Source organism: Ambystoma mexicanum, chromosome 1p, assembly GCF_040938575.1.
Source record: "Ambystoma mexicanum isolate Mex_15411 chromosome 1p, UKY_AmexF1_1, whole genome shotgun sequence".
Taxonomy (NCBI): domain Eukaryota; kingdom Metazoa; phylum Chordata; class Amphibia; order Caudata; family Ambystomatidae; genus Ambystoma; species Ambystoma mexicanum.
In genome coordinates, this window is record NC_090921.1 from 1,418,307,483 (window position 1) to 1,418,451,661 (window position 144,179).

Below are 144,179 nucleotides of genomic sequence, written 5' to 3' on the forward strand. Positions count from 1 at the left end.
TTTCACTTGTGAAGTACCTTGCTCTAGGTTTGGCGAGACAAACAGGAATGTAGGTTTGACATCTTTTTATGTCCATCAGAAAGGAAGAGGCTGATAGATCTCTGAATTATTCCAGCATTCAGATTGGTGTCTGTTCAGCTGAATCTGTTAGATACCAAATCCGCTTTAGCCGTGGCATTAGGATGGTTAAAAGTAGTCTTAAAGTTATTTCATGTATTCTATAGTACCGTAGAGTGTATTGATCTGGCTGGTTCTGTAGGGAAATCTACGTGAAGTAAAATATGTACAGAAAGAAAAGCACCGGTTTAAAAACATATACGTGAGCTGCAGCTTCCACACATCAACTAAAAAAAACATGTGCAAGGAAATGTGCAACATTAGCACAAGAGTTTATGTCCAGAGTAACTGATAAGACCATGAAAATAAGCCACACCATTTACCGGAAAGTACCCAGAAACCTTTAGTAAAATGAAAAAACAGTCCAATGTGAGATGAAAAGAACAGCTTGTCACAGGAAAGGCAAAAACCCAATATGGGCCTTGCATTGTGTCTGTTTCCCCATACAGGACTGACAATCAGCTTCATGTCAAGTAACCTACAGAAATATCAAAAATGTAAAGTCTGTGTTAAGAAATTGGATTACAGAGAAATGTTTGTTGTCAAGGCTGTATTGGGTTAAACAGTAGCTTCAGGGCGAGAAAGGAAATTACATTTTTCAGACCTCCCCCCAATCCCCAGCAGCAAGATGCAGGATGTGTGTTGCTTCCCAGTGAGAAGGAGATGTGAACCTTGGACTTAGAAGCTCATCATAAAAAAACCTTATGACTTCTTGGATTCTGGTTCGCAGAGACATATCTAAGTAATAAAAACAAGGTCGTCCATTTACAACTTACAGCTGCCACAGGGTCTGTGCTAAAGACCTTAATTATACAAGAAATTGCTCCTGTGCAGCGGTCCCCTCTCATGTAATCTGGCATTTCAATCTGCCAGGCCTCTCCTGGAGAAAATACTTCACAAGTGTCAAGACCGAATGCCTTAAATGGTAGGAAGTGGCTGTAGTCACACATGAAGGCAGTACTAAGGCAAACAAAACTCTGCCTGATCTGCACTTCAACGAAGTGACTGAAACCTTTTGCCCCAGTCATAAATGCCCGGCCCTGAACTACAGGTATGGGACAACACATGTTCTATTGCTGGGCAGAACAAGGATCTGCGATATAATATTTGTAAATAAGAAACAAATGCACCATTTGAAATTACATTGGATTTACTTTATCGCTTTTAATATTCAACCAAAGGTCATAGAGAGGTAATTTAATAAAAATGATCTGCAGCTTAAAAAGATTTATTAGATGGTCATTGAAGTTAGCTTCATTATGCAAATTAGGTGACTATGGATAGTCCTGTGCAGACACAGTGCACACTAGTGATTCCTATGGCCTAGCGGCCGTGCTTGAGAGAGCCTATTATTCTGAAATGGAAAAACATTTTGTGTATAAAAATATTAGTTAGAAAAAGCTAAACATCTATAACACAAACATGTCATACTGAGATGAAAATTGCTTTATTTGATTCACGTAGGTGAAAGCAATCTCATGAACCAATTAGTAACATGATCACATGTATGGGATATGCTGTTAAAGAAAGTTACACAGCTCTCATCCAGAAAGCTCGAAGATCACATCACATAAAATGGAAGGGGAACTATGTTTAGAAGTCAATCCGATTAAACTATCATCCTCATTAACATGCTCAATGACCAAGGAAGGGTTTAAGGTGATGTCACTTTTGGAACACTGTCCAATCACATACATTGCCCAATTGTATAAGAGAAATAATGCACACCTCAAAAGGCAGGGTGTTCTACTCCATACAAGTTCAAACCACTACATTCCGAGACACACTCACTTGCTCTTTCATTGATGGAGGGGTTGAAGTTGAGAAAGAAGAATTGATAACAACAGAGAGAAGAATTAAAGAGATTAACATTCTTTTTGGAGCTATTTTAGATTAATAGCAACACACTGTATGTGAATCATACCTGGAGTTAAAGTCTGAGGCCTTTTCAGTGGGGAAGACTGCAGACAGGCCCATATACAGAACAAGGGGAAACCAGGATGTGGATGTAAACTGACACCATCTTGGTGACTGTTGCCCAGCTGCTGAAGAGGGGGAGAGTTAAACCAGTCCTTAAAACGGTGCCCACTTGTCTGTGAGACAGCTAAATGAAACTCTATGTAAGTATAATGCAAAGGGGAAATATAGTTCTGTGGGGAAAAAAGTCTAAATGGAAATAAAATAAACCTGGCCCTTGTCATTTTTAAGTACTGAGTGGGTGGCTGTTTATAAATAGCCAGTATGTTTTTAGGGGCTAGGGAATATTTCAGAAGTGAATGGGCTTCGGCAATTATATATTTCATACAATAGGCCCTATGGTATGTATACAATGAGTTCCCCTCACCCCTTCTCTGTGTGAAGACATCTAGCACAGAAGATGTATTGTGGGAGTCAAAAGGATATCTCACTGTGTGCATACCTAGAAAAATAATGTAATTTAAATAATTCCCTGTGTGCACCACCAGACAGAATCCTATTATTACTGTGGAATTGCTCAAGAAAAAACAGAAAAGGGTAATTATTCGCTTTATTTTCCCACCTTTAAATTGCCCGTTGCAAATAAGAAAGGTACACTTTTACACTGTAATATAAGAGAAACACTACTGGTGGATGGAGTTTAGCAGACATAGACTTTCCTGTTGCAAATGATCTACATGCTGGAATGAACAAGCTTGTTATTTAAATTGAGTTTTCGAGAATGCCGTTTGAAAGTGACATGTCTATTGAGCAAGGGGGCGGTATCTGTTTTCAATAAGGGGAAATCGAGAGATTAGGTAGGCAGGGACATTTTTTTATTTAATTTGTTTTTTAACAAATGAAAGCTTTATCCTGGACTCTAATTCATTTTTTAATCTGTGGTGCAAGTGCCTTACGGGTTAGCAAAATATATATATATGCTGATGTGCAACAAAAGTCCAAATTCACGTAATTTTAGCATAGAAAACAGAGGCAACAGATGTATTCATCATTTTACATTGTACTACCATTTGATATTGGAATTTCACAGATGCACAATTTGGGTATATCTAAATTGATTCAATTATTTCTATTTTATTAGAAAAAAGAACTTATGTGCAAACCTGTGTGTCTCTTGTCTGGGAAGTGGAGGCATGCTGTAGTGAATTAATACTGTGAAATTGGGGTCCCAGGTTGATAAAAAGAACTTTATTAAAAAATTAATATTGTGCTTGCCTGATTGTGGTTGGGTGGAAAATTCCCCCGAGTGTGATGTTTCCCAATTAAAAAATCATACAGTTTGCAATTAAGTGTATTGCCCTGGCTGGTTTGCAATAGAGTGTATTGCCATATCCAGTTTGCAATCTTCCCTGGCCGGTTTGCAATAGAGTGCTTTGCCCTGACCGGTTTGAAATTAAATTGGTTGTGTAAAAATAAAGAATACAGTAGCTTTCTGGTTAGGTCATGGGTTTGGGTGATAAGAAAAGGATCATATTTGATTCATGAGATAATGGCCTGATCCGAAGTGCTAAGCATGTCAGACATATAGAATGAATATTGAATGAGGAAACTCTAAGCCAGACGAAGATTGGAAAATAATGTTTCAGTAGTGAGACGCGGTACAAACCTATATCTTATCTTTTCAACACATGATACAACAAAGCTTGTTTGATCTTGCAATACTGATCAACAATTCAAAAATGATCTTCAAAAAGCATGTGTGGTGCTGCTCTTGAAAGCCTCGTCCATTCCATGCTCATATGTGAAGCCCTTGTAGATCTTAAGAGAAGTTACCTCAAGCTGTTGTTTGTGCAGCATAATGTTCACACAACAAGGGAGTCCATGTCCTTTTGTAAATTAACATCAAATATGGACCTAGTATTTTATGTGTCCAAACATCCATCGGGCATGGCTCAAGAGGAACACATTATTAATGAGTATGCAATGACGCGCCTATCCATTTTGAATCCCATGCAAAGGACTTTATGACCGTGGTAAAAGCCATCGGCCACAGTCCAGGATGAGCACGTTTGAAACCAATATACAATAAAGTGCCACTATGCACTAGCACCTAATGACTTGTGTTTTAAACTTTGACTTATGTATATTCTGCACCTCTTGGGCAGATATAACAATAATTAATTGTAATTGACCCTTTATTTATCTTTTAATGACACTGTGTGTTTGATATATTTTATAAATTGCTGCCCGGTTATGATTTTTTTACATGAAGGTTTATGCCGAATAACGATTTGACAACAACAAAAAGCATGCCATGTGCGAAACACGTTTCATCATTATAATCATGTTCCTCTTCAATTGGATTAGACTCATACCTTGTGTGAGTCTGGCATGTGCTAGCACTTTTAGTAAGATGAGTTAAGTCTTTGTGTATCACTTGTGGTGATAGTCTGGCTGGGTGCAGAGCACAGCATCACCAGCACTAACTTCTAATAAACAACATGAATTTCCATGCTACCACATGATTACCACATTTGATTCATGTCGTTGTAATGCTTAGGGTTTCCAGTTATTTTTTAAGTATCGTTTTATGGAACCAGTGTGAATTAATTAATGCATTGATTCATTAAGCTTTCCCAGGCATTCTAACTGTAATTGTGCCAATTCATATGAAAAAGCATCATTTCATATTGTTAATTTGGTCATCTATGACTATATGATGTCCTGAATCATGTCAATGACTTTGGCCCTCATTACGACCCTGGCGGAAATCGCGGTGCTAAAAGCACCGCGGAGCACGGCGGAAAGCTGCCGATAGCGCCATGGAGGTTGGCGGATTTTCCGCCCCATGCCGACCTTGGCGGGGCGGTAAATCCCCAATCCCCATTTTACCCTTCCCCATTCCCATTTTTGCCCCATAGGGTATAATGGGAGTGGGGAAGGCGTTAATTGCGCCACCGCAAAATACGGTGGCGTAATTAACATCAAGGTCCCGTAGCGCCATGGATTTCTCCGCCCGGAAAAACCAGGCGGAAAACGTTCCATGGCGCTACGGGAACTCGTAGTAGGGCGGACGGGTCCGCCGCGATTAACGCTGGCGTAAACCCACTCCGCCAGGGTCGTAATGAGGGCCTTTGTCACTAAGGATTCATAGTAGCCATGTCATTGTTGATAAATATGTACATAGAAACAAGATCCAATTCATGCTTGGGTTTCTTCATCCATCATGCCACCTATTCAGTGTGTGTCGAAGCATGTTCCTCATGTGGGCTTGAACATGAACTGCAAAGGAGTTTACCCAGATAGGTATTTGCCGAAAATGTTTCCGACATATCTGGGATCCTATCCTTCCTGTTAGTTGGGAATTCACTGTGGGTAATAAATGCCAGTGAATATATGTAAAACCTTGGGTTTGAAAGCTTTCTGAACCTTCCTTGGAGGTATTTAATAAATTTTGCAGCAAATAAAGTGGATTTCAGAGCACCAATGGGGCAGAATTGTGCAGATGGTTATACAAAAAGAAAACATAAGTCAATATTAAATGGTAAGCTAAGTGACAAGGGCTGCCAGGAATATGTATGGTCCTGACAGCTATGTGTCTCTTGTAAAGAACCATGTGTAATTTGGATTTATGACATAGGGGGCTATAAGGCATACTCCCAGCAAAGTAAAACCATATGAGCCACACTAAACAGTCAGGGTTCAGAAGCCATCATGGCACAGAAAGCGCGCTTCTGGACCTGCAGACATATATGCTCTCTAGACTAGAAGATAGCAAGCCGGGGCTGCTGATGTTGTTGGACTTATTGGCAGCTTTCGACCTGCTAGATCACAAAATCCTACTCGACAGAATGCAGACTGTTGGAGGTCTCTCCGATAATGCCATAACTTGGTTGAGAGCATTCCTGGAAGGTCGTCGGTCACAGGTGCATTGGGGAGACAGTTCCTCTGGGTCACAAACCATAACATGTGGTGTGCCCCAGGGGGCATGTCTTTCCCCATTGTTGTTTAACATCTACATTTTTCCTCTGTGCTACGAATTAGATCTCTTCCAGACCTTTTTCTGTAACAATGCAGATGATTTCCAGCTGGTTCTTAACATCACTGGCGATTATGACAAAGATCAATGTGCAGTAAACGCGGTTTATCAACTGATCAAACAGTGGATGTCCACCAACTGGTTATGTCTGAACGCTATAAAAATAGAGCTCATGATCTTTGGCCCACGCCAGGTACAAATCAAGCTGGGGCAGGAATATACTGGTTTCACGATAGATGGTAGCTTCATCAACACTGTGCAGAAAGTAAAAACCTTGGGCACATACATGGACAGCAGTGTAGACTGCGAAGCACATGTTGCAGCCATTACTGTTAGCACTAATTACTACCTCAAAGTGCTTAGGCAAGTTGCGCCTCTAGTTTCGGTCGAAAACCGCATCAAGCTTGTGAGAGCTGTTATCTTGCCTCATATTGATTACTGCAATGCACTCTTAGGTGGTGCAAGTAAAGCAGAAATCCAAGAGCTACAAAAAATTCAAAATAAAGCCATTCGCATTATTTTTCAAATGAAGTGCTCAGAACCCACCACTGCAGCTAGAAAAAAATTGCATTGGCTTCCTGTGGAACGCAGAATTCATTTTAAATTGTTAACTATTTGCCATAAATGCATCTTTGGCAGTGCTCCCGCTTACCTCAAGGACGTCGTTGGCATCTACCAGCCCAAGAGAAACCTCAGGTCAGCTGAAGGCCATCTTTTGGTTCAGCACCGAGTTAAACGCTCCCGAGGCTCTGGAAGGGCCTTTTACACCCAGGGAGGTAAGGCATGGAATGCATTGCTCATATCCCTGCGCAAGACAACAGATCTTCTTGCTTTTCGAAAGCAATTGAAAACGCATCTCTTCTATTAGAGTAATCCTCTGCGCTAGTCTCTGTTCTCTGTACTCAGCTCTCTCGGCGCCTGGATGCCTACGGGCTTTGGCGCGGTATAAGCACAATAACATAACATAACATAACATAACTTGGGGCTGCATACTACTAATATGGTTATAATCGCACATCTCCCACAGCAGACATCATCCCTGCACAGCTGCTTCTGCCAGTTACGCCTAAGACTACAAGAGCATACGCCACCACCCCAGTCTTCACACCAGCTTGCAACAGCAGACTAGGCACTAGACTAGCCAGAGAAAACCCACCCTACCTACCAGTAACCACCTCACCTCCTTCCCCTTTAGAGAAGTCTTGAAAGCAGAAACTGCCAACATAATCAGAAATCTAAAACCCTCTAGATGTAAAGGGGACATATGCCCAGCTAACATCATCAAAGACAGCTTGCAAACCTTAGTCATGTTCATTGCGAGAGTCATCAATGCTTCTTTCCCCTCAAGCCTGGTCCAGCCAGCCTAAAAGAATCATGGGACCTCACGCTACTGTTAAAAACCCACACTCGACCCATCAGCACCGAACAACTGCCTCCCCATCACTACTGTCCAATTCTTGCTAAAGATTCTATCATTTCTACTATTTCTACTATTCACAGAAACTAACCACATCCTAGGCATGTGCCCAACAGGCTTTAGGCAAGGTCACAGCACTGCGTCTGCACTGCTAGATTTGAAAATCAGGTTGACTTCTTCAGAGAAGAGGGCAAGCTAGCCTTCCTTCTCCTCCTCAATCTATTAGCCACTTTCGACTAGATCATAAAACACTATGCCACCATCTTACGGCCTCTGCCAACTTCTCCCATGAAGCCTCGTCCTGGGTAGCCTCATTCCTGGAAGCGAGCTCCATGAGAGTTTTTACAGACATTGCCAGTGCCCCACTAATCCCTCTTCTGTGTGGTGACACTCAAGGTTCTTGTGTCTCCCCCTCCCTCTATACATTTTTCACCAAACCCCTGTTGAACCATCAACATTTCTTATACTAACTATGCCGATGATACCCAAATATTCTTTCACAAGACAAGCATGCATGACGATGATCCCCTTACTATCAACAAAATATACTCAACAATCCAAGAGAGGATGTCCACAAACTACCTCTGCCTTACCGATGGCATGACAGAGATCTTTCTGGTGGGCTCAACTGCTATACTGAAGAGGATTAGCCCCCTATACACCTCCTTCATGATAGATGGGATACAGATCCCTGTCTCAGCATCAGTAAAAACTCTTGCCACCCACCTGGACTCTTCCCTCTCTCTCACCAAACAAGTGAATGCAATCGCCTCTTTGACTGCCTACACAGCTAAACTTATGTATGCAGCTAGACAATTCCTAACACCAGCCAGTTCTTTGACAATCGCCTCAAAGGTTATCGGGGCAAGACTGGACTACTGCAATGCACTCTTGGCAGGGACCTCCAGACAGAACATCAACAAATTGCAGGTAATCCAAAGCAATGCCCTTCGCACAGTGCTTAACATTCCAAAAAGGGATCACATAGCAGCAGCAAAAAAGGAGGCTCATTGGGTGCCAGCCCGCAAAAGGATTATCTTCAAAGCACTGCCCATCACTGAGTGGTAGCATGGCAGCTCAAAACTAAAACACAATGCATGTCTATTTCCTGTGACATGTATGTGATTCTGCTGTTAATTTCTTTCAACCTTACCTTGACCTGATCCTCTGCTGAAACCAGCATTACTGTGCTCCAGTCCCCAGGATGGTAAACCACCTGAAACAGAACCAGAGGACTGTGTTGCTAACACCAATTTCTTCATAACTCCAACAGGTGGTCTGACAGACACATCTTTTAAATAAACAACGGGGGTCTGGGAATCTCTCTACCAGCACAAACACAGCCCAATTACCTGCTCTTGGGTGAATAACCCCTGGGAGAGACTCTACAAGTCTTTAGCTCACTGTCCCTTTCACAGAAAAGACATTTCCCTGCATATCAGTCTTTGTCCTGCCCTGGGGCAGTCCAGCACCGAAATACTCAGCAATCCTCCTCTGAACAAGAGTACCAACAGCAACCCCATACACATGTTTCAGCCTTGATGGGCATCATCAATGAGGTGAAGCTGTGCCTCTCTAAGAACAGTGGGCACCCTTGCTCACTGTTTTTACAGAGGCACAGAGAAGTGGACCACTTGCTCAATGTTCTTAGAGAAGCGCAACAAAGACAGATATGCGGGGCCATTTCTTCTCTGTGAAAGGGACAGTGAGCTAAAGACATGGTAGAATCTCTCCCAGGGGTTATTCACCCAAGAAGAGGTCATTGGGCTGTGTTCGTGCTGGTAGAGAGATTGCCAGAGCCCCCTTTGTTTTACACTTTTAAATAATGTTGATCTGAAATATTTTGTGGTTAGGTCATTTTTTTCGAGATCATAGTATTCAATTAATGGCAGGGCATGAAGTATGTGCCCAGGAAGAGGTAGTGTAAACTGGTCAATTGACAAATGTCACGTCTGTGCTAGTGTCCAAGCTTGTGGCACTAACAAAGGCTTGCAAAACTGGCAGAACAGCATTTTGTGAACATATATATGGACTCCAGACATGTCTTTGGGGTGAAGATTTCAGACAATTTTGGAGAAAACAAGGATTCTTGACTCCCTCCACTTCACCCATCAACAATCAACAATACATCAATGCGCTATATGACACAATCATGCTTCCTAAGCAGGTAGCAATGATCAAATGTACAGCACACCAGCTGATTGATAGTGAAGTTAGTTGTGGTATTGATTTGGTGGACTCAACAGCAAAATTGACAGCTGAGTCCTTCTTTCAATAAGACAGACAGCAATGCAACCCCATTTTAAGAGTATTGAAGTGCTTGCATTGATTCAAGAAATCCTCCCTCCACTGAGAAAGACTATTGGAATCGTAAAAGGGTGCTGATTGCTTGAGGACTCTCTGTGGAGTGGTGAACAAGGATGCTTGCTTGCATCACAAATATTACTCTCTCATCTAGTAAGGATATACCATGAGCAGGCTCATGTTGATAAGTCAGATTATTTTATCATTAAATATTAATAACATTTATTTATTGTGATGAGCTCCTATGAACTTTTCACAAATATCAATTACAAAAACATTATTTCATGAAACAAATAGGAAACATGTGTTAAAATCCATATAAAATGTGCATAAATAACATCCATTAAAATAGATTAAAATAACATTTAAATCCACTCTAAAATAGTACCGAAAAGTGATCTGAATATTTCATTCAATGTTGTTGATTCTCAAGTCACATTTCAAATTTCTAAAAAATTGTGACATGCAGCCAAATGTGATAAAGTGCAATGTGCAAAGAAGTGTTACCAGAATTGAGACAGTCGACCCAAAAGTTCATACTCTTAATCGTATCATAATCTCTGACAAAGTTCTCTAAATTACACTGATGTATACAGCACCCAACAATTTACATTTGGTCATAACTTGTTTGAACGATTTTAAAACATGACTCTACCTGCAAATTCGACAGCATCTTTTTCAAGTGGTATTTTCAGCTGAGCGCCACAAACTGTTAAAACCGGAAGCTGCTGTATGTGCAACATTAAAATCAGTTTACGTACAGCAGGATTAGCACCAAATAAGGTTGCATGCTCTTATATCTGTGTACTACAAAAGAAACATGATAAGACTTTAGCTAAGTTGAAATAACTTAATTCATATTCAATCCCATAGGTCAATTTTCTTATAATGCAGTGATGTATGCAGATGAACAATTTCACGACTATCACTCTGAAGTTCCCATCCAATAAGCTTGAAAAGTTGTTTGTTCAAATCTTCATAATTTCGAGACTTGCTGTTGAGCTCAGAGCTACAATTTGCTCCAATCCTGGTGAGCAAAGAACATTTGGGAGAGTACTTGGACTTAATAAATGACTCCCACAGCTTTGTTAGAGCCTGACCACAAAGAGATATAAGCCCCAAATCCATTCTTAGAAATTCTATAGGCGCAGATGCAGAAAGATTAAACAAATGCTGACTAAATTTCCCTTTGACTCTTTTCAGCCAATTAATATATCTTAATGTCAGGGTGTCCAGACCATACAAGATAGCTGGACAGAAATTCTGCTTGTAAATGACAAGGATGCCTCCAAGGCAATAGCCAGCTGTTTGCCTCACAAAATTGTAAAAAAAAAGTGCACTGAGTTGAGTCGCCCTCCTGCTTTCAGCTATAATCATTTCACTGTGATCAGACAGCTTAGGTATCTTAATTCCTGGATAGGGATAACTATCCACATATTAAATTATTCCTGCTGGTGAATGCTAGGCAAGAATTGTAACCTGTGGGAGACTACACAACCCTTGTCCTCTTAGTATTAGGTAACCCACCTATTGGTATAGGTCTGTACTAAACAAGTTGGTAGTGTGGCTGAGCTGTCAGACTTATCTCAAGAGGGGTAAATGTGAGATGGAGAGCTGTAGCATTGAAATCCACCAATACCAGTCTCCAAATAACACTTACACTAAAGGCTTTCTAGTAAAATAATTATTTATTTATTTACCGGTCAGTTTTAAATAAGCATTCTTTTAAAAAGGGCATTGTGCAACAATAAAAATACACTTCAAAATTCTTTCTCAGAATCAAGTTGAGCAAGTAGATACTCTTTAGAGATGCTTCATACACAGTTCCTACACCCTGAGGTGACTTCACTAGCTAGGACAGTATTGGCATGTATATATCACTTTTGTACTTGGTAAATTTTGAGGTTGGCAGACTGGAAAGGTTAAAAGAACAAAAAGGTTAAACAGGTTCTCAGAGCAAGTGAGCACTTTAAATTTTCCAATGACGTCTAGATAAAAACCGAGGCTGCCCGCGTGGGTGTGGCTATTTATAAAGGCCCACCCATGCGAACTAATCCACTAGCCTGCAACTCTACAGGAATACCAATGGCTCAATTGTCAGCCCTGTTGGGAGGTTTGAGTATCCCTGCAGGGGGGCCATCTTGGAGGTCCTCCTGTCTGCACCGGCTTTCTAGGATAACGCTGGGATAACACTGGGAGCGCCAGTTGTGCCATAAAGATGGCCAGTCTGTCTTTCCATCACGCCTTCTAGCTCTGCTTGTAGGGTGTACATAAGTCTTGCTGTGATAGCGTCCACATCTATTTGTGGGGGAGCTCTGGTGATCATGACATTGGTTTTTCCTTTTTCTCTTTCTCTTTCCTGGAAATAGAAAGGTGGCCTTTCCGTGGACTGGGGGTGTTGGACATTTCCTCAACCTCCGACTGAGAGTCTCTGAAGGTTGCCTCTCTGGCCAATCTTGTTTGCTCCTTCTTCCTTTTACTGGGAGGCCTGGGGGTACTAGATACAACTCCAAGAGTTTTCATTTCCCAAATTGACTCTCCCTGGCACTTCATTTTGTACACTGACAGGTATTTTAACAGTCATATTATTGCACTGGATGAGAGCTGACGGAATAGGAACCATCTGGATACGTCCTCCTGCAAGTTTAGTGGGACCTTTGGGTGCCTTAGCCACTTCCTCAGGTTTGAAAAAACTTTCATCCAACCACTGCAATGCTTGCCCCAGTGTCTCTAAAGGCATAGGTTTCCTGACTATTTACAAGTACACTGTCCTTGTAATATTCTTTTGTGTTATCTGGTATGACGTTGTACACATCCACATTATGTTGTTCCCACAGACCCAGGGACACTAAAGAAACACTGGCTTGATCTACAATGGGGTCTTCAGCCAGTAATTGAAAGTTGCCACTTGCCATTTGAACTTCTCCCTCAGTGATGAAGGCTAAGGAGGCAGTGTGGACCCCTGAAGGTTTACCCTTGCATATGGGATCCCCTTTCAAATGATCTACAGACCTACATACAAAACATTTCCCAAATTCTCTCTGGAATGGGGGTTTCTGTTGACCTACCTCTGATTTGGCACCAGAGGTTTCATTATACTTACCACATTTCCCATGGAATTTACCCTTACTATGTCTGTGGCCCTTTTTTGGATGGTTGGAATTAGAATTCCCTTTTCATCTTTCTTGTGCTGCTTCCCCTCTTCCTTCTTGTGAGTGGCCCCAGAGTCCTTGTGAGTGTCCCTGTTAGCTACCCACAAGTCAGCAGCATGTGTAAACTGTTGGGATCAATCTGTTTTGAGTCAGCCAACTGCTGTCCCAGCTCAGGAGAGCAGGCATCAAAAATAGATTCCAACAAAAAAAAAATCTAATTCTGGCAAAGGTGTTCACCATGTAACTCTTAGCCTAACCATCTAAGTTCTTTAAAAACTAACATATCAAGGTAGTCCAAGGGGTACCATCAATCTTTTGAGGGTCATAAAGCTCGTAGGCTACTGGGAAGGAGTTTTCCCAAATCTGGCTATTAATGCCAGCTTCACTGATTCATAATCCTTTCAATGGCACCCAACTCAATTACAGGTTCACAGCCATTCAGGGGGAGCCTATACATGACCAATGAATACAATCATTCCCACTGATTTCTTGAAGATCATAGGTGCATTCAAACATACCCAGCCAATCCAACACTTCAAGTTGAGATTCATACATGCTCACTGCTTCTTTGGGCAGTCAAGGCCTTTTGAGACTAGCAGACCTAGAGGACCCTGAAAGGGGAGCAGAATCAAGGGACAGTATTTTCCTATCCACTTCATGTTGTATATCCCTCTCTCTGAGTTTTACATCTTGATGTTTGGCTTCAGCTTGAGCATTAAACTTTTTGAACTCCAACTCTAATCTCAATTCTTCAAGAGAAACATATTGTGGGCTTAATTGTGGACCTTGTGGGGTCCCATGGAAATAGGCTGAGGCATAAGGGCAGGTTGTGGCAGAGAGGATCTTTCTTCCTGAGACTTTTCCACCTGCTCTGACTCCTCTTGATGTTTGGTGTTTCCTCATGATTATTTTCCACATTTCTTGGGTGAATAGGTGTTACAGGCCTACTACCCAAACTCTGCTGATTCAACAACCTTGTAATTAATTCACATGTGTTTCCTCGCAGAGTCAAACTCCTATCCTTGCACATATCTTTCAGTTAATCTACTGTCAGAACAATTATCCATATTTTGCATGTTACAATTGCTTCACTTTTTCACGGAGCTTAGCCTTGTGGCTAGTTTAGTTGGGCACAAGTACAGCAACTAGTCAATGTAACCACTTTACATCTATCCCACCGCCTGCTACCAGTGTTAGGCAAGAATTGATGAAATAACCTTGGGGGAGACTACACAACCCTTGTCCTCTTGGTATTAGGTAATCCACCTATTTGTATAGGTTTGTACTACCCAAGTTGGTAGTGTGACTGAGCAGCCAGACTTATTTCAAGAGGGCTAAATGTGAGCTGTAGCATTGCAATCCACCAATACAAGTATCCAAATAACAGTTACACTCAAGGTTGTCTAGTAAAATAATTATTTTTTTATTTACCGGTCAGTTGTAAATAAGCATTCTTTTAAAAAGGGCATTGTGCAACAATAAAAATACACTTCAAAATTCTTTCTCAGAATCAAGTTAAGCAATTAGATACTCTTTATAGATGCTTCATACACACTTCCTACACCCTGAGGTGGCTTCACTAACTAGGACAGTATTGGCATTTATATATCAATTTTGTACTTGGTAAATTCTGAGGTTGGCAGAAGGAAAAGTTTAAATAGGCTCTCAGAGCATGTGAGCACTTTACATTTTCCAAAGAAGTCTAGATAAACACCTTTCCCAGCAATATTAGTTAAAAACCAATGTATCACCTATAAGGGACAGTAAGAATTAAAGTCAATGGAATAGAAGGGTCTGCAGGGAGCCAGGACAGCCAAAGTCAATTGGAGCAATCTATGGAGCTGAGGCACTTCTTAGATAGCAACGGTCTTGCACAAAGTTAGAGAGTTTGTTGAAGAAAATCACTGTTGGGTCCCAAGCTGTTACACTTGTGAAAGTTAGAGCTACAATCAACTCTAGAAAAGCAGCTACTGCAAGTCTCAAATGAGAAGAGCAAGCTACGGATGATGAGGTAAGTACCCCAAAGTCAGAACAGTACATTTGGTTAGAAGAAGAGGATCCAGCTGGCTTCTGTCTGGTTGCAGTGACGCAGATCCTGTGTTCCTGGGCCTCAGTTGTGGGGACATGAAGGAGGATGTCTGGAGGACTCCTGCACAGCAATTCAAAAGTCGGTGGCAGCTACAGGCATTCTTCGGATCAGTGGAACTTTGCGGTTTCAGCACTCGGTAAATGGCACCACCATGGATCCTGGTCACTGGTTGGGCTTCCTTCACTCCTTGAGTCCAGCATTCTGGTGCGGTGACTCAAGCTTGGGTCATACTGCTTGGGGAGGGTCTTCAGGCGACTCTTGGAGCTTTTGGCCGGCCCACAGACATTGCACTCGACTATGGATTTCTTGACCCTGGCACTTGGTCACTGCAGCAGCAAAGAAGTACAGCCAGCTGGAGAAGGTCTTCCAGCAAAGTTTGTCTCAGGGGAAGTTGGTACCACTAACCCAAGGGAAGAGGTTGTTCCGTCCGATCAGAAAAAGGAGATTCAGCTCAGCAGCAGGGCTTCACCGGGAAGTTTACCCGTCCAGGAGGATGCCGTAAGCTTCGTTCATGGTTTCTTTGTCGGATTGTTCTTCCCAGTTGTCGACTCTCTCTTCAGTCCAAGAAGCCTCACCTGTTAAGCAGGTGTCTCCCATTCATGCACAGCCTAGTTGTCAGTCACACAGCCGGGTGGCAGACAGCCATCCAGCCAGTCAGGACTGAGTGCATTCAGCTAACCATGGAGACAAAGGAGAGGGGAGTTTCGGGCACCTCCCTCACTTCCTGCCCTTCCAGACACACTGGAGCCAGAGGCAGGTTTCAATATTGAAGCCAGCCAAAGGTAAAATGAACAAAGGGCTTAAACCTGGTTTGGCACACAGAGTAAAATCCAAGAAAAACCTCACAAGGAAGAAATGGTGAAAATAGAAGACCAGGGCCATTTTTACATAATGGTCACCCATAGGTGCAATACTGCAGCTGAGGATTCCCAAGAAAGACCTCACGAACAAGAAATGGTGAAAAAAGAAGACCGGGCCATTTTGACACAATGGTCACCCGTGGGTGCTATACTGCAGCTGAGGATTCAGCATGCGGTAGTAAAGCACAATGGTAGGAAAATTAAACCACTGCCACCAGCCATTTAAAGTAGTGAGGGTAACATAAACATTTTTACATGAGTAAGTAGGAAAGGGGGTACTAAGTAACTCCCCAGCACTCCACATAAGATGGGGTGTGCTGGACCTACAAAAAGAGAAGCTAAGTAAAGTCAATTTCACTTTACTATTCTTGGGAATGGTAGTTCACCCAAGAGAAGGTATTTCAAACTTATGACACTGCACTCGCTTTTCATCTAGCCTTAGTTGACAATCTATCCAACAATCTTATTTTGTGTAATGTGGAAGAACCGGATCGAAACCCGGCCTGAAATGTCAGGGATAGATCAATTAGAGCAGAATTTGCCAAAGGGACCAAGTATCTCAGACCAGAGCTCGGGATCACTCTTCAGAACCACATTTGCCAGTATATTAGGGCCTGGCACTTTTGAGATGTTTCATTTTTTTCTATTGAATCTCTAATACTCTCTCAGTCTATAACTCTGGGCCAGTGGTCTGCACCTTTCTTAATTGTTGGATCTCTCTGATCTTTTATGTTCATGATCTAAAGGATATATTTTTTCCAACACTGCTCACTAATGGGATTGGCAATTAGATTATCTTTCACCACCCTTGCAGTCCCCAGTAGTTGCCACATAGTCCTAGGATTTTGTCTTCTTAAGACTGAAATCATACACTGCCTTTGAGTATTTTTGGCTGATTGTTTCCACCATTTTACCAAATTGTGGTATGTATTCTTAATGCTCCTAATGTTTGCAACCATGTCCATTAGTAGAGATCTTATCTTTTTAACATCCCTAATTTCTTTCCACATAATGGGCCTCATTACGACCCAGGCGGTAAGTTACCGCCTGAGTCGTACCCTTACCACCATGGTGTAAACTATGTTTACACCATGGTGGATGGTGGATTTACCGCCCCATTCCAAGGTGAGTGGGGCGGTAAATCCCCATTTCCCATTTTACCCTTCCCCATTCCCATTTTTGCCCCATAGGGCATAATGGGAGTGGGCAAGGCGCTAATTACGCCACCGTAAATTACTGTGGCGTAATTAGCACCATGGTCCCTTAGCGCCATGGATTTTAACGCCTGCAAAAAGCAGGCGTTAAACTCACCATGGCTCAAAGGGACCTCGGAATCAGGCGTTAAGGGTCGGCGTCGTTTACGACGCCGTTAACCCCTTAACGCCTGATTCGTAATGAGGCCCAATGCGTTTTGGATCCCTGATCTCTTTATCAATCTGCTTTTCACTGGTTTTATTATTAAGAACAATGTAGTGGCCTTTGCAGACCACAGTTTTAGATATAATGCCTTTCAACACATTTTCAATTTCATTGGCTGTCAACCATTGTAACAAAGGCAGATCAGTCTTGCTGACCTGCCCCATTGTTGCATTTATATTATTTACATTTTCTCTAGTCCATGTTATTCGATTGCCCGCATGGTTTACCTCAACATCACCAAGTTTAGGGTCAGGAATTTGCAATGTTCAAATTGAAGAGTTAGAGTTAGAGTCAGTACTGTATAATGACTGTAACCATTTGCACGCATATCTAATTCCTTAAGATAATGCATTAGATCATTACTAGCAAAAAGGTAGTCCAAAGTCGCCAAATTTGAGCCATTTCTACATGTATGTTAACCCAAGCAGTCACCTCCAGTTCGACCATTTAACAATGTGAGTTCCCAGTCATTCCATGTAATATTTTCCCTGAATATTGGTAGAGTTCTGTATTAGCAATCTTTCCTACAACATTTTCATAAGACCTCCATAGGGACGTCCAATCAGACTTATTATTAGCAAATTCTTTGTACAATTGACATCCATCCATGCCAACCATGTCTCCTGTAATATAACAAATACTATTAGTTAGCAATATATCTAGTGATTGCTCCTTAGAAACAACATTTTGTAACCATGAGTGTTCCAAGATGCAAGTTTGCATATACATTGCCCTGTTGCAGGACTTGCTGGTAAAAAGCTTAAAAGCCAGTCCCAGCCGTGATCATTATTGTTTCTCTACCGGACTCTAGTTGCCATACATCTACCTCCTGCTACCAGTACGTTTAATACTCAGAGACATCTGTCACAGCAAGAAGGTACTTTCGTTTCATCTAATTTAAAGTCCAATTCATAACCTACGTTAAGTAAATTACCCTGATGGCAGCTATAAGGAAGGCATGGTATCAACACTAAGACAGACACAAGTGACCACAGTCCAAGGGTGCTTATTGAACTTACACAAGGGTGAGATAAATGCCGATCTGAACTTAGATATACAGATGGGAGCAAGCTACGACCATCAAATAATAATAATGCAGTCCTAGAGAAGTCTTGTCAATTTAAAAAGGGCTCATACTGAAAAACCTATTGCCAATCCTTACTACAAATGTACAAATAATGTGGGGTTAAGTGCATGAAAAAGAAAGAAGATTTTTCAAAATGATAAGTCTGGATGATTGGGGGCGGTTGGCCTCCCTTCCCTATGTTTTCAGCACGGCAAAAGACGGTTCACTCAAGCCAAGCACACACTCTGGCTTCTATGGCATGAAGATACAGTTCTATTTTCAAATTTCAGGACCTCCTGAGTCCATGTCTCTCTGCTTCTTGCAAGTGTCTTGACTCGGAGGGCCTAGTGTACACAAAAGAACACGTAAACATGATTTTCTCTGGATACCCCTCTTCCAGACTCCGATACACCTCAGCCGGGCTCAGATCTCTTTCTAAACAACAGTTAAAAACATTATTTCTTGTGTGACTCGAAGTTCACTCTGGATCCCCCTCAGCCAGGCTCAGATCCTTTTTAACTCAAAAGTTCCACATGTGATCCCCCACTTCCGTGCTCAGATTCCTTTTATTCACTAATGTCCGAGAGTTCTTTCATGGGTGACTAACGGTTCAACTTGGATCCCCCTCAGCCGGGCTCAGATCCCTTTCTTTGGGTGAATTAGTCTCCCTAAACTGGGCTTATACCAATTGTGATGTATTTTATTTTAATAAAAACAAAAGTTCAACGTGGGATTCCCCTCTTCCGCGCTCAGATCCCCTTGTCAAAACAAGGTTCTATTAGTCTCCCCCAGCCGGGCTCGGACCAATTTCGATTTACTTTAAACTATTGAAGACTTTCAAATGTGCACTGGGTTTAGCTTGTCCAGCTGCATGACCACTTCAATCTCAAAATTCCTTTTTCTCACATTCAGCATCAGTAGGTTACCTAACAGAGACCTTTGGATGAGCACCCTCCGTGGCACCGGACCACTCTGTGCACGGTATCTTTTCTCACAAAGTTCAATCACAAAGTTCAATTACTTCTTTGGTTCCAATTATACCTGTGTCGCTCATCACCAATGCTTCACACACCATTCTCTTTATTCAAAGTTAGTGCTTGCAACCTTGGTCCAAAACACAAGCCGATTTGGTATCAGTCTCTACGACTCACCGGCTGTGCTGTCTTTTCAGATGCCACTTTGTAGGAGCCGAAGACAGTACCACAGTGGCAATCGCTCTCCCCACCTTGCTTATCGACGCAGGAGAGGCCCGCGTACCTCTGACACACTGTGCAGATTTGATCAGCATCAAGTTCCTGGTCTTTGGTTTCTTACTTTCCAAGGCTCCTTGCAACTGCCATCTTGGAACTGCTGTTTCATTGTGCCGTTGTCTTCCATCAGAGTGTGCTTTCGTGCTCCGCCTTTTATCAGTGTGGGAAAGTATGATGGGAGTCAGGTTTGTAATAATCCACAATTGCCTGACCTTGCCTGTCCATGGTGTTGGGACATGTCAGGTATACAGCTCTGGTGTTAGTCTGTTGTCGCTCACAGAGAGTTGTCCATGAGAAAGTGTCTGTGTCATTAAAGGGAGGGTGGTTTGAGTTCCTAAATTTCCTACCTGGTAGGTGTTTCAGGGAAGAGGATACTGTGTCTGACCATCTAGTGTCCCACTTCCACTCGCCGAGGACCCCTCATCCAGGTGATCCTCCCGCACTGGTCCGCCCCCGGGAACTGGATCCAATAGTGTTGGCTGTGTCCTGGCCACCTGGATGACAGTTCCCTGGCGACTAGCGGGTGAGACACTTTCAGGTTTCTTACAGAGCCAATCAAGGATACTGTGTCAGCCATGAGACGATGAATCTGGGATGTTACCCATTAATGTCCTCAGGCAGTTCTACAAAGTGAAAGTCACAAGAATTAAGTACACTCAATGATGGAATGAGCTGCTGCAACTGTAGTAGGTCAGATTGATTAATTCTCTGCTTTTGATTGTCAGGTGAAATGCACGTTATTGCACAGACCTTTGCATCCAGAAGAGGGACTCCACGTCGCATGGGTTTGCTTTTACCATTTGTTGTAGTCCCGTGTGTGCTAAGGGTGCAAATTCTGTACTGCCAAGGGGCAGGGGGGCACACCTAACAATTACATTACTGATGGGAGGAGCATCATGGGGAAGGGGTAGGGCACTCATAGAGGTGGGGACATCATTAACAGCTGCACGGTGTAACCTATGTGCATTGTGCACAGGTGCAGCCAAAGAAGTACATGGGAAAGAGCAGAGTTGGGGGCACCAAGTGGGGCATGGGGAGAAGGGGCAAGGGTAGGGGGTAGAAGTGGGAGTGCAGTATAAAATAAAAAAATAAAAACATAACAGCCATATTAGAACATAGGCCATAGGTAAGTAAAGCATGTGCCTTTTCGCAGCCCGAGGCCCAGGGCCCAGAGCAATCATGAATTTCTCGAGCACTCACCTGCTTCAGTGTGCTGGATAAATGTTGCAAGCTGCCCATTCCCAGGAGAATGTGGCCGCAGGGGAATGGGACCAACAGATGCATTTGAGGACAGCAAGCTAGGCACTTAGTGCTTGCTGGGAAGTGTGGGGAAATTAAAAATTAAATGAAGGCAAATAAAGTCCAAACCATGGTATGGTAAACGGTTTCAAATGGCAGAGGCTCATAAAATGAGGATTGTAGGGCGAGGAGGTGAGTGACGTGGAGTCAATCCCGGGAGAGGTTTCAGTGTCTGCAGTGTGCAACATTGTTTTGTGTACTTGCTTATGTCCGCGGGGCACCTTATTGGTTGGATGCCATATGAATGTCTCCCCTTAGGCTAATTCAGGTTGTCTTGTGTGTTCTATGGCAGCTGACCAATGGCATATTAATAAAGTTCCAATGGTCAGCAAAATCACATAATGCTATTAAATGTCAGTGTTGAGTGGTGTGGCAAGGTTGGTGACATCACAAGGGGTGGATTTGGACAATGGGGGTCAGGATGGCCCACACCAATCATCAATATTCAATGTATACTTAGGCACAGGGACTGATGTAGTCCCACCAATCAGCTTTGAATGAAGTTCTAACAAATGTTTCAACTTTGTGCATGCTAATTATGTCCTTTGTGCATACATTCTTTGCCTGCAGTGGGTGGCGCTGACAGCTCTCTTCACACAGATCTGTTCCACCGTGCTCTCCCATTGGGCCTATAATAAACTGCGTTACATCTTACTTGGTGTATGCCCCTATCTCGATTATTTTGATGTTCCTGTCGTTAGAAGCCTTTGTGGACCCCTGATATATTTGGAGGCCCCAGCAGGATCCTCAGTTCCTTCAGCCAGCTGAGAGTATTCCGGCTGCGATCCCGGGGGTGCGGGTCAGGAGAGCGCAGACTAGTCTCTAGTGCATACCTGATGACGCCCTGCAGATGTTGAGTTCACAAATATATGCCTCGTCCTGAGCGCAGCCCGTGATCAGGTGGAGGGGTGTGTAATAATGAAGGCTTGGTGCCGGTAGGACTTGAGGATCACAAAGACACGTGAGTGCACCCTTACGCAAATGCGCAATACCGTGTTTGCATGCCCATCGAGGGGGAGGGAGATTTTCCAATTTCACCTACTCAGAAATCTCTGATTTTTTATTTCTTCGAATTAGTTAGGTAAATAGGTACATTTTAAAACATAGATGGGGTAGGGTAAGGGGATAGGATAAGGTAGGGGAAGTGGAGGGGATAGGGTTCTCCCCGCATAACAAAAAAAATTAAAAGAATTGGATTCAGTTAAATAACAGACATTCGGCCACAGTATTCTTAGAGTTTAGGTCCACTCCTCCAATAGGGATAAGGTGTGTGGTGGGCCCATCTGCGTTAGAACAGAAGAGTGCATAGAAGGTGGCAGACCCCATTAGATGAGTGTTGCGCATAGTACAGAACATTGTATAGCTGCATAATTATTGAAGATGGGGTGTTTATGATTTGTTGATTTGCTAAAGGAGGGCTCGCAATAGGATAGTATATGTTGGGTACGTCTGTTGTTTTGTTAAAGTAGTGGTTGGATTATTTGTTGGTCTATGTGGAGTCGGCACCGGTGGAAGGGTCGACAACAGAGATAATGGGCCTCATTACGAGAATGGAGGTAGCCATGCCGTTCTTACCGGCATGGCTACCTCCATTCCGGGTACCGGGTCCGGGTTCCTGGAACAGGGAAATACCAGGCCATTCCGACCTTGGAGGGCCCGGTATTTCCACATTCAGGGAACCCGGACCCAGTACATCCCCATTCTCATTTGAGCCCCTATAGAGCTCAATGGGTATGGGGAGGATGCAAACAACGGGCCCGTTAATAACGGGCCCGTTGTTTGCATCCTGGTCTGCTCGCGGGACCGCTAAGGACACCTGCTTTTACCAGATGTCCTTAGCGGGTCCCGCGAGCAGACCTCGTAATGAGGCGGTAGGGGATTAACTGGGCCGGCAGTTCTAAAGACCCTGTTAGCCCCCTACCGTCAGGGTCGTAATGACCCCCAATGTGTATATATTTGTGCTTGGCATATTAGTGTCAAATGCGGGACTGGAGAGGAGGTGTGGCCAGGAATTTGCATACTAACATAGAGTACATTAGGAAACAGGTGGGCATGTGGAGAGGGTCATAGTTGTACTAACATAGAGTGAGTGGGCAGGCCTGTGGCACTGGCATAACAGGGGCCCCCGCACCCCCTGCGGTGTGGGGGGCTCCGCGACCACATGTTCTGGAAGGGGCCCCCACTTGGATTAAAAAAAAATATATATATATTTTTTTGCAATTTCTTTTTTTTTTTACATTTTCTTTTTTAATTCACTCTGCATTTCTAAAGACATTATTTAGGTAACAGAAATAATTTCTTTATGAAGGCAGAATGAATACAAAAAGTCTGGTGGCTACCCCTACCCCATGACATGAAGACCATAGGCTGGAGGCCTCCATCCCATTGGGTGGGGGAACCCTATGTCTTCAAAAATAAAAAAAGTCACTCTGCCTTCATAAATACATTATTTCCGTTATGGTTCAGTCCCTAACGGAAATAATTACTTTAGGAAGTCAGAGTGACTTCAAAAAGAAACAATGGGCTTCATTACGAGCATGGCTGTAGCCGTGCCTGTATCGCAGGCACAGCTACCGCCATGCTTGCTACCAGCACCGCCTCTCGCGATTGGGCATTTCAGGGGGGCTAACATTTAAAATGTTGGAAGAGGTGCTAACGTCATGTGTGGTGGGGAGGAGCAAACTTATTTGTGTGGGGGTAACTTCTTTACGCATTTTAATGAGACTATTCTAGTGCAGCTTCAATATTACAAGCAGTTAACTTCCCTCCTTTATGTCTGAAAGCACCCACTTATGGGCAGCTGTGAGAACAACTGGTCTCCTGTTTCCGATCTACCCTTCCAATCACTCCCATGCCATGCAAGTCCTAAACCCACATCACAATTTCAGTTACTTAAAACATTTGGCATTTGAAGGCAGGTACAAACAGTGAAATGCTGTACATTAGTAATTGCTGGGCCGGGCCCTTGTTAAAGGAAAAACCCAGGTGCAGTTTAACATCTGCGTCCTTTTCTGTCCGGCAACTGCTCTGTAGGTCAGCCAGGTCAAGTCAACATAGCCCACAATTTCAGTGCGGGGGGAGTGCTGCAGCCCAGTCAGCTCAATGGCGTTGCACCACTACTTGTGTTTAATGCTTTGATTAATTATTGGTAATCTTCTTTGCACCTAGCCCTAGTCTTCCTCATCCCAGTAATTGTGTATGAGGCAGTACCTGTGTATGAGGCACTATGCCTCATACACAAGCACTGGGATAAGGTAGAGGTACATGAAGGTAATGCCTGACTTAACTACCTGTAATCTTCATTACTCCTAGTCCCACTCTTCCTCCAGTACTTACCAGTTAGGCAAGGAGCCTCATACGTAAGCATTGGGACAAGGAAGAGGGACTGAGGTAATTCTGGGCCAATTAGCTGATTTTGGAGGTTGGGGTAGGGGATGGGAGGGAGAAGGGATGTTTGGGGGGTTGGGGTTGTGCAATAAATCATAATGGTCGTCCATGTCCATGCTAAGCAGGCATGATATGTGGTATTAGTGGCTAGTGAGGCATTTTGGTGCAGCCAGTCTAGTCATTCCTCAGTTTGGTATGACTTTTTTTAACTGGGCATTTCTGATAAAGCAGTCCTGCTAAGTGTAATTACCTGGCTAGACTGGCATTTGGGTTCTGCCAGTCTAGCCGTTTCTTACTGCGGCACTGTATATTTTTCTGGCCATCTGTGATAAAATGATATGTTATGATATGATAAGTCATATATAACGCACCTGTACACAAGTGTTTTTAGGCACGACAAGAGAAGGAAAACTGAGGGAGGACAAGACAAATTATCTTACTAAGCCTTGTGTCATTCAGATTGTGCAAGTGCGAGAACGAGAAGTGCAAGGGGAAAGGGAGGGGGAAGTGCAAGGGAGAGGAGAGGGGAAAACAGGGCAGCGATGCTCTGAGTAAGTGCCGCCAGGGCAGCGCCGCTCTGGGTAGTGCAAGGAGAACAAGGGACTGTAGGGTTACAGTTACAGCCCCTAAATGCGTGATAGCCCTGGAGGCAGTGCAAGGGTGACTGATCAAGAAAGAGCCTGGACTCAGTGAGACAGAGGGTAGCCAAGGAACCAGTTGGTACAGCAGACAGGTAAGTCAGGTAGTTCAGCAGGGGAGGGAGAGAGAGAAAGCAGAGGAGTAGAGGAACTTTTTGAGCTGCTTCCGGAACTTCAGGTAGTCCGGCTCAAGTTTGGGAGGGTCAGGGAGGCCATTTCAGAGGGAGGCACCTGCACGGGAGAAGGATCAACCCCCCCCCCCACTCTCTGCCTGGAGAAGCATATAACCCTTAGGGCTCTAGAAGGAAGGTATTTTGGACGATAGCGTTTGATGTAGTGTGGATCCTAGCCCCAAAAAGCTGTGTGGACAATGAAAAGGGTCTTCAACTTGATCCTTGCAGCCACGGAGAACCAGTGGAGAGATTTCTTGGCTGGAGAGATACAGTCCCTGGGCTTGAGGCCAAGGATAAGTCTCGCAATCCTTTTCTGGTTTAGTTGCAGAGGGTGGAGAGTAGAGGAAGGCAGATTGAGAAAGTGGCTGTTGCAGTAGTCCAGCCTAGAAAGAGAACCAGAGCTCTGTAGACAGTGAGATTCTGGGGGTAAGTGAGAAATGGAAGAGTCCCTTTGAGGAGGTGCAGCTGGTAGTGGGACTTCTTGGCGACGTCCGAGATGTGAGGAGAGAAAGAGAGAGTGGAGTTTAAGATGACACCAGGAATGAGCGAGAGAGGAGAGTAGGCTGGGCGTAGCCTGAAGGAAAGCTGAGTGTCATCCGCATAACACTGTAAGTTAGAGGAGAAGGTATAGATCAGGTGGGCCAAAGGGGCCAAGTAGAGGTTGAAAAACCAGGGTGAGAGGATAGAGCCCTGGAGAACCCCACATGTAGAGAGAGGTGGTGGAGTGTAAGGGACAAAGTTGGACCTGGGAGGGGCTGTCCAAGAGGAAGGAGGTCAGCCACTCCAGGGCCTCATCCATGATGCCCAGGTTCTCACAGAGTCAATTGATCAGGATGGTGTGGTTGACTGTGTGGAAAGCAGAGAAAGTTCCAGGATGATGTGGACAGAAGGAATACTGGAATCAAGGTTAGAGTTAAAAACTTCACATGTGTTCAGGAGAGCAGTTTCCATTCCTCTGGCAGCTCTTAAGCCAGACTGATGGTCATGGAGAAAACCAACAAATTCAGTGTGGAGAGTAAGCTGACAGTTGGCCAGCTTTTCCAAGAATTTGGGAGAGGGGAAAGTTCCAGTGGCCAAAGAATTATTATAGAAATCGGCCAAGGCTGGATCAAGCGTGTCAATGTGGTCCTCAATGGTTCTGGAGGAGCAGACGAGCACCTGTTTCAACAACACTTTCATAGATGGGACTTGTCTAGAAACCTTGTCAGGTGTTAGAGAGAAAGAGGAGAAAGGAGGAGGAGAGGGAGAGATGGCCAAAAGGGGCCGAGAGAGGAAGAGGGAGAGGAAGAGGAGATAGTGGACAGGATGTCCTGAGTTTTAGCAGAGAAGCGAGAGGCCAAAGCCGTACAGAGGGCCTGTTGCGGGAACAGGAGAGATAGAAACCGTAACAGGATTGGCCATTTCCTTGCAGATTTTAAAGCGTTTGGCTGTGTTGTTAGAGGACACAGAGACTCAGGCTTGAATGTGTGCTCTCTTCTTGATGAGTCTTATTGCTTCGACTGACATTTTTGTGCAACCAGTCTAGGCATGTCTTGATGTGGCCTGGCATGCTTTACTGTAATGTTATTATGTGTCGACACTGGTCTACATTGTGCAGCCAGTTGGACATGTTTTCATAGTGCCTTGGCAATTGTAATAGCAAAGCATTAATGTACATGTGCACTGTTGGTGACTTACATGTTTTGGATTGCTGTTACCCTACACAACAATAGCAAACACTGTGGCATTTTAGTAAAATTTTCTCAGAAAGTGTGCTGCATATTGCATTAAAACACATATTTATATCTTTCTCCTAGAACGTTGTATGGCATACCCCTTAAGCAACAAGTTTTTGTGTATTGCGCATGCGTGGTAATCTAGCGTGCCCCAGAGTGTGGTGCGACTCGTGATTTGTTGCAGTGTTGGGGGGGCCTCAGCATGCTTGCAGGGGGCCCCCAGAACTTGTGTTATGCCACTGGCCTGTGGAGAAGGCCGGTTAGCATGACAGGTGTGGGCGGGCCTTTGGAGAGGGCCAATGAATGCAGATCGGATATTAGCAGAAGTAATGGGTAGAATGAATGTGTGAGCAGAAGGTGGGGGTTTGTCTAAGGAGAGAGTGTGAAGCAAGGATTTGGGAGAGGCGTGAAGGGCATAAGGGTAATTTGGACAGCAGAAAAGGTTTAAATTGAACAGAGGCGAGGGAACTCCAGATGATTGTGCAGTCGGATTATATATGGGGCGGCAATGGTCTTTACAATGGACACACCCTGGACAATTTATGTAATAAGTTGCCCCAATATGATGATCAAATATAAAAATACCACTTGCAGTGGGTTTGAGACACTGCAGGACAGTGTTTTCGGGAATGGCCAGGAGAGGGATTGTTCGATAGTGGAATAATAGAACATATGTTTTCATATTGTGCTTTGGCTTAAGGCACTAGATAAATAACAAATCATTATCATTATATTTATTAGCAAACTATAAAGGGCCTAAGCTCAAGAACACGCTGAATATTCTAAGGCTTTGGAATCTCTACATGGAGAAAAGGGAGGACCCTGTGAAAGGGTGCGGGCAGTACAATGACATGACAGGGCCACCTAGTACTCCGCCCCTCCCTACGGGTTTTATTAAATGCTGAAACCTGCCGTGGTATACACAAACCCACACCGTATGTGCCCAAGCAGAGGGTGGCAGGGGCAAAAAAGGGAAAAGGGAAGCCCCAGGTGGCAAATGCTGGGCAACAAAAAGAAAAGAGTGACCGAAAGCACATCACTGACAAAGAAAAGAGCATGCATTGACATTTGGATAGTATGTTCAATGAGGCCAAAAGAGTGATAGAAAAGGACAATCGAAGACAGGAAAAGGTGCAAGAGGCCACCGGGTGGACATCAGGGAATACAAAGTTTAAATTGAACTACAAGGCTTCTGATGGGGGCGGAGAGGTGGGCGGACATGTCTGAATAGGACTGTATCATCTCAGATGAGGAGGAGGAGGCGGAGGACACGAGTACCAGGTACGACGAGCGATGGGCTGCAGTTAGGGAGAAGGAGATGGGAAGAAAACAAAAGAAAAGGGGGAATAGGGGTGAATGAGCAAGTACTGGTATAAGAGTCTCTGCAGCATAAAGGCAAATATAGTGGGATGGGCCCCAGACCACCCAAATGCCCCTCTTGTGGAAAGGAAGGGGAGATGTGCACCACATGCCGTGGACAGAGACAACTTGATTTACATATTGCCCACCCTTTTGGCAGGGGCGAGCAAGTGGATATACACTTTCAGGAAGGCGAAAGCACGGGTTACCCTAGCGATTGGGGGTATGAGGAGTTTGTTCATGGTAGTAATAGTGGAGGGAGGAGACAAAATATGAGAACAAGCAGGATACAACAGGGTAACATTGAGTAGCAATGTGAATGATGGGCTGCCCTTTAATAACTGCTGCGCCCACGTGTGCAAAGTGCTAAGAAGTATGTATCATGATACTCCGGACTTGGGGGCTTTATTGGCCTGGAAGATTAAACCAGACAAGGACCCTGCAGAATATGTATGACAAGTGCAGGAGCTTAGGATGCTAGAGACATGAGCATCATGGGCTGAGTACATACCCATGTTTTACCACATAATAGTTTGAGGGCTTCCTCCAGATGGACAGACCTCCCTAGACAAAATAGTGGGGATAGATGCAAAGGTGTGGCCAGAGATACAATCGACTACTGTACACTATTTTGAACTGAAGCAAGAAAAGGAAAGGGAGTCAGCAGATAATGCCACACAGTTAGAAAACAAGCTCGTACAGAAGAAGCTAGGAAAGCTCTCCATGGAAGGGGCTGCACTCATCCCAGGCCCTGTAAAAGTGGTTCCCACCCAATAAGGCGGGTTTTCAGTAGGGGTTGGGCCACAACACGGAGGGTACCTACAGCCCCAGTATGCCCCGCACTGGGGGCCCCAAACAACCAGTTTTTACCCTCAATGGGGAATTTACAAATCAATGGGATACTATCAACAAGGGAGAGGGAACCCGCAGAGGCGCAGTGGGTTTCGGTAAAATGGGGCAGTGTCTAGCTTTTTATGGCCATGTTTTCTTTGTGGGCAACAGAGCCATTTTGCATGAATAGACACCTGTGAACAACAGCTCAATTACTATCCTAGGGGGCCACAAGCAGGGGGACGACAGACACAGCCACAGGCACCAACATCACAGCAGGTACAGCCCACAAACCTACAGCCCCAACAATCCCCACCACAGCAAGTACAAACACTTGCCCAACAGGAAAGATAGGGATCCCAGGGCTGCCCGCAAGTACATTGCAAGCACCCGCACAGACACACCCACAAGGAGGTAATACACTGATGGGCCCAAACATAGTACCCCACTACACAGAAGTAATGGTTTGGGGGGGAATACCTTCTCATTACCACAGATTCTGACGCCCCAATAGGAGTACCCACAGAAAACCCCAAAGAGGATCCTGGGGTAGCAGTGAAGATAGGGCAGACATATTTCTCATTCTTGATAGATACAGGGACCACCACATCTTGCATAAAGGAGGGTGGGTTTCCACTGTCAAATAAAGTTACAGACACACAGGAATTCTCTGGGACATTTGTTATGGCTCCAGTTCCCCAGGATATATCACTAACAATAGGCACACAAAACCTTGTAGTGTGCCTATTGTATTCAAAAGATACTCCCATGAAAATACTAGGGAGGGACTTGTGAAGTAAGCTAAACACAACTATTTAATTCTCAGAAAAATGTGAGGTATACTACAAACCTGGCCTGTATCTAGCAAGGGTGGCAGCTGTTATACAGGCCTTCTATGTACACAGCACATTACATGGACAATCCATGCATCCTGAGGTGTTCCAGTATGGGGTCCAAATACTATTGGAGTGGGTGCCATAGATGAAAGGGAAGACATTCTGAGAAGCCATAGAGTTTTTGTAAATCCCTCGTGGCACAAGGAAATTACCCCAGATATGCAAATAATGTTGTACTCAGAGGAGGTAATAACCAGAAAATACATGGTGATATTATGGTGGACAGATGAGGACTAAACTTAATGGCATAGAATCCTCTGTATTGAACCCACATTGACATTGATTGTTGTGACTGAAGAGCAGCTTTTTGCAGACGGAGAGGAGGAGGGGGAGGAAGAGGATGAGGGAGAAGTGGTGTTCCAACTACACATTCCATGCCCAATATAGATAGAAAGGTTAGTGCCACAGCTGATGCAGGTGGTGAAGAAGCAGGCCACCTACACTCACTTGGGGAGATTTAAAGAAATCCTGTGGACAAAAATGCCCCATGACGTGGGAGTGCTCAAAGAAGCAGGGGCGGTCCATATAAAATTAAAAGAGGAGCGTTGCTGCCCCTGGCAAAACAATACCCACCTTCCTGTGAGGTTGTTGAGGGCATATTTGAAATGCTATTAGCGTTATGGTAGCAGGGCAGAATACAGACCTCAGCCTCCCTGTTCAACACGGCCATATACCGAATCAAAAAATGGAGGGCCTGGAGGTTGATACAGGATATCTGCCTCCTGAACAAAGTGGTAGAGGCTGAGTTCCCCCTCATTCCAATATTACTGTGAATGCAAAACACTTCACAGTGATTGATTTGAAAAATGCTTTCTTCTCCATCCCATTGCATCCCGACTCCAGACATATCACTGCATTTAGGTATTGTGGCGTCCAATTTGAGCACACCAGTTTGCTTCAGCAATATTGTGAATCCCCTAGTGTGTTGAACGGGGTGATCCAAACGGATCTAAGCAATTTTCAAGTTTCCAGTACAGTGATATGGTATGTGGACACCCACCTAGTGTGCATTGTAATGGAGGAACAGTGCAAGGCAGATTCAATACTTCCTTTGACCCTGTTAGCAGAGAAATGGTACAAGGTAGACAAGTAGACAAGAAAAAGCTACGGGGCTGTCAGAAAAGGTGCTGTATCTGGGGCAGATAATATCTGCAGAGGGGAGTAAGATAATACCAGAGAAAGTAGAAGCAATACACATAACCCCGCCACCCCTCACAGTAAAAGAAATGCAGCAGTTCTTGGGATTGTGAAACTACTGGTGGCATGAGTATGTGGATATTCAACATTCACAAAGCCCCTCCTTCAGAAGCTTAAAGAAGCACAAAAGGTCAAAAGTCCCATTAAATGGACCTCAGATATTAACTAAAATGTTTCCAAACTCAAATTGGCACTGGCATATGGCCCAGTGTTGCCCACCCCAAACTACAAAGAGAAATGATATTTGTTTTCACCTTCTGATGGCAGAGAGTGATGAAGGCTGTCCTCAATCAGAAGAAGGCACATTGGGCATATTACAGTGGGCTGTTAGACGCAGTAATGCAGGGTAATTTCCAATGTGAACAAGCGCTTGCGGCTGCAGCACTTCCCATAGAAAAGGCAGCCACCATAACAGAGGGGTGCCCAGTGCTTTGATATGTGGAACATTTACTGTTTGTGATAATGGAAAAGTCCAAATTCATACTAACAACTCAGAGATCCTCAGGATAAGTGGTGATATTGGCAAACCAAACAATTGAGGTTGTTAGATGCTTTGTATTGAACCCAGCAGAATGTATAGAACAGCCAACTTCTCACAGGGAGTATGTTCACGACTACACATTAAATACGGACAGGATGGATAGGAACCCCCAGGTGAAGGATGAACCCACAGAGGGGGGAGAAATGCTCTTCTTTTATGGATGGGTCATCAGTGATAGATTCAAGGATAGAATGCAGGCACAATGGTGCCACAGTGGTGTTTCATCATGAGGGTGATTTGCACATTTGGTCAGAGGTGTGGCTGCCAGCCCATTATTTGTCAAAGGCATCAGAATTAGTGGCTCTAATAACAGCATTAGACATGTCAGAAGGGCACATGGCCAACATTTTTTCAGATTCGGCTTACGACACCCCCACGGTGCACTGAGGGTTGCCTCGATGGGAAAGGATGGGGTTCAGAAGGAGTGTTGAGTCTCTTGCTCATAGACGTGTTGGCCCTCCCAGTAGAGGCAGCAATAATAAAAGGTGCCACCCATACAGGTAGATTTTATTTCAAAAGGTAATGATATGGCTGACAGAGCAGCAAGAGAAGCGGCCTACTTGCTCAAAGGAACTGCTAAATTATTCCCAAGTAAAAAAGAAATGGTCCCCATGATGGTGCTCGGGTCCAAGAAATCCGATAGCTCTAACACTACTGAGCCCTTTAATGCACTGCCAATTGCCCAGGATATTGAACTACAAGGATAAGTATCTCCTCAGGAGGAGAAGGGCCTATGGATAAAGAGAAGGTGTTCCCTCTCCCCAAATACTTTTTTGTTGAGACAGAACAGCACAGGGAAATTAGTAATGCCCAAGAAATTACTAAATGTAGCAAAGGAGCAGTTACATTATCTGGCCCACGTGTCAAAGGAACATATGGCCGAAGCAATGAGAGTTGGTTTGTGCCCAACCTTTATGAATTAGTGGCTGAATTTACAGGCAATTGCATGACCTGCCAGATGTTCTTGGCAGGACACGTTATAAACTGTCAGTGCAACATTACCATGGTCGGAGGGGTACTTCCGGCACTTGAATATTGACTGTGTCGACATGGAAGATAGATGTGCCTCTTATTGGTACTTGTTTGTTATAGTATGTCCATTTTAATGTTGGCTTGAGGCGGGACCCCTATTTCAATATTGACTCAAAATCTGCAGACAAATATCTAGTACGAGAGGTGTTTCCAAAGTGGGGAAAATGAGATTAACTGGGGTCAGATATCAGGCAGCACTTTTCCAATTACCTCTTTAAGGAGTTTACATCCCTCCTGAGGATAAAGCACTGTCTATGCTCAGTGTACCACCCTCAAGCTAATGGTTTGGTAGAACATGTGAATGGCACGCTTAAAGAGCGCTAAGCCAAGCTGTCAGGGACACTTGGTAAAACTGTCTGTAGTCCTTACCGATCACTTTATTTGCAATACGCACTCACCTGGCATGGATGACCATTTGACTCAGCACAAAATTGTCACTGGCAGGAGAATGCATGCATCACTCTCTCCTGCAAGAACAATTTTGGATGCTAACAGCTCAGCCCAGATACTTGGTGAAGAATTCAATACATACTTGAAGGAACTTACAAAGTCTCTAATATCTTGTCAGGTGCAACTTTGCTCAAGCAAGCCTGCCACAGATACCTCACCCACAGACACACGAGGAGAAGAGACTTTTCCACCAGTCACACCACCCCTTTACCGAGGGGACATAATATTCATCAGGGACTTTACTAGAAAGTTGAAAGAGCCTTGCTTCACTGGACCACACACTGTGATCTACTCCATGCCTATTGCAGTGAAGGTGAAGACCGTAGACCATGGATCCACCATTTTGTTTTTTTTTAATTAAAAATGTTTCAGTTTAAATTTAAACTTTTCATTTTATCTTATTACAGTTGTTATGTTTTAAAACTTCATTTTAGTCAATTCATGTTTACAATTCTATCAATGATCTTCTTCCAAAAATGAAAGATTATGAAAGTCATTCGTTTCTCCGCCCCTGCCAGTATCCAGGCCCATCTTTGCTCAGCACTCAACGTCTTTTGTATTGACTCAAAATAGGATCTGCATATAGTTCTTTCCTTACTGAGGGCGGGGCATGTCATCATAAGGTGATACAGACTTTCGGTCTCGTCCTGATTTTTGCATATCCGACAAAAAATGTCTTTATTCACTAGCTATTTAGTTCTTACAAGTCTTTCTCTATTCGGTAGTAGATTAAGCCGGAATTTAAAAAAAAACATTCTTATTTCTTTGTCCGGAAATATCACCAGGTACGGTGGGAGGACGTTGATCGGTCTAATTTCAGCTTTACTTGCTATATTTTCTTTGTATCTAGTTATACATTCATTGGTTCTTATCCAATCTTGGTACATTAGTCGTTTCTTTGCATGTTGGGGTCTCATTTGTAGCATTTCTTCTGTTATCTCTTCATTTCCTAAAGCTCTTAGTATTTGTTGTTTCCATTTAGACAGGGCCCTAGCGTTTATTGCATTGTGCTTTGCTTTGAAAATTTCTAACGCCGGGATAGATTGTTCCCCAGTTATTTTCTGATACAGATCAATTTTTTTCCAAAGTGCCACCGATGCCAGTGATTGCACTGCAATTTCTGCTCGGATACGGGTTATCAGGAACGATTTGGGCAGCCTCATTATTTTCCGCCAAAACGTTGCTTCCAAAATTGGCCATATCTTGTCCGACAGATTAATCAGTGTTTCACTTCCGTATGTCAGAATAGGGATAACTTTACTCCTATAAAAAGCAATGATCGGTTGGTACGAAAATTTGCCATATTTTTCGTGGAGTATATATCCCTGTCTCGCCTGGGCCATTGCTTTTTTTTTAATCTGTATCTCCCATTCTTTTTCTTCCATTGTTTGACTAATCAATATGCCCAGTTATTTATATGATGTTACCCTGTCAATAATGGAGGAGTTAATGGATATCATTAGTTTTTTTTTCGTTTGGTTTTGCTTTTATTGTAGTCATGATTTTGGTTTTTGCTATATTTATTTTCAATTCATTTCTTTCCATATAGTCTACCAACATTCAGAGACTCTCTTGTAAACCTTTCGGTGTTTTATCCAATAAAATGATGTCATCCGCGTACATCATTATTGGTATCTTTATTGAGTTAATTTTCGGTGGAAATATTCTGTCCGAAATCATTTCACATGGGAGGTCTGATGTGAATAAGTTGAAGAGTGTGGCTGCCAATGGACACCCTTGTTTCAAACCATTCCAGGTTTCGATGTACGTGGTCATATGCCCCTCCTCAGTCAGCCTTACTCGTATTTTTGTTGAAGAATAGAGCAACTTTATTGGTTGTATTATATGGGGGGGCAATTCCACTTAACCAGTTTGTTCCATAGTAGTTGGCGATTCACGCAGTCAAACGCAAGATGCTTCATGTTTTAAGAGATTCAGCAAAAATAGGTTGATGTTCGTACCAACCTCGCCAACAAAGCCCGTTTGTCGAGTAGCAATACGTTTGTTTTCTGAATCCAAGCCGTTAGTGACCTTAGTAGAATAATAGCAAAAATTTTGCCCAATGGGTCTAATAGTGCAATGGGCCTATAATTTGTTGGGTTCTCTTTATCTCATTGCTTAAAGATAGGGATCAGAACCGCTAGTTTCCAGGTTGCAGGAATTTGGTGTAATTGGTTAATCAGTTTAATGATTTGTAATAACATGTCCGCCCATATCTCTGGATCAGCTTTGATTGTGGCGTTTGTCAGGCCATCCGGGCCGGGAGCTCTTGATTTATTCAATTTCGAGATTATCTGTAGGATTTGTTCTCTGGTAGTGGTAATTGCCCATTTATTCATTTTCTGTTGGGTTTCGGCTTCAGGGCTGTCCTTCTTCTTATATACAGTGGAAAGGTGTTCTATCCAACGTGTTTTAGTCACATTTTGTATCCTTCGGTGTTGGACATCTTGTGTGGGATTTAACAGATTCCATAAATCACGCGTATTGCGATTATTCAGGCTTGCTAGCATTTGCTCTGAATCTTGTTGCAACATTTGACTTTTGTGGGATTTTAACCAATGCTGATATTTTTGTTTAGCAATATTAATTGTTTCATATGATTCTTTCGTTCTTTGCTTTCTTAGTTCTCTACATAATTTTCGTAGTTCTCTTTTTTCGTTGCAATCATAGGGTCGTATGTATGGATATGAGGCAAGTGTTTTTTCTGCTCTTTTTGGGGTCGGTAATGTGGCTCAAATAACCATTCATAATTTATTTTCTCATCGTCTTTTTTCCCTGTTTCCCTAAATTTCTGGTTTATTCCCACAATGTCGTTGGTTTTCAATCTTAGTCTTGTAGTTTTCGCGCTAAGTTCCATCTCAGGCAGAGTGAATAGCTCTTTGTCTAAGTTTGCCTTTGCCATGTCATTGATATCATGCGATGATCACTGTTGTTATTCTTTGTTATCTCTGTTTTTATCACTGCATTCTCAATGTTCTCAGAGTCAGAGATGTAGTCTAGAGCTGCTTCCGATGTGCCTTGTGACCACGTTGGAATAAGTTGTCGATCCGCATTCTGATAGCTACCCATCAGCTTCAGACTTCTTGTTTTCATTTCTTTCATCCACACGTTTGCTCTCGAGGATAGATTGCTCTTTTCTTTGTAATTTCCAATTTTATCAAAAATATGTATATTTAAGTCTCCACATATTATTATGTCAATCGATGAAAACTTTGTGACCAATTTATCAAGCGCTGTTAAGAATGCATCAAGATAAGCCTGTTCGTCAGTCGCTATGGGATTCCAGTACATATTAAATATGACCATCCAGCATGACTGGTTGCCGGCGGGTTTGTATTGTTGTCGTATCACCACATATTGGATCCATGGATTCAGATCAGATTTGTTGCTTCAACCGGCGTCCAATAGGAGTTAATTTTTATCATCGTTATCTGCCCTGACGACGGTCTTCCCTTTTGTGTGTGATGGCTGGATTAGTAAAAATATTGTATCCTTCGCACGTGGGAGGGTGCGACAACCAAGACTCTTGGAGACAGATTATGTGCGCTTGTTGTAATTTAGGATTGGTTTGGTGGAATATATGATCATGGCCTCCGGTGTTCCATGAGGTCAGTAGGGTCTGTGCTCTCTGTTGCTCCACTCGTTTTTATGAGGACACAGATAAGCTACTTTCATTCTCTTTTGATTGAAATGTATATTCTCTTCTGATATATCTAGAAGTCGAAAGTCGTTGATTAGTTTGATTTTCATCTTCCCCGCTATCTGACATGTCTGTTGATGATGCATCATTGATTGTTGGTGAAGCCAAGTATGTCTCTGCTTTTTCATAATTTTGACTAAAAGGCCTCAGATCATTTTTATTGTACTTCGTGGCATCAGACCTTGATCTTTTGTTTGTTTCCTTCGTTTTGATAAATTTGAAGGCAATATATTGTAATTGCGTGTCGGCTTGCAGGATTTCTTGCATAGTTGTTTGAGTCATTAGCTGTATTTCAACTGTATCAAGTTGCTGGTCATCAATGAATTTGACTAGAGCTAAGTCTTTCATATTGATGTGCTTCAGTTCTGGAATGGCCTGGAGAACACGTAGAGTATTAGTGCGGTTTAGTATCACCGCAGGCTTTGCTGGTCGTATATGTGTCATTGTAATTACATATTTCACTTGTCGTTTTAAGGGATCGACAAATATGGGTGTTTTTAACAAATGGTAAGCAAAACTCTTGTCGTCATAAATCGACTGCCAGTGGGGGCCTGGTGTCGATTCATTTAATTGTTATCTTAATTGTTTCTGATCAGCAGGACGACATTTTTTTCTTATTTCCTTTGTTTTTGATTTTTCCATAGTATGGAAACTTTCAAAATCTTCCTCCGATATGTCACTACAAGTAAGTTCTAGATGGAGGTTAGCCGTCGAGTTGGAATTAGGGTATTGATCTAAGAGGATCATGTCTTTGATGTTCTGTTCTTGGCTTATTGATGAAATATCTATGGAGTTGCCATCCGGGTAAGTGGATAGATCTAGTAGCTCAACTTCATCTTTTGCCTCCTCTTGTTGTAATTCTCTTCGTGTCAATGGAGGCATCTCTGTCTTTTTTGTTTGTCTTTTTCTTTGGGTCTGACCCTGTATGGTGTGGTTATCAACATTCTTCATATGGGTTTGCGGTATCAGTAGTCCTTCCTGGGGCGTGGGTATGGTCAAATTTCTTAAGAACGCATGGGATCCTGTTTGTCGTTTCTTGTTTTTCCCTGCGTTAGAGACCTTTCCTTTTATATTTGTTCTGCCATCCAGCTTCATGAACATGTCGAAAGGTAAGGGCTCTGATCTTTGAGCAGATAGTATTTCAGTTATGGAATGATTTATCTCTCGCCGAGGTGATATCTTGGCATTTGTATTCTCTAAATGTACTTCTTGTTGTGTCTGTACATATTGTTCTATTCTTCTCTGCGGGCCGCATAGTTCTGTTAATTTAGCCATTATCTTTGTCATCTCATTCATAAGTAACATGACTGCAGAGTTCCCTTGAATTCTTTCCATTCGATCTGCACTGGCAATTTCGGCCAGTCTATTTTGCCATGCATAGCTTGTCTCAGCTTCGGTGTTCAGACGTTGTTGTATTTGGCAGATGAAATTCTCAATATGAATCTACTTAGTGCGCATCAGCGCGATCAAAGTGGCTTGGTCTTTTATTGCATCAATGTTTGACTCATGCAATTTTAGGAACAGAATCAGTGACTGTGATGTTGTTGTAATCAAGAGATTTTGTAGTTCCATCATTGTAGTTGGTAGACGGGCCATATTCAGGGTCTCTGTATGTTGTTCTGCCATTCTATCATCAGGTGGACCGAGGTCTGTAAGTGGTTGCTGTTTTACCTTTAATGGCCGGAGTCTGTCCTTTGTTACCTCATGTGACTTATCATGACATTCTAAAGGCTTGTCTTTCCATGGAAAGAACGAGTGCTCCTCTGTCTGTTTTTGCACTGGGGTTGATGTATGACATGTTCTTTTCATCGTTGCATTTTTATAATTTGGGTCTTGTTCAGCTGATAAATCATGTAATGTCATTATTGAATTTAATTCCATCATGTCCATTGACAGGCGCGCTGCTCTGAAAGGTTTTTGTGGGTCAATTTCCTGTGTGTGGGAGGGATTTCCCATATTTTTCTCCTGTACTTGAACCCATAGTGCTCTTGCATGGGGTGCCTTCGCTTTCCTTTGTGTTGAAATTTCGTTTGAGGACAGCTGTGTTAAATGTTTCTCAGTTGTGTCATGGTTTCTCATTCCATTGAAGGATTCCAAGCGGGCCTCTACACTAGATTTCGCTTTCTCATCTTGAGGAAGCAGCTGCAGATCTTGATCCTGCTTTGACAGAGCAGCAGGCGTGCGCCATTCCGCAACGGCACCACCAGGGGGCAGTGTTGGCAGAGCATCCACGCTCAGGAGATAGTTCGGCACAGGGGTCTGAGCTACACTGCTCGGGGGGGTGACGCCACGGCACCCGGACGCAGCCAGGCCCTCGCGTCCCCGCGGCTCCTCACCCCCCCTCCTCCCCGACTGGGAGCCCAGCGGCCAAGTCGGGTCGAGCAGCCAGAAGCGCAGCCACCCCCCCCCAGCCTCCACCGCTCTCCCCGCCGGACCCCTGCGAGGCCCACGACCCGTCCTCCGCCTCAGCAGCCAGGGCCACGGCAGGCCCGCCGAGTACCGCAGCCAGGTGGGGGGACCCACGGCAGCAGCCAGGTAGGGGCGCACTCGGACGGGGGGTCGCTGGCACTGCGCAGGGGAGTGGGGGCGGGGAGGGGGGGAGCGATGTCAGTTCTAGTCCGCTGTTGGCTGGGAGTTGTGTGGTATTTGTGTTTTCCGCCACATGCCTACTGTGTGGGGGTGGATTAAAAACTGCAATGGTGGCATTCAGGTTTCTTACCTTTTTTTCTCGCGCCGTCATGTCGACATTGCTCTTCGTACGTTGTATTTGTTGGCTCGAGTTTTGTCCTTTAGATATTGTGGCAAATGCTTGGGAGATAGATGGTTGATTCTTACTGAAAGGTAAGACCGGGTGCATATTCATTTCTGTTTTCCCTCTCAATCGTGTTCTGGGCCTGGGTGCGATAGGTGACATGGGTGACATCTTCAAATCGCCACCATTTTCCTTCTTACTCATGATGTTGGGCAGGGAGCACAGGTAGTGCGTCTATCCAGTAAGCTATCAGTGCTCGAGCACGCGTGAATGGGCACTTCTGACACAGTGCACGTTCAGGAAACAGTGGGCCAGCAAAGATCGCAAGGTCGCCCCAAGAGCCCAAACACCCTAAGACTCTGCGACCTGACTCCGCGGCCGCTCCGCGGTTAGTGGGAGCTTTTAGCTTCCTCTCCCTCTCCGAGGAAACAAGGTAGAAAGAGGACTGAATCTGGATCAGCAGTGGAAATCTTCTGAGTCTCTCTCCCTAAGACTCTGCGACCTGACTCCCGGATCCCTGGATCCACCATTCAGACGTCTGCAGAGACAACAGGGCCGGTTCCCCCAAAGGAGAGGAGAGGAACACAACATGATGTGGAGTATATCTCAGCTTTCATTTACTTTTTTCTCTGCTATTAGGCTATACAGGAGGCCTGTGGAGGATGAGAAGGACAATAGAGCTTCCACTAACACTAGTGATTGTACAAGAAGGATAAATAATGTATTTTGATGTAGTGTAAAGTTTGTGTACATTATTTAAATTTTTATTTTGTTTCTAGTGTTTAGTGGTTTAGAGACTACTACTAGCAGTATTAATGACACAATCAGAAACAAACAGTCTGTTCAATACAGACATGTTTCGTTATGTTATTGGAGGCAGGCAGGACACAGAATCTCAGAATGTGTGGTGCAATGATATGAGACAGTTGGGGCAAGACATGGTAAATGACATTTGTTATGTGTGCTCTCTCATTCGACAAGTGACAGGGACACTGAAGGTGTTTATTCCCTAAGAAGTTACAGTAGCGGAAGGGGGGTGTTTAATGCACCTGTCACTTTGTAAAACAAGGGTCCTGTTCCAGGGACAGTCCGTGTCCATCCACTTTAATAAAGAGGGGGAAAAGGTGTACACAGACAATTATTTTCAGTTACAGAGAATGGCAAAAAAGGAATCCACCAAATATATTATACTGGAATATATTTCTGTGGGGGCGAGAAGGGAGGAATAGCTGTTCATCACGCATAGCAGAGTAGAATGCAAGCATGCAACAGGCCATGATATTCCATGGTGCCATACAAGGACCTTAATGAGGTTTAAGGGATCTGTCTTTCATGACGGGCAATGGGAGTGGGGAATGGTGCCGTTTCGAACAGGACAGTTAGTAAGGTTTGAAGAGGATGTATTGGCAAACATGAATGACAGCTGTAGGACAACATGGAGTAAACATGTGCATGCTTTAAAATGGATACACGAGAGACATCAACCATTACACATAAAGCCTCTTGCATGATGTTCCATATGTTTCAGGATCAAGGGGTCAACACATCTGGGATCTAACGGCAGCTGCACCAAGGTTATGAGCATTACAGCAGTGAAGAGTGGGACATCGGCAGTAATGGACCACTGGTGGGCATGTGGTGCCCAGGTGTAAGCCCAGCTCCCTCCCAACTGAGGGTTTGGGGGCTTTGCTTCCTTGTCACATTGCACAGCTCTGCCCTGGTAGTGCCACATGCAGAATTCATGGAGTTCAGTGACCATCCTACGGTGCTGAAAAGTAAAGTGGCAGGGGAAGAAGAGATGCAAAGAGCTACTGCACAAACACTGAAAAGAGGCAGGTGTAGCAGCAACTACTGGTCTAGCAAATCATCAAAAAATGTGGTTGCTATCCCATCCAGTTTTCAATTGTTTTCTAAAGCATCCACCTTTTTTGCTTCTCTTTTGCTTTCAGGGAAGCAGCCACCAACATGACTCCTTACGAGCTGCTACAACTGGTGAACTCGATTGAGAAAGGATTAAATGCGGTAAGGTAGGAGATACAGGCAATTCAATCAGTGGCCATCCAGATTTTCTATTTCTTGGACATGGTTACCGCAATGGAGAGTGGCTACGGTCACATGATTTGCAGTAGCTATTGAATCTTAAGGCAAGCTAATGGTGCAGCTAATGGAACGTTGACTGAAGCCATAGAGGACATTTGTACACTCCATGAGACTATGTCCAGAGAGATGAGTGCAGTTTCATCAGACAACTGGTTTGACTGAATTTTTGCTTTGTTCCTTACGTGGTTGGAGAATATTTTCAAGGTGACTGTCCAGGTGCTTGTTCTGGTGCTCTTCACTTTCTGTGCAGGACAGCTAATATTTTGACACTGTAAATGCACAGAGGGGAGGAAGGGGTATATAGTGTCCATGACTATTGGCAAAGAAGGTAATACAGCACATAGTAAGCACGTAGATTCAACACAGTCTGGGGTAAATGAGCGTGATCAAGTGGGGGTGTTTGCAGTGCGACCTGCAAATGTGGAGGATTATAACTCCTTTTGGGTGGCCTATTCAAAGGATGGGCAAGAGTGTGTCATAAAAGAAGCATCCCTGCAATAGTATGAGGAACAAGTGGTAGCCTGAATAGTGTAATAAGGCTGTTGATCCCCAAGATGGTCAGTAATAATATGGTAGGAATGAAAGTGTCGATCGTTATATCGATTGAAAGAGTGAATGTGGAAAAGGTAAAAATTCAGCACTGCCAAGGGGGGCACACTTACCAATTACGTGACTGATGGGGATAGCACAGCGGGGAAGAAGAGGGGTGCTCCTAGAAGTGGGGACATCAATGACAGCTGCACAGCGTAACCATGCACCATGTGCACAGGTGCAATCAGACACGTCCATGGGGAAGAGGGGGTTAGGGTACCTAGAGGGGCATGGGGCAAAGGGGCAGGAATTAGGGAGCAAAACCATGGTAGAGTAAGCAGTTTCAAATCACCCCTTGGCAGAGGACCATGGGAAGAGGGCTGTGGGGTGAGGAGGCAAGTAGTGGGGAGCAATTCCCAGTAGAGTTTTTGGTGTCCCCGGGGTACAACAGTATTTTGTGTCCTTGCTGATGTCCGCAGGGCACCTCATTGGTCCACTGCTGTGTGAATGTCTCCCCTTAGGCAAACTCAGGTTGTATTGTGTGTTCTATGGGAGCTGACCAAAGGCTGATAAATAATGTTCCAGTGGTCAGCACAATCATGCAATTCTATTAAATGTCAGTGTGGGGTGGTGTGTGAAGGTTTGTGATGTCAAAAGGTGTGGTGGTGGACAATGAGGGTCAGGATGGCCCGAACCAATCACCAATATACAATGTATATTTAGATAAATGGAACTGTCGTAGTCCCACCAATTAGCTTTGTAGGATGTTATGACAAATGTTTCAACTTTGTGCATGCTAATTATGCCATTTGTGCAAAAACATTTGCCCGCAGTGGGCCGTGCTGAAAGCTGTCTTCACACAGTTCTGTTCCACTGTGCTGTTTGAACCGTGCTCTCCCAGCTGCGTCGGGGCCTACAATAAACTGCATTACGTCTTGCTTGGTGTACGCTCCTTTCTACTTTAATTTGTTGTTCCTGTCATTACCAGCCTTGGAGGACTCCTGATATGCTTGTTTCCCTAACTCTTTCAGACGATCAATGATCTTATTACAGTCATTCGGTCCAATACCTCCACTTTCAGTCTCAATGTTGGAATTTTCAGTTTGACTTACCTCCTCTATTTCTCCAGCTGTTTTATCTATTGTCAACCAGCTAGTTAAAGTCCTGGTGGTTTTTGTAAGCCTCTTTTTACGACAACTTTCTTTCTTCTTTAGTTTTGAATAAGACAGTTGAATTCAAAGCATCAACACTTGAAACGTTCTTGCGCTGATTGGTTTTTAGTTCAAGTGCTCTCTGTTGTTTCAAATGCCGACGTTGTTTGTGAGTTTGATACATTTCTGATATGTCACTATGCTCGTCTACGGCCTTGCATACACTCAGTTCACAATAGTTGAGTACTTCATCAGTAGTGGAAATAAAAGGAGCATTTTGATCAATGGACTTATTCCGACATTCAAGATTTGGAAATGTTTTGCTCTTTATTATTTTCACGAGCCATACTATAGAGCAGAGGTCTTCAAATTGTGGGGGGGGGGGGCGCGGCCGCATCCCAGGGGCGGTGCCAGAGCCCATGTGAAACACTGAGCACTCCCTCAGCTGCTTTTTCTAGCGGAGGGAGTGTTCCTGGGCTGGCTGAACTGTCAAAGGGAAACACTATTTGACTTTGACAGTTTATTTCCCCAGCTGCACATGATCACTGAGCCATGCAACGCTGGGGGTGATTTGCTTCGCCAGCCTTGCATAGCTCATTGGAAATGCTGGCTGGGGCACTGCATGTATGCATGTATGTGCGAGGGGGTGCTCCTGCGCCTCCACGCACATACAGGCAGAGCAACCTGGAGCGGGACATTTTAGCAACCACGCGCAGGCCCCTTCAGAAGGTACGTTTATGGCGATTTATTTTTTATTTAAATGTGTATGGATGTGCGTATGCTTGTGTTATGGGACTGTGGTGGGAGCAGGATGGGCGGCAGCACTGGGTTAGAGGTGGGAGTAGGGTGGGGAGAGCCCAGGGTCTGTACTGGGAGTAGGGTGCGGTGACGGCACGCAAAAGTTCATAGCAATTTCTACATACTGCCCATCTGGCAATTTTGGGGGGGCCCGGCCTGCCCAAACATTTCTCAGGGGGGGCCCAGGCCAAAAAAGTTTGAAGACCACTGGTCTAGAGTGTCTGTGTGCTCTGAGATCCTCATGGATTCTTCCACAAAGTTCAGCAAGAATTTCACTACATACACCACCATTAAATATAAGGGGGTTCACTACCGAGCCTTATAATGCTATAATCCCCACAAAGGTTCCCTTCACAATGTCATCACTTGATTGCACATCTGTACAGATCTGTAATTACTGCATATGTTGTTATTTTTGTCTTGTGCTCTCCCCATTTACTATGTCAAGCTCCTTCCCCACCGCCATCCGGTTTCATGTGACACCTGCTGTATCATGGCATTGTTAAGGCTTGTAAAGGAACAAAACTGCTATAGCCATCATTATTGTGTTCTTTGTGCAGTTTTCCTTTGCAACTCACGTTCCCTTATCAATAAAAAATACATTAAACTGGGAAAGTTGAATTTCATATTAAATGTCAGCTGTTTGAAAAACATGTAAAAGAGTTGCTTTGATAAAAAAGATAACATGATTTAAAAATAACAAAAAAGGTTAACATATTTTTTCTATCCCCAACGTGCTTTGTATGTATAGGGCTTTGGTGCAAAAATCACAGTGAAATCAATGATCTTTCATTTCTCCATCAATTCGGATCACAGTATTGGTACAAAGAGGAATACTTACTGCACAATATCACATTGGTTGCTCCTCACAACCTATGACTCTGGATATGATAATACACAGGCACAACATGTATGAAAATATAAAAACGTATGTGGTTCGGGATGTTTGTTCGGGTTCTCAGTGTTTGCTTGGTCCAACGGTTAAATGTGGAAAGTGTCAACCATTAAAACTATTTCATTCAAAAGAATTTCATAAACATTATATCCTCCACATTTAAAAAAAAAATCTACGAACACATTTCTTTTCAACCTATAATTAAAAATCTTGGCAATAGAGCAACACCAGACTATAAAAATAAGGGATTGTAGGTGGTCATTACGAGTAGGAGTGTTTGATAACATTTGTCGATATAAGGTAAATACAGCACATTTGTTGTTTGCCCGATTCAAGTTTGGAATCTGCTATTTATAGTCTGCTGGCAGATCATTGTGAAAGTCTGCTGGTGGTATGCAGCAATCACTGCCATAGACGGGGGTACTTCACAATTACTGTAAACATTAAATACCACTGTATTCAGACAACATACAAACAATCCAGCCAAAGTTACTGCGAAAAATAGCTCAACCAAAAACTAGATGGTAATGACAGGCAACACAAGCCAAAATACATGCCAGGATCACCCAACACGTGTGGCAAGCAATACATACATGATGCTGCCACAGTGCACGGATTGGAACCACTTTGCACCCAACATCTCCAACCTAATAAACATTGAAGCAACCATGGCCAATGCCATAGAACACACCCTTCTGCAATTGACTGAATCGTGGCTCAAGAGGAACAAGCCTGTACATGAGAATCACATCCTATGAGCAGCCACAGGTTCAACCCATCAACTTCACATGAGCCCTAAGGGGTCAAGATGCAGGGCCATTTAGCAGCAAGAAAAACAGTGCAAGAAGATCGATACAACAGAGAGACAATGCAAGGTGCAGACACACATCACCAGGATGACGTTCTCACTCAAAACCCCCATGAAACAGCTACTGACTACACTTTGACTCCATGAGTGGGATACCTATTGAAGATCTATTGAAGATCACAAGGAACCTACATCCATCAACAAGTGACATGGTCCTAAGCAAGACTACATTAGGAGGCCCCGTGAGAGCTATATGGCCACAGCGATGTGTGATGGATCTTCAACACAATTTACCTGCAAGGAGTACATGTGTACGTAGACCTCACAATTCAACAAAACAACAACAACAGGCAACACGTGACTCTCAACTTAATTCATACCCCAGATTTCTGGATGGCTATTGCAAAACATCACATGAAGATATAGAGGCATCAATGCAAGTCTAAAAACATGTTTATTCAACCTACAGGTACAAATCTAACATGACCCCTCGCAGCCCAACCTACGCATAACATACCCCTGATCCCAGCAGCCGATGCAAAATACCCAGTATGGTCCAGCGAGCGTAAAACCTTAACCAATTAGAGTGAGGTTTGAGATGGCACTCAGAATACCAACCAACATACAAAGGTAAGGGAAGGTGAAGTGAGGGTCTGGGGTCTCCATATCTCATGCATCCCATTCTCTGAGCCTGAAATGTGCCCCTCACATAACCATTGTCACTCTGAGTATGGTAAGGAGTGGAGTAACGTCACTGCTCTCTCCCATCATCTGTCAATTCACAGATCATTGTTTTACAGAGTGCACAGTCTATCTATGAGAGAAAGAGAGTGTTATGGTAATACATGCACGAGTCTCTTTAGAACCTCGTGCATGTATATTCCATTTGAGAGTGCCTCGCCAGTTGGTGCCTCCACTGTGACTACCCCGGGGGCCTCGAATAAAGCTCTTACTCACCTCCATTTATGTGTGCCTCTTTATTACAATGGCGATAATGGGATATGTGTGGGTGAACCTCAAGTTCCATGTCAGAGAAACATATTGCAAACTCTTTGTAGCCAAAGATGGCTCCTCCGTTGTGGGATGGGAAGAACAAGCCGCCCTTCGAGTAAGAATACACCCTGGAGAAGAAATCCCTGTGCTGAGTGAGCTCAATAATGATGTGGACATCAAATCTAATCTAGCAAAACAATTCCCCAAGGTGTTCTGCGACAAGATTGGACTCCTAAAAGGTTTCCAACACAGAATAATCCTCAAAAGAGGTGCTGTCCCAGTGGCCCACCGAGTCCGCAGTATTCCCTTTGGAACAAAAGAGGTGTTGAAGAAAGAACTTAAGCGCCTCTGCGATGAAAATATCATACAGCCCATCGAGAGTTCAGAATGGCTTGCCCCTATTGTCTTAGTAAAAAAACCGGACGATTCCATAAGAATGTGCGTCGACTTGAGAGACCTAAACAAAAACATATGGGTTGACAGACACCCACTTCCCAATATATCTGAACTCCTATCGACCATGAAACCTGCAAAATACTTTACAACTCTGGACCTCTCCTCAGCCTATCACCAGATAGCTTTGGAAGAGAGCTCAAAGAACCTAACATCTTTTGTCACACCTCTCGGTGCATTCATGTTTAACAGAATGCCATTTGGACTCGCTTCAGCCGCAGCAGTCTTTCAGAGACTCATGTCACATCTATTTGGAGGACTTGATGGCATACACTGCTTCCAACATGATATCCTCATATCAGCCAGTACAGAAGAAGAGCACAACGCAAAACTTGTGGGTGTCCTACAGGTCATACAAAAAAGTGGGCTCACACTCAAATTAGTGAAATGCAACATAAAGTGCGACCGAGTTTCATACCTGGGCCATTCCATTGACGCCAATGGCATCAGCCCCAAGAGGAAACTCATGGACACCATAATGAATATCGCTGAGCCTCAAAGTAAAGACCAATTAAGGAGTTTCCTCGGGATGACAGAATACTACTCCAAGTTTATAAACAACTATGCTGATAAGACCAAAAACATGAGGAACATCTTGAAGAAGGCAGCCAAATTCATATGGTCCACTGAATGCAAGAACGAATTCGAAGAAATCAAATTCCAAATTAACCAAGCTCCAGCCTTAGGAATGTTCGACTGTAAAGCTAAAACCATCATATCCGTAGATGCAAGTAAAACCGGACTGGGTGGTATCCTGGAACAGCAACAAGATAAGAACATCGTGACGATCGCATTCGCATCGAGAGTACTGAGGGGAGCCAAACTAAACTATTCCACCATTGAGAGAGAAGCTCTAGGTCTGAGGTGGATTCTTCAGCATTTCAGGAACCTAATTTGGGGCTTACCCGTCATACTGAAAACAGACCATAAACCTCTAGTAAATGTCCTTCAGTCCAAAACCCCTCACCTTATATCACCGAGAATAAGACGTTGGTTCCTCGACATCATGCAATACAACCTCCAACTATGCTATACTCCTGGTCCACAAAACCAAGTAGCAGATTGTCTTTCCAGATTATCGACCAACATCGACACTGAGATTGCATCTCCAGATGAAGACATCATAGCTGTCGTAAACCCTGCCATCTCGAGAGATGAATGGAAAATCAATGCCAATACTGATCCGGAACAGCGAGAAATCAGGGAAGCGATAGCTAATGACTGGGTGGAAACGGGAGAGGCTTTAACTACCTTCATTCCCTTCAAGGAAGAATTATCAATGGACGATGAGCATATCTTCAGAGGCGATCGAGTAATCCCACCCACCCAACTCAGAAAAAAAGTACTCCAACTGGCACACGAAGGTCACCTTATGAAGGAGCTTGACGAAAAATAAGTTGAGAAACAACTATTGGTGGCCAGGAATGTGGAAAGAAGCAGAAGAACTGGTCAAAAATTGCTCCACGTGTGCCATGAGTGACAAGTACAAGATCTTAAGAAAGACCCCCTTACAGCCTATTGAACCTCCCAAACAGGTGTGGTCTAAACTGGCAATCGACATCATGGGTCCATTCGAGAACAGTCAAAGTATATATCATAGTACTTGTTGATTACACCACTAAAGGGACAGAATGGGGAATAGCTGAGGACAATGTGACCTCAAAGAAAGTCACAGATTTCCTGACAGAGATCTTCAACAGGGAGGGAGACCCCAAGGAAGTGGTTTCGGACAACGGGTCTCAGTTCATGTCTATGGAATTTGGGGAATTCCTCAAGAAAAGGTCCATCAGCCACATAACAACATCTTTGTACCATCCAATTTCCAACGGACTTGTGGAACGCATGAACAGGCTCGTGAAGAGCGTAGTTCAACTGGCCACGGCCAACAACCACCCGTGGAGAGAAACCCTCAAAGAAGCTTTACATGCGTATAGAACAACCCCACACACCACCACAAACATAGAGCCCTTCACCCTCATGCGAGGTAGGGTTGCAACCAACCGATTTAGACCGGCGTGGATGTTCTTATACACGGGAGAAGCAAGGGTGAACATGGATCTACTTCAAAAGACAGTAAGAGAAAAACAAGCAAAATACAAAAGACAATACGACTCCAGACATGGAGTAAAAGAGATGATGGTTCGTGAAGGAGACTGGGTATGTGTCAAAGAACCGAAGAAAACTCTCAAGGGTGAATCCATCTTCAGACCTCCACAGAGAGTGGTGAGTTGTCATGGGAAGTCTGTCATCCTCGATGATGGAAAGAGATGGTCTGGAGATGATCTCATAAAAGTAACAAAAGACATCCAAGAGACCAGCATATCTAAGGACAACAGTCCTGACAGACCATCACAACACACCTCACATCCCCTAAGAGAATCTCTCCGTGAACATGTGGACAATGATAGACCTCACTCCATGCATCAAGGAGTCCCCACTGGAAGAATGTCCAGAAGGAACCGCAAAATCATCCAAAACTTCAACAATGACTATGTCTATTACTAATGTACCCCAGTTTACCCATCTTCCCTCTGCCTCTCCCACTTGACCCCCCTTTTTTCCCCTTTCACTTTCCTGTTTCCCCCCCCTGTTTTTCTTTTTTCTTTTTGCCTTAGGTGGGGGAGATGTTATGGTAATACATGCACGAGTCTCTTTAGAACCTCATGCATGTATATTCCATTTGAGAGTGCCTCGCCAGTTGGTGCCTCCACTGTGACTACCCCGGGGGCCTCGAATAAAGCTCTTACTCACCTCCATTTATGTGTGCCTCTTTATTACAGAGAGGGAGAGAGATAGAGAGAGAGAGAGAGAGAGAGAGAGAGGGAGAAAGAGAGAGAGAGAGAGAGAGAGAGAGATGGGGCAAGATATTGACAGTTGAAAGGTGGGAATGTGAAATGGCAGCTGTCTGCCAAGGTCAGTGGTAAGAGTGTGGGGGAGCATACCAAGCTGCTTTGACATGTTAGGCCGTTGTATGCTTTTCTAATGCATTGTCATTGCCTTATCATGCTTTGCTAGTTGGGGATTGATTCTGTGTGTGATAACCTGATCAACATTCTACATTGTGTGTAATACTCTACAGCTCCCAGGTGCCACACTGCAATTCTACCTCTGGGAATTGCTCACATGTGTCCATTACAATGTTGCTCCCATGCACCCCACTGCAAATCCCCCACCCCAATTGTATTGAGGTGTTGCTCTCTGGTGTTCAACTGTGATTTGGTACCCTTGTTCCCAAAACAGTTAGTGCCCTACCATGTTTTTCGTCTCTAATGCCCAATTTAATTTGCATGACTGGCTCCTAGGTACTGTACATTGACTTTGTAGCATGCTGATTTATTCCAATGGACCGCACTCGTACTTTGCCCTCTCTTTAATAAATACTCTGAACTTCACTCAGGAACTAATCTCACCCAATGTCTACTTGGTATCCACTGCTGCATGTCCCCTGGCTTTCATTCCTTGCCGCCTACTTAGTCACCACTGCTGCATCCTCACTATGGCTTCCACTCTCATCCGGGACAATCCATTGCCCACTGTCCACTGCCAGAGACACCAGCACACTCATGGGTGCCTCAGGACATATCCTCACAAGCATCCTACTTGAAGAGCACAACTACTGAGACATCACCCAAGGCGCACTCCTATCAAGAAATTGCCATGCTCAATCTGGATGGATGCTCTGTGATTTTCACTGGGCCATCCACTAATCTCACTGAGTAACATACACTATAGGGCCCTAGAGACAGTATCCTATGCCTCTCTACCATGAGCCACGTCTAGTAGAAATGACAGACTCCGCGCTAGACTAGCCAAATTATATGAACCTTTGAGAAGAGCCCTACCGGCCACTAACCTCAAAACTAACCATAAACTCAACCTGAGACCTAGCCACTTAAAGTTGTCTACATCACTGTCCATCTTGAACATGAATACCCCTCAGCTTAATAACCATAAGCCTAAAGTTTATAACAACCCTGGCAAACCTATCCGAGTCAACAAAGTATCTGAGGCCCCCTCCCTCAAAGGAGCGCTTCTCAATGCAAGATCACTTGTCGCACATGCTACCGATATTGCCGACTTAATCACTGAAGGGAACCTGGATTTCCTCGCAATTATGGAAAAATAATGCAGCAGGACCCACCCTTACGCTAGCTATCCCTGATGGCTACACCATAGTCAGACAAGACCGAGATAATGCCCGAGGTGGCGGCATTGCCATCATCTCTAAAATTGCTCTTGGCCTTAGACTAGCCCCCACCCATCTATCAAAATCATGTGAAGTTCTCACTGCCAAACTTCAGATAAATAACTCACAATCACTTACTATGCACCTAATATATAGACCACCCAGCCCTCTTGGTACCTTTGAGGAAGATTTGCATAATATAATTATGAATAACCTTAAACCCACCTCGCAACTACTCCTATTAGGATACTTCAACCTAGGTTTTAATGACCAAATGGATAAAAATGCAACTGATATAGCCAACACTATCAACGTACTAGGCCTCACTCAAAAAGTCAATAAACCCACCCACCTAAAAGGGAGAATGCTGGACTGGATAGTGGACCTTAATTGCTCAGCCACCATTTCATCCATCTTGCCATTATCATGGACAGACCACTTCCTGGTGTCCTTCCACCTATCCACTATAAGACCCACGCCATTGGTTCAGCCATATGTGCCACCATGCTCACTGTAGAGAAAGTTATCCCTGCCATTCTGCCCATCCTCAACGCACTACCAGAAAGTCTTGACCCTAGCAGCCTAGTTCAGGAATTTAACAACATTATGCTCAACACACTGGATAAAATTGCCCCTGTCAAACTTAGACCTAGCAGACCAATAGCCCATTTAAACAAATGGTTCACTCCACAACTTAAAGACCTTCGCACCTTAAAGAATAAAAGCGAGACCAATTGGAGATTTTGCCCCTCTAGTGAGAACGAAATTAAATTAACCTTACTTTCCTCACACTATAAGAAAAAAATTTTCTGGGAAAAACATAATTCCTATGACGAGCGTATTGCTAACTCTAACTCGAGTATGAAAGAACTCTTTTCCATACTCAAAGAACTAGAGTCCCCAATTGCTATACCTGATGTCTGCACCAAGGACAAATCCTGGTGTACAGACATCCAACATGCCTTAGCTAATAAAATGAATACACTCCAGAATAAAATACTGAATTTACAGCACTCGCCCAACACCCTCTTGCCCAACGTTTCACCATCGGCACAAAATACTACCTTCCATTTTTCTAAAATGTCCATCCTGGAGGTAGAAAAAATGATCCTATCATTGAAGCCTTCGAATTGTAAAGGCAATATTTGCCCAGCACAACTAATAAAAGATGGTGCCAGAGAACTCTCCCCATTCATAACTAAACTGATAAATGCTTCATTTGCCACAGGTGCCATACCTGCTAACCTCAAATAATCTTGGGTGCTACCCGTCCACAAGAAACAGACACTAGATCCTCTTATTCCCACCAACTACCGGCCCATTACCACGGTCCCATTTCTACTAAAAATATTGGATAAAGCCGCATACATCCAAATTCAAAAACACCTTGAACTGCACAAACTTTTAGGCAACAGACAATCTGGTTTCCGTCCACTACACGGAACAGAGACAGCCCTAATTGACCTAAAGTCCCAAATAGACGAGCAGAGAGACAAAGGAAGGACAGTACTCCTGCTCCTACTTGATCTTTCTGCCGCATTTGATCTGGTCAATCACAAGGTCTTATGCCGGCACCTTGATTCGCAGCCCACTTCAGCACGGGTACCATCAAATGGATTGAGTCCTTCCTGAGTCAGAGAACCATGAGAGTCTTCTCCCCCTCAGCAGCCGCCAACACAATACCTATCCTATGTGGTGTTCCCCAAGGGTCTTGCGTCTCGCATACCCTCTACAATATCTTCACTAAGCCACTGTTCGACGATCTGGAGCAGCTGGGTATCATCTACACTAACTATGCAGATGATACTCAGATTCTCCTCCCACGTTCTGGGGATTACAGTACGGACACGGCTTTAGTGAACAAAGTTTACCTTATCATCCAAGCATGGATGGCCACTCATGGCCTGTGCTTGAACGATGATAAGACTGAACTTATAATTCTGGGCTCGCAGGCTAATATTAAAAAACTAGGGCAAGAATTCTCCTCATTTAATATTGACGAGAATACCATCAAAGTTTCCAAGGAAGTAAAAACCCTTGGATTCTACTTGGACTCTACACTGTCCTTCGATAAACAGGTCAAATCCCTCACCTCTGCCACAGCTTACACTTGCAAGTTACTCAGAGCTGGTAAGCCGTTCCTCTCTGACAATAGCTGCCTGATCCTGGCTAGAGCTCTAATACTCTCCAGAATTGACTACTGTAATGCCCTATACAGTGGTGCCAATAAATCTACCATCCAACAGCTCCAAACACTACAGAATAATGCCCTAAGAGCAGCCCTAGGCATAAACAAGAAAACTCACATATCCTCCTTGAGACACCAACATAAATGGTTATCCACATCTAACAAAATACAACTAAAAACGCTCTCTTTGACCTACAAAGCCCTAAAAATGCAGCCCCCAATTACCTTATAGATAAACTCCAGAGAAGAACCTCTCTCAGACCCACCAGAACTGGGAATGTCAACTGTTTGACCATACCCAAATATAAGCTCACCACTATTGGGGGTAATAGTTTTACTGTAAATGCAGCTAGATTCTGGAATTCACTGCCTCAGGATCTGAGAGCAGACCAACCTTACCTACATTTCAGGAAAAATGTAATAAAACACATCATTACCACTGACCCCTAGTCTCTCATTACCCATTGGGGACCTTCCCACTTCCTAAGAGACTTGTTCATCCTGTATTAATAGTGTACTACTGCGTTAACTCTAAAGACCTTGTGTAATGTAATCTACTCGGGAGCCTAAGTGTTATACAAAGGGCCCCACTTCTGACATATATATCCTTTGTACAGTGTCCATTCTTTATTTTTGTAACTACATTGGCTATTCACTGGCTTCGCCCCTATTTTGTACATTGTGCATATCCTGTAATCATGTAAAAACTGTATGTCTTGCAACCATGTAAATACTGTATCCTGTGTATATTTGTAACCTTTGTAAGCTTTGAATTTCCATATTCTTGCACCCTTTTACTCACGAGTATGGTGCGCCTAACAAATGAATAAACAAACAAACAAACATTCTCAAACATTTGACCGAAACAAACAATACCCAAAATTAAGCAGCTCACACACAGCAACTGAATGATATTTATTTGTTTATATCACATTAATAAGGCATCCCCTGTGAATTAGAGTCACTTTGACGTGCTAGGATTACCAATAAAAATCAAAGAACAGAATGCTATAACTCTACAATAAACTTAAAGATCGCAGTCCGGTGAATGCTTCTGAGCACCGCAGACATACAAGGCTGCCCTCTGGACACATATGCTTTAGCCCTCTTGTCACATGATACTTAAAAGCATACCCACATGCAGAGCTCAGGGTACTTCCGGACTGCATGCATCAATTTAACAGTGAAGCTGGCTTGCATTTTACCTCTCTCTCTCTGAGAACCTAAACTTGTCCTTTCTCCTTCAGATCCTCCAGTGCACCTAAAGACTATGTAAACACAAACCTATCAATAATGGCCCATCCCAACCTGTCCCAAGGCCAACACCTTATTTTACATAATGTTATCCCAAGTGGCTCATGTTATATTGTTATGGTAGTAGTAATTTATAAAGCACAGCAAATACCTGAAGGTGTCAAGGTGTTGTAGAATCGGGATAAGCATCAATACTTCTCCAGGAAAAAGGGGAAACAAGAAACAATATATAGTGGAAATATCCAATAAATAAATAAGTAAATAAGGTGTTAAAGGCAAATGGTGGTTACACTTGAAAAAAAAAATATTTTGAGGTGTTTCCACAAGTGTAGAGGAGCTGTCTCTGTCTGGAAGGTTGTTCCATAATCTGGTGTCCTGGACGGCAAAAGTGCTGTCCCCCTGTCATTTTTTCTGAAACCTGGGGATGGTAAATTTCCTATCTAGATTGGATATTACGCTACGCAAAGGATTATGTAGTCTTAATTTGGATGCAAAGAGATTGGGTTCAGAGGTTTGGAGATTTTTAAACAGCAGGCACAAACTCTTAAATGTGATCAATTTATGAACAGGGAAGCCAGTGCAGACACTGCAGGGCTGGAGTAATATGGTCATAGTTTGTTCTTGTTAAAATTCTGGCCATTGTGTTTTGAACTCTCTGTAGGTGTGTAATCAGGTATTTAGGGGCTCCCAAATATATACTAATATTAAAGCCTAGTCTGGATGAGATCAGAAAGTTCATCACTAGGAATTGATGGGGAAAAGAGAGGAAAGGAGTAACGTGTTTTAGTTTCCTGATCAAGGAAAAACATGATTTGGTAACAGAAGTTACTTGACACTTTAAGGTTTATTTATCATCAAATAACATTCCTATACATGTTTCACTTCAGCCTTACGGTCGGGGCATTGTCCAAAGGTATCTGGCAAGAAGGAAGGGTACCAAGAATGTTGGTTTCCATTCACTATGAGAATTTCAGTTTTCTCTGAATTAATCTTCAAAAGGTTTTGGTCCCTCCATGTTTGATTGATAATACACAATCTTTCATTCTATTGTTCAGAGCATCATTGCCTTTGCTAAGATCTACCAGGATTTCTATTTGCATTTACATATTTATTTGCATTTATAAAGTGCACAAAAGCCCTCTGGCATCGCAGCACTGTTACAGATGGCTTACTTAGTTACAGAGTGCTTGCATAAACATACATACATGTTTCCTGACCACATGTTGCAGGGGGTGGCTTACCTAGTTACATAAGTGCTTGTAAAGAAATACAGTTTTCCTAACCCCATGTTGCAGGGCGGCATCAGCATACAGTGCACAGTCAATTTAGGTGGCACCAACATGTTGCCTAACCCCATGTGCAGGGTGGTAGCAGCATGTAAATGCATAAAGTCAGTATAGGTGGCACAAATATGTTTAACAACCCCATTTTGCAGGGCAACAGCAGCATTCAAATGCATAAAGTCAGTATAGGTGGCACAAATATGTTGACCAACCCCATGTTGCAGGGTGGCAGCAGCAGAAAAATGTATAAAGTCAGTATAGGTGGCACAAACATGTTGACCAGCCCCATGTTGTAGGGCGGCAGCAGCATACAAATGCATAAAGTCAGTATAGGTGGCACAAACATGTTGACCAACCCCATGTTGTGGGTGGTACATGCAGCACACAGGCGGCCATTGGTGGAGGGTTGGTGGGCACAGGCACCACACAGGCGACCATAGGGGTCTGGGGGGCACAGGCAACACAAAGGCAAACATAGAGTGTGGGGGGGCACACACAACACACAGGTGACCATAGGAGGGTATGGGGGGCACAGGCAACACACAGGCGACCATAGGGTGGGTGGGGGGCACACACAGCATACAGGTATTCATAGGGGGGTGGGGGCACATGCAACACACTGGTTACCATAGGGGTGTGGGGGCACAGGCAACACACAGGTGACCATAGGGCGGGTGGGGGGCACAGGCAATACACAGGCAACCTTAGGGGTGTGGGGGCACAGGCAACACACAGACGACCATAGGGGATGTGGGGGTGCACAGGCAACACACAGGCAACACACAGGCGACGATAGAGGTCTTGGGGGGGCACAGGCAACACACAGGCCATCATAGGGGGGTGGGGAGCACGGGAAACACAAAGGTGACCATAGGGGGCATGAGGGCACAAACAAATGCACAGGTGACCATAGGGGGTGTGGTGGGCACACACAACACACAGGCGACCATAGGAGGGATGGGGGCACATGCAACACACAGGTGATCATAGGAGTGTAGGTGGCACACACAAAACACAGGTGACCATAGGGGGGGTGGGGACACAGGCAACACATGGGTGACCATATATGGTGGTGGGGGGCACACACAACACACAGGTGACCATATGGGGGGTGGGGGGCACAGCAACACACAGGCAACCATAGGAGGGATGGAGGCACATGCAACACATAGGAGACAATGGGGGGGTGAGGGCACATGCAACACACAGGTGATCATAGGGGGTGGGGGGCACAGGCACCACACCCGCGACCATGGGGGGTAGGGGGCATACGCAACGCACAGGTGTCCATAGGGGGTTAGGGGGCACAGGCAATACACGAGTGACCAAGGGGGGTGGGGAACAGACGCAACACACAGGCGACCATAGAGGTGTGGGGGGCACATGCAACACACAAGCAACCATAGGGGGACTGGGAGGCACATGCAACACACAGGCAATCATAGGCGGGGTGGGGGACACAGGCAACATACAGGCAACCATAGGGGGAGATGGGGGGCACACGCAACACACAGACAACCAGAGGGGGGTGGGGGGCACAAGAAACGCCCGGGCAACCATGAGGAAGTTAGGGAACACAGGCAACACACAGGCACCCATAGGGGGTAGGGGGCATAGGCAACAAACAGGCAACCATAGGGGGGTTAGGTGGCACAGGCAACACAAGGGTGACCATAGAGGGGGACACGCGCAACACACAGGTGACCATAGTGGGTGTGGGGGGCACACGCAACACACAGGCAACCATAGTGGGCATGGGGGGGCACATGCAACACACGGGTGACCATAAGGGGCACCGGCAACACATGGGTGACCATAGGGAGGTGTGGGGGGCACAGGCAACACACAGGCGACCATAGTGTACCTGTAGCGGACAGGGAGCAGACAGTGGCCTTAGGATCGGGCCTTCAGAGGAGGGCCCAAGCCTGCCAACTTGAAATTGGTGCATAACAGTGGATCCTAGTCCAATGGGGGCACAGCACCAGGCATTCCAGCTCGCAGTGTGCAGGCCGCCATTTTGGAGTGGCGGCTTGCAGTTCAAACATATGGTTAAAATGTATTAGCCGGCGAAAATACATGCACATGTGCAGAAATTTCAAAAGCCCAGTGAGCAGATGTAACTTGCCTCGATCATCAAGGCAGAAGGGCAATTTAGAGGCATGGAAGCACCGACATGTGCTTGCCTATAAGGGCCCGGGGGGGGGGGCTTACTTTCTTCCAAGATGTGCTGATAGTGCACCTCGATGGAAAGAAGAAGGCCGCATTGTCCATCTGACATCTGCCGTCTTGCCGAGGCGCGGGAGACTGAGGAAGAGAGAAAGTTGTCCGGAGCTAGGATCAGGCCTTCGGAGGAGGGCCGGCCAAGCCTGCAAGCTTGAGATTGGTGCAGAACAGCGGAATCTAGGCCAATGGGGGCACAGCACCAGGCAGTCCAGATCGCAGTGTGCAGGCCGCCATCTTGGAGTGGCGGCTCGCAGTTCAAACATATGGTTAAAATGTATTAGCAGGTGAAAATGAACGCACATGTGCAGAAATTTCGAAAGTCCAGTGAGCAGATGTAAATTGCCATGATCATCAAGGCTGAAGGACCTGAGTGTCATCTGCATAACAGAAGAACTTTACTCAGGATTTATGCAGAATATCCATTATAGGTCAAAGGTAAAGATGAAAAGGAACGTGTGATAGGGCTTAGCATTATGGAACCCCACACAACAACAGCTTTGTGCATGAAAAGAAAGGTCCAAGGTGAATTTGTTGGGTTCTTTCCATCAGGAATTAATGAAAACAGTTAAGGGCCGCACCCTGTGTGATGCTGGAAATGCTTTTGGAGGGACAGGGCCTCCTAGGCCTTGTCCTACCACTTCTCTATGTGTGTTTTATTTATGTTTTCTACCACTGAGGTCCAGCCTAGACCTTTGGCAGTGCAGCTCTTCCTGTTTTCCTTTTGGTGAACCACGCCCATCGTATACCCTTATAGAACCCATGGGTGGGGTTACACCCTTGTCCCCCTTATGTGTGTTTTTGGGCACCTGTGATTTTCTAACAGAGCAGTGTATAGGCTGGTGGGACACCCAGACTCTGTCATAGGAATCAATTGATTCCTGAAGAAAGGCAAGCTGGCCACTGTGGCCTCTTGGTTTCTATTGCCTTTTACCTTGTTCCCCAAAGTCCTGGGAAGCCTTGACTCTGTCCCTTCTTCCTGAAAGTATGTTGGGTGGAAATACCATATAGGGCTCTGAGGCTGCCTCCTGTCAGACAGAGTGTAGCCTTCCCGGGGGCTGTGTTTTGTGGGTACACCCTTGGGTTGGGACCGGTGTGAATGGAGTCTGAGGTGAACTCACATTCTGTGTTATGGGTGTCTGGGTTCTTTGTGTGACACAGCGCATGAGACAGCCCTGACTGAAAATGATATGTATACAGTGTAGCATGCTGAAAGGCTAGGTGCTTACCCCAATCCACATTCTTTGTTATGGGTGTCTGGGTGGAGTTAATGGCCTGAATTCCTGTGAGCCTGATTGGCTGCCTGCCTGCATGAATGCCCTTCTGCGTGATTGGTTGACTGAGCCCGGCTCAGCCTGAGTAAAAGTACTGTACCCAGAATACTTTGATACTGTCACAGTCCTGACAGGTGTTCTCTACCATTCCCGGGACACTTCTGCTTAGCATACTGCTTGCACATACAATGCTCACCTGATTACAGGGTCTTCAAGACAGAGTGCTTAAAGGGTTTAGGATGCTGCATATCTTCAGGAAGCTTCTGATCTCTCGACAGTTGCCCAGCTTTAGAAAGCTCCAGCACTTCCAGGGTCAGCACAGCTTTGAGGTGCCTGAACCTTTCAAGGTGCTGTAATGCCTCAAGAGATCCCATCACTTCAGTCTTCTGCACAGCTTCAGGAAACCTCACCACATCAGGTGCTGCAGAGTTTCATGGAGAATCAACAATTCAGGATACTGCACAGCATAAGTGAGTCTCACCACTACAGGGTGGTGCACAAGTACAGTGAGATCTGTTGGCTTGGAGATCCTCAGGGTCAGAGAACTGCAAGGCTTACTGCTCTGCTAGCTTACATCCTTCCTAAAACCACAACACATCTGAGCAATAGCTCTCCTTGGGTTATAGCTATTCAGGGTCTTCTAAAGTCGGCAGGAATTCCTGTATCTGTCTTATTAGACTTCAGGCTTATGTGCTCATAATTAATCCTTTGGTATCCCCTGCCTGTGGTCCGGTTGGAAAAAAAAAAACACTTTGCCCATCTTTCTCCTTCCCATTGACGGACTGGCTGTGATCCAGCCATGTCTTCCTAGCAGGGCCTGTGTGTGGTTGTTTCCACATCACTGGTAAAAGACAATTGACATAACTGGGTGGCCATTCCAGATGTTCACCCAGATGGTTTGCTCTGGATGTCTCTAGGTATCTCAGCAGCTTGGGGAAATGTTCCAAATTCCACAGATGCTATACTCCATGGAAGGGAAAAACTACACAATAAACAATTATATATAAGCGGGTACACTACTGAGTCTTATAGTGCTACAGTCTCCACAAATGTTCCTTTCACAATGTCACCCCTTGATTATGCATCTGTACAGATCTGTAATTACTGCAGACGTAGTTAATGTCTATCTTGTGCTCTCCACATTTTCTATTTCAAGCTCCTTCCCCACCGCCATCCGATTTCATGTAATACCTACTGTATCATGAAACTGTAAAGGCTTGTAAAGGAACACAGCTACTAAAGCCATCATTGTTGTGTCCTTTGTGCGGTTCTTCTTGCTAATCACGTTCCATTATCAATAAAACATACATTAAACTGGGAAAAGGAATGCCATATTAAATGTCAGCTGTTTGAAAAACATGTAAAAGAGTTGCTTTGATAAAAAGGATAACATAATTTAAAAATACCAACAAAGGTTAACATATTTTTCTATTCCCAACGTGCTTTGTGTTTCTATGGCTTTGATACACAAATCACAGTGAAATCAATGATCTTTCATTTCTGCATCAATTCGGATCACAGTATTGGTACAAGCGGGAATACTTACTGCACAATATCACATTGGTTGCTCCTCACAACCTATGACTCTGGATATGATAATAGACAGGCACAAAAAAAGGCTTTTATGGTCACAACATGTATGAAAATATAAACACTTATGTGGTTCGGGATGTTTGTTCAGGTTCTCAGTGTTTGCTTGGTCCAACGGTTAAATGTGTAAAATGTCAACCATTAAAACTATTTCAGTCAAAACAATTGCTCAAAATATATTCCATAAACATTATATCCCCCACATTTAAAACACTATCTAGACATTTCTTTTGAATCTACAATTAAAAATATTTACAATACAGTAACAACAGCATATAGAAATTAGGAATTAGAGGTGGTCATTACGAGTAGCACGGTTTAATAACATCTGTCGATATAAGGTCAATACAGCACATTTATTGTTTGCCCGATTCAAGTTTGGAATCTGCTATTTATAATCTTCTGGCAGATAATTCTGAAAGTCTGCTGGTGGTATGCAGCAATCACTGCCATAGACGGGTGTACTTCACAATTACTGTAAACATTTAATACCACTGTAGTCAGACAACATACAAACAATCCAGCCAAAGTTACTGCGAAAAATAGCTCAACCAAAAACTAGATGGTAATGACAGGCAACACAAGCCAAAATACATGCCAGGATTACCCAAAACGTGTGGCAAGCAATACATACATGATGCTGCCACAGTGCACGGATTGGAGCTACTCTCCACCCAACATCTCACGCCCAATAAACATTGAAACAACCATGGGCAATGCCATAGAACACACCCTTCTGCAATTGACTGAATAATGGCTCAAGAGGAACAAGCCTGTACATTAGAATAACATCCCATGAGCAGCCACAGGTTCAACCCATCTACTGCACATGAGCCCTGAGGGGCCAAGATGCAGGGCCATTTAGCAGCAAGAAAAACAGTGCAAGAAGGGGATGCAGCCTAGAGACAATGCAAGGTGCAGACACACGTCACCAGGATGACACTCTCACCCAAACCCCCCATGAATCAGCTACTGACGACACTTTGACACCATGAGTGGGACATTATCACATACCTACTGGAGAATACAAGGAACCCACATCCAGCAACACCAAAGTGACACAGTCCTAACCAAGACTACCTTAGGAGGCCCCTTGAGAGCTATATGGCCCCAGCGATGTGTGATGGATCTTCAACACCATTCACCAGCATGGAGTACATGTGTATGTAGACCTCGCAATTCAACAAAACAACAACAGCAGGCAACACGTGACCCTCAACATATTTCATACCCCAGATTTCTGCATGGCTATTGCGAAACATCACATGACGATATATAGGCATCAATGCAGGTCTAAAAACATGTTTATTCAACCTACAGGTACAAATCTAACATGGCCCTTCCCACACCAACAACGACATAACATACCTCTGAGCCCAGTAGCTGATGCAAAATTCCCATCAGGGCTCAGCGAGCACAACGCCTTATCTAATTAGAGTGAGGTTTGAGATGGCACTCAGATTTCCAACCAATATACCGAGGTAAGGGAGGGTGAAGTGAGGGTCTGGGGTCTCTGTAGCTCATGCAACCCATTCTCTGAGCCTGACATAACCCTTATAATCTGAGTATGGTAATCGGTGAAGTAACATGACTGTTCCCCACTTCATCTGTTGATTCACAGATCATTGTCTTACAGCGTGCACAGTATATCTATGAGAGAGAGAGAGAGAGAGAGAGAGAGAGAGAGAGAGAGAGAGAGAGAGAGAGAGAGAGAGAGAGAGAGAGAGAGAGAGAGAGAGAGAGAGAGAGAGAGAGAGAGAGAGAGAGAGAGAGAGAGAGAGAGAGAGAGAGAGAGGGAGATGTGGGGGGAAATAGATAGAAAGAGCGAGATGGAGCAGGATATTGACAGTAGCAAAGTGAGAATGTGAAATGACAGCTGTATGCCAAGGTCAGTGGTAAGTGCGTGGGGAGAATGCAAGCTGCTTTGCCATTTTAGGCTTTTGTATGCTTTGCTAATGCGTTGTCATGCCTTATCATGCTTTGCTCGTTTGGGCTTGATTCTGTGTGTGATAACCTGATCATCTGCGTAGAAAATGTGAAAGAATAATTATTTTTGAATACAACCAACAAATAAACTAAGATATAATTGGAATAATTGAGTTATAAATTATTGAACATTTCAAAAACCACAAATGTGGATTTTGGGAGTGCAGCCGACACTGCTGGCTTCATAGCCAAGGTCCCTTGTTCTCATTTGTTTTTGTGCTTTTCATGGAGGCACCTTTCTTATTGGGTTTGCATCCCACGCAGAGACTTACATGTTCTAACTAAAGGAATTACAAACACTACTTTTGCAGTGCACACTCACTGCTTTGCAGTCTTGTTATTTCACATTTCTGTATAACTTGAGTGGACACATGCCTAAAATGGCCTACCAAGAAATTGATAATCTAACAGATAATCGAGCCATAACACTCTGCTTTTCAGCCTAGGAAGCAGATGCAATTCTAGGTCTGATCAAAGAAACAACTCAGTCCAGTAGTAACATTGATCCACAGAGTAAGATCAAACAGTTGGAATAGACAATTAGAAAAGCAATCAATAGAAAACTTCATGCAGTAACACTCAACTCATATTATAAAGCCCAAAGAACCCCAAGAGGTTTAAGAGTTCCACTACGACCAACATTATGCAAAGAGAGCAAAGACTGTGTTGCTAAGTGGGAGCAGATACTAAACCACTGTTTTTTAGATTTCATTTTGTTGACAATAAAAGAACTATCAGGCACCATCGATGAACTAGATAAAGAAATCAAAGTTCTGTCTAAAGAAATCACCAAATTGACAGATACAGAATCTTTTACAGAGATTTTGGCTGCTATCAACACAAGATTGGAGGTATATAAATCAGACTTAGAAGCACGTAAGATGAGAAAGCTCAAGCGAGACACCTACAACTATTTCAATAATGAGGTTTACACCTGGTCAGACAAGTATCAGTTTCAAGGCACAAGACCTAACAAGACATCGACAGACAACAGCAGTTCTGAATCAGAAACAACTGAATCCAGTGAAAGCCCATCAGGAAACAGCCATCCAGCTAGCACTGTGTGCACTACAACAAGAACAGCTAACTCTACGAATGTGATGACAAATGATTCTGCTTCTTTTTTCGAACAAAACCCAAGAGGAAAAGGACGATTAGTGGGGCAAGGAAAAAGCCAAGGAATGTTAACCCGGTTTCAAATGCAACAGAATTAGTGGTTAACCTAAAAGAACTTTGTCTCGTCATTAAATCAGAACTCTAGAAAAAGGCTTTAAATTTGTACCAACCTACAGTAGTAGCAGGTTTAATGCACACGTAGAAATACATAAACTAATACGCAAACTTAAGCTGAAAGTATTCTTCGCAGAACTACCAGCTTTGACAGAACCTGACGATCAAGATAATGAATACATCGAGTTCAAACCAAGAAGCACATTTTCAGCATCAATCAGTGTACCATCAATAGAAATATTCAGCAAAATGGTACTGGTGGACTTGAATAAAATCCAATTTAAAAGTCCCAAATACCACAATCTGAACAGAGATGAGCATTATTAAATAAAAATGTTATTCTCTCACACAAGCATTACAATTAGACCTGCAGATAAGGGGGGAGCAATTGTGATTATGGACACAGAAGAATATATCAAGAGTGTATGCGACAATTATCCGACCACAGCACATACGCTAAACTGGATAACGATCCAACAATGGAAATCAAACACGATCTAGAAGACATCCTAAAAATGGCTGAAGAAATGGAATGGATAACTAATAAAACCAAATCCTTCGTGTTCACAACCTATTCCAAAATGCAACATCTGTACATACTCAAAAATCCATAAATGACACAATAATCCCCCTGGCAGACTTATAGTATCAGCAACAGGGAGTATTCTGCAACCTCTGGGTACTTACCTTGATTATTTTGTATAGCCTATCATACTGAAAACCTCAACATATGTCAAAGACACAACCCATTTTTTACAGATTTTGAATTAGATAGAGTTAACTGAGAATAACATTCTCTTTACCATCAGTGTAAATAGCTTGTATACCAGCATCCTGCATGATTTAGGGAAAGAAGCTGTGGAATGGTTACTTTTACAAGAAGAATCAGTAGGAGCTAGTAAGGAATTCTTGATGATATTATTGCATTTTATAGCACTCAATTCCTGTTTCGAATACAATCATGCCTTCTACCGTCAAACATCAGGAACAGAAATGGCCACCAAGACGGCACCACCATATGCCAACATCTTCATGTACTGATTCGAAAGTTCCCATATACTTGAGCACCAACATTGGAAGAAGCAGATCATAAAATGGTAACGATATATATATGATATCTTTGGAGTATTGCATTGAATCAGAACAGAGCTGGAAGAATGTTTGACATACCTAACCAGCATATATGCTCGTAGCCAAATTACTATGGAGATTGGCTGTCCTGATGTGCATTATTTAGATGTACAAACTCAAATAAAGGGTCCAAACATTAACACAATATTGTTCTCTAATCCTACCAATAGAAACAATTTACTCCCTAGATTGAGTTTCCATCCCCCGAACATTCTCAGGAATCTTCTCTATGGACAAATGCTCAGAGACAAACGCATAGTGAGTGACCCAAATGAATGTGAGGAACATCTAGCTACATTACAAGAAAAACGTTGCCATCGGGGGTACCGGGACAAGGACTTACAAAGAGCATTATACAAAAGCAATACCAACGATCGAGATACCCTTTTGGTAAATACAACTAAACAAGATGGCCCTGAGCTTGTACTTGTTTCAAAATATTCAACACAGAGTAGATCAATCAAGGAAAGCATAGTGAACCATTAGAGCATTCTAACCAGCGACAAAAGACCTTTTCCCCCGACCACTGGTGTTTGCATACCACAAAAGCAATAACCTCAGAGATATGTTAGTTGACACAAGAGGTCAAAAACTGAGTAAATGCCCAGACAAGCATCCAGGAACATATCCATGCCTCACCTGCAGTAATTGTAACAATGTAATCAAGGGGCCCTCAGTGTCACACCTGAGAACAGGTGAGAAAATCAAACGTAAGTACCATGCCACATGTTCTACCGAGAACGTTATTTACAGTATCAAATGTCCATGTGGGATATATTGCATTGGAGAAACTGCAAGGAAGGCATGACTTCGAATGAATGAACACAAATTCTGTATTAGGAATAAAAACTAAGCCTCAGCGGTAGCCAGACATTTAACGGAAAAAGGGGACAGAGTGTTCCAACTGAGATTTCAAACACTGGAAATTGTTGACACTAAAGGACATTATGTTAATCCCCCCAAAAAAAAGAGCCCAGCGTGAGGCTTATTGGATAGAAAGAATAGATGCCCTCTCACCTGGGGGTATTAATGAAGAATGGCACTTGAATTGCTTCTTATACTGGTCTGATTTGACCAATGATGAGAAAAAGAAACACAAATGGATGGCATCCTTGGGGATATCTAACACAGAAGTACCCCAAGAAGTCCACAACAGATTCCTGAGGTTGCCCGAAAAGATGGTGCTTCTCCATTTTAGAGCAAACAATATGCATACCACATAATGACTGACTAATGAAGGCAGATGGAGATACAAATATCGAGTGGCCCCTTACCACGACCAATACATACACTGTACTACCTGACTGAGAGATGTATATTAGTCATTACAATTGCCATCTGTCACTGATCGTTATTGGAATGGGTCATGAAGAGTTATACAATATCTTTCACCTTTTTCTCATCATTATTTTTTATTATTTTTTATTTCTACTTATAATCTTTGATAACGATACATCCACCTAAGCATTTGTCTTCATATTATCGATGTTCTAGATTACATGACTGAAAGGCATATAGGGTTTAGAAATTAGTCGGTTAACGTCAGTAGATCGCCCGTTGAAAAACCTCCTCTTGCTTTGCACATGAATCACCAGGTTTTCTCCTTTTTTACTATTCTTTATTTAAATTAGGCACAATTTTTTTTAACTTCAGAATGAATTACTGGTTATCTGTGTACATGATAATTGTATCTATTCAGAAAGTACATTTGAGAATTGTTGGTCCCTTACGACTATCACAGAAAACAAACAAACATATTTTTGCTACTCATGCATTTAACACAGAATAGCCTTTACGTGTGCTTGCAAGCCGCATACTTTGCATAAATTAGTAACATCTGCAACTTTAACTTGCTAAGCGTTTAGCACAAGGGTTCCTTAAATATATCAGAGAACAATGTTTTGCTTGTGCACTTAGTTTGCATTCAGTCTACTTCTAAGCACAATACATGACAGCACCTTCCAACATGTCCGACCGCCATTCAAGCTTTCCTTGAGTTTCCATGACAACCGTTCATTGTCATTACCCGTTCAGTACAGAGTAGCGGGTTCTGCGGGACTCATTTGCAGCAGATTTGCTCAAGACTATAGGTAAGATATTAGCTGTGCTCACATAGCATATTTCGATCTAAATATTCCATATTTCTTCAGTTTTATCGGTGAATTGAGACACTAATAGCTTGGCTAGCATTTGTGTTGGTGTTATCGGTGTCACAGGGCACTACAAATTTCATTCACTACTGAAAATACTGATTTTGGGATGTTAGATATGTTGTTCATCCCTCACCCACCCTAGCCAAACACACCTAATGCAAAGTAAACGGTTTCGTGGTTCTTCACTACAAATGGCCCTTTTTGGTAGCATCAGCCCTGGCAGAATGTAGACAAGGACTCTGGGAAGTCAATGATGCATGCATGGTGTTGGTGTTTGAGGCTTAGTGTCAAAATGCACTCCATGCACTCCAATATGCAGAATAGTATCCCCAGGGCATGGAACATGCTGCACCCTAGGTCTCCTGGCCTAAGTCCCGCCCACCTGGTGCCTTTCTGCTTGCCGCTCTTTTCCACCACTTAGCAAGCCCCGCCCACCTGCTGCCTTCCTGCTTGCCGCTCTGTTTCCCTACCTAAGGAGCCCTCCAGCCTCTTTTCCTTTGCAGATGGGGAGCAGGTGCATCTGGATCTAGGTCACCTGGCCTAAGCCCCGCCCACCTGGTGCCTTCCTGTCTGCCGCTCTTTTTCACCACTTTGCAAGCCTGCCCACCTGGTGGCTTCCTGCTTCCCGCTTTTTCACCACTTAGCAAGCCACGCCCACCTGGTGCCTTCCTGCTTGCCGCTATGTTTCCCTACTTAAGGAGCCCTCCAGCTTCTTTTCCTTTACAGATGGGGAGCAGGTGCAAGTGGATATAGGTCACCTGGCCTAAGCCCCACCCACCTGGTGTCTTCCTGCCTGCTGCTCTTTTTCACCACTTAGCAAGCCCCGCCCACCTGGTGCCTTCCTTCACCATCACCGTCTTGTGGCCAATGCTGGATTTGACTTTTATGTACTTCATTCATTCACGGTGCGTCACTCTTTCTCAACTCTCATGCTGGACTTCCTTTGCATCTTGTACTCATGGTGGCCCTGAATCATGCTATTCCCGTCTTCATCTTGTATCCTTGCTTGCAACATTATGTGTTACTACTGACTTCTGCAATTGTATTCGCTCTCCACTCTTGCTTCTCCACTCTTTTTGACTGCTTACTCTCTGTTCTCTCCTCATTTCCCTTCTCCCTTTTCTTATCTCCTCCCCTTACTTTCTTCTATGCACTTACTCTATCAGAATTGTCCCTGGACCTAATATGATAGCAACCTCGTCTGTTTCCTCCACCCTCCCATTACAGTTTTTTTCCTCCCCACCACCCCTCCAGCACTATCTGAAATGTCGTCAGGCCTAGTATGATAGTCGCTTGTTTTGTTCCTCCCCTCCCTTTCTGCAACCCTCTCCCTCACCTTTTGTTTTTCTCCGGCTCTACCAGAAATATCGTCAGGCCTAGTACGGTAGTCGCCTGTCTGTTTCCATTTCCTTCCCACTCTCCCCACCCTTCCTTATCTGTGTCTTAGCTCTTGCACTATCTGAAATGTCATCAGGCCGAGTACGATAGTTAATTTCACATCCTTAGTGTTCATGGCCTGTAAGAATGTGGTTGTATTTTCCCTTGTTCCCTCCCTTGCCTTGAAGCGCTTTGAAACACATTGTGTATCGGCGCTATATAAATAAACAATCATATATCATATCATACCCTATCTCCCGGGTGCACTGGGACAGAACGGTTATGGCCATTGTATGGATGGCCTGCAGGTGGCATGATAGGTATCGTTCACACCTCTATTTGCACTTTGAAACACTTGTGTATAGGTGCATTATAAAAACCCAATAAATAAATAAATGCCGCCACTTGCCTCTATTCAGTCTGCTGTTGCTTCATTTCACACAGGCAAGCCAGGAGTTTCTTCAGCATCTGCATATGGGGATCAACTTGCCCTATGTCTTGAGCTACTGGCCCTCCAGGAGAATGTGTCACAGGCAGGATGGACTTGAAAATCATGTTGAGGGTCCTTACATACTCATGAACATCTTCATGCTCATCATCTATGTCTGTATGATGCTGACGTTGATATGGGATTGTATCATATGGCTTAGCGGTGTAATCCAAGTGAATTCGTTGTACGCTTCTTAGGAAAATTGGGGTCAGGATAATCCCTTGGCTGTAGAAGTTGAAAAGGCATCATCAAAGATGAGGAATGCCTTCTGTTCAGCATCTGATGCAGGTTTTTCGACTGAGATAGGTGGAAGGGAAATCGTCTTACTGCCATATTTCTGCCCATGACTAGATCTGTATAGGTGCTTCTTACCAGTACTAGAGGCTCCTGTGGTGGAGAGAGCAGGGGACGTAGAAGTGGTGGCAGCTGTTGTGGAAGCTGATTGAAGGTTTACTGGTGATGGTTATTGTGGAAGACTTGGTGAGAATACTCTGGCAATGGCCCTCAATACAACACCGGCGCTAAACCGTGGCGTTATTAGCACCATGGTTGGTGCCGGTGTTGTAACGAGTCCGCCATGGTGAAATGGGGAAATACCGCCCCATTCCAAGGTTGGCGGGCGGTATTTCCCCATTTCACCATGGCCCTTCCCCATTCACATTTTTGCCCCATAGGGCTCAATGGGAATGGGGAAGGCGGCAATTACGGTACCGTAAATTGCGGTACCGTAATTGCCTGCGAGGTCCCTTTGCGGTTCCCTACTTTAACGGCTGGTCCAGACCAGCCATTCAGGTCGGGTCCCGCAAAGGGATCTCATAGTAAGGCGCTAAGTGGTTAACAGCGCCGCAGCCTTATACGGCGCCGTTAACCACTTAGCGCCAGGGTTGTAATGAGGCCCAATGTCTTTAGTCGTGGCTTTCCATGTCCTCCTCCTCAGATGAATCAGTTTGTGGTTCCCCTGTTGGACAAGCACACTACAGACAATTAGCTGCTGAGCAGAGTGGATTGGCAGTTTATCGGGACATATTGTCATTCAGGGTCAATGGGCCTCATTACGACCCAGGCGGAGGACCATGGTGCTATTAGCACCATGGTCCATGCCGGTGTCCGCCATGGCGGAATGGGGGATTACCACCCCATTCAGAAGTTGGTGGGGCGGTAATTCCCCATGCCGCCATGGCCCTTCCCCATTCCCATTTTTGCCCCATAGGGCTCAATGGGAATGGGAAAGGCGCTAATAACGGTACCGAATTTGCGGTACCGTTATTAGCACCAAAGTCCCTTTGCGGGTCCCTACTTTAACGGCTGGAAAAACCAGCCGTTAAGGTCATGTCCCGCAAAGGGACCTCGTAATCAGGCGCTAAGGGATTACCGGTACGGGTACCCTTACCGGTACCGGTAATCCCTTAGCGCCAGGGTCGTAATGAGGCCCAATATGTATAACCTGTGTCTAGTATGTAATAAGCTGATTTCTCGTGTATACTCCAAGGTGATAGAGTCAGATCGTCATACAATGCCAATTGTCTTCAAAGAGGTTATTGGAGATGAGAATTGGTCTGAGGACTGACTTGATGTTGCAAATCCATGCATCCACCCCAGCCTTTTCTAATGTCAGATATGTTGCCAAATGCCCACTGCATAACAGCCCCTTCAATCAGTTGTCAGCACTCTATCTATTTTGGATGTTTAAACCTTTCCTCTGGGAGTTCTTGCTACATATGGGTTAATCTTGTCTCTGGAAATTCCACTGACATGTTGTTTTGTGCCTGATTTTGCAGTGTGACTATCAGACTGCTGATATGTTCTCTACCTGTTACCCTAGACATGGTTCACAGTGGATTTGAGTGAGTTTACATTTCCCCTGATCTCATGAGGCGTTCTTGCACGAAATGGCATGCCATGTGGGCAGAAATCACACAATCAGATACATGTTGCATGAAAGATGTGGGGTGGTGCCACGCCTACTTTGCGTATGGTCTTTCCACCTCTGTAATTATCTGTCAAACTGAATAACGAGAGATTGAAGGGTTACCCGGAGCTTTAATAGAGTTTAAGATGTATTCACCTTCCAGCCATCCCCTTTCTCTTCTGCCTGTACTCATATCTGCCTTTTTGATGGACTGTCCACAGATGTCCTATGTGTAATTTTGGTTACGTTATCATTCAAATCAGCGCATAGGCTAACTGTTGTTAGCTGCTGCCTCGTACTCATCCTATTTGGACAGTGCTTCCATATTCTCTGTGAAATGCATTGTCATGTGTTCTTCGGTGCCCTGTCATTCGGCTGGACACATAGTTTGCACATGTTTTTACACTATACTTGCACAAATTGCATTATATTGCTTTGAGATGATAGGTTATTTATAACGCGCTTAATACCCAGAGGTTTGTAAATGCGGACCCAGGGATTGAACCTGTGTTTCTCCGTGTCGTTCTCTTTCCAAGGCGAGCACGTTGCCTCCGAGCTATTCTCCTTGAGTGACATCTACACAATGGGTGATATTGTACAAGGCTATGCCCTCTCAGGTGTTGTGAATGTGTTGCTTGTGGGGCAGTATGGATCTTCAAATTATTATTATTATTATTGGGATTTGTATACTGTGCCAGCTCACCACCATAGTGGTCTCAAAGCAGAAACACGTTGTCCAATGGAATTTGAACACATGCTCGGTAGTCCCTAAGCTCTTTCTATTGCTTACATGACCTATGTTCCTTGGTTTACTGGATCATTATGCCCAAACAAATATCCTGTCAACATTCCACGGTTCGCACTATTGTTTTTAACATGTGTTTTCAATGTTGCAAACTTGTGATGGTGACAGATCGGTACACTGTGATGGAATCTAAGTGACATATTGCAAAGTACACGAATGAGGTGTATATACTCACCAGCAGTTGCTCTGGATCCTATGCCACCCTCTGCTCTGTGATTCCTGAGCTGCATTTGGGATCCAAAGTACTCAGCCACCTTCTCCTCCACTGTCCTGAGGAGCAATACCTCCACAGTACCCTCCAGTTACTATAAACATGATTGGAGACAAGGGACCAGACTATCCCATGCAGGACGTTCCTCATTGCATCTTCACCTCTATCCCTGAACTTAGTTGCTCTGATGATGCTGCCACTTTCTTTGCTCTGTGGTCCCAGCTATTAATTGTAATGCTGTTCTTGTGTTGGTCTGGGCTCCATACAGATTGGACCCCTCCATCATGGCCTCATTCACTAGGATGCTAAGTTTGTCACTTGAAATGTAATTTTTCACACTATGTCTCACCCTTATCCTCCTCAGTCACTTTTACTGCTCATTTTGCAAGGATGCCTTCTTCTAGGCTGTATAGTGATCGTATTTTGAAAAATGGTTGCTGATAAAGATGTAGTTATGTTTATGGAGAAAACCGACTTTTTTTAGAAGTCCGTTGTCTAGGGAGTTGCCAGTATTTTGGGGATTTCCACCGACGGTAATATATGCTGAGTATTTACATGCCGATTCACTAATAAACTCATAATACAGTCAGTGGAATCTGCTTTGCTAGAGTTCACGGGATATTGTTGGGTGGAAATTTTGGGTTAAAATCTGTCCAAATCCTAATGAGGGCCTATGTCTAAAAATAAATTCTGAACTTTACCTATTTATATAATTTAAAATATATTTGTATTTGTATTTCTTTTATTTGTAAACCGAACCTGGCCCTAGCGCAACTGGGCGCATATCTTAGGTTAGGTTACATATGCATGAGTAGAGAGTAATCATACAATACAAGAGAGTGCAAATATAGACAAGACTGTACAGTTATAGTAGGGGTTATATACAGTTCATATACAATGACATTTACAAAACAGGTATATACAGAAGTGAGCCTGATAACACTTGGAGGTGACCAAGGTGATGCCTCCATAAGCGGGTAAAACCGCTACTTGGAGGGGTTGTCACTATCATGTAACCACAGTTTAGTTTTACAGTTGAAGGCATGGAAAGAGGGTTCAAGCCTAAGTGGGTTAGGCAGTGAGTTCCATAGTTTAATAGCTTGCACCGGGAAACTGCTACCACCCGCTTTCTGCAGTTTGAACCTAGGGAGGGTGAGACAGTTGATTTGGGCAGTTCTCTGCGGTCGACTGGAAGTGCGGGGTAAAAAACGTGTAGCAAAGTAGGTGGGAGCCTGGTTAGCAAGGCACTTATGGGTGAGTGTTTTCAGTGACATCCTCTGGACTACTGAGAGCCAACCCAGATTGCGTCTGCTGTCTGATATGTGGTTATTTCTTGGTATGTTGAGGGCTGCCCTGATGGCATTATTCTGGGTGACCTGCAATTTGTTAAGGTTCAGTTGGCTGGTCCCCAGATAGAGAGCATTGCAATAATCAATCTTGGACATGACAAGTGTTCTGGCCAAGATGATGCAGTTAGCCATGGAGAGAAAGTGGCGAAATGCGATGATGAGTTTGCACGTGTAGCTGCGGCTGAAGTAACAGAGTTAGTTTGTCTAGTAAGTGACAGGGTGGCATCAAGGTAGATGCCAAGAGTTTTGGTATCTTTGGAGACCTTGATGATGTTGCCGTCGATCATAAAGGACTTAAATGCCGGATCAAGTCTACTAAGTTGAAGTTGCGAGCCAAGGATGAGGAGCTCTGTTTTGTCATCGTTAAGACAACACTTGTGTTGAGCCATCCAAGCCTGGATAACCAGGTAAACGTAATTTAATGATTTAGTGTCCACTAGATGGATCCAGTGATAGGGATGAGTATCTGTGTGTCGTCAGCATAATTTGTGTAGGTGACACCCATATCATCAAGAATATCAAAGAGAGGTTTAGTGAACACGTTTTATAATGTAGGCGACACACAGGAACCCTGGGGGACGCCGCAATGAACAGGAGAGGGCTCGGCAGCTGCAGAGGGGGAGAAGACTCGCATAGATCTGTTGTCCAGGAAATATCTAATCCAGGAAGTGGCAGAGTCAGAAAAATTGGCCGCTGAAGTGAAGTGTTGGCATAGGATACGGTGGTTGACCAGATCAAAGGTTGCTGAGAGGTCCAGTAGGAACAGCAGAGCTAGTTTCCCTTTGTCTTTCAAATCCTCAATTTGTGTTTTCAAATCAATGAGGGCAGTTTCAGTCCTGTATTTACTGTTTAGAGCCAAAAGCTAAATATAACAAAGTACTCTATGGTCTCATTCAAATTTACATTGTATGGAAAAAACGTGTCATCAATACAACACTCTACACTAAATGAACCGATGCTTCTTTAGTTCTAACAAGACGGTAGACCAACTAAGTTACTATTCTCTTTATATGGATTCAAAACCCTAACACATCTCCTTTTTTATAGTCAAGCTACTACACTTATATGTAGATACTTGATTTTTGTAATGTCTGATGCTATGTATTATGTAAATGTGTTTTAGAGTTGGTATGTTGTATACAACTGTCTTAAGCAATTAATGGAACTTTTATGTGAAAATCTTTAATTTTAGAAACCAATTCACTAATAAACAAATAAAAAATAAAATGTTCTGAACACATTAATTGGTTTGTTAAGGATGTAATGTCACAGATGCCCACAGGAATACACCAACTTCCAGATGAAGTTCAAGGGTTCTTATTTTCAAATCTGCAAAGGGCTTAATAGCTTTCCCTCTCCCTCTAACCTAGGGAATGCGCGGTCCCACGCAATCACAGGCATTCCTCGACTCAGGATTGGTACTAATAGTCAGTAACCCCTATTGTCTTAGAGCTATCTGTCTTCTTTGATGGACTAAAAGCAAAATGCCTTATCTTTCTGAACTTCTCCTGGGAACAATCTAGGTGACAACTATCGGGATCCCCGATTGGATAGTGCCTTCTAATCACTCTGGGCACTCACCTGGTCTTCCAAACCTGTCACGGATTTAAAGACCCTGCCCACTCCAGACCAGGACTCTTTCCACTGGCCAGGGATGTGGCGCACAATAAAAACGTTTTCAAGTTTATGATTTTCAGATTATGCTTTGAGAAGGCAGCAACCCATCTCACACCCCCCTTGACGAACACCCTGTGTCGCAATGGACCATGAACTAAGCAGGTGTGCAATAATACAATATTTATTTATTTTTTAATTAAAATTAAAATCAAACAGATTCAAATATAGGGAAGCAATCACCAGTGTGGTGATAATTACACAGCAAAATGATAGGATACACTTGATTTAACTTTCTAACATCAGACACATCAATGCAGATATGAAAGGAAACAAGATACCTTTTTGGTAATACCTTTAAATGGCACAACTGTTATGCATTGCCCTTGCAACACTCCACCAAACCCCTGTTAACAAAGGGTGGGTGGAGAGGAGTAGTAAGGAGTCCGATGTAATAGGCAAAAATCAGATTGGAAATCTGCCCTACCACCCCTGAATGGGAGGCCAAAATCAGATTGAAAAACCTTGAAAATGAGCAAAATGGCACTCGGAATTCACTGAATGGTTATTTTACATGTGCGGTTGAATGGATATGACAGGAATTTTTGTGGCTATACTAAAGAAGCAAAAACACTTACAAGCTATAAGGCTGGGTTCTAAACACCATACATACAGTTGGGAAAATCGACTTTGGGAAGGAAAGAGGTGCAGCAAAAAATCACACGTGGCAGAATTGCAATTTCTTAGTTATCACAGCTTTTAAACAAGCAAACAGCTTAAGAAATGAGCTAAACAGTTGAAATCGGAAATTGTTTTTTACTGATGAGGTATAAAGTCACATAACAGGTATGAGACTGAAGTGAAAGGGTGACTCTTTATGGTGACAATATGGGATTCTTTATCGGAAAGGAAAATCTGATTTTAAAAGGGAAACACGTTCTCGGGCAAACTCGGTTTTGTTAGAAAAATCATTTGTTTTACTGCAACTATAGTTTAGTGGCTAGGTTAATAAAGAAAGACATGGGGCCTCATTACGAGGCTTGCACTCCCGTAATGAAGGGTGCCGGTACGGGACCGACATCCTTCATTACGGGATGCGCAATTATGAGGTTCCCTTTGCAGGACCATGTAAGGACGCCTGGTAAAACCAGGCATCCTTTCCGGGTCCTGTGATGGGAAGAGGGAGGCAATAATGGGCAAGTTGTAATGTGCCCATTATTACCTCCCTCCCCATTCCCATTGAGCCCTATCGGGGCTCAAATGGGAATCGGGATGGGTTCCTGCAAGGAGGAATTACCGGGTCCTCCTATGTCGGAATGACCCGGTAAATCCTCATTGCAGGAACCTGGTATTGGAGCCTGGTATGGAGGCAGCCATGGTGCTAACAGCACCATGGCTGCCGCCATACTCATAATGAGGCCCATGGTACGCAAGGAGGTTAATTTGCAAGGTTAACCTATTCACGCCGAGTTCATCCCTATGGGAAATTAATTAATTTACTCAAAATAGTACTAAGGACTTACACAAAGGACTGAAATGATTTGGAAAGAATTACGCTAAACATGGAGAATAACACAGATTTTTCTAAAATCAGGATACACAGAGGATTCTGACAATTTAAGAGTTACTGATGTATTTATAGTATTTTTATAGGGTTGGACAGAATGCAAGCTAACAGAACGGTGTATTCAGCTTTTTGGTTACTGGGGAGAGTGATACTTACAAAATGCACTTGAGTTGGGTAGTTTGGACAGCTAACCATGTCTCTGGATAGCGGGACAAGGATCTGGTCACTGTGCTGTGGCTGGGCTCTCCTTTAAGGGAACAGCGGGGCTGTCAATCTGGAAAAATGAATACCCTTCATTTGGTTGACGGACGTATCTTGATGGCCGAAGGCCAACCGTCTTATGTACAGAATTATAGAAATACAGACTGCTATGCTTGACCAGCAAGCGGCCATTTAAAACGTAGCAAGAATCGCCATTTTGCTTGTTAACCATTGCTCATTGCTTTCTGTCTAAACTGCTTTGCAGCTTGCAATTCTTGCGAATTCTGCTAACTCTGCTCAACTGTTAACATTGTTGTCTGAATATGAAAAGGGCAAGGCCGCGGGACTGAGGAGTTCGTTGAAACTCCTCATGAGCAGCTCAGAAAGGAATGCCCACGCTCCCTCTCTGTAGCCTTGAGGGAGAGCTGCAGGGCATTTAATCATTTCACAGATGCCAGCCAGTCTCGTACTGTGGTAGAATATGTTAGAATAAAGCAGCTAAAGGCTTGAATTATGCTCTTCTTACGGCCCCCCTTCGCAAAACCCTTTAGAGCGTGTCGGCTCACAGGACACGAATAGTACCTCATAGATAGCAAAGCTTGGAATGTGGCTCTTCCCCCGTGTGCAGCTTGCTTCCAAGAACAGAACCACCGTGTTCTGTTCAACAACTAAAAGATGCCTTTGCACTTTCTAATTGCACATTGTTACTAGAATAGACATCGAAAGTGTCATAATTGTCATACCTGTCGGAAATGTCCATCGTCATCCCAAGTTCAAAGAAACTTAATAAAGGGGGGTGTTAAACATGACATTGCTGATTGAATGATATGCATTTTGTATATATGTAACTGATGTACGTAATTCGCTCTCTTGCGTCCCTCGAGGTCTAGAACATACACGTTGCGGGGTGTGAGACCAGAATTGGCCAATTGGGACTATTTAACCCTAGCATTGGGAATTTGAACCTTGTGTCTGGCGCATCTTTTCGTGTATGGTTATTGCCTTGTTTCCATATCGTGAGGGACCCCTAGGGGCCCCTTTCAGGGCAACCGGGGTCTAGTCACAGTGGACAGTGGGGTGCATCAGCTGGGCAAGGACAGGTCTGGTCACTGGATTCTCCCAAAGGTGTCCGCAGCCTTTCCTCCTTTCTCCCTGAATTATTGGGATTTTTGTGGGATTTAGTTCTGGATAGTGGTTCTGCCTGGATACGAGATTCTGCCTGGATCTGAATTAGCTTCCTCTGGCCTGGCTTTGGAGTATGAAATCTTGCAGGTTGCAGTTTGAATGTTGAATGTCTGGATCTGGATTTTGAATGTCTGAATCTTGAATCGCCTGACACTCTGTATGCTTCCTCCTTTTATAAGTAGGGTGACATGAGAGGATTTTTTCTATGTGGGCATAAGTAATCTGGACCTGCATCTAAGATGGGATAGGTCAGGCTGTGGATATCACCACCCCCCTGTAGGTGGAGTGGACCCAGGGAAGTGACATCAGTTCTAGTGTGAGTGTTTTATGATGTGCTTTGTTTCACCACAATTTCTTTTGCCAAAATCAGTTATGAAACAAAACGCTTATATTTACAATTGTTATCCTCATGAAAATCAGATAGGCAGATCCCATATTTTGCAAGGAATATGCCATTTCAAACCCCAAGTCTTTGTGATACTGCTTTGCCCTTCTGGTACTTTTTCGCAATTTCTATGGAAAACATTTCACCTAAATTTCTACAAATGGCTACAGATAAGCCTAATAGTGTCGCACATATTTCCATCAAATTGTACATCTGTGTCATGTATGCTTTCCTCAGAAATGCCCCTTTAATGCTGTTTGGGTCCCCACATGCTAGGAATACGCACATCGTCTCATCTTACTGATACAAAAATTACATTAAAAACCATCATAATTTCACATTAATGTAAAGTCTTTTAAATCAAATGGGCTGGCTTTGTTCCCAAATGTGGGTGGTATTTCCAACCCCCCAACCAAATGTCTTTCCCTGGTCAGCTTGCCCAGGGGTTGTCATGACTCCTCCTTTGAAGTCTTTCAGTTTGAATGCAGGGGATTTTACACTTCTGAAGGAAACACATGGGTTGGGATCCCCCTTTGTTCTAGGGAGCATCTCTGCCAAGCAGTCTGAGGCACCCTGTAATCATCACACTTGTCAGGCCAAAGAACAGGGTCCCTGCCCTGGCAGTATCAAATCACAGGGCTGTGCAACATTTGGCCTTTAAGCCAAACTGGTCTAACAGGAATGCCTGAGCTTCAGCCAGACTGTTGAAGTTCTTTTTGTTAAGAAACATTCAATATAGAGAGCACAATACACCTATACTTTTTGCAGCTTTTCTTCCCAAAATATACAGTTGTATTTCTGTGCATTTTACAGTATTATTCCCATTTAGCTTTCACACTGTCATTTTCACTGCTTTACAAAGCAGAATAACACAGGTTCATTTTATGTTTCATGTTCATTTAACACATTCGGTTTTCCTTGCATTTTCAATCTGAAGGTGTTCATAGCTCTGGTCAATTTCTATACATGGGGATATGCTTGAGAAATTGGTTCTTTGGAACTGACATCAGGCAAAGGAGAGAAAGAGCTTCTTTGAAGTGCTTTGCATCTGTGAATGTGTTTCCAAAGTGAATGATTAGCTCTGCGGACTGAAATTAACTGCCTGCTTTTCACGGAATTTATTTGACACAATAATGCCGTTGAGGGAGGGATGGCTCTCATTTGATGGTGTTCAACCTGAATATAGATGGACATGGCTGTGTTTTACTAAAACCAAGCTGGGGGATGTTTAAAGATGAAAATAGCACCAGTGCAAAGTCGTTTTGAAAACACAGAACATTTTCTTGTGCAGTTTTAAGTTTTGGAGATCACAGCACAGCAGCGCTGAGCCCCTCTGCCTTGGAATTCCTCTTTTTTGGTTCACATGAAGAAAATGAATGCTGCCATTCTCAGGGTGTCTGTGTTCCATCTCGCCCCCTATGTGCTCAGCAGCCACAGCGCAGCCATTATTTCTGTAACAGCTAAAATGCAGTTTTCTGATGCAAGGGAATATGTGCTCAGCATTCACAGTGCAGCCATTATTTTTGTAACTGCTAAAAGGCAGTTTTGTGATGCAGGGATTTCTGTTGGGCTGGTAAATGTACCCTCCACACCTCTGCACTCCCTTACCTGTTGCTCTACTACCTCTTTTCCTGCTTAGCTATTTCCTCCATCACTTCTAGCTCTCTGTCTCCCTGTCTCTGTCTATCTCTCTCTCTCTCTCTGTCTCTGTCCCCCTGCCTGCATCTCTGTCTCTGCCTCTACCTACTGCTCCCTCCCCCTATACTGCAACTGCACTAATCTGAACCCACCTGCTACTCCCACTTCTACACTTTAACTCCTCCCTCATCCATGCCACTACTACTTCCACATCTACTCTACCACACCTCCCACCACCACAACACTATTCCACCTCCAAAATCACTGCTACTCCACCCACCTTCTTCTCAGCCACTCTCCTTTCACACTCTCACTCACACTTCACTCACTCCCTGCTTTCCTCCTACCACTTCCACTCACACACCTTACAAGCACACTTGCAACACAGTATCACTTTCACCAGCCGATACCTCACATTTTCTATAATCTGCCTCTATGCTCCTTTACACTCTTCGTCCTACTGGTGTTTTGGTCTGCCACCTCCTCCTGCTTTGACCTCACCTGAACAACCCACATAATCCAATGTCATGCTGTCCCTTATATCCTCCCCACCTGCTTCCATTGGTTCTCCCATTCTGGTTCCCTGGGCCAATCCTTCCCTGAATATTAGGCTTGGACGTGTTACAGATTTCAAACCACATATAAGGGGGCCTAATCCCCACCCCTTTGTCTTTTGTGGTCTGCCATGACTCGTCAATGGTAACCTCTAAATGTTCCTCTTAATGTGAGGGATCACGTCCTTAGTATGGCGGTCTTTGTTAAAGAGCCACTCAGCGGCTGTTACAGGTAAGCAGTTGTTCTTTTAGAAGCAGACAGCAGTCTTTGTTGAAGCACTGCTCTGCGGCTCTGAAGCATGAATGCTGCAAGGAGTGGATGGCAGTCTACTGCACATATGCTGACCCTTGGTATGATCAGTACTTCAGTGTTACGCAGATGTTTCCTGGTGTTGTGCTGTCGGTTGTGATACACTGGTACTTGGTCACCCTCTGGAGGCTCTTGTGGGCTAGTTTCTCTTCGGTCAACAGAATGAATGTAATAACATTCAGGAATTATGTATGGTGAAACTTTGTAGTAGTGCAAGGACAACTTTTTTAGAATACCTGTTTTTTCTTAAAGTAGTCTCCTGAGAGTTAATAGAGTTGTAAACCGACTAAGGGTGCAATAAAAAGGTTATAACAAGGTCTGCCTCTCGCCACTCTATTTATAAGCACTATGCATGTCATCCACTGAAGACCTGTTAAAAACAAACATTGGCACAGCCAACAGTTTGGAAGTGTGCAAACATTTGAGGAATTTGCAAGGCACTGCTATTAGACGCCCATCGCACAATGTTGCACCTGCTACCATCAATAGCCAGTTAACACCACTACGCAGTGCCTGAAAAGTGCATTTACCATGCCAATAAAAAAGCCCAAACTGTTGCCGTTGCCAATGCTTGTTTTATATTGGATTTTGCATAGTTTGTTGTATTTTGCAACTGTATTTATTTATAACTGTTTTCAGAGTGGCAAAACTAAAAGGTAGTGGATGAAGGCTGGTTCATGCGCTCTGCACACTACACATCAGTGTTGGGATTGTACTGCGAGTGTCACAACCAGGTAACCACTAATGCCTGGTAAAGTAGATACTCTATAGGATATAGTGACACGCAATTTGCGCACTTCTTAAAAAATAGCTCAAGTATAATTATGTATGGTATGGTATCCCCAATGCATTTTCATTTTGTGCAAGATCGGGATACCATACATAATTATACTTGAGCTATTTTTTAGGAAGTGCGCAAATTGCGTGCCACTATATCCTATAGTGTTTTCAGAGTGGCTTAGCTATCTCCGTTTACGGTTTGTATGAAACAAAGAGATTGTGTGTTGCTCATGTTTGTGAGCTTACATGACTTTGTCATAATAGGTTTGATGTGACTTTGACTTTACATAAAATGATAACCTTCAGCATGATCGGAGTTTTAATAAAAGTCTCTAATTTAGATGTCCTCTTGCAATCTGTGAAGGTAGCACAATTCAACGTCCACCACTTTCTCTGTGGGTTGTTCGGGCAGTGCAGTCTTAATTTAGAATGTAAAATTTACGAAGATTAGGTTTCTTCAACCTCTTATGTATCACACTTAGGGGGCCTCTTGCCTTTGGGAGAAGCCGTGCCTTTCACTTTTTCCACTGGCGTCAGCAGTTTGCCCTGAACTACCCCAGTCTGCCTTTTCGACATCCTTCAGCCACGTGCGCTGCTGTGCCAAGAAGAAAGATTTTTAACATGTGGGAGCCACATGCCAAAACGGTAGCTCAGATCGTGGGTCAGTGCTCGTGCCTGCCGACTTTCACGGTCAACGTTGCCACAGACGGCCATTTCGGCCCTCACCTGTAACACACGCCGCTGAACTCTTCGCAGGATGATTTTCCACTTGCGGCTAGGACTGCCTAAACCACAGGTGGTATCGTTCGCTGGTTCTGGTGTCTGCAGACTTCCAGAGTGAGAACCTTCAGTGTAAGGCACAGAGAGTGACTCAGACCGCCTTTTTTGGCATCCTTCAACATTGCAAGGTAAGGTAAAGTAAGGTAAGGAAAAGTGGTGTTGTACAGCTTTCTGCTAATAATGTTGACCTCGCTGTGCATTTCTCTGTAAAAAGGAGGATGGGGAAGAGTAAGTCACGCAGAGGCCTGCAACCTTTGTCTCTCCAGATGTTTTTGACTATGGCTTCCATGATCCCCCACCATTGACTATTGAGGCTGGGACTAGAAGGAGTTTAAAAAAAAACGTATTAAGTGCGTTTGGTTTTAAATAAACCTTCGCACTACACCACATAACAAGAACATCATAAAATCATACAATCCTGCCAATACATCTAGCAGTTACTAAAAAAACTGTTCCGTCTTGCTACACAAGTACATTTCTAAAATGCATCACATCAATTACAGTTGTCCATCACAGTGAGTTAATTAAAAACAAAAAAAAAATGCAAACTTCCATACATGATAGGCAGCTGCCGTAATCACCGAAGATTCTGCAGAAGACATTACACTCCAAAATTGATACGAAAATTGGCTGCCAGGTTGCGCAACTAATTCATACTAGCCCTTGAGATATCGTTTTTCCTTAGCGGGACAGTCTAACAAAATATGTCGACAACATGCGACTTTCAGCACGAAAAGGCGACAGAGTCTGGCCTCGTGCTCATTGACTGGCCACACCGCCAGGTATTCGATGGTAGGCAAAATTCCAGAGCATAAATATAGTATAAAACGCCTCAAATGAACAGAACAAAGTTGTTTCCAAGTAAGTACAGGGCCGGTGAAGACGAACACCTTCAGTGGCATACTCTTAGTACTTCTTCCTCAGACTCAATTTTGAGGAGTCTGTTGCTCGATCCCATACTCGTGTTTTAGATTTGAGTGATAAGATAAATCGGAGCGAATCCTCCTTGGGAGGGTTAACTAATGCAATGGTGGAAAGATGCTTGATCACTGATTGTTCCAAGTCCAGGTAAAGAGGGTTCAGGCTACTATTTTGAACACCATTTGCCAGCAGGCCTAATAGAGAGTCGGTCCCATTTCCTTCCCACACTAGATTAGCAAAAATGTTGCAGCGTAAAATCATCTTCTGTGCAACAAGGGAGGTTGTCCTGAGCTCGGGCCTGAGTGCTTCAATGGGCATGGACCTGGGAAAACCCAGGATCGATCTTAATAGCATGCCATCAATGCATCCAGCTAGTTAACAAACCTGAATGGTAACAGTTTGCCCATAAAAAATGCCCGGGACCAGTGGGCGGTTACGTTATATCCCCCTTTCCGAGGTATGAAATGTTTACAATCGTCCATTTTCTATACACTTTATCAGTAACAATGGCTTCATAAAATGATAAGGACTGGCGAGGTCTATTGGGAATACCAAGATAAATGTAAGAGTCAACCACTACGAGAGAATCCTTAACCAGTTTCCAATTGAAACTTGTTTGGCTTTCAGTCCACTTGCCTGTTATCATTACTTTGGTCTTTTTGAGGTTAACTAGCATCGCATTCCGTGGCATAGCCAACAATGGGGTTGTGATCCAAAACATCTGGATAGCCAAAGGTTGCAGACCCCTGTTGGAGATAGTGGTGTAGGTAAGGAGCAGAACATCTGTGGTGTTGATGTGTGAACATCAGAAGCACATGTTTGTTACCTGTGTGCTGTATATGGCTGCTGCTTTGTTCAGGTGGGGCAATGTTAGCCCTGGGAAATGTTAGTCATGAGCCCAGTCCCAGAGTTAGTCGGGTTGTTCTGGATGCACTGGGATGGAGTTGGATGGAGTGTTCACAGGGAAAGGGCAGGGTACAAATCTGCATAGACTGTGTGATAGCTTGTGGATCATCAAATAGGGGTGGCTGTGGGGTCAAAAGTTTAAGATTTAGAGGTGAGTAGTTATTGAGAGAGGGGTAGGTGAGAAAGAGGGATGGGTCTGAGTTATGTGAGTCCTTTAGGTGTGGTAATTAGTACAATGTTGTTACATTGCCAGGCTTTTTTGCAGTTGTTTTGCCAAATCGTTTTGGGTGAATAAAGTCATTGAACAATTTGGGGTGGGTAAGGGGATGTAAGAGGTAGGGGAGTGTGGGGAATAGGGACTAGATCATGGGGAAGTGAGGGCTTGGGGGAACCCTCCTAAATACAAAAATAAAAAATGTTATGAGATTTTTCAGCTGAAAGTATTTGGCAAAAACCTCTACAGAAATGTTTTTAAAAACTGTCGATCTAAGAACATAGGACCGTGGTAATGGCATATTTGCTATCTTTTAATAGACTAGTCTCATTCATTGAAGAGTTTGGTCCAAAAGACCATTTGATCGCCCATAGGATTTTAGATGTATGGAAGTCAGTGATTCCGGTTGGGTTTGTCCGAGTTTGTTTTCATATGTTCTGATTTGCCTAGCAGAAGAAACACGCTTTGAGTTGTTTCCTGAACGTCTGGTGGTTTGCATCCATGTGAAGAACTTTGGGTTGGGAATTCTAAAGTTTAGTGGCTAATATATGGAAAGAGGACCTTCCTGTTCTTTTTCTTTTGAAGATAGTAACAAGGGCTAGACCAGCTTTACTGGGAGGGTATAGAGGGTAGGTAATGCTAAACATATCCAGGAGAAACATGCTGGATCCTTTCCATGGCAAGTTTGGTGGGCAATACAGAGAGGAAACCCGCGGGGAGCAAGGGTGTAGTAGTTCTACTCTCGCAGGGAGTTCCACGAGCACTGGGTAGTCTATAAGCGCTCGTGTTTTGACTACCACAACTGCCCCCCTGCTAGCCATATGAAGGGGGCACCGTAGAGCCTTGGATTGGGCTGGAAGGACTGGAAGGTTCTCCTACACAGCCAAAAGCTGAGGTGAGAGCGAGCCGAAGATTGAGAATTTGGTGGGGGGGGGGTATTGTGCTTGACTAGGGTGTGAGCCGGAGGTTCCCTGAAGCCCTGGCCTCTGCTGGAGGACTGTTGAAAGATTGCTAATGGTGGCAGCACCAACCCCCCGACCCCCTTTCTGACCTTTTTCTCTGTAAGTCTGCTCTCCTTTCCAACCTGCAAACCCACTCAAAGTCTGAGACCAAAACTAAACGTAAGAGCCTGGTGATGCAAAGAAAAGTGGGGGCTTGTCCAGTGACCCTCGGTAGGGACTGTGCTTTTGCCACTGACCCTGGCAGGGCCCCTGCTCCAGTTGCTCCAGTTGCTCCAGACACTATCTTTACATTTGGGGGAGTCACCAGGGGTCATTCTGTGAGAAACCTAGCAGCACTCTGAGCTCCATGGGGGAGGCTTACTCACGAACAAATGAGTCTCCCCAGCCTTTAGGTGTCAACCTATTTTCCCTATGGGGTTTATAACTTCCCCTATTATTCGCCATGAGGGGGGGCATCTACCACCCTGGCTGACTCGTCTGCCTTGACCCATGGGGACATGTCACAAAGCATCAATCAAGGAGAACTGGTGTCCAACTAAAGCCATGTTCACCAATGCAGGGAGTACTCTATGAATGGTTGCTGGTACTCCTAATATATCTGGCAACGGAACTAGGGAACTGACCCAAGGCTTAGCCAAAGCCATCTGGGAATGTGACTAACTGGCTTCCACTCTGGCTCCTACTGTGTCCACTTGCTTGTCACTCTGGAATTCTCCTGTGAATACCCACTCAGATCCAAGCCTACTGTCTGCCCTGGACTTCACTGCAGCTCATCTTCTGTCTACTCTTGCACTCCATGCCCAGGACTTAATGGACATGGACACAGAAGGAATAACCGAGGAAGAGCCCTTTCCTAGATCCACCTGCAGCACCTGGAGTGAGACTATGCCAGCTATCCATTTAAGGGGCAACTCCTTCCTCTGTTTAACTCCCTTCACGGCACCGAAGCCCACCATCCAAGGTAACCCGCTCCCCTCAGATCCATCAAACACAGAGGCCCATACTGCCCAGGGTTGTTCCTGTCAATGGGCACTATGTGAACGGCTGTCATAAAAAAGATGTTACAAATCTTGATTGCGGCCCAGGGAAGGGGAGGATTTGGGAGGAGTGGGTGCTTTGGGGGAGTGTCCAGGCACTGCCATCTCGGTTGTGGGGCCGCACTCTCCGTGCCCTCACTCAAACACTGTTTTTGGTCAATCTAATGCTCCCATACTGATGAGGCAACTCCAGGTTGAGCAGCCACTTCTCCACGATGTACCTGGAGAGTCCCTTGTGGCTCCTACTTTGTGTATCAAACCCCTTATATCGGTGGTTAGTGCACCAAGCATACTAAAGGCCAAGTGCCCTACAGAGAGGGCAACAAATGTATGCCATCATTACTCTGGGGGTTGTTCGTCCAAGCGTCACGTCCACGGGGCGTCAATAAGGTCTGCTGTATTTCTGCATGGGTACTCAAATTGCCCCTAGACAGGAGAGAAGCGAGGGACTCTCGAATAATTGTCTCCACTGGCTTCATTCTGTTGGGGGTTGTGCTTTTGTAACCAGGGAAGCTATGGTGGGGTGTCACACACTGACCAACGATAAACCTGCGGATTCTGTTAAATTGGTTTTTAGGGAACAGTGAACGCCTATGGATATCCTGGAAAGATTTAAATGCCATGTTCGGGCCTCTAAAAGCGGGATTATCATCAGCCCTTTCCCTGACCCCGCTGGTTGCCTTGAAAACATCCCTACCAATAAGGTTTTATCTGGTGCGAACCACACTCCCCTGGACCCTAGGCCATCGGGGAATGAATGCGGCTCTAGGCCTGTGGAACTGAGTACTGAGAACTGTGCTACCTGTCTTCACTTTTTTCATTTTCTTTTCTTATATTATTTTGTATGTTTGTTATTAGAGGGTCTCTAGCAATCCTTTTTATCTTCCTGTTCATTATTGTTTTATATGAAATAATACGATGGTCAGCAGGAACGCTTCTTGAAGTTTGTTCTTTTTTGGAACCGGGGTCATTGCAGCATGCAGAGTCCCACGGTCATGTGTTTGAACCTTTTCATCTTAAGAAGTAGTCTCGTTGGTGCTTGTTGTGCTGTTTGTATCTTTTTTATGAGGCATTTGTGGCATAACAGATAAAGGCTGTTTGCATAATCTAGTCTTGTAGCACAAGCAATCTTAAGGCCATGGTCTTCTCAGTGAACATAAGCTATGATAGTTTTCATCGCAGCAGTGCATTTTGAAATATGATATGGCATTTATAATGCACCTATACACAAGTGTTTCAAGGCGCGACGAGGAACGGGAGGGGGAACAGAGGGAAGACAAAGACAACGATCTTACTAGGCCTAGTGACATTGAGATCACACAAGTGCAGGGGAAGAAACAATTTCTAATTGTTGGTCACACTTGTGGTTCTAGCATGGCTGTCCATAGTCCACTGTTGTTCTGAGGTTCTCAATAGTGGATATTGGTGCTGGAAATGGGCCTAGCTCATCAGGCCAAGGACTGAGGAGGTGTTTGATGGGGTTGCATTGCAAGTAAGGGCATCATGGAGAGATGCGTCTTGACTTCTGATGCAGCTCGCAGTCTTAGAATTGTAGCCTACATGTCCACACAGTTTACAATTGATATATTGATTAAAAGTGTGGCTGTTATGATGGATGCCCCTTCATAGCATTAACAATACCAAATCGGAGGTGCCAGCAGAGGCTCGTTTTAGCAGAATCTAACCAATCATTTTGTTGAAGATTGGCATATTACGGTATTTTAGTAAATGTTCTAAAACCTATAGGATATAAAAAGCAATTGTAATCAGGGGCAACCAAATAAATTATAAATATATGTAACACAAACACCAATGTATTTACATGTAAGTGACCTGTGGAACTGGAGAAAGTTATCAACGGTAAAACGACAGAATAGTCGACTGAAGAGCAGTAATCTTCAATCCGCCATTAAAAAGCTCAATGCTAGTAATAGCAGGAACCTGTGTTTGTCATTGTCTCTTTCTTTTCGGTTTCCAAGTCTGTCATCCAATAGAAATCAGGTCTCGTGGTGAGCGAGCTTGTGTGCAGCTCACTGCCGGTCTTGTGTATAATGTCTCCAATTCTGCCTCCAGAATTTTCCTGATAAAGGCTATTGAGAAAACCACAGACTTCCTTGGTGCACGCCAGCCGAACACTTAGGCTTATCACAGCACGCGAGATGCCGCATGCAAGCCGACGGCGTGGAAGAGAAATAGACAGCTGTACACGGTGCATCCTGAATAGACACAGCTGTTACACGTTGCTGATATCAAATGAAAAGGAATACGCGCGTCTGGAAAATCAGACCCAGCAAGGCACAAAAATCAAGGCATTGTATCTGGTCACTCGGTTACTTGAAGAACAATTACGTGAGGTGTGTGTTCTGGACTTATTGACCGATAGGCAAGGTTCAGGAACAGCACAATACATGTACGTGTCTATGATGCAGTGCTTTTCTCGGGGGGATAGCTCAGGGGCAACGTGCTCCCCTTGGAAGCAAGTCGACATGGAACACCACAGGTTTGGTCCGCGCGTCCGCGCTTAGAAACCTCTGGGTATTAAGCACGTTCTAAATCCACTATCATATAATTCCAAAAAAGTCTGGAACTGGTGGTTGGGGAAAACAGACCTACACGTGCTTATTCACCTTCCTGGGAGAGGAGAACTCTTGCCAGGCAAAAATGTTCTACATGTTTGAAGACCAGCTCCTTTTGCGCCTAAAGCTCCCTGTTTTCTTTGATTGCAATTAAAATGGTCTTTATTATAGACAAAGTGGGCTGATGCAAGTGAAATTCGTACCAGTGCACAATACTAGTGCAAAAACATTCTTTCTAGGCCAATTACTTCTGCAGCGCTAGTTGCACTTGCACGTGTGCCAGGTTTCTGCAATACTGCCCAAGATGCTCTCCTAGCATTTTAGAAACGTCTTAAACATTGGACAACTGTTATATTTTCTTAAAATCCTGCTGCTCTCCACAGCAGATGCCATTATTTTTTGGACACTCAGATAGGTCTTGATCACAATTTCTTCTCGTCCGCCAAAGCTTTTGCGCTGCCAACATTTGCAAAATGAAGATGGTGCATAGTGCACCTGTTTCACAGAAACGTAACCCCATTCAGTTGCAAAGGAAAGCACTGACACGACAAAACCAATAGTTTTTGCTCATGTATAAGCATTCCATAGACATTCACATAATATCCCCAGGTGTTCACAGCATGTGCCCGCTATTTCTATCATACACCTAAGGAGCAACATAATCTGTCATAAATGCATGATATGCTCCGGTACTTGTATCATACAACAGGTATTGCTATCATACACTAGGTAATGCCACCAAAAGTCATGGTACTCACATCGATTCAAGATGTTTTTATCAACACCTAGTACTAAACATTACCAGGTATTGACATCAAAACCCAAGGGGTGTTTCTGTTGTCACCCAGGTCCTCGCACCATTGACAATCGTATGCACAGTTTGCATAGCAGTCCAATGTTGCACTATGCCCATTTACCACAACAATGCCAGATTCCATTGAGACCAGTTAGCAAAGAAGTAAAAGCAGCACGTATGCAGAATTATCACAGATGAGCAGGAGTTCATTGCTCCCAATCAGGACAACTATGTCCGTTTCCATAATGCTCACTTTACAGTGAGGCATGAGACTGTGATGCTCAGTTAGCGTAACTAAGGCAGATTCAGGTATGCGTAGTTAGCATAGTGAAGCCACAATCCTTTATTCATAGTTATTGCAGTAATGCTAGATACACCTATGGGCCACAGTAAGCCCAGATTGCAGTGTGCCCAACTAGCACTGCGACACCAGATTTTATTGGGGTTCTATGCTAGTGGTGGTGGAGGCTGTGCGTATATGTGGTGATGTTTGTGTCCAATGCTGTGCTGCTATGTGTATATATGCAGTGCAGAAAAGTGGTGTGTGTGTTTGTCTGAGATGGATGTGGCAGTGCTGTTTTGGCGTGTGTTTGTGCCTCAGTGCAGTGCCAGAGTACTGTGTGAGTCTCCAGTACAGAGCTGGGACATTGTGCGTGTGTGTTCCAAGCAGTTGTGTGCATGGTATGCAAGTGTGTGTGGGTGTTGATGTGTGTGTGTTTGTGTGTGTGTGTGGGTGTGTGTGTGTGTGTGTGTGGGTGTTGATGTGTGTGTGTGTGTGTGCGCTCATTATGTGGTCTGTACAATGCTTTAGGTAGTGTGCATGTATGTGCAATGCAGTGCTCTGTAGGTGCATCTATGTATGTATGTACTGAATTTGTAACACGTATAAAACATCTTGCCGCCAATCGGCAACAAGGCGCAGAATATTGAACACCATACAGCATACCTTCAAATATTAAGATGACATGGGTTTTCCTAAAAGCCAAATGATTTACCAGTAAATGATGAGGTGGAGGCAGATTATTCCACAGTTTAGCAGCTTGAATGGAAAAGGCCCGTCCACCCCAATTCCGGAGTTTAAATTTATGAACTATCAGAAGCCCGATGGTGGATGATCTAACCTGGTGATTGGGGACATGGTGACTGGAACGCGTCAACAAAAATGAGGGTTCCTTTGTGAGACTAGGCCTTACGGACCAAGAAAAGTTCCTTGAATTCAATGTGTTTTATTAGAGGGAGTCAGTGTAACTCACGAAATGCCTGCAAGATATGCTCAGACCGTTTTAGCTGATAAATAATTCTAGCTGCTACATTCTGCATAAGCTGCAATTTTTTTAAAGTTTTTTCGAGATGCCGAGACACACATGCATTCATCAATTGCACGTTTGCAGGGAAGGCATGGTAGTCCAGAAATCATTTCAGCAGAAAAAACTGCTAATGGTGAGTTTGCTAATCTGTGTAGACATGGACAGGTCTCAGACCAAACAGATGTCTGGGTTTCAAACTCAGGCTGAGGGCACTGGACAGAGGCCAAAAGAGGCCTTCCAAAAGACATCTTGCCAAGTATGCCCATAATTAATTAAACATGAAATGTGTTCTAATGTATTGTGTGTTTGTGTGTGCTAATATTCATGCAGTTATGAGAGTGTTATGTGAGGGTGGTGGCAAGTGGTGTGTGGATGTGGGTATCTGTGTGTGAGTGCAGTGCTGGAGAGGTCTGTGTATCTGTGTTTAATTGAGTTATGATTCAATGGTTGTGTGCAGTGCAGTACTGAGAGAAGGATGTATATGTACTTGCACCTCTGCAGGGCAATGCTTGGGGTTGTGTGTTTGTGTGTGCAGGTGTGTGCATGTGTGCACTGTCATAATGGTTAGTGTGTGTGCGTGTGTGTGTGATATGGGAGTGTCTGGGTGCAGCACTGTGGGACGTGTGTAGAGTCCAGTGTTGTGAAAGTGCATGTGCATGTGTGCATGTGTGCATGTGTTCATGTGTAAATGCCAAGCTCTGGGACATATGTGAGCGCAGTGACTGCTGTTGTACATGCAATGTTGTGCTGGAGTTGTGTGTGTATATGTTTGTAGTACATTCATGGTAAGTATTATTTTCAGGCCACTGCTGAGTCAAGAGTGTATGTGCTTGTGTGTTTACAATGCAATTTTGGGTGTGTTTTTCTTGTTGGGTGAGCGTTTATGCGTGCATGTGTGTACGTGTGTTTGCACGTGCATGTGTGTATGCAGTGTTGTGGGTAGTGCGTGCTTGTGTGTTCATGTGTGGTGTGGATGGCGTGTGTCATGCAGTGCAGTGGGTGATATGTTTGAGCGTGTGTGTTTGTTTGTGTGTGTGGTGCACTGTACACTCACAAACAAATCATACATTGAAGAGACAAAAACATCAAATACAGTTGTATGTTGCTCTTCCTCCAACAACACCCCATCTTCCAAAAAAAGAATACATAATTAAATGCAAACTAATTTGTAAATACATCTTTCCGCATGCACCAATGTTAGGCTCACACAGCAGGATAAAATGAATCTGAATTCTTGTGTTCACAAATATCATTCAGGATCAGCAGGCCACAGGCCCATCACATGAGAAATACTGAAACTGGCAATGGTATACTGCCTCGCCTGCTGCTGCTAGAATGGCCGCAGTGTATGGAATGCCCAGTGTATCATACCATTCACATGGAAGGAATGATTAATGGCTTGCAAAAGAACATCTCAGCAATTAGTGTTTTGCATACGGACTTCCTGTGCTCAAACGCTATTAGTAATACGTTAGTACAATGTTTATTTCATTTGCAGCTGTTTGCAAAGTGGAAAAAAAAAAAAAACCTTTGGCAGCCCCAGTAATCAAAATAATATGTAAAATGCATTCTTAGATACCCTTACATTTTTGCTGTGAGGATTATAATGCTGCATGCTAAGGTCTTTCCAAGTCACTAAACTATTCTTTGTGCAGTGTGTATGAGGGAAGTCCTGCAACTTTTCACAGCCATATGTTGCAGCACCTGTCAATGGCATGTTTATGCTGTGACAATGTCAGCTGCCCAGTGGTCGAAGTGTACGAAAAGAAGTCGTGGAACTATGTTCCCTACTGGCCTGCACCTCTCCCTACAGACCCCATCGCAGCACCCCCTCCCATGTACAATAAAACCCCCAAAACACATGTGCTTGCTCTTTAAGGGAACGTTCAGTGCAGTGCACTGAAAGTGCAAGTTTCAACTTCTTCCAACACTTTTATTTTAAAACTAAACTGTTCCGGAGCGGTTTCTTTTTAAAATAAAAGTATAGGAACGGTCAAACTTAATTAAAAGAAGTAGAGGAGCACCGCTCCCAACCACTCCCACCCACTTCGAGCACTGCAGCTGCCTAACCATGGGGGCTGACAGTTAGGTGGTCAAAGTAGCCTCTACAACCTAGTGGAAGGTGGACCATGAAGAGGTCTAGATGGATTCTCCAGGCCACCCTCACTAGGTTTTCTCAATGGACACTCACAATCTGATTCCCAACCCTTGCGGGTCCCTCATCTCCAGAGGGATAGTGCGGAATTGAGCCCACTTTCAAGAATACATTGTAAAGCTCAGTTTAAGCAGAACCAAAAGGCAGAGAAAAGCTTGCTTCCCCGATATGGGAAACATATCACTGCTGCCAAGCGTCCAGGAATGCTATTTTCCTTTTTCTCTGGGGATGGATCAAACAGACAATCTGGGGCGCTTTCCTTGAATTCGAATGCAACAATTCGAAAGGCATAGTCCACAGTAATGCTTTGTTACAGGGCTGCAGGCTTAGGAAGCAGGACGAGATACCACCGAGCCGCTTTATATGAGCTTCATGATCAAAGGAGCGCAGGTGAAACAGAGTTTCCGTGAATAGATGCTGCTCAGTTTTTTCTCAATGGGAAAACACATCAATCCACTTAACACATACTTTTAAGAATAGGAGCCTGTTTGCTGCACACAGAATCCTCCTGTGTTCAACACAGAGCACACACAGGAGTATCCCAGTGGAATTTGAAATGGCTCATAGGATTTATGACACTTTTGGCCCAACTCCTAAGCCCAAAGTTGCTGGTCAGGCTTTGTGCCAATCCCAGCACTAGCCCCATCATCAACCCCAAGTCCAATGTATTTACCACAGACCCTTCCTGGGGGTTGGGATGGGGTATGCCCTTGTATAATCCAGCAAGCTCATGCTGTCTGTGTGGGGAGCTTGAGCAGCAGCTGAAGGCAGATGTTTGTTGGTGAGTGAAGAGAAATTTTAAGAGGATCGTCTGCTGATGGAAGCTGGAAGTTGGTGGGAAGAGAGTGAGCGCATCCCAGGTGCCTCCGAGTGCTGTCCGCTGTGTTGATGCCTACTTCATTTCCTGAAGCCCTGCTGGACTGTATGTCAAGGAACCCTAGTGAGGGATATTATTATTTTCTTACTTACAACCCAGACTACCTGGACTCAGATGACCTCTACAAATGACATCAAGATTGTATAGAGTCACTGTTCATATCCTGGGCTTATTCTCACTATAAACACTTTGCTTTGTGGATCGCTCCACGCGTCGTGCGCAACTGGGCACGTGCATCCCGAGTGCCTCCAAGTGCTGTTGGCTGTTTGCTGGGTAGGTGGGGCCAGGAGGCAGGGTGGCGGGTTTTGTTTTCATTCAGGACCACAGAGATATTATATCTGAAGAACTGCTCGACAGGCGTTCTACTCAGTGGGAACTCTGCATCAGATGCTCTCTTTAGACATGAACAGTGGCTTACCAAGGAGGGTAACTATTTATGATTCCGTGTCTCTACGAGACAATAACAGTGGTTTGCTGGAGGAGAAACAATTTGTGATTCTTCTATTCTTTATGAGCCAACAACAGTGGTCTGCTGAAGGGGAAACTACTTTCGATTCTGTGCTTTTCTTACAAGACAGTGCGAGCACAAACATGCAGAACAAAAAAGAAAGGCTGGCGATAACAAAAAAAGACCTGCTGGGGGCTCCCTTGGTGTTCACTCGCAGAGGAGACAGTATGTCCTGGGTCGCTGGCAATCCCCCTCCCACCCTACAACCCTCCCCCTTCTGTTTCGGCCACAGCACTAGTCTGCACGGGACGACAGGAGGGAGGAAAGTGGGTTGGGTGCAGATGAAGTCCGGGACATGGAAAGTTCGCCATTACTATTGGATTCTGATGAATTCCCATCCCTGCCACAGGAAGTTCATAAGCAAATTATGGGGAAGGACATGCTTGATCGAGTGTTAGCCTCCACAGACTCTGCAAATTTGTACTTTTTGGACATTCCTCTGATTTTTGCTGCAGGTGAAATTACATTGCTCGCTATGTCGGAGCAACCACCCATTCTAGAGTAAAGTCTGGATGCCAGCCTCCCTTCTGCCCGGACTCCTCTAGGAGGTCAGGAGAATGGAATTATATCAGCTAAAACTATGTCGGTTCAGGAATTAAATTGTGCAGAACGGAGGGAGCGCACCAAATGTTTGCATGCAACACTAATAGAATTGGTGAGAATGAATGAGCATCTAGATCTGCTTCTGATGAAGGCTGGGGTTAAAGAACAATGTGCAAAAATGGCTAATGATTTTATTGCAAGCGTTTCTAACCCAACTGTGATTGGGGAAACGACCCCTAAGGTGCCCTTGGCGATACACCTTCAGGACGATGTAGAGGGGGACCGGCTAGTTTGGTGGATCAGCAAACGGCACAGGGTCCCCAAAAGCTAGATGAAGAAGAGCCGCTTTTGGGCACACCAGTAAACAACAAAAAGGGGAGGAAAAAGAATAAAATGAAGGAAAGAAACAAAATGCAAAATTTAGACTTGGAAGGTAACCAAGAAACCCTCCCAAAATTCATGGAGACCTATGGTTAGAAATGAGGTAATTGATACCGTAGACCTTGTACATTTGGTCTGCTCTTTGTCTTGTGAGGAGGGGGAATGCTGTGAGTCACTAATTGGGGGAATGAACATAGCCCCCAAAACAGGGAGGCTAACTGGTTAAAGATCAGCAAAGAGGTCTGGGCATTTAGACAAGTACCACCAAGGCTGTGAGACAGATGCATCCGATACTCTATCCAATGCCATGAAACACAAGGGAGTGCGAAATGATCCAATGGTGGTGAATGATGATGGGAAAGAGGGGTCCTGTGTGATGGTCTATAACCTTTTTAACAAAGGGAAGGGACTGCTGGTAGGGAAACAGGAGACTCAGGGCAAGCTCGCAGGGCAGGGGATACATCTTCTATTTTCTCAGAGGTGGGCGTGGACCAGGTTGAGCAGGGAAAGGCCAAGGGAGGGTAGGTGCTGGAGTCTCTTAAACTCTGATAAAGGGAGGAGATAGTCAGACCAACAGTGAAGAATCTCATTGATCAGCTGGCAGTAGCAGGTTAATTTCCTTTGGGTGGGTTGAATGAGAGGCAGTTGGACGGGTCCACTGGGGAGAGGAGTGCGGGACCTGGAGTAAAGATGATGACCCAGGGGTTGGAAATACTGAATAGGTCAGGAAACCAGCCGAGATGGACCACACCTCCTTCACCCCTGCAGGAGGGAGTGACCTAGATGAGGCATATAGAGGAGCTGGGCAAGACACAATGGGCCTCATGACGACCCTGGCGGTACGGGGTAAACGGCGTCGTAAAAGGTGCCGGCGCCGTTTACCCCATACCGCCTCATTACGAGGTCCCCTTGCATGGCTACCGCTGATGTCGCAATGAGGCCCAATGTCCCAAGGTCTCTCTCTCCCATAGATGGCCAGTCCACATGGAACCTTTAAAGATCATGAGGGATCCAGCTCCTCTATCTTTTGCTGCACCATTGGGCCCTTTAGCACCCCTACAAAAAGCATGGCGCTCATCACTGTTTCTAATAGTATTTTAAGTAATGTTCAATGGAGACAGCCTTGTTCCCCTGACGAACACTGCTTGTTACTCTACTACATGTTTGGTTATGGAGGACCAGAGTCTCCAAACAGATGAAGAGTGCTGGCTCTTCTGAATAAGATTCCGACTCTTAGACTTATTACATTGTCTGATATTAAATTGGTGGATTTTAGTTACCCTGATAGGTATGATTACGTCAGGCTGGTCTTGCACTCTTGTGTGGAGTATGAGGCCCTTGTATCAGAGATTCTCAATCTTAACAAGATGGGTTATGATTTGTTATCTTTCAGTGTAGTTACTAGTAATGGATATGGTAAACAACCCCAGCAGATATTTGATCGGAACAACTTTGGGGGTGACTCATCTTAGATATATTTTCTGAAGGAGTTACACCTGATCGTGGGGTGTTTTATCATTGTGATATATAGTAGTATCTTATTGTGGTAGATTATTGTGGTAGATTATTATTGTAGTGATGCATTGGTGGCTTTCCTATTTATAGTGGTAACACTCCGCTCAGAATATATCCTAACACCTGTCCCTTTTCCCAGGTTTTTTCAAAGCCTCAGCTACGGAACGTATTACACTTAATATGTGACAGTATCACCTCTTCTCAGCAACTTATCTACGATGCTGAGTTATACTTTAGCAGCCACAGTGCACAACATATCTTATTATACTTTGAAAAAAACTGGGAAAAAGGCAAGGTGTTAGGATATATTCTGAGGAGAGTGTTACTACTATAAATAGATAAGCCACTATATATTGTCACTGGGGACTATACTTGGTGAATGAATTGCTCAACAATAGTGATAACCCTGCGACGTGGTCTTGTGGAAAATTGAGTTCTACAACAGACTATAGATTTATGAGAAAGAGTCTAGTGGACCTGGTGGCAGAGTTTGTGATTAGCCCGACAGAGTTCAGTGATCATATGGTGTTACAGGTGACTCTGTGCCCTACCAATTGTGGTAGAAATATGCAATCTTACACCGTTCCCTTGAATGTGAATGTTGTGGTAGTGTAGGAGTGGAGACTCTGAATTGTAGCATGCACATGTAGTTTGTCGTGTTAGCATGCACATGTTAGCGTGAGTTTGAACTGCAATATGGGCCCAGGGGAAGTCTCATTTCTGAACTCAACAGTGTGAGTCTCAGACAAAAATATAGGGATGCTAATGCACAAGGCACATGATTGAAAATACACATTACCTCAGGATGGTATTTCAATGTGGGCTGCACTGAATATAATAAGTAATATCAATGAACCTACTAAACCAACCCCATTTAACATATAATTGAATCCCTTAACAACATTTAGTGAAAATTAGTCTATGTGGAAATAACCTAAAGGCAAATTTGGAAAATGCATGATGCTCTTTAAAATGGGAAAGCAAACGTGCAGGCTGAGTTTGTGTGGTAAGCTGAACATGTGAAGATCTGTTCTACTAAACACAGGCCATTGTATGAAGGAGGAAGCGCAAGAGAAATGTTTCATTTTTCTTTTCAGCAATGCAGTTAGCACAATGAGGAAAACACACAGAAGAATTCGGGTGATGTATGTGGATCTGGTCAAGGGGAAGTATTTCCCATGATTGACAGGGAGATCTATTAAAAATGGCAATGAGTGGCAGTAGCGATTCAGACATCTTCGGGCACTGGAAGACGGTGGAACAGGAAGCTGGCTGGAGACAGATACCGTTTGATGCTGAGGCAGATCATATTCCATGTGAAACTGAATCAAAAACATCCCTCGACAACAGTCTAGGTAAATATAAGTTAAGCGAGGAGCCTCTGTGTTGAATGGGATCAGTTAGTCAAGGTGAAATAGAAAATGTCATACTAAGTGCTGTATATTTGTTATGTGCATCTAAGCCTGCATTTATGCTGAATACCATCACTGTGTTTTTTTTCCTCGTTTCTCAAAATGTATTACTCTTGCCAAGTTTCACGTTCCAGGGACAGTTGGTAAGACTGGGCACAGCTAGTCATGAAAAGTTATTGTAATATATTCGCACTGAAACACAATGTGGGCGTAGCTGTTACTAAGTGTAAATTGCATATATATATATATATATATATATATATATATATATATATATATATATATATATATATCTGTTACAATAAAAAGAACACATTTTAAAACAGCTAATAGTCTTAGTGTATTTTTGCTGCAGTCAGTCATTTTATTTGATCTGCACAAAGAGACGTGTGTGCGATAAGAAATATCCCAAAGTGAATTAACTGCTGAGAATTGTTTAGGTAGAGAGATTGAATGAATCTGTGATGTTTCATTTTGCCTGCTTTACAATTGATGAAACCTAGCCAAAAGGGCATAGTGTGGCATCGTACATAAGATACCACGAGGAAGCATAACTCATTTTTTCAGAGTGTACCAAATCCAATATTCGGTTGCTGTTAGTGACCCTGGTAATAACAATTATTGGGCAATATTATAAAAATACTGCCATGTACCATCATAATAAAAAGTACCAAAAAGTGATAGGTGTAATCCCAAAATAAATATCCAACATATTTGGTGCGTTGGCCATTGGGAAACTTTAAAACAGTTATTAGGTGTGGCCTTGCATTTGATAGCATAACCATATTGTGCACTCATTAATTGAATTAGTGATGTGATGTAGTGCAGTATTGTGTGCTCATCTGACTCACACAACGTCACCATGTCCCAAATTCAGGCTGAGTGTTCTGAATTGGCAAACTATCTTGAGGCAAATCTTTATGCCAATGCAGTTTGGTCATCAGAAAATGCAACAATATGGAAAGACAGAATTACCACAGAGGTTGAAAGGGGGACATTTGGAAATATTTTTGATGAACAAAGCATTGTACAGGTGATCCTCATGAGGCTATTCCATGCATCAGAAGGCAAGGAGAAGAAAAACAGGATCATCAGATTGTGTGCAGAATTGTGGTTTCTCTTAAATAGTTCTACAGGAATGCAAGGAAATGACAGTGAAGTCATTAGCAAGTTACAATGCAGTTTTGACAATGAATGTGATCAGGTGCAGCAGTTAAAAGCATAATTAAAAGAGAGGGAGCTAGACACAGAATTGCAATCTAAATGCAGCAATATGGCTACTCAATTGCCTCAGAAAGAGAAACAATTTGATGACAGTGAGCAAGAATTAACCCACTTATAAGCAATTTTAAATGAAATAAGACAAGACAAAGATGTTGCTCTTTCTGAAATACAGAGCCTTAGAGAAGATGACATGGAGAAAGACAGAGAATTCCACGCTATTGAACAGTGGATATTCAAATTACTGGAAGAAAATGACAAAAAGGACAAAGCGCTTAATCAGTGTGAGGCACAAATCAATGAAGTGCAAACAATAATCAATAAGGTCAGGGATGAGAATTCTGATTTCTGTCATGAGGCAGAACAGCTTCATGGACAGTGCTAGAAATTAGAACAGCAAATACTTAGTCTCATGTCTCAGGAAAGGCGACAAGGCACTACATTCAGTGGAATTGAAATCAATCACTGCTCTGGCCAAGGAAACAATGTTCCAAGAGTTATTCCTGTGGCCAGACCTGGTTATAGCCCAATGGTGGGGTATGAATCACCAGCAAATATCCACAATCATTCCTGCCCACAAGAGAACAGAAATGAGCGACAGAATGACACTCAGCAGAATGCACCATTTAGTCCTATCAAAATCATGAAATCTATCAAGACCTTGACTAAACGATTCAAAAAGGGAGGCAATTGTTTGCATGGTAAAACTTTTAGATACCATTCACGGTATATATTTAAAGCCCTCCAGATACCTAGTGCACAATATAGACAGTGCTTACATCTAATGCTTTATTCAGCAGCTGCTAGGGTCATTCAGGGTCTCAATGAACAGGAACATTTATCAGGAGCGGACTTTGAGAAAGAGGTTAGACATCAATTCTCACCTTATCAGTCTATACAGGAAGCCAAAAAAGCAGCTTATACTGTGACGGCGAAGCCATATATGTCGCCTCGCCAATACCTTAAAATTTGAAAATAGCATATCCACGTTTCGATGTGGCCTTTAACCCTAACACTGTAGAATTAAAGTTGCATGCTTTTATGAAGTCCAAAAAGAAATTGTATCCCAGTTAATTTGTAAACCTGACAGGGAAAAAACACTAGAATGGATAATAGAACAAGGGACCAAACTATATGAAGTGATATTTGGCCAGAGAGAGAGGCAGGAACTGAGAATAAGGAGATGAAACTAAGTCCAAATAACCCTGCGCCAGCGATTCTGGCTGCGAAATCTGTAAGTTGTCACTTGAATCAACCAAGACCCATGCAAGAAACAATATGACATCTCATTAAAGGGACATGCCTCCACAGAGGACATCACCCCAAACTCCTATCTTCCAGGCAATTGATCCCAGGAATAGGGATTCTTACATTAGCCCTTGATATTTGGGTAATTATCGCTGAGTAGGATTTCGCCACGACATGTCAGGTATAAATAACAATCAAAATGAAATGTACAATGGCCCATACTAGACACCAGGAACTCAGGGTAGATTTGACCCTAATACAATGGTATATGGGAGCCAAGAAAGAACAAGATATGTAGATAGATTCATTGAAAATGGAAACCAGCATAGGGGACAGTTCCCGCCAAATGACAGAATATGAATTATGTCCATCACCAATATAACCAATCACCACCACCAGTCGACCATGGTCAAAGGATGGTCACTCCATGTTCTCCACCTCCTGTGTAACATGAATTCAGAGGTAACACAAGTACAAATCAATCTGCTGAGAGGTACCAGAATAGGCCTCATCAGGGTGAATTTAATCACTCCCGGGCCAGGCCACAAAGAGAAGAATTCAGAGACATGGACAGGTTTCAATGCTTAGAGGCCCAAGTTAAAATGTTCTCTGAAAGATAGGAAAGTTATGTGTAGTTCAAAAGCAACAGCCAAGTGAAGGTGCAGAATGTCATAGGAGTGATCATGTCTGTACTGACAATAAGTGACTAGTTAATAACCCCTGCACTGATGAAAACACAGCTGTCTTGAATAACCTTTGAATAACGATTCTGAATTGCTTACTGATTTAAAAAACGAAAACAAACAAATTAAAGTGAGACAGGGAATTTCAACACACACAAAAAGAGAGTGTGGTACAGTTTAGAGTTGAACCATACTATTGCGGTGTGTGAAAATGAAGAACAAAAGGGGGAAAATGAACAAGAAAAACCCAAAGAAATGACAAACAGATTTAAAAAGAGCATCCCATGTGAAAATAAAATAAAGGCGAAGATTTAAGATAAACAGTTAGATTATACTCACTTGATAGTCAGAGCACTGTTGATATCCATACAGAGGAAACAGTAGCTCAAAAGGAGGGTGCAAGTCAGTCACCTGAGGAGAATGTTGAACCACGAATATTACAAAGGGACATAAATGACAGGCTCCATGCAAAACACAGATAAGTGTCATACGCTAGATGTTGACAAACTGCCATCTGACACTTGTGAAAATATCTGGTCAAAAAACTGCAGTGTAGAGAATTCAGATAATGAGAAAAGTACAATAAGAAATTGGGTGTGAACACTGATGGTCCCAGGTCAGAGGGGAAATCAGTGGCTACACTCGAACTGGGTTCTAATCCCAGGAGAATAGACAAAGAAATTCAAAATGAAGTGGGCAAAAAGGAGGGAAAGATGTCATTTCATATGCCCATTTGCTTAGCAAAGAGTAAAAAAGAACTCCAAAAAGTAAGTCCTGAAATCAGCAAAAATCCATACTTTTTATATGTGCTAGAAGAGGTTGAAGATAGGTACTATGCTCCTATTACTAATGAATAAAATGTAATGCATTTGCAAGGGTTGATACAGATGCCCAAGCAACGATAATGTCAAAAGAACTAGTGAGATGTATCAAAGAAGGGAGATCTCCACAACATCAGATATAGATGAGACAAAATGAAGGCCCTGTGCACAATTTCAATGGGGAAGAAATACCTATCGAAGTTGTCACTGAGGTTGACAGGGAATCATCAGATGAGGCAGGAAGTGTTGATCACATCCATTAATGAAATACCTTTTGTCAAAGGGATGAATTGTCTGAAGAGGCTGTTACCCCTCATTGATGGGGTAAATGGAGTTTTGTGGACCTTAGCTAAAAAACACATTGAGACCTAAGGCTATAATGACACAAAGCAAGAGTATAAAAGAATGCCATACCATTGCTAAATCAGAAAGTGCAGTGGAAGTATATCTTCAGAATGGCTATGTACCAGTGTCACTGTCATTCTCATGTGTCAGGATGAAATGCGAGGAGAAAAAGAGAGGGCGTCTTTGGATATTTATTCATACCCCAAGAAGAAATGGTAAACAGAAATAGGTGAAAAAACAAATTGCGTTTTTATCTAAATGAAGAAAAATTCAAAGCAAATGTTACTCCAGAGATGAACAATGAAAAGCACATTTAAACTATCTCATAAATACACATGGGAGACTGGCAGCCATGGATTCCAATCCATGTGAATGGGCCTCCTGAAATGATTAAAGCCACTTTAGCGCTTAAACATAAAAGACATTTATTTAATTAATGAAAAGGTACTCCGGCAAAAAATGGACAGGTAGGAGATCCCAAAGTTCAGAATAAGGAATCAATACATGTTTGTCCTAGACGACCCTGTGTTAGGACAAAGAATTGTAGGAAGATGCATTTTAAAGATTAAAATTGGTCCTAAGGGTATTCATCACAATGTGTGGATGATGGGTGGGACAAAAAACACATTTTATTTGGAAAATTACACCATGCATAGAATGTGTCTGGTTTTATACTTTCTGAATCAAAAGATTTTGTCCAGATTGGTTGGAGCAGCACCTGAATTTTAAGAAAAAAGACAATCTTACGATTGTGCCCAAATGACACCATATGCAGTGGAACTGCAGGTGAAAAGGGATGTTACCAATTCCGTATTCACCAGACAAGTTACAATAGCGTTAAAATACAGAAAAGGACAACAGATAAAAGGTTCTGATGCATTTGTATGCCTAAATGAATCCATGAGGCAGCAAGGGTTAGAATGTGAATATACACCACTGATAGAGATTGAGGATGGACCCCTTCAAATCCTGGTGGACAATAAAGGGTGTCTAGGCATTTATTTGAAAGAGAATTCAGCAACAGGAATGGCAATACAGAGGTTGTACTACACTGACGATTTTTGGAGCCCAGTGATTGGGAACTTTCTGTAAGCTATGCGACTGCATGGGGTGATTTGCCAGAATCCTTAGATTCTAAGCCTAAAGGAATCTTTAAAGTTCAGTCTGTGTATCCTTGTGAGCCAAGTGAAATAGTGTGTTGTCATCAGGATGAATGTATTCTATCACGAATTAAGTGAATCTAAAAGAGAAAAGCAGCATATTGACATGGAGGTCTATGTTCCAAAATGTTTTACTTTAGCGACCCTCCAAAGACACACTGGCACACAAAAAATACAAATTGAGAAAATGTTTTATAAAATTCAAACAGGTGTTTGCCAAAGATGCATAGGATTGTGGGTTAACAGATTTGCATGTTGCAACACTAACAGAAGGACATGGTAGGGAGCCAGTATTTGTGTGACAATATAGTTTACCCTTGACATGTTTGGAATCACTAGCTGAAATAATCAAAAATGTAGAATCTAGAGGAATCATTAGGCCTATTCATAGTACATCAAATACCTTTATATTAGCTGTGCTAAAACCTAATGGCCAATGGCGCTTGTGTGCAGATCTACGGGAATTAAACAAAAAGGTACTTGTTTCAAGGTGGTCCCTTCTATTTATTGATCAGGGTCTTGCACAGGTTCAAGGGTCAAAGATGTTTACCACATTAGACCTTACAGATGGATACTGGTGTGTGCGACTAGCTGAAGATATTAAACATTTGTTTGCATTTTCTTTTGATAAATCACAATATGCATGGTCCCGGACACCTTTTGTGTATGTCAATAGTGGGAGTGAGTTTGGGATATTCCTGAGCAAGGCGCTCCTGGATGCAGTTGAAAGGGGGACACTAGTTTATGTGGATGATGTGTTAATCAAAAATGAAGATCTGAAGAGCCAATTTAATGAGATTTGACATGTGCTTAGTCAACTACAGAAGGCTGGGGCAAAATGATCTTACAGAAATCACAGTGGTAAAAACAAGGGTAAACTTCCTAGGTCATGAAGTGACATAATATGGGTTAAACCCATAAAAGAAAAAGGTGGAGGCAATTCATGAACTAATAGATCCCACTAATTTGAAAAGTTTAAAGAGTTTGTTAGGAATGACAAGTTACAACAGGAAATGTATTGAGAATTATCCAGAGATTGCACAACCTTTAACGAGATTACTGAAGCAGGACATACACGGGAAATGGGAAAAAGAACAAAGTGAGGCAGTAGCCAGGCTAAAAGAGTGTGTAATGAAAGCACCATGTTTGGCATATCCAATGAAAAAAAACGGGATTTATTTGTAGAAATGGGATTCACTGATCAATGCATGGCAGCACTGCTATATCAAAAACATGATGTAAATAACAAAAGTATTGCATATGCTAACAAAGCATTGTCACAGGTAGAGACTGAATTTAGTGAATGTGAAAAAGCACTTCTGACCACTGTCTGGTTGTTACATTTCTGTTCCATAATACAAGGAGAGTGGGTGATTATTGAAACAAATCACCAGACTCTGCAATTTCTGCAAAGTGAGAAAATCTATTTGGCGAAGTCAAGAATTACTTCCTGGACATTAGCACTTCAGGGATTTCCAGTAAAAGTGAAATATGGACAAAATAAAAGGAGCCCAGTTGCTCAAGGACTAGCAGAGTTGCATGATTGTGCAGACATATGTGCACCTGATGACACAGAGCTAGAAATTAGTTTGATACACAAGAAAGTTTGAGCACAATGGTTTTTTGATACTCCAGATCAGGACCTGATCAAGGTGCAAAAGGAAGACATTATTCTAGGGCTATTTTATAACCATTTGCTAGACCCAAACCAACAACCCCTGACTGAAGAGGCCTGCAAAGGGAAAGAAGAATTGAGAGTGTTGCTAAAAAAGAAAAAGAAAATTAGATTACAAGACAGACTGATGATTAGAGAATCTGTGACAGGCCAAATGCAATGGGTAGTGACTTTGTCATTTCGGGGATTGATGTTTCATCATGCCCACAGTGCCATAACTGCAGGACACAGAGGTTTACAAATAATGTTGGACATTTTAAAAGATTATGCCTATTGGCCACACATGTCCCAAGACATTGAGCTCTACACCAGAGCTCCATTGATGAAAAGTGGTTTGACGCTCCCAAGGTCTTATTTACAAGTTGACTATGTCGGGCCTGTAAGACGATCAGTAAGGGGAAACAGGTTCATGCTGACAGTAACTTGTCTAATGTCCAAATGGGTGGAGTGCATTCCAGCCCCAGACTGCCGTGCACAAACGACAGCCACATCACTTGTAAATCATATTTTTTAAAGATTTTGTTTACCTCAAAGAATAAAATCAGGCCGTGGAAGTCATTTCACTAGTGCATTGATAACAAGAATATGTCAAATTTTGGGTGTGAAATGAAAGCTACACATTTCTTATCGACCATCCTCTTCAGGGGGAGTAGAACGGAGTAACAGATCAATAGCTGACATGTTGAAAAAGTTTGCAGCTAAAGCAGGATCTAGTTGGGATTTGCTGCTGCTTCAATGATACTGATGGCTATCAGGTTGACACCCTCTAAATCAAGTGGTCTCAGCCCCTGTGAAATATTGACAGGAAGACAAAAGGTTCTGCCACAATACTTACTTTACAGAAGAAGTGAACACGTGCTTGTAAATGCATCTACAATTCATGAATATGTGGAAGAATTGAGAAAGCACTTGCAAAATGCATTTCCATTTGTGCAGCAAAAATTGGAAAAGGCCACTGACAGTGCAAAGACATATTATGATTGGAAGACATGTGTGAGAGAATATGACATTTAGACACTTTTTAAAATATAAAACATGGGTAGATTTCGAGCAAACTCATGAGGAGCATTGGCAAGGACATTAAAGCATGGTTTTGCAAATGTGCCCGTGTTTTATTTTTTGACAAGTGTCATAATGTAGGTACAAAGAATAGTCATATACCTTTGGTGACTGAGGTATAGCCTGTGGCCGTGGGCAGTAGCCAGATTTTCGGGGTCATAGCATAAAGTCATGACGCAGAGAATCTGGTTACTGGCCATGACCGCTAGGGGCGAAAAATGGTGTTAAAGTGGCCATGTCTACCTGGGACCTGCTTTGTGGTAAAGTTATTCGAAGATAGGATAGGTTTGAAAGGGAAAAAAGTGCTTGTGGTAACATGTTCATAGGGTATTGCAGGCTGCCATGCGAAGGGAATGAGGGGCTGTGTACAGAGCCCCTCCTTCTCTTTCCATGTTGGCTGTCTTGGAAAAGGATTTTCTGTCCTTCTTACTGTGGGACACCAAAGGCGTCCCGCTATGGGAAGAAAAATCTATGTTTTAGCACCATGGGTTCCCGCTTTGGGAACCAGGGATGCTAATGACCTATTTCCCCCATTTCAGGGGCTGCAATGGACAATAATGGTCCGTCGCCCTCCTTATTTATTTATTTACTTATAACACGCCAAAGCTCACACACACCAGGCTGTGTGGTTAAGGTATTTGTTGAGGAAGATGAGGTGAAGGAAGACAGCTTACTACTTGCTGAGAAAGGAACAACCTTTCTGAAAGCATTGATGTCATTGGATTTGGTGTGGCAGCACATGGAGGTGGTCCCATAGGAGTACTGACCAGGTAGTCTGCGACTGAGTACAAAATTGCACTCAGTGCATTTCACTTTGGTAGCTTTAGCCTTTGGTACACTCCTAACAGTAGCAAAGAACTGGCACACCCGTGATTCGATCTTGGTGCTAGAAGTAGGCACTTCCTCTACCTCTGTAACGCTCACCTGATTCCCGCAGAGGCGCCGGTCTTGACTGGGTGAATGCCGTATCTTCAAAGGTGATGTGTAACACACGGTTGGCTCTTTGGGCTGGACCTCTGTGCACTGTATGTCTGACTCGAAGAGTAAGATGTCTGCAGATAGAAAATATGGGATTAATGAACTGGGGTTATTGGGTGCCTCTCTCCTCTTCCCTTTCTCTTCTCCTGTAGAACCCCAAAGGTTAACACCCTCACCTTAGGTAAGTGAACGCCGAGCTCTCCATCTGCCTCGGGGCAGGGTGCCGTAACCAGTTTCTTCACTGGATAAGGGTGCAGGCCTCTTGACCTCAGAGGACTGCTGTCTGTCGTTAACTGCACGAACGGTAAGTTCTGGGCACTTCAAATGTCTTAAAAGTCTTTTGTAATGATATATCTTGTTTTGCAGGGTTCCGGCGATGGCGGATGGCGGGCTGATGAGAGTTGAGGATCGAACCCGCGTGAGGAATAGAAGCGCCTGGAAGCACATAAGTAAGCGCTTGTAGCCTGCTTCACGATGCGCACTAACTGTCCCTTTTATCTTGCAGGTACAAGTTCGGAGCTTTAGAGAAGCTGAAGGGTGCTGGAATACCCACTGGATTCGGCGTGGGAAGGAGTAATGGCACGTGAGTAATAAAGTTGCCCAATGTCTTTAAACGCACCTTCTTTTGTCTTTCAGATGCGGGATGCAGCGCCGAAGGCCTCCGGAGCGTGCGAAGAGCTGGTAAGCTTTTGTCTTTCAGATGCCGGAATGCAGTGCGAAGACCTCCGGAGCATGCGAAGAGTAGGTAAGCCTTTGTCTTTCAGATGCCGGAATGCAGCGCGAGGCGTTGGTGACAGCCGATGGACCAGGTAAGAGATGCGCTGCCACTGAAGACCGTAGTGCTAACCTGTTCTTTCTTTGTCTTTACAGGTGCTGCTGAAGACTGGATTCCAGGATGGTAAGCCTTTGTTCCCTTAGGCCCAGGATCAGAAGCAGAAGACACGATGAGCGTTCTGCTGCAGAGAATGCAGAATAACGCAAAGCAAGATTCATCCATCGGGTGTGGTTTAAATAGCCTCCTGTAGTGCTTAGGTGTCTCCTTCCACAGCCACGCCTAAGAAAAGAGTTCCTGCTTTCCAGAAGAGTTCCAGTGTTCTGAACCTAGGGAGTGGCTCCTGCCCCACCCAACAGGAAAAGTAGTCCCAAACAGAAGAGGATCAGGGGTTCAACTGGCAGGTAAGTAAGCAGCATGGTCTGCTGCAGGTAAGTCCACCCAAGCATTATGAGCCCGGCGCTTCCAGCGCTGGGACTGGGCATCTTTATGAGCCTGGTGCCACTGGCGCCAGGACAGGGTCCAAAAGGTCCCAATTGGGACTGGCTGGCACTCGGAACCGGGGTTATGGGTCTGCTTCCAAGGGAGTCGGGCAAGTCCTGATCTTTTGGAAGCAGAGATCATGACAGCACCCCCCCTCAAGGCCCCTCCCAAACCGGGCTTCTCCGGGGGTTTGGGCTTGTTAGGAAATGTTCGATGAAATCTTTTGATTAGACGAGGCGCGTGGACATATTCTGCAGGTTCCCAGGATCTTTCTTGGGGACCGTAGCCTTTCCAGTCAATCAGGTAAAATAGGTTAGATTTGGAGATCTTGGAATCCAGGATGCTTTTGACTTCAAACTCAAGTTCTCCATCAACTAGAATAGGTTTTGGAGATGTAGTTAGTCGGGTTTGAGGTTGCACGGGTTTTAATAGAGAGACGTGGAAGACCGGATGTATCTTCATGTGAGGGGGCAAGTCCAACTTGACCGCTACTGGATTTACTATGGTAGTGATGGAATAGGGACCAAGGTATCTTGGGTTGAATGTGCGTGGTCCTTTTAGAGGTAGATATTTGGTGGATAACCAGACTTGATCTCCTACTTGATATTGGGGGGCTTCCTTCCGATGTTGGTCTGCTCCTTTCTTGTATTGTTCTTTAGCCCTTTGAAGGTGAGAAACGGCTTCCTTAAAGGCTTGGGTGATTGTAGAATGCAGGTGGTCTACTGCTGGTGTTCCAAGATCTTGGAGTGGATCCAACTCCGAGGTTCGAGGGTGACTACCGTATAAAAGAAAAAACGGGGTCTTCCCAGTTCCCGAGTGGACAGAGTTATTGTAGGCATATTCGGCTATCCAAAGGATATCTTTCCAAGTTTTTTCAGTTTGTTGTAGCATGCAGCGCAAATACTGTTCCAGAGTTTGATTGGTCCTCTCGGTTTGTCCGTCGGTTTGAGGGTGGTGGCTGGTCGAAAGTCTCACATCAATTTGAGCCGACCGACAGCAACTTCGCCAAAAATGAGAAATAAATTGACTACCTCGATCCGAAATTAGAACTGAAGGAAAACCGTGCAGTCGGACGATGTTTTCGAGAAATTCTCGGGCCAGAGTTGCTGCTGTTGGTAAGCCTTTGAGTGGAATGAAATGCGCCATCTTGGAGAATAGGTCCACGATTACTAGGATCGTATTGTATCCGGAGCATGGAGGTAGATCGGTGATGAAGTCCATAGAAAGCGTATGCCAAGGGCGAGGCGGGATGTCAATAGGGCGTAAGAGGCCGGCTGGTTTTTCCTTTTGACTCTTGTTTTGGGCGCATACTCCACAGGACATTATAAAGTCTCTGATATCTTTTTTCCAAGACGGCCACCAGAAGTAGCGCTTGATCTTTTCCGAGGTCTTGGTCATACCGGGATGTCCTTCCATTAAAGAATCGTGATAACAAGAGATTACCTTTTTCTGTAAATCTGTGCTGGGCAGGTATAACTGTTCTTGGAAATATAATAGGTTGTCCTTCACCGTAAAGTCCTTTCCCTGCAGATGCCAATTCTGTATGTCTGCTGGAGTTACCAGTAGCCTGGCTTTATCCTTAACTTCCTCTATGGATTGTGTGGCGATTACACCTAGAATTCTTTGTTCGGGAATGATAGGTACAGGTTTAGGATTGATCAAATGTTCTTCCACTCCCATCTGAGAAAGGGCATCAGCTTTACCGTTTTTTTGTACCAGGTCGATAGGTAATTATGAAGTCAAACTCGGCAAAGAATAGTGCCCAACGGAGTTGCCTAGAGGATTGAGCTTTTGCGGTTTTCAAATATTGCAGGTTTCGGTGATCTGTAATCACAGTAACGGTGTGTCGGGCCCCCAGAAGATAATGCCGCCAAGCCTTAAAGGCGGACTTGATAGCTAGAAGTTCCTTATCAGTAATAGTATAATTGATTTCAGGAGGCGAGAATTTGCGGGACCAAAATGCCACGGGATGCAACTGATTGGTTACTGGGTCCTTTTGTGATAGAACTGCCCCCATGGCAAGGCTCGAAGCATCAGTTTCAACGATGTAGGGGAGTTCTGGGCGAGGATGTTTTAAGATCGGTGCAGAGATAAATCTAGTCTTCAAATTCTGGAAAGCTTGTTCCGCCTCGGTAGACCATTCAAAACGTTTGTTTTTCTTTAACAAGGCGGTGATGGGCTGGACTATTCAAGAGAATTCGGGGATAAACCTGCGGTAAAAGTTAGCGAAGCCTAACATGCTTTGAACACCTTTTACGGAGGATGGCGATGGCCATTTGAGAATTGCATCAACCTTCTTTGAATCCATACGCACTCCGCTAGGTGATAATATGAATCCCAACAATTCAACTTCAGTCACGTTGAAAACACATTTTTCCAATTTAGCGAAAAGTTTGTGTTGACGCAATCTCTCGAGGACCATTTTCACGTGTTTCTGATGTTCAGTTTCCGATGAAGAATAAACGAGGATGTCGTCAATGTAAACAACAACACACACATCTATGAGCTCTCTGAGGACATCGTTCATAAAATATTGAAAGGCGGCCGGGGCATTGCAAAGTCCGAAGGGCATGACCTGATATTCAAATAGCCCATACTTGGTGCGGAAGGGCGTCTTCCATTCATCGCCCTCTTTTACTCGTACCAAGTGGTAGGCTCCTCTAAGATCCAGCTTTGTATATATGCATGCTTTTCTGACTTGGTCCAGGAGTTCAGGGATCAAAGGTAACGGATATCTATTCTTAACGGTGATCTGGTTCAGGGCGCAATAATCTATACAAGTTCTAAGGTCCCCTTCTTTTTTTGGAACGAAGAACAAAGCTGAGGAAGCAGGGGACTTGGAAGGACGAATAAACCCATTCGCTAGGTATTGATCCAGGTATTGTCGGAGGTGAAGATTCTCAGGCTCGGTAAGGGCATAAATTCTACTACAAGGAGGAGTAGATCCAGGTATCAGGTCTATCTGGCAGTCATAAGACCTATGAGGAGGTAGAGAGTTAGCCTGATCCTTCCGGAAAACATCTTGGAATTCTAGGTATTCAGGAAGTAACTGAGGATCCTCCGAGGAAATTGCTGCCAGTGCAACACCAGGTCGAGGGTGACAAGTGGAGACACATTCTGGAAACTGAACCGTTCTTGCTCGCCAATCGATCTGAGGATTGTGCTTCTCTAACCAAGGAATTCCTAGAATAATCTGGAACTGGGGGGGCCTTGATCACATCGAACACGATCTTCTCATGGTGTCCATCTTGACTTACTAGCGTCACTTCTTGGGTGGTATGCGTTACTGGTCCGGAGGCTATCTCCGTACCATCCACCGTAGTAATGACGTCCTTTACAGCCTTTGGACAAAGAGTCAGATTCATCCTCAAAACCATTTCATGATCCACATAATTGCCGATGGCACCGCTGTCGACGTAAGCTTCAATCGCATGTAATCGATCCGGATGTTCAGGGCTAATGAGGACCATAGGTATCACGAAATGCGAGGTCACGGAACTGGTTTTAACGCTCGGCAAGAGGACCTCTATTCTTGTCGGGCGAGGTCGTTTCCCTGCTCAGAATTTGTGACCCTGGTAACTGCAGCTCCTACTGCCTTCTTGGCTGGTTTCACCGGACAGTCTCGAAGAAAGTGCCCTGAGTTTCCGCAATAGAGGCATAATTGCAGCTGTTTTCTCCTTTCCCGCTCCTTTTGTGTTAGTGGTCCTTTCAGGCCCCCTATTTGCATGGGTTCCCCGGAGTCTACTCCTTTGGTAGGAGTTGGTGGTTTGGAAAATACTCGAGCATCAAACTTGGAACGATCGGCCTTCCTGTTCTGCAGTCTGTGGTCAATTTGAACGACTAAGTCAATATAGTCCGAACAGTCTTGCGGGGGATTCACTACTTGGGCTAACACATCTTTGAGCTCTCCACGTAGACCTCTATAAAACAGCGTAATACTTTTGTCCTCAGGCCATCGAGTTTCCACTATCAGTCTGTTGAAAGACGCAATATAAGCCAAAAGGTCTTGATTACCCTGTCGCAATGAAAGGAGCTCATTGTCCAAGGCCTGCCCCTGTGAATGTCTTGCAAACAGTTTTTCCATACTGAGCTGAAAAGCTCAAAAATCATGGAGAACCGGATCATCTTGATTAACTAGAGGTATCGACCAGTCTGCCGCATTGCCACTAAGGTACGAAAGCACGAAAGCTACCTTAGCTTGATCAGTTGGAAAGGCTGCTGGCCGGCATAAGAAGTGCAACCGGCACTGATTAATAAATACTGCAAACCTCTTTGGGTCACCAGAAAATCGTTCGGGCGGAGCCAGAGGTACATTCCCAGGTAGGCTGATCTGCACTGGGTTCGTAGAGGATGTTGAAGGAAGATTTGCCCCTGATGCGGGTAACGGAGTTTGTCCGGCTTGTGACTGTAGCAATTGTCTAGCGAGATCGTCTGTTCGCTCCTTGGAAATAATCAGTTCCCTTCTTAGAGCATTCGTTTCCTGACGGGCTGCATGCACTTCTGCTCTTAGTTCCCCAAGTAACTGGGCTAGCTGGTCGGTATCCGAGGTTTCCATAGCGCCTGGGTGGGAGTTTTGCGATAGGCTTTGCGTTCTGTAACGCTCACCTGATTCCCGCAGAGGCGCCGGTCTTGACTGGGTGAATGCCGTATCTTCAAAGGTGATGTGTAACACACGGTTGGCTCTTTGGGCTGGACCTCTGTGCACTGTATGTCTGACTCGAAGAGTAAGATGTCTGCAGATAGAAAATATGGGATTAATGAACTGGGGTTATTGGGTGCCTCTCTCCTCTTCCCTTTCTCTTCTCCTGTAGAACCCCAAAGGTTAACACCCTAACCTTAGGTAAGTGAACGCCGAGCTCTCCATCTGCCTCGGGGCAGGGTGCCGTAACCAGTTTCTTCACTGGATAAGGGTGCAGGCCTCTTGACCTCAGAGGACTGCTGGCTGTCGTTAACTGCACGAACGGTAAGTTCTGGGCACTTCAAATGTCTTAAAAGTCTTTTGTAATGATATCTCTTGTTTTGCAGGGTTCCGGCGATGGCGGATGGCGGGCTGATGAGAGTTGAGGATCGAACCCGCGTGAGGAATAGAAGCGCCTGGAAGCACGTAAGTAAGCGCTTGTAGCCTGCTTCACGATGCGCACTAACTGTCCCTTTTATCTTGCAGGTACAAGTTCGGAGCTTTAGAGAAGCTGAAGGGTGCTGGAATACCCACTGGATTCGGCGTGGGAAGGAGTAATGGCACGTGAGTAATAAAGTTGCCCAATGTCTTTAAACGCACCTTCTTTTGTCTTTCAGATGTGGGATGCAGCGCCGAAGGCCTCCGGAGCGTGCGAAGAGCTGGTAAGCTTTTGTCTTTCAGATGCCGGAATGCAGTGCGAAGACCTCCGGAGCATGCGAAGAGTAGGTAAGCCTTTGTCTTTCAGATGCCGGAATGCAGCGCGAGGCGTTGGTGACAGCCGATGGACCAGGTAAGAGATGCGCTGCCACTGAAGACCGTAGTGCTAACCTGTTCTTTCTTTGTCTTTACAGGTGCTGCTGAAGACTGGATTCCAGGATGGTAAGCCTTTGTTCCCTTAGGCCCAGGATCAGAAGCAGAAGACACGATGAGCGTTCTGCTGCAGAGAATGCAGAATAACGCAAAGCAAGATTCATCCATCGGGTGTGGTTTAAATAGCCTCCTGTAGTGCTTAGGTGTCTCCTTCCACAGCCACGCCTAAGAAAAGAGTTCCTGCTTTCCAGAAGAGTTCCAGTGTTCTGAACCTAGGGGGTGTCTCCTGCCCCACCCAACAGGAAAAGTAGTCCCAAACAGAAGAGGATCAGGGGTTCAACTGGCAGGTAAGTAAGCAGCATGGTCTGCTGCAGGTAAGTCCACCCAAGCATTATGAGCCCGGCGCTTCCAGCGCTGGGACTGGGCATCTTTATGAGCCTGGTGTCACTGGCGCCAGGACAGGGTCCAAAAGGTCCCAATTGGGACTGGCTGGCACTCGGAACCGGGGTTATGGGTCTGCTTCCAAGGGAGTCGGGCAAGTCCTGATCTTTTGGAAGCAGAGATCATGACAACCTCATCTTCTTGGCCCTCTTCAATGTCTTTGAAAGTACTGTGCTTTTTTTGTTGTGAAGGTCCTCCAGCTGGTGGTGGCTCTTGGGGAAGAGGGATGGCAATAACTGATGACATTTTTAAGATAAATAGCAGTTTTGATAAGAATTCTTCCAAGTATGTACTGTGGACTAAATTGGTAATGGATAATGAGTACGAAAAGGTGTAGGAGGTGTGCAAGTGAAATTTTGATGTTGAAAGTTTCTAGATCAGTAGAAAATGCAGTTCCGAACTGTCTTCGAAGCACGGATCCGATCACGAAGTACAGATGCCTTGGCGAACAAACCATTATGCCACGCGCAAGCGTATGGTCACGTGGCACTGTCCAGAAGGTCTGCAATTAAGTCAGACATTCCCGGACATCTATGGATGCAAAATTATTTCAGAAAAGTTGCAAAAAGTATATAGACGTGTTAAAAATGATGCTACAAGGTGGGAAATGGCAGAGTTTTAAGGTGAAACTTTGTAAATTGGACAAAAACATTGCTTATTGGGTAAGTATGATATTAGTAAATTGTAGGAAAATAGCATGCACTGGTAAAATCCCATGAAATTCAATGAAGAAACATTGTTAAAGGGACGTGATGGTTAAGTTGCACTAATAAAAACCTATCAAATTGAATGAAAAAACTTAGTTAAGGGGACGTTATGGTTCAGTTGAACTAATAAAAACCTACGAAATTCATTGCAAAAACATTGTAACAGAGACGGTATGGTTACAGGTAAAACCGAAAAACCACAGAAATTTGCCAGTTATGGGAAGCTAAGCAACCACAACTCACACCAGCACTGTGCACTGCTAAGACTAACACCCAGGACATCAAAGATGAAATTACAGATGCTGAATACCATCAGTGTGTCTTTTTCCTTGTTTCTCAAAGTGAATTTCTCTTGCCAAGTTTCACATTCCAAGGACAGTTGGCAAGACTGGGCACAGCTAGTCATGAAAAGTTATTGTATTATATTTGCACTGTGAAACACAATGTGGGCATAGCTGTTACTATGTGCAAATTGCATATATATCTGTTACGATAAAAATAACACATTTTAAAATAGCTAATAGTCTTAGTGTATTTTAGCTGCAGTCAATCATTTATTCGATATGCACAGAGACAGGTGTGCGATAACAAATATCCCAAAGTGAAATAACAGCTGAGAGCAGTTTAGACAGACAGACTGAATGAATGTACGATGTTTCATTTTGCCTGCTTTACAATTGTTAAATCCTAGCCAAAAGGGCATAGTGTGGTATTGTGCATAAGATACCACGAGAGAGCATAAATCATGTTTCCAGAGTGTACCAATTCCAATATCCTGTTTTTGTTAGTGACCACCAAGAATTATAAAAATACCGCCATATACCATCATAATAAAAAATACCATGAAGTGATAGGTATAATCCCAAAATATATATCCAACCATGTTAAAGGGTCTCAAATCAATTCATCTCAGGGTAATATTGTCAAATTAAATGCTGTTTTCCTGAATGACTTTATGAGTTCCATAATGGATTTTAAGATGAAGGCATATACCCTTAATACTTTTGGACCATATTTCCAAGACTTGATTCATAAATTGGGGAAAAGTACGAGGAGGTTATCCTCGAAGAAACCACATAATCATACGTTTAATGCTACGGTCCAGATTTTTTAAAAAATCTGCCGTAGGGATTCGAGAGATTGCCAAAATGGATTAAAGCTCATTGAGCCTGTCTGTATCAAAGGGATGGTGAAAACATGATGACCCCTTTGAAAGACGGTAGCGCCAGAAAATTAGGCTTTTAATAAATGCCCTAATGGGGAACCAGTCTTTTGTTCAAAGTAACCCCATATCTGAAATTGTCTGGTATGGACAGTTCCGGGATCTTTATGGGTATGAGGTGGAACAGGTTATTGATGGTTTGGTCATAGATTCTGGTGTTTGGGTCCTGACATTCAATATATAGGTCATTGCAGCACTGATTGGTATGTCTAGTTCTTCTAGAGGCTCGGGCCCTAACCAACTTGTAAATGCAACCTTAAAAAAACAACATGGATTTGTGGTCTAAAGCCCCATATATGTTATTCTTTTTTTAATTTTTAATTTGATTGATTTAGTTGAAAAGAATATTCAACCTTTTGACATATGCCAATTAAAACATGTAGTATTTTAGAAAAATCTATTATGTTCAGTACCATTTTTTGTGTTGCATTAGTGAATTATTAGTTAACATTCATTAATTTAACTGTAACATTATTAAAAAATCCCCAATAGCCAATTTCATCAATGTTTGGTGTCTGTTGTATAAACTTTCCCGCATAATTTCAGTTGTTACCTATTGTACAGTTTTTGTTCCTCCACTAGGGCAGGGCAGTCAGTTAATAAATGTTTCAATGTTTCATGCTGTTCTGATTTCAAACAAAATCTACAGAAATGTGATGCTCTAGTTATTATTATTTTACATGTTGCCAACACATCCTTTGTATGCCACACATTTAGCCCAAATGTCAAAAATTGATTTCTATAGCCTGCTCTCGGAAATTTGACTACATATACTTCCAGTGTCTGTAATTTTTTTGGCAATTACCTATGTTCTCGCAAAAGCTGGCGTTGCATAGATTCCTTTGTATGCCACACATTTAGCCCAAATGTCGAAAATTGATTTCTATAGCCTGCTCTCGGAAATGTGACTACATATACTTCCAGTGTCTGTAATTTTTTTGGCAATTACCTATGTTCTCGCAAAAGCTGGCGTTGCATAGATTCCTCTCTCGTATTAATCCAATCAGCCTGCCATAATTTGGTTTTCGCTCTGTTTGGTTTAAGTTTCAAAAGGTCTTATGCTATATCAGCTGCTAACATACATTCTTGTATCTTGTTTCTCCACACATTCAAAATATCATGAGTTGTTGTCTTGATATATTTGGATAAAATATTCATCTAAGAATTTGGCTAATAAGACATTAAACATTTCCTATAAAAGGAGCACATCTTCTACATGTACATGCCATTTAAGGATAAAAAACCAAGTTCATGTCTTAAAACACACATGGAGACACTCTTTGGCAGGTTCAAGACTCTCTTCCAAAAGGAGCCCTCGATCTGTAACCAAAATGTTTTGCTGCGCCATGTTCTTGGTTCAGATCCATAAGCAATGATGGAAACTGGCTTTTGCTTATAAAGGTTAAGCAATGGTATCACTGAGAATCTGCCATACATAGCATGTAAAATACATGTTTGTGAAGTCGATTTTTTCATTTTTCTATGTAAATCCAGCAAATAATCGTTGTTCAGATCTATGATTATTGGTATTAAGAACCACATATTTGTACTCATTTACAGTTTTCAGATCTTTCTCTTGTAGGGACCATTTAAACTGTGTTCTCTTGAGGTATTTTTTGGTCGCACTTATCAATACTTTGAATTTCATTAAATTAATTGTGAAAACATGTAATTCAGTATACTTACCAAGCTGTGTCAAGAGTAGTTGCAGATCTCTTGTGGTCTTTGCCATTAAGACCAAATCATCAGCATAGAATAATCAAGAAATCACCCTGTGATCTAATCTAGGAGAGTCAGAAGCAATATCAATATAATAATGCTTCATATCCACGATAAAGAAATTGAAAAGCATTGATGCAAGAAGACATCCGTGCTTCAACCCCCTAGGCCTACCGTCTAGTTTCATGCGCACCCAGATACTTGTGTTGGAATAAAATTAGTGAATCCAGTGTTGCAAGTTAGGTGGGTATGCTGCCATTGCCAGCTTTGTTTTAAGTAAGTCTCTTGAAATGGAATCAAACGCAGTTTGAAAATCTCTCGACGCTAAGTACAGTGGTTGGACCCTTTGCCACTCATGAGATTTAATAGCATGGAGTTTCAACAAGTTAAATACAGTTCCTAACCCTGGAACAAAACCTGTCTGGAAGGATCTGGTAGATTTGTCGTTTGAATCCCGAGATCAAAATCTTTTAGGATTAAACGGGCAAACAATTTACCTGGGACATCTAATAGGGCCACCGACCTATAGTTCTCTGAAAGTTGATGGTCTCCTTTTTTATAAATAGGGACAATGATAGATTTTTTCCATGATGGCGGAATTTGGTGAGTATGAATAATCTGAGAAAAGATGATAAACAAAATGTTTGCCCATGCTTCTGGATGTGACTGATTGTTGCATTAGAGAGACAGTCAGGGACTGGTGCTCTAAATGTACTAAGTTTTGATATGTAGAAGTTTAAATATTCCACACTAAATTTGATATCTTTGCTATAAAATGATATCCCTTCATCATACGGGCAAGTTAAGGGAGAAGCAGCATACAAGGTTGCATAGAATTGTTCCCACACTTCCTCAGGTATTGCATTTATCTGCACTGGTGTTTGAAAAGTGTTGTTAGCCTTGTTTATAAGTCCCCATATTAACGCTGAGCTCTTTGAAGCTGAAGCTTGAGGCATCTGTTGAACGTCTATTAGCATCATTGATGCTTTCCTGGATCTTAACCAGTTTTTGTATCTGGTTTTTAGTTTCTTTAGTCCAGCAATCTTAACTTCAAGAGGAGAGTTGTTCAAAGCCCTTCGTGATGCTCGATAATTTGTTCTCAATTTATGGAGCTCATGAGCATATATATGTATATAAATGATTTTATTAATTTTGGAGTTACCAAGTGCAGATGTTTTATAAGACTGCAGATCTACTACATATAAACCACCTTATATAATAAGCTCAGGTACATCTTCCAGATATCTTAATTGCAATTCAAGCTCATTCAGCAGGTGAGGTGTCCATCTAAAACGATTTCTGCCATTAGATATGGTTAGTGTGTGAATACTCATTTGAGAAGTGGTTATTCTGGTAGAGGATGCCAAGGACCACTCTAAGATAATAGCTTGTGATCACTAAATTCTTGAGTTATCTTAAATTTATCAACCACGGCAAATACATTGTGATCTACATATATATGATCAATGAGCGGAGTTTCTTAATGCCCAGTCCATTCTAAAGATAACTTTACAAGCCATTTTGACAGCTGGATAGTCAACTCCGTTTTTCTCTTGTGTTTGCTGGGGGAAAGTGGGATTGATATTCTGTTTGAATTCTGCCATTCCTGAAACCTGTTCTCTCCTCCTATCTTTTTACATTACCTATTGGGGGTTGAGGGGTGTGCAGGGGAACCTCTAACTACAGTGCTATCAGATATGAACCCGCACAAAACTATTATTTTCTGTGCTGAATTGTTTTGCTCACTACCTACTCCTTAGGCCTCATTACAACCCTGGCGTTAAGGGGTTAACGGCGCCGTAAAAGGCTGTGGCGCCGTTAAACCCTTAACGCCAGATTCCCACTTTAACGCCTGCTTTTTGCAGTCGTTAAAGTCCATCCCGCTAACGGACCTTGGTGCTAATTACGGCACCATAATTTACAGTGCCGTAATTAGCGCCTTCCCCATTCCCATTGAGCCCTATGGGCCAAAAATGGGAATGGGGAAGGGGCCATGGTGAATGGGGATTTACCGCCCCGCCAACCTTGGAATGGGGCGGTAAATCCGCCATCCACCATGGCGGAATCCGGCATGGACCATGGTGCTAATAGCACCATGGTCCAATGCCAGGGTTGTAATGAGGCCCCTTGTGTTTTAAAGAGATTATTCAGTGTTTCCTCACCCCATTGATGATTGTTGTGTACCTATTAAAACATATTGTGATTAGATTTTAAATACATAAATAAATATTTACCTTTGCAAACCAGCCTGATTCCTGGTTCACCGTGACCAGGGGGTTCCAGGAGAAGGGCGTGATATGAGTCGTATATCGTTCAGAATAAAGAATTTTTAGACAAAAATAAATAAGAATTTCAGTTGTGCACTACATGCTAGGCGTTGACATGGGTGTGTGCCGGATTGAAATCACTTACAGTGTACAACTTCCAATTCTATCACTCTGTCCATCTGGTTTAGATGTCGGACCAGAGTGAGATACACTTGTATTAGTGTTAGATTTTAAAATGTCTTTCCTGATATTATTTGGACATAGTACTTTCCTTTCTTTGTTACTCTTTAGACCAGCATTCATATCAGAGTGAGCAAAATACATTGTAAAGTGATTTCGCTATCTCTTCATGCCTTTCTTTTAAAGTTTTGAATGTTCCATTTATACTACTCATTACCATTTTCTTAGGTGCAACTGTTATAACGGGCACATTAGCATTGACTTTCGGTATCATAACTGGTGATTTAATGTTTCAGGCAATTTCGACCTCAGAAATTAGTCTATCCAACGGTTCATAAGCTAACTGTGGAACTAAATTAGTTGGAGTCATATCATATATCTGTTTCTCCACCACATTCTTCTTATTCTGTGGTATGTTTGCATATTTTTTGGTTACTGCAATGCTTGATAGTTCTGTATTATTTTTAGAAAGTGATAAATTATGGATAAAATATGGAGAATTTGCTTTATTTGGGACAGCCAATTGTTTAATGTTTTTACTCTTTTTGATGGCAGTTGTTGACCTTGTCACTTTATTTTTTCAAATATTGTAAATGTTGGTTTTGAATTGGACTCTGCACAGGGAGGTGCTGTGTTTGAAAGTTCAAACTATTAATTATCAGTGATTTTGTTCCAGACAATTCAGAAGTAATCCCAAGGACTGGTGGCTCTCCTAGACACTGATTTCCATCTTTTTTTTGGCAGCGAGTTTGTCCCATGCAATGTAATTTCTGGATTATCAGAGATACTCATCGACGTACCAACATGTGCCTTATATGTTGTACTATTGCTCATGTGCATGATTTGTAGCATCATGTTTGTTTGCTCATTTACTTTTATGTCCATATTCTCATATAACTTTTCTAGTAAAAATAAGGTTGTATTCATTGCTTGTAGCGTGATTTCAATACTAGTAGGTGAATCTGCAATCACTACATTTTTAGAAGGTTCACGCAAATCTTTTGATTTCCTCGTTGTAGGATTTGTAAATGAAATGGACTAGACAGATGAGTAATGAGCCGAGGTTGAAAACATAACAGGGGACTGAGACAGTTCACTTAAACCACTATCTAAAAGGGGAGCGGAAACATCTTTCTTCGGTACATTCTCACATACTGATAAAAGATTTAAATCTGGAAAATTAGGTGTTCGATGTTCTTGCCCATTATTAGAGACATTACACAACCTGCCTGCAGGTGACTTCAATATCGGAAATGATAAAGAGGATGGGTTGTGTATTTGGGCCATAATGACAGCCTCTTCTATTTTATGTTATGCAGGGATTGTGTAATTCTCAAGATCTGACTCTAAAGAGAAGCCTGCCACAACCAACGAGTCCGGTGGGGTACAAAGGTTAATCCTTGGTGGCGGAATGGATTCACTGTCGTGATTGACCGTATTACATTCTATGGTTGTGTCCGGCGGTGTCTTAACCACCGTTGCCACTGTTGGTTTATTTGGTGTTGCCGTTTCAGAGCAGTATTTGCAAATATCATTTGTCAATGATATCGCTCATGCTTGAGTAGTCGACCCGGCACTCCGCGTCAAGTTAACTGTATGAGTTGTGCATTTAGGTGTAGAGTTTGAATCTTTAAGTAGGTTCGCTACATCTTTGGGTGGCGGCATTGCCGTTGTCAACAAATATGCAGTGGACATTTTTTCAATCGCACTTGATACAATTCTAAACACAAGTACGGCAAATATCAAAGCCAAAATATGCCGCCCACCTAACCCACCAGCTCACATGCAAAACAGTTAAGCAGCACTTCCGAAAGCACTTTGTGAATGCACGCGTACAAATGCCAATGCGCCCGTGCTTTTGAAGTGCTTGTAGGTAAAGTAGGTGGAGCCTACAAGTTTCACAACTGTAGGTTGAAAAAAGATAAGAATGTGTCAATGTCAGTATCAACAAATGGTCCACATGAGGTTTAACGCTGTCAAGAGTCCATAATAGAGCCAGTTGTATTTCATACCAGTGACAATGTCCTTTAGTGAGTATCCACACAAAGTGTAGAGCGAAGCAGGAAAAAACAGCACGACCAGCCAACTCAGTTAAACAGCACTTCTGAAAGCACTTTGTGAATATATTATTCTTATTTAAGGATATAGTTGAAATTAGATCTTTCCTAGGTCCTGGAAGACATCATATATTATACAAATATATAAGAAGGGAGATAAGAGTTCTCCTACGAATTACCACCCTGTAGCACTACTAGACACGGATTCTAAAATGTGTGGCTCCTTAGTACTATAACACATAGAAGAATGGAGTATTAGGAATATTATTCTGTCCTCGCAAAAGATAGGATTTAGGAAGCAAATAGGTACTGACTGTGGAGGGCTTGTGTGAAGTGTTCTACAACAGCAAGCATGCTATATAATCAATTTGTACCTGTAATGGGCTATTTGTTCCCACTTTGTTCAATCTATATATGATGGATGTTGATCATCTGCTAGAGGGTGCATCATTTGGATCACTGAGGATTGATGGCCGCAGAATCTGTTGGGCGGCATATGCAGGCAACTTCATATTAATAGATCACACACCGATCGGGATTCAAAAACTTATGGTTGCCTTTAATTAGTACATAGTCGATAATCATTTGAAAGTAAATCCGCAAAAGACAATGGTTATCAGATTGAGATTGAGCAAACACTCCCACCCAATTGGTTTTCATGGTTTCTAAACAACACAAGATTGATGGTGAAGTCGAGCATTATCTGGTGTTTCCTATCATTTCATCCCCTAAAAAACATTTTTACAGAAACTATCAGAGGGATACATTATCCAGACAAATTGCACAGGTCAAAAGGTAAACAAGAAATACCAAAAATTCTCAATAATTCCAACAATAAGGTTTTATCGAGTAAAGATTATTCCCTGTTTGTACTATGGTCTAGAGTTCTTTCCTACATGGTTGTGAAGGAGATAATGCATGAATAAATATGAAGCCCTGATGTGGCGGTCTGCTTTGTATGGCTTACCCAAATGTGTGGCATTACCAGTAAAAAGATACAAATTAGGTCTACGCTTGGTAGACTGGATAAGATTGTCTCCATATCGAAAATTCTATGGGAGTTCAAAATATTCCCTATCTGTGCTGCTGAGTAAAGGGGTCAGGGAAGGGGTGTCATAGGAGGGCTTTGTATTTAATCTGCATGAAGTATGTTTACAACTGCTGAAGAAGTTGGGGGCTATACTGGAAGCCCTTTTGCAAACCCCAACTAAATTCAAAAGGTTGATAAAAAAAATGATTGGGCCCAAAGCAATGATGCATTGATAAGCTTGCAGTTATACCCACAGGTTGTCTCCTTTGAAAAATGACTGGGTTGCGCTGAGCCATGCATAAAATGTTACCCTAATAAGAAAATGGTTCATAATTGAATGCACTTTCGAATTAATGTTCTGCCGACGAGGGAGATCTTATCTGTAAGAGGGGGTGCGTGGGATGCCATGATGGTCTGCTGTTTCCGTAATGCAGCAGACACTTAGGAAATGCTATCACATTTGCTGATTGATTGTCAGTCTCTCAGATGACACTGAATGACTTATTTAACAAAGAAATGAGTATTGAACCCTGAGTGGGTCCTTTTAGATCATCTGTGGTGGGATATTCGACATAGTAAATCAGTGGCATTAAATTTGGCAGTAGTGGGATTTGTATCCGAGGTATGCAACTAATTTTAGATCTGTGAAATAAAATATTGTCTGTAAATTGTTTGTATGTGGATCTATTTGAAGTGTATCATAGAGCTTGCCAATAGATAAGTACATTTTATTTAAGAACTCTGCTTTCCTAATGTAGACTGATGATGAACTATCGATGTATACATATTTTGTATTTTGTGTTTATCAAATATGCTGTATTTAAGATATTTCTTGTTTTTTATTGTATTTTAAATGTTCATTTTTGTCAAGGTTTGTATTAACCAAAACAAATACATAAATAATTATTATATGGAGAGGGGTGCTGTGAGGATGTTGGAGGGAGAGAGAATTATTAAGGATGTTGGAGGGAGAGGGTGCTATTACCATCTGGACATGGGTATCGAGAATTTTGGAGGGAGTGAGAAACATCCTCGCTTGGAAAGCAGAAGTTTGGACCTGTATCATCTGGCCAAATGGGAGATAGAGCTGCATCACCTGGGATGGAGGGAGGCAGACAAGTCAAATACCCCAACTATAAAATCCAACCAGGGAGGTTTGGATTGCAGTGGTGGTAGCATTGAACAAGATGATGCAACCTCACTGACTGACAGAGAGACAAAAGCAGGGTAGTGAGAAGTTCAGTGACCGTAAGACAACAACCTGAGAGCAGTTAGGCGTTCAAATGGCCAAATCCTACTGAAGTACACACCTTCATTCCTGTGGAAGCAGACCTGTGAGGGAGAACACCCACCTCTCCCTTAATTTGTTAGAGGAAACCCTGAGGCTTTGCCAAGGCTGTTTCTTGTGGCCATTTGGTGGGACTATGCTCCAGATACTATAGAGGCCGGTTCAAGAACCATGAAACCCTACAACACGAATGCAAAGAAAAGGGTAACCAAGTGGACATTGGATTGTGGCTGTAGGAAGCCAAACATAAAAACTACTTTTCTTTTTTGAACAATTCAACATTCAGGAGTTCAACTTTTTTTTGTTAATTTAAATACAATTATCTTTTTGAACTGCATCGTTGTGCAAGCCTATGTTTGCCAATATATATATTATATTGTATTATTGATAGCTTAATTGGACATGTCTACCACATGTGTTGTACAGGGGGCAGTATTACATATAGTCCCTAAGCAGCTTGCCTTTACAAAAGTCTATTGTTTGTATTGTTGAGTGCAATTCAAGTAGTGTAGGGGAAATGCATATGTGCATGGATATGGGAAGAATGATGAAAGGGAACAACATGCATATGCTAGAACGTGGAGGCATTGGGACAGTAACTAAATATGCAATGTATACATATATAGCTGTTTTTCAGTGGAGTAGGGAAGGCAGAGCGACTAGAGGGATGGCTATGATGGGACAAGGGGGTCCCTTTACTGGCTCGAAGATAAAGCTTGAGATTAGTCTCAGATTGTTTTATTGAATGAATTGTTGGATGCCAGGGGAAGTGCTTCCGAGTGATGGGGGCTAGCAGGTAAAAGGAGCAGAAAAGGGAGAAAGCATGGCATCAGGGTACAGAGATGTTGTTGAGTAGAGAGTGTAAGGGGGCGAGATGAGACAGATGTTTGTGAGGTGTACGTGCCATGACTGGATTTGAAGAGTAGCAGTGGAAGTGAAAGATTAGCAATTAAGCAATGAAAATCGACTATCTCTAGAGTGAAACACTGAGGTGAGAGAAGACCTAGATACGTGGTAGAGAGTATATTTGTCAACGTTAAGTACTTTGATGACAGAGTGAAGCAGTAGAGGAAAAGGACTAGGAGCGGTCTAGAGCAGTAATCTATTCTGTTTAGGACCAGGGCAGAGATTAAAGTTTTAGTACAGTTCTATGAGAGATATGGGTGAATCTTACTTATAAGTGGATGGCTGTTCCTGGCCTTAGAGGCAATTGCTATGATGCAATATTTGATTTTAAGACCCATGAGGTTGCTAGTCTTGTGATGAAGTGAGGAGGCCAGCAAGAAAGGAAATAAGAGATGTCAGAGTTGTATTGGCCTTGGTCGCAAGAGGATGACTTCTTTCTTGGAGGAGTTTAGGTTTGGTAGCATAGAGCCATCCAGTGACTGATGGGAGAGAGGCAGCTGGTGATAAATTCCGAGATGTCATGGATGAAAGAGGTAATGGAGAAGATGATCTGGGCTTTGTCAGCAAGGAGATGGTAATGGAAACCAAACAATGGAAGGAGCACAGGGCAGAGCCATATAGTGTGACGTGGAGTGTGTCCACTTGAATAGGGGTTGAAGAGGAGGTGCTGAGTTTCCATGAAATGCAAAAGGAGTGGTCAAAGAAGGTTGGTGGTCACCTAGTCGAGTGCAGTATCCTTAAGCGTAGGCTAGAGAGAGTTTCAATGAGAGAGGGTTAATCAACAGCCTCAAAGGCAAATATTCAGTGGAAAGTAGGGTATCAAGTGATTTATTTCCTGAATATCTACCACACATATATTTCAGTGCTGAGTATTTAGCGATAAAAATGACAAAGCATTTTATAAAAAAGATGGTTGGTTTTGGGAAGGGGCTAGTGAGTTAACAGAGGTGGATGTTGGGGTTGGAGGTTAATATGGGGTTTCAGAGGCATCACTCTACATTTTATAGTACACAATTGGTAAACAAATGCACACTAAAATAATCTGTGGTTAAAAAATAGGTAATAAAAGTATTGGAACCAACATAAGGCATCTGGTCCGAGCATAAAGTAAGTGCTTTCTTTATGGTAAGACTGTTTCAAGAGGAATGAGTGGGCATAGAGAAGAATTACAAAAGGAAACATTGATATCAATGTGCAACGTCCATTTTGTGAAGCTTTTAGTGAAGCCATGATTGGAGTTTAAGACTGGATTTCACATTTCACTAACAGTCAATACACAATGCAGGGTGTCTGGTTCATTGTTCTAGAGAACATAATACACCACATAGATTAACTGGCATTGTATTGATTACTTACCAAACAGTATATCATGAAATTGGTGTTTAAGTCTGTGTTTTGCTATTTGTATGTGTGCATTTTAGTATTGGTATTAGGAATCATAAGATAGCTTTGAAATCCAGGATGTGCCACACCCATGTGGTTATTATTTACCAAATGCACATTACTTATGTTTGCACAAAGGTCTTACTGACATGTACAGCCATTTACAAGATATTCATTAATTCACATTCCCCAATCAGTAAGTTCTTGGCTGCCAATCAAAATGTTAATACTAAAAAGAGGCATAAATGATGTTGCAGCTGTCACAACTACCAAAAGTCTTAAGCAAAATCTTTTTCCCTGTTCTGGGAAGATTAATGGTGTTGCCTTTAACAGGGAAAAAGATTTTGCTTAAGACTTTTGGTACTTGTGACAGCTGTAACATCATTTATGGCATTAAATGCCCATGTTGTAAATTCTATCTCGGACAGTCGACAAGAACAGCAAAATTAAGGTGGGGTGAACATCGGTCCTGTATCCGAAATGCGAACATCAATTCAGCCGTGGCACGACATTGGGTGGCCAATGGAAATAATGTGACACAGATAAGATTTGTGATTCTGGAGGTACTAACAAAAAACAGTCCTCATGAAGATTTATTCCAGCGCCTGAATCACAGAGAGACCTTCTGGATAGACAAACTTGGTAGTTTAGTACCTAATGGGCTAAACGAGGAGATCAATGATCACTGTTTTCTCTAATTGTATGTTACTTCCTCTGTTTGAACAAATCTGTTTGAATTTACCTTCAGGCATAAGTGGAACCATGGCTTACATAACATGATTGTGGATGTTAACTTGAAACTGTTATGGTATCCTTTAATGTTACATATGCATGTGGCTATGCAACACACATTGTATCTCTGACCCGAATGCTGCATTTCCTGGACCTCTGTCCAGGACCCAAGGTGCCGTCCTATCTGACGACACCATTGGCAGCATTAACGTATACCTTTAATTGATGTAAATTGTTAGAAATTGTTATGTGTTCAACTATGCATCTGAGTCTGATGTCAAAGTTGCAGTATGCTTTCAATTTTATCCTTTTTGTTTTTTACCCCACTTGTGTTTACCCTACTTGTTTTATCCCATTTCATTGTAATGTTTTAGCAATTTATTTTGATCCCAATGCCCACGTTACTGCAGTTTTTTGTTTCGAGTATTTCTTCCCTTTCCATGCATTTTCGTTTTGTAAATCTCTATTTTTGAAATGTCTAGTTTTCCAATTATAAGCCTGGGAGATCCTATAAATATTTATTTCAACCTAATTCAAGCCTACTGGCTTGATTGCAGCCTCGACACGTAGCGCGCGCCCTTCTAGAGGAGCCGCGATCACGTGTCGCATATAACATTGTTGCTTAGCAACGCTCCGATGCGGCAAGGTCAGTCTGCTATCGGCAAACCCAGCGAGAACTGCTCCGCTCCGTTCCCCGTGACGGTAAGCTTGATATCTACGCTCTGCAAGGAATTATGCATTTAGCAACGCTTGTAACCATGAACGCTCTTAGATAGACATTAACACGTCTTCCTGCTTACAGATACCGCTCTTCAGTGATACGTACTTTGCTGATTTCGGTGGGGCAGTTCGTTGTTGACTATTACAGCTTGAATTCAGTTTGCTACGTTTCACTTACCTATTTCAGGTAATTGACTATTTCCCTTATATATAGCTATACTAAACCAGCGCTTACCATACAACTGATTGGTTTTCTTTTTGTTTTCTTTGATTCGGTCTACCTTCTGCTTCTGCAAACACTACTTCTTGGTATGTGCTTTATTTCATACGTTTATTTCACATGATGCTTTTTCTATATTTGGATGTATTTTTGCACTGTTTATTTTAACATTTAAATGTACATATCATGTTTATGTTGTTCAGACTTGCCCTGATGAAGGAATATCTATTCCGAAATGCATTGGCACAATTTAGTCTGTTTATGGAGTTATTTGTGGCAAACTCTTCCTCACTAAAACATTTTTAGTGACTACCTTTTATTTTTCAGAAAAACTTTGGTTTGTCAGATAAAATCATTGTTGGAAAACAACAGCATTTTTGAGTCTTTTTGCAAATTACCTCTAAGGTCTATACTGAGTGTTCAGAAAAATTGCAATTAATCATAACCCAGATTGGGATTCCAGAGAGCGGCTGTATGACTGGGTATTTCACCTAGTCTCTTGCTTTAGTTGTTATTTTGGGCTTGGGTGTCTCCAAACCTTTCATAGCCTGCTCCTGCACAAAAAACTACTTTTCAAAAGACTGGTATTTATTAGAGACTTTGTATATCATAATAAGTGGATTAATGTTCCAGTGGTGCCTACTCATTTTGCTTCACTGAGTATGTTTGCCTCACTGATAGGTTGCACAGACGTTGGGAGAGGTGTGGGTAAAATCCCATCACCTGACTGTCAATGACTTATTTTGATGTTTTGTTAAAATGTGCCCATCCTGAAGGCTCGTACTATCCGGGAAAAGGGAGACCCGTGAAAACCTGTCTTTGTGGTCTGGCAGCGTGTGCCGACTTGGGCTGCTTTCTGTTCATCTGCAAGTGGTATTTGGACCTGCGGAAGGATTTGTTAAGGCTGTGTTTATCCTAAATAACATTTGGGACTATGAGGCGGCACTTCACTTTATCATGAATCATTCTGACATGTATTTTATTATTAGTTTGTAACTATTTGAGAGCGGCTTTATTTCACTGCACAAGACATTTGACAACTTAGTTCAATCCGGTTTTGTTGTTTTGACATGGTTATATGGGCACGGGATGGGAGGGTTGTGGTAAGATTGATGGGGGTGTGTTTGGCTGATTTTAATACTGTTAAGTGTGTGATGTTTTAAAAATCAGTTTATTTAATGTGTGATTGTATTAATTATTGTACTTGGTGAAATCCGAGTCAATGATGTATTCATTCATTCAAGCGATTCCCACTTTAATAAAGTGGAGAATAAAGCCAAATCATTTTTTTTTCAGGCATCAGCAGATACACGTGTCGTTTTCAGAAGAATTATGGAATTTAGGATAACAGAAACCAATGTAATTAGATTATTTCCAAATTGATTTTAAAGTACAGTTTGAGTGCATGGCCATTTGACAGACTAGCTTCTTACATATTTTAAGTAGGACAATTGACTTGGTTGGGGAGAGGCTCCAAAGACCTTTTGATGTGCCAGGCTTGGCACAGATAATCATTGGTCACTTCAGGGGCAGATTGCACTCCCTGAAATATTACAGACTCAGATGAGAGTCTTCTCATCAGACAAGGTTGATGCCAGGAGCCACCTTCCTGTGAGGCACTGCTCGGAGTAGTGAAGGGGTGTTGGCTCTCCAGGCATGGTAGGCCACCCTTTCAGTATGCATCTTTATTGAATGAAGGTTGAGTTGAACATGAGGGGAACAGTTGGATGAATTAGCTAGAGATTGATTACTATTCCTACTCCAATGTTTGGTCTAAAAAGTAGCGTGGGTGGAGCCACTCTGTGTAATATTCTTGGATTTTGCAACTGAAAGGATACCTTTGCCTCATTAGCTTTCACTCTGGCAGGTGGATACTTGCATCACCAGGGCAGCTCTGCCTGTAAGCAGCTGACTCTGAATTGACAATCTCTCTGTATGCCATGAGCCATCCCTCCAACTTTTCTTTCACACAGTGGGATATTAACAGACTGGAACTTACTTGTCGTGCATGGGAGCTCGGGATCCACCTTAAGGTGGATCCGGTGACAGTCCACAGCACTTAGAAGACACAGGACTAGTGTAGAGAGCACGGCACTAGAAGGATGTTGAAGGAGCTGTGACCATTTACAGGAAACTTCACCCATTTTCAATTGCAATTGGTTGACCAAGATGGAGCCTCCGAAAGAGCTGAAAACCCCTAATGAAACCAGTGTTGGCTCAATACTACAATGTCTGTCCAGTTCCACTCGGAAGAGAAATGCACTAGTGGTGATGTAAGTTTTTTAATTGGGAAAGGAAGCATCATCATGGCTGTTAAACTTTGTGCAGCCCTGAGTGTGTTCAACCATTCCTCATGGCCTGCTGGTGAGACTGTTGCTCTGTGTCAGAGAATTGGTTTTATTTTTCTGGTGTCTTGACATTAACATTACTCCCCATTGGAACCTATGTCAATTAGTAATCCCACTGGCTTCACTGGTACAGTTGTGGCTATTTTACTCAGGATCCCCTTTCATTGTGTTTTCCTTCTAATATTTTAATGGTAATAAGATTATCAAATTGGATATTCCGTTAATTGTTAGGGACGACAAAATCTTTTTACTTTGTTTTCGTTTTTAGTTTGTGAACTGGTTGAAACCCCAAAACCTTTTTTGAATAAGAATTGTGCTTTGCCCATGTTACTAAAGGGAACACAAAGGATCCCACAGGGTCTTATGGTTTGCCTCATCAAGATCTCTCTCCAAAAAAAGGGGTATTCCTTGCAGTATTGCTCCTGCAAAGACTGTGGATGATTCTTTCGAATGCTGGCTAAGGTGGATACTAAACAAAAAAGAAATTAAATCCAGATCAGGTACAGTTCCATGTCAGATTCCTGAGACCATCACATCATATTAGCTGCAGAATGTAGGATTCCTGTGACCTTCACATCATATTAGCTGCAGAATGTAGGATTCCTGTGACCTTCACATCATATTAGCTGCAGAATCCAGGATTCCTGTGACCTTCACATCATATTAGCTGCAAAATGTAGGATTCCTGTGACCTTCACATCATATTAGCTGCAGAATGTAGGATTCCTGTGACCTTCACATCATATTAGCTGCAGAATCCAGGATTCCTGTGAACTTCACATCATAGTAGCTGCAGAATGTAGGATTCATGTGACCTTCACATCATATCAGCTGCAGAATTCAGGATTCCTGTGACCTTCACATCATAGTAGCTGCAGAATCCAGGATTCCTGTGACCTTCACATCATAGTAGCTGCAGAATGTAGGATTCTTGTGAGCTTCACATCATATTAGCTGCAGAATTCAGGATTCCTGTGACCTTCACATCATATTAGCTGCAGAATGTAGGATTCCTGTGACCTTCACATCATATCAGCTGCAGAATTCAGGATTTGTGTGACCTTCAAATCAAATTAGCTGCAGAATTTGGGATTCCTGGGATTCCCTCAAGCACAAGAGGGCATGAGGTATGTACTTCATCTTCTGATTGACAGTGAATGCTGCTGGCAGTGGCACTTTCTTGAATAATGACCTACCGGGGTCATCACCTTTTTGATATGCTTGCACGCCAGTTGTGCAGGATGAGAGTATCACAGTGATAAAGAGACGGATTACAAAATGATTCTTTACTCATTAAAACTTGGAGATGATTTGAACTCTCGAAACAGGATTTTATATAGAAAGAGAATTCACTAATGTGTTTGTTGCGGTTGTTTTGCTTCACTCTGGCAAAAAGAAGGATGATTGAAAATTAACGTAATCCAACATTGCCCCAATACCCATTATTGAACAAGCCACTGGGGAAGGATGAGTGGGACGGTTTGTGGAGAAATCCAAACCAGACAAATCTTGGGTAGTTTGAGTGCCACAAATGTTAGGAATTTACTAAAGATTCGTCCAGGGGAGTTCGAGCTCAGCCAGGATTATAAAGCAAGGGTCCTGAGGGAGAGGGCAGGCTATTGCCATCCCCACAGGGTCCTATAACATACACGAATGCCACGGTGGGGCATAGCAGGCCATGTACGCATTGGGGCTTGTGAAACCTAAATAGAAAAAAAAAGTGTTAACTATTCTTGGGTGTTTGGGGAATGCTGGGCAGTGGCAAGAGTCAGGTAGAGATGACGCATTGAGCAATGTAGGGGTGGCATGGGACTAGTATTGTCTGCAGAAGTCATCCACAGAATGTCCAGGTTCACCAAACATTTGAGTCGCTGACCCACAAAATTCTACAGGTCTCTTTGAGGGAGTTCATCCACTCTAACTGCTAGGCACAATCTTCTATAAACTCTCTATTTGTGTGGTCTTATGCTATTTTTTGCCACGTGAAATATGGATACAATGAGTCACACCCTGCACTCGAAAAAAAGAGCTCTCTTATAAAACGTGTCACATTCACAGCAGCCACGTACTAATACATATTAGATCGGAAGATACATTTCAAGGTGCGTCACGCCTTAAAAAACGTGAATTCTTCAAGAAACGCCATTTTGTGAAGCTGGTTAGAGGGAAACAAATATTTTGTTAGCATTTCATATCTAGTGTTGAATAATATTGTCTGAGTGAGGAATAGCGGCTTTCAGTTTCTTTTATCTTGTCAGTACATGTCTAATCCTAGCAAGAGGAGTGCATCCACTGTGGAGACGTGTTAATGAGTGATAGCCTGCAATCGACAGCCGGCGTCAGGTCAGCTCGAAATTTCTGCAAATCCAAGAGTGCTTTTTCCGATTTTTTTTTATGAGTTGTCAACATTGCACAGCTCCGCTGGATAGAGTATGCTGCGTGCACTGTCTCAAACTAGAGCTCATACAGATTTGAAAGCCACCCGGGCTCCTGCTGCTGGGAGAAAAATGAACGTTGGTTCAAAAACGATTCGGCAAAAAAGACTGAAAAGATATGAGGTAATAGCAAAATACGTTAAGAGGAGACAATTCACACTTATGATGATAAATGTGCACACACCTGTCTTTGGACATGCGCATCACAAAAAGGAGACATCCATGTGCATTTCTAAATGTTCCTATAAAACCTGTGTCTCCCTTTATAACTACATTAATATTTACTAAGAAGGCACAGATGTTGATCTCACTGCTCAAATACACCGGTGTGTAATGTGCGCCATGCAGTTTTCTGCCCTGGTCATTGAGGAAATAACTGCGCATATAGCGGTCATCTGCGAGCATCCCACATAAGCACAATGCATCCCTGTCAGGAGTGCATATACAAACTGCTCTGAGTGTGTGCTCCCTTTCCCTAGAGTAGTACGGAGAGTGGCAGCCGTGCCAGGCCTTTCGCATAGGTCGTTTTGGACCTGTAACCAGGTTTAACACCAATGATAAACAGTGTTTTTATTTATGTGTGAACTGTGGGCGGTCGAGAGCTCTGTTCTTGAAGTGAGCTTTACTGCCCGTAGGGCAAGGTTCACACCATTTATCAACACTTTTTCTTTTTTTTCAGTGTGATGCAATAGAACTTTCTTATTACTTACTGTTAATCTCCATTACTCCAAGCCTATGTCTTTCTCAATATTGTCCTTGACAACCCTCTTTCCTGAGACACAACGTGCTTTTAAACCGTGTGGTAATGCAATAGGAGGTCTCAGTGAGTGAGAGGGGATTGTATACCCAGTTCATGGGAGTGGAGACAAAATAAAATGGGAAGAGCATAAACTTTTTTTAGAGGGGCTTGTGAAGCACCTGTCTCCCGGGTGAGGACTGAAAGAGAAAGGGCTGTGAGGAGGAAGACAGACAAGGAGGAAGACAGATGGCAAGCTGACTTTTCTTGGCTGTGTCCAGAACGAATAGCAATGTCGATTATTCCATGTAACATTCGACAGAGAGTCATGGTGCTTTTAATGGCAAGGAGGCAAGCATTATGCATTTCATTTGCTGCTTGCTGTATATTTTAAATGGCTGTAAGAAAACACATCTGATTTTTTATCAAAGTACAGTTCCCACAGTCCCAACCTACAGGCTAATTCATAGAATCCAGCGCACAAGTAGCGCACGCGGCTGGCGCACAGCGTGCGCCTGCGATAGTCTGCGCCAGGCACGTGCGCTAAAACAGATTTCCGCGCACAGCGTATTCATGGATTTCAAGCTCCCAAAACAGCCGTGGCGCAGAGAATCGCAGCGAGCCTGCAGCAGCGCCAGTAACGCCCCCAAGAACGCCCTCGCGCACGGAAAAGCCATCAAAAGCGCTAAATCATCGCTAAGGGCTGCGCTAACCCCGGACCACTTCACAGGGCAGGCAAACAAGGAAAGCAAAGCGGGCAATCTCCAAATCAGGAGTACGCGGGAAGTACTACACGCGACTAGGCAGGGAACGTGAATCACAGGGGTACGCGGGAATCATCACACGCGAACAGCCAGGGTGCGTGTATTACAGGGGTAGCGGGAAGTCCAACACGCGATGGGCCAGGGAACGTGTATTACAGGGGGACGCGTGAAGTAGAACACGCGATAGGCCAGGGAACGTGCATCACAGGGGTACGCGGGAATCATCACACGCGAACAGCCAGGGTGCGTGTATTACAGGGGTAGCGGGAAGTTCAACACGCGATGGGCCAGGGAACGTGTATTACAGGGGGACGCGTGAAGTAGAACACGCGATAGGCCAGGGAACGTGTATTACAGGGGTACGCGGGAATCATCACACGCGAACAGCCAGGGTGCGTGTATTACAGGGGTAGCGGGAAGTTCAACACGCGAAGGGCCAGGGAACGTGTATTACAGGGGGACGCGTGAAGTAGAACAAGCGATAGGCCAGGGAACGTGCATCACAGGGGTACGCGGGAATCATCACACGCGAACAGCCAGGGTGCGTGTATTACAGGGGTAGCGGGAAGTTCAACACGCGATGGGCCAGGGAACGTGTATCACAGGGGGACGCGTGAAGTAGAACACGCGATAGGCCAGGGAACGTGTATTACAGGGGTACGCGGGAATCATCACACGCGAACAGGCAGGGTGCGTGTATTACAGGGGTAGCGGGAAGTTCAACACGCGATTGGCCAGGGTACGTGTATCACAGGGGTGCGTGGGAATTATCACATGCGAATAGGCTGGGTGGGCCCCCACAGGTGTACCCTGTACACCCTCCCCGGCCCCTGCAGGCAGCCCACAAAACAGTGGACTACCCTGCACACCTGATCATGTCCCCCTGCACCCCCATCCACCAGGGGCACCCTCCACCAGGCCCCCACCCATGTCTCCCACCACCCCCACCCCCCAGCAGTGCAGGGGCACCTGCCATCAGGCCCCCATCCATGTCTCCCACCACCCCCAACCCCCATCCACCAGGGGCACCCTCCACCAGGCCCCCACCCATGTCTCCCACCACCCCCACCCACCAGCACTGTGGGGCACGTGGCCAGCAGGCAGTCAGGCAGCAGCCGATGGCAGGTGGGAGCGTGCTCAGGGTTCTTGGGGACTTAAAATCGGCCTCCTGGCCAGGAGCGTGGTCTTTCGTGTTAGAACGCGTGGACAGCCTGATAGGGAGTGATTTTGCACCTGAAAACCCCACACTCCCCGCATCGCGCGAAAACCCGTCACCAGCATATGTGCGTCAATAGTTACCTGCACGTGCAGTGTCAAAGCGTGTGATTGGTGAAAAGTGAGCGACACGCAGGAGTGTCGAAGCGCGTGATTGGTGAAAAAGGATCCACATGCAGGAGTGACAAAGCGTGTGATTGGTGAAAAGTGAGCTACACGCAGGAGTGTCGAAGCGCGTGATTGGTGAAAATGGATCCACATGCAGGAGTGACAAAGCGTGTGATTGGTGAAAAGATACCTACACGCAGGAGTGCCAAAGCGTGTGATTGGTGAAAATGGGCCAAGCACGTACACGCCGTAAGTGACGATGTACGTGTGGGCCTGTATAAAAGGTAGTGTTGAACACAATTTCCTTGTACGTGCTTTTCGTGGAGAGCGAGTGGGTGAATTCGGTACTTCTTGTCGTTTCACACGCGATTTACTTCACGGCGTTTCCAGGTCGTACTCCCTGTTACCTCTGACAGCTCTTTTCTCTTTTTCCTCTTGTACTGGTTTTCCTGGGCCTGTTCCCTCAAACAGTGTCCCCTTCTACAGTTGTCCTGTCTCCTCAGACAGCGTACACCTCTTCTTTTGGCGGGGGTGTTGCCAACCAAAAGTGCTATTTTTTCACGCTCTTTTACCTGGCAGACGGTGAGTCACGCACGTATCTAACATCTGTGCTTGCCCCGTGTGTAGCCTACCCCTTCAGAGGTCAATCTAGGCCGCGTGTGACACGCATACGTTCATTGTGTTACTGGATGCCACAGCGTAGTGCAGGGTTTTCCATCAGCACACGTGGTCTAGGAGGGGTATTGTGCACGTTCCTTAACTTTTTTGGGGTGCCTGTGCGTTGCGTGACCCGTCATCTTTCCCCAGGGGTGTCATATAGCCTTGCCACTGCACTAGGGTACGAATACCATCTGGTACCCAACCCCTTTGACACCCAATTGCCCAGGACAATTGTGCACACCCACTCCCATACGCACAATACCATCAGTGCCATGGTTGGGAGGCGTGCAAGCCGTAAGGGTGGCAAAGGTGGCCGAGCCACACGTGGTGGCCGTGGAGGATCCAACAGGGGACATGGTTGTGACTTGCAGGGCGCCCCTGTTCCCCCCAGTCTGGAGGAACAGTCAGGGACACCCATGCCCCCCCCCCCCCCAGTTGAGAGTCATGTGGCTGATACCAACCCTGATCAGCCCATGTCGGACCAGGCCATTGTGGCACCAGACCTGTCCGAGGGTGATTCCATCGCTGACATCCAGGTCAGCAGGTCCACTGCACGTGCACCGGTGCACATTGGTGTCATCAGGGCACGCGCATCTATGCCAGATAGGTCATCTGCTGGCCCCCGTAGCCAGGGTGTGGCTCAATCCACCCCACCTCTCATACACCCTGCCAAGACTGTGTCGGTCCTAGTTCATGCACCTCAGATCAGGCCTGACCCCATCCCACTACCCCCAATGCCTGCACCTACTCCCATGCTGAGTGGGCAATCACACACACCCAGTACAGAGTCCACCACGGCTCCTGCCCCTAGTGTCCACAGCGGCGTAGGACACTCTGGATCCCCACCCCCTTCCAAGCGCAAGAGGAAGAGTGCACGTCCGGCACAGGCTGATGCCCCAGACACGGCTGCACAGTCCGGCCCATCAAGGAAGCCAAGCTTCACAGACGCCGAACTTAATGCACTTGTTCAGTATGTGTCAGATCATGATAGGGAAATGGTCATCGTTGCAGGGTCCAAGACCACACATGCCAGACGCCAGGCACACTGGCAGACCATTGCTGACAGAATAAGTGCCCTTGGAGTAGTGAGGCGCACAGCTAGTGATTGCCAGAAGCGCTGGAATGACCTTAAGCGCAGGGCAAAGGATAAGCTGGCCTCAAGTCATGCCGCAACCTTGGTGACTGGAGGTGGGTCCCCAGCACAGGAAATAGAACTCACACCACACGAGTCCGTAGCTGGATCCTACGTCACCGAGGGACAACTCCAAGGTGTGGGAGACCTCCCTGATTACGAGGCATCATCCGGTGAGTGCACATGCATGTGTGTATCATCCATGTGCATGGTGTGTGTGTGAAGCATTCATGTTGGGTGCCTGTCAAGGGGGTGTGTGGCAGAGTTGATAGTGGCACCCATGTGCCTCATCCAGTATGTTCAGTGCAACACCATCTGGCCACAGCACTATCCCTACTGGCAACAGTGCACATATGGGCCAACACCATGGAAGTTGCCCTTGATTAGTAATTTTGTCACTACATTGTTGCTCATACTCCCCTGTCTATTCATCTGATGTCTTACATACCATTCCTCTCCTTTCCCCCAGCCATTAAAGTTTCATCTTCACATGCCTGACATGCAATGATACCACATGCTAATGCGTCCTCTGTATATAAATGCCTACCAACATGCAGTCATAATGTGGATGTAGCCTTGACATCCACCTCCTTCCTGGGTCCTTTGGTACCGTCTGGTTTCGAGCCCCATTCCCTCACACTCCATGCTGCTCTTCATGGTCTATCTTCCATGACTTCTACAGTTCAGACCATCGTGCCCTACGCACGACACCTGCTTGCCAAAAGTCAAATGAGGGCAGCCTGCCCTCCAATGCGACCCACCCTATTGCTGACCAGTGCATCTGAGCCTACTCTAAGCTAACTCTCACTGACATCTGCTCATACATGCCTTTGCCTGTCCCATAGACCCTTCACATGGTCCCTGTCCTCTCTCCTTGCTCCTCTTCCACCATCATAGGTGGGACCCGTTGGGGTGTACTCCTGGCCTCCTTCCAATCCTCAGATACCACTAATGATGTGCATGGTAATGGGAGCGTCTCAGTCCAAGGCCCTTAGGCCAACCTCAATCTCCTTGAGAAATGCTACCCACATCTCATCAACTTCCTTACCTCTCCTGCTGTCCCCCCTCCTCTCTCCTCATCAATCCTGCACTGCCTCCCTGCACCCTCCCATGAACCTTCTCCGCCTCCCACTCCAACTCCTACACATGCGGCACCTCTGATCTCTAGCACTCCCCGTAAGTCCTACAAGGCTGTCAACCTCCTCCACAATTACACTCCTTTCACTGCGGCTGCATCAGGCATTCCTCCGATAACTGTCACTTACATGAGGTTATGCACCTTGACATCCTTGGTCTCATGGAAACATGTCTGACGGCCAGCTCTGTCTGCATCCTTGACCCTCTCCTTGGCCCGCCACTACTGTGCAGGGGGGGTGTGCCCTTGGCTTCCCTGAGGGTATTCCTGCCACTGTCACACCTACTTAGACCTACTCCACTCTGGAATGGCTTGTGTGAGGTTTCTGTCCACCACACCTTGACATTCCAAACAGTGCGTACTGTGTCTGGGAAAACTGGTCAAATGTACTACTTCCTTTCTGAGTGTCCTCACCTCTCCTCCTCACTCATGTCCCCAGACACAGAAATCCTCATCCTTGGTGCGGTACGCATCCACCTGCATGCCTGTTGACGCCCCCACGTGACCTTTCTGTGACCTCAGCAACTCCCTCTCACCCTCTAGACTCCCGTCTGTCCCTACTCATTCTGCAGGGCACACTCTTGATGCTCTGATCTCATCAGACTTTCCCCTCTCCGTCCATCTCTGCACTCCTCTCTCCTGGAGTGATCACATTCTCCTCTCCTCCCAGCTCACCCTCAACACCCCACAGGCAAAGCCACCCTCACCACTGTCACACACCTTCTTGGTATTCCGACCCATGAAGTGTGTGTCAGTCGAGGCTCATGCTGCCAAAATGTCCCCCCCATCCAGCTCCCCCTTAGGCTCACTCCCATCCTGACAGGGCCCACTCCATGCTCCACTCCATGTCAGGTACACTGGATGTCTTAGCCACGGTCATGACCACCTGTCTGAAGCCCCATGCCAATGCAGAGTCCTGGCATGACTCGGATCTTGGGAACCCAAACCACAGGTGCCGGGTGGCAGAGAGGGAATGTCCTGCATCATGGCCATCCTCTGGCAAACTGGCCTGCCACATGCTCCAAAGGCAATAGCGCCTCACCCTTCTCACCAAGATGAGATCCCCAATCCAAGGGCACATATCTGCGGCATGTGACAACTCTGCAGGACACATAGAAATCTGAAAGGACCTTGCCGAGCCAGAGGCAGTGTGTACCTCCCCTGTCCCCTCCGAGCCCACAGCACAGCATGATTGTCTCTGTACCCCTATAGGCCACCCCCCCAGCACTTGTCTGCGCCTAACACCATCTGCCCTTGACGTCAAGTCCTACTTACCTTGTACAGCACTTCCAGCCGCCACTCCCCCTTGCACTTCATTGTGCCACCCACCCCTGCACTTGCGTGACATGAATGACACCAGCACCAGTAGTATTGTTGACTGGCATCCCCTTCTGCCCCACCACCCCTCAGTGCTCCGCTGCACCTACAAACATTACTTGACCGGTGCTTCACGAATGCAAAATTATTCCGTTACAGGTGTTGGGGAGGTGGAATCACAATGTTTACTGCATTATGTTGATCTAGACAAGGCACTGTGCATCGTTGCCAATTTGGACTAGCAGATCCATGTACAACATGTATACTAATTGATGTGACGATGCAATGTCAGGACCAGAGTGGTTGAAATCCAAAAAAGTAGCCCTCCTCTCCCTCTTCACTTGGTGGCTATGTCACATGCCATGTGTGTGATGGCATGTGCCTTTGACATGGCAATCACCGCCCAATGTGTGATGGCAGTGCTAGGCATCAAGGTGAGCAGGCGTTGCTCTCCAATCAGTACATAGTATGCCCTGAGCCTCCCCTACAGACCCAGTGATGGTGAATGCATAGGAGGACTCCCAGTCATGTAGGACATGTGTCGTAGGACTACTGCCTATGTTGTTCATCAGCCCTTGTTGCATGCCATGGTGCTAATGCCTGTTTCCATTTTTCTCTTTCATGTCTTTGCAGGGGACGAAGCACTTGTTGATGCTGGGGATGTGGTGGTGGAGCCGTCCCAGGAGGGCAACCCGGGCCGACCTACCACAAGTGAGGGACGTGGTGTGTTTGTGGGTGAAAACCCACAAGTGCTGCAGGCCGTGCTGTCGAGGGGTGTCTCTGGGGGTTCCTCCCCCGAGCAGTATTCAGGTGTAGACTCGGAGGATGACACCTATGTGCAGTCGCAGGTGAGTGTTCTTGGGAGAGAATCTCCTCTGTCCGACCCACCTGCAGCCAGGCCATTGGCCTCAATGGGGATGTCAGTGTCGGCAGATCAGCCTCCGGTGGTTACGGATGCAGGGCCACACCACCCAATCTCTGATCCTGTTCCTGGGGCTGCAGATCAGAGAGGGAATGCAGTCCTGCAGCCTGAGGCCTTGCCGGCACAGCAAGGCGCAGTCCGCCTTGCCCCAGGCAGGTGTGGTGCCCGTCAACGTGGTGGCCGTATGCCACCTGGCAATACCGTATGGGAGCAATCCATCTACGGTATGGCCACCCAACAGGCAGCATCATCCGAGATGATTGCACAGGCCATGGATAGGGTGGCCACTTCCATTGTCCCCCCAGAAAGGCTGATGGAGCGACTGGAGCAGGCTACAGAGTCCATCTGCCAGGCACACAGGGAGGATATGTTGGCGTCCAACATGGACAGGCGGGCGGCACTGGCGACTCTGGGGGAATCACTTTCCATGGAGTCCCAGCGCCACAGGGAAGCCCTGAGGGAAGAACTCCGTCATCTCAGGTCGACCCTGTTAGAGCTTGAGGCTTCATCCCATAGAAGGACAGAGGAGCAGCTGGAGCGTCTGACACGGACGCTCTCGGCCGAGATGCAGGCAACTCGTGCGGAGGTCAGGTCATCCCGGGAGTTACTGCATGGGGACCTCCGCATGATTATAACCCAGAACCAGAACTACCAGACCCGCCTGCTTGCAGCCATGGAGGAGCAAACTCGTGCTTTGCGTGGGCTGCCTCCCATTGTCACACCATCTTCTGAGGCAGCTCCCCCACCTCCAGAGTCAGCTGCAGGGTCTGGGCAGAGCCATAGCGACTCATCTCCCACAACAGAGTAGCCGTGTGGGCCACGAGCCTATGGGGTGTTTTCCTTTCCCATGATCCACACAGGTGGATTGTGGCGTGCATCCTGTCCTCGGACCTCATAGGTGGCCCCCCCCCCCGCCGGCCCTTTCATGGCCATTTTTTCTCTTTTTCATTTTTATTTTGCAAGAGTGTTGCCTTGTGTGGGTACCTGGGCATACACTGTATTGTGGCTGGGCACATGCAGGCTTGTCCTGAGTTTGGTTTCGATGCTTGGGTAGCAGACATCCACACCCCTCCTGCTTCCCTTTCCATGGGCTTGCAAAGGGTGTGCCCAAGTGACAGCAAATTACACGGTGACATTGGACTCCCATGAGCTGTTGGCCAGTCCATAGTCAATACTGTGTAGACATTCATAGTGTTCATTGTTGTTGCACCTAACTATGCATGATGGTATGATATGTGCCTCTACTTACATATGTTGCTCATGTTTTGCAGGTATTTCACACAGATCTTCACAAGGGCATACTCTCTGGAGTCACACTACATGTCGGTAGATGTGCACTGACACTTTTGCATGGCGCCATCACTGTACATCTGGACGGTGAGGACATACCAGCTGAATCAGGTAATGAGACTACCATTGATTACATGCAATGTGTCTTGTTTGGGTGGGCTTCAGGGTGGGTTGGTGTGTAATTTGATAGAAATTACTCTTACACAGGTGTGTAGTAGTGGCT